The 144,179-nt window shown below is 45.3% G+C and overlaps 1 protein-coding gene across 1 annotated transcript; it reads right to left on the reverse strand.

Annotated features, from left to right (window-relative positions):
• Positions 1-36,198: 36,198 nt before the first annotated feature.
• Positions 36,199-113,471, reverse strand: LOC149441586 (membrane-spanning 4-domains subfamily A member 4A-like). The gene is made up of 7 exons (XM_089657146.1): positions 113,454-113,471; positions 58,745-58,861; positions 52,914-53,021; positions 47,451-47,507; positions 43,704-43,844; positions 40,047-40,172; positions 36,199-36,879 (listed from the first exon to the last, which is right to left on the reverse strand). The coding sequence occupies exons 2-7, from the start codon at positions 58,820-58,822 to the stop codon at positions 36,751-36,753; spliced, it is 639 nt and encodes a 212-aa protein (XP_089513272.1). The 5' UTR covers positions 58,823-58,861; positions 113,454-113,471; the 3' UTR covers positions 36,199-36,750.
• Between the last annotated feature and the right edge of the window lie 30,708 nt (positions 113,472-144,179).

The raw sequence follows: 144,179 nt of genomic DNA on the forward strand, positions 1-144,179 counted from the left end.
CCGACCATTCTCTGCCTGACCCCCTGTACCTACCTGCCCGATTGTTATTGACCCGGCCTGCCTGACGACGCTTGCATTGTATGTACTGTTATCTGTGGGTGGTTTGGTTTGGTTCGTTTGCACTGTGTTATGTTTTAGTATTGCACTGCGTTTATGTTTGTATTGTTAGTCTTTAATAAATTATATTGTTTATAACTTATCTGAAGCCTGCGTTTCCCTGCGTCAGTTCACATACCTCTGGTCATACCCTGGAGCCCTGACACTACCAAACACTCGTGGATGATACCAGGACTTCCTGGAGGTTTGAAATGTTTGGAAATATGGTGTTTTAAAAGCTGCTATAATGTAAGCTCAATAATAAAGTATGTTTTAAAGGTGTATTGCGGTATTACACTATATTCTGTTTCATATATGGTGTGCATCGATGGAGCTTGGTATTAGGAGGAGTATGGAGTATGCAGGCTTGCTTTACCCAGATGACATCAAAGAGATTTATCCATAAGGCTGTGATGACATCTTAAAAATCTTCTCTTAGGAGGGCGTTCTTTGGAATTATATCATACCCTGGTGGTTTTAAGGCGTGATTATTAATTCAATTTGGTAAGGGTATTTACTCCTTACATAATAGAAGTGTGCACATATATTGACACTTGCTGTTTGATGTTTGTTTTTGCACTGAGTGTGATTCACTGTCACGGTTGACACATTAGCTCACTTTTTCACTGTTAGTTGTCACACAGTGTATTCATTTTCACACAGTGTATTGCTTATATATTGGTTTATCAAGGATAACGCACTATGTAAATTTTCTTTTTTTGAGGTTTACTTTGTTCGTGGGAGCCATTTGGAAGGCTCAAACACCAGGATTTATTTGGAATTACCACTCTATGGCTTTATAATTTTTGAAGGACACAAGCATATGATTTTTATACACTGATCTGAATTTGGTTATTATTGTTTATTATGTACACTTTTTGATATAATTTTATATTTTTTGATTCTTTATATATTTTTCATGATTTGGGGAATTGTATATGGTATAGGTAGCATATGATAAGTAAGTCACTGGTTTGATTTTTAGCCTTTTAAACTTGTTGCCTATGGGAATATTGTTTGCAGTGTGTTCACATACAGTCTTTTTGAAGAACTCCCATTTCTGTGTTGTGTTCATTGATCCCAATATTTCCTTCCAGTTTAAGTCTTTGCGAGCATCTCTCAGCCTTGAAAAATTATCTCTCTTAAAGTTGAGAGTTTTTATTTTTCCCGTATGTGCTTGCTGTTTACAGCTAACAATAATTGAAAACATATTATTGTCACTGCTACGCAGATGTTCTTAATGTGGACATTAGTAATAAGCTCTGCATGGTTTGAGATTACCAGGACCAACAGAGCATCATTCCTAGTAGGGGCCTCTATGAACTGTACCATAACTTTATCCTGTAGTAGGTTTATACATTTTTGGGCTTTAACTTTTCCTGCAGTACCATTACTCTAGTAAATTTCCGAGTAGTTAAAATCCCCCATTATCATAACTGTCCCAGCCCTTGCAGCCCTTTCATTTTGTGCAAGGAGCTGAGTCTCCACCTCCTCATTAACACTGGGAGGCCTATAACAAACTCCAATGATTACCTTTCTAGTATGCACCCCCATGTGCAGTTCCACTCATAATGCTTCAGCCTCATCACACTCTCCATCAACTAGGTCCTCTTTCACACTAGCTTTGAGATCACTTCTCACATAGAGACAGACACCACCACTAGAGATGAGCGAATCGAACTTGGCGAAGTGGAATTCGTTTCGAATATTAGGAAAATTTTGATTCGCGCCGAATCCGAAAATTAGCAGACTTCGGATGCGCGAATCGAAATTTTTCCAAAAATGGAGGCGACATGTGTGGCGACGGAGTGGGGATCTCTGGGAAGGCGCGCAGACAAGGCGCGCTGACCCATAATGCATTCATTCATGACATGTGATCGCATTAGCCAATCAGCAGCCAGCCAGCCAGCACTGTGTAATGGTGGAGCTATAAATTGCGGCCATCTTACAATTCTCCATTTGCCTCCGGTCATTCCAGAGAGACAGACCTCTCTATATTAGGGACAGAGTTAGGGCCACAGATACTTTAGGGACACAGAACCGTTACTTAGGGACACAGAACAGTTACTTAGGGACACAGAACCGTTACTTAGGGACACACAATCGTTACTTAGGGACACAGAACCGTTACTTAGGGACACAGAACCGTTACTTAGGGACACAGAATTGTTACTCAGGGACAGACACAGAATTGTTACTCAGGGACAGACACAGAATTGTTACTGAGGGACACAGAATTGTTACTGAGGGACACAGAATTGTTACTGAGGGACACAGAATTGTTACTCAGGGACAGACACAGAATTGTTACTCAGGGACAGACACAGAATTGTTACTCAGGGACAGACACAGAATTGTTACTGAGGGACACAGAATTGTTACTGAGGGACACAGAATTGTTACTCAGGGACAGACACAGAATTGTTACTCAGGGACAGACACAGAATTGTTACTCAGGGACAGACACAGAACCGTTACTTAGGGACACACAATCGTTACTTAGGGACACAGAACCGTTACTTAGGGACACAGAACCGTTACTTAGGGACACAGAATTGTTACTCAGGGACAGACACAGAATTGTTACTCAGGGACAGACACAGAATTGTTACTGAGGGACACAGAATTGTTACTGAGGGACACAGAATTGTTACTCAGGGACAGACACAGAATTGTTACTCAGGGACAGACACAGAATTGTTACTCAGGGACAGACACAGAATTGTTACTGAGGGACACAGAATTGTTACTGAGGGACACATAATTGTTACTGAGGGACACAGAATTGTTCCTGAGGGACAAAGAATTGTTGCTCAGGGACAGACACAGAATTGTTACTCAGGGACAGACACAGAATTGTTACTGAGGGACACAGAATTGTTACTGAGGGACACAGAATCGTTACTGAGGGACACAGAATTGTTACTCAGGGACACAGAATTGTTACTCAGGGACAGAAACAGAATTGTTACTCAGGGACAGACACAGAGTTGTTACTCAGGGACAGACACAGAATTGTTACTGAGGGACACAGAATTGTTACTGAGTGACACAGAATTGTTACTGAGGGACACAGAATTGTTACTCAGGGACAGACACAGAATTGTTACTCAGGGACAGACACAGAATTGTTACTCAGGGACAGACACAGAATTGTTACTGAGGGACACAGAATTGTTACTGAGGGACACAGAATTGTTACTGAGGGACACAGAATTGTTACTCAGGGACAGACACAGAATTGTTACTCAGGGACAGACACAGAATTGTTACTGAGGGACAGACACAGAATTGTTACTGAGGGACACAGAATTGTTACTGAGGGACACAGAATTGTTACTCAGGGACAGACACAGAATTGTTACTCAAGGACAGACACAGAATTGTTACTCAGGGACAGACACAGAATTGTTACTCAGGGACAGACAACAGAATTGTTACTGAGGGACACAGAATTGTTACTGAGGGACACAGAATTGTTACTCAGGGACACAGAATTGTTACTCAGGGACACAGAATTGTTACTCAGGGACAGACACAGAATTGTTACTGAGGGACACAGAATTGTTACTCAGGGACAGACACAGAATTGTTACTGAGGGACACAGAATTGTTACTCAGGGACACAGAATTGTTACTCAGGGAAAGACACAGAATTGTTACTGAGGGACACAGAATTGTTACTGAGGGACACAGAATTGTTACTCAGGGACACAGAATTGTTACTCAGGGACAGACACAGAATTGTTACTGAGGGACACAGAATTGTTACTCAGGGACAGACACAGAATTGTTACTGAGGGACACAGAATTGTTACTCAGGGACAAACACAGAATTGTTACTGAAGAACACAGAATTGTTACTGAGGGACACAGAATTGTTACTGAGGGACACAGAATTGTTACTCAGGGACACAGAATTGTTACTCAGGGACAGACACAGAATTGTTACTGAGGGACACAGAATTGTTACTGAGGGACACAGAATTGTTACTCAGGGACAGACACAGAATTGTTACTAAGGGACAAAGAATTGTTACTCAGGGACACAGAATCGTTGAATTAAAGAGTATGTCAGACAACACGCAGAGGAGTGGCAGAGGAGGCAATGTTTTAGGAGCGAGCAGACGTGGCAGCAGAGGAAGGGGTCGAGGCAGCACTAGTCGCAGCCAGAGGCCAGTGCTCCCGGTGTCATCCAGCGGTCGTGTCTCCACCGACAACCCTGCCGTCATCGATTGGTTGGCTCGGTCGTCTTCCTCTTCCCAGGTCACCTCTGACACCAACAGCCAACGGTCGGTGGGTACGTCAGACACAACCGTTAGTTGGCATGGCCCGGGAGCAAGCCCACTGAAATCACGTGTCCTCTACCTGCCCCTGTCCTTTGGTGTTCCCTCACCAAGCGAAGTATCGCATGCTGTGGGCTCAGCCCCACTGTACAGTGAGGAAGAGCTAACAGAGGGCGGTCAGGAACGGGGGGAGACATCCGCCTCTTCAGCAGCCAGGCGAAGAAGTACTGGCGAGGAGAGTGGCTCGGTAGCCGGTCTAGAGACAGGTCTGTCTCCTGACCCACACACAGCCGAGGGGGCTAGTAGTGAGGCGGAGACCCTAATTGATGATGATGAGGCTGATCGCACTTGGCAGCCTCGTCGTCATCAGGCTATTGCTTCCGCATCATCAGGAGAAGAGGGTGGCAGCTTGGCAGCGAGCAAAACAGTCGGTGGGTTGCCCAGGAGGCAGCAGGGTCGCAGCAGTGTCAGTGGAGGCAAACGGCCACGGAGTAGAGCACCAGCTCCACTGCTGGTGGGTTCCATTTTGTCATAGGGTGCTGGCAGATTACGGGCCTCCCATTGCTGCTGCCAGGCCCGTAATCTGCCATGGGCCCCTGTACCGCCTCCTCATGCTGCTGCCAGGTCCAGAGTGTCTCATGGGTGCCTGTACGGCCTCCCATTGCTGCTATCTCCATCGCCACACTCTGCCATGTGCCACTTTCAGGTCTCCTCACACTGCTGGTGCTGTCCATTTTGTCATAGGGTGCTGGCAGATTACGGGCCTCCCATTGCTGCTGCCAGGCCCGTAATCTGCCATGGGCCCCTGTACCGCCTCCTCATGCTGCTGCCAGGTCCAGAGTGTCTCATGGGTCCCTGTACGGCCTCCCATTGCTGCTGTCTCCATCACCACACTCTGCCATGTGCCACTTTCAGGTCTCCTCACACTGCTGGTGGGTTCCATTTTGTCATAGGGTGCTGGCAGATTACGGGCCTCCCATTGCTGCTGCCAGGCCCGTAATCTGCCATGGGCCCCCGTACCACCTCCTCATGCTGCTGCCAGGTCCACAGTGTCTCATGGGTCCCTGTACGGCCTCCCATTGCTGCTGTCTCCATCGCCACACTCTGCCATGTGCCACTTTCAGGTCTCCTCACACTGCTGGTGCTGTCCATTTTGTCATAGGGTGCTGGCAGATTACGGGCCTCCCATTGCTGCTGCCAGGCCCGTAATCTGCCATGGGCCCCCGTACCGCCTCCTCATGCTGCTGCCAGGTCCACAGTGTCTCATGGGTCCCTGTACGGCCTCCCATTGCTGCTGTCTCCATCGCCACACTCTGCCATGTGCCACTTTCAGGTCTCCTCACACTGCTGGTGCTGTCCATTTTGTCATAGGGTGCTGGCAGATTACGGGCCTCCCATTGCTGCTGTCAGGCCCGTAATCTGCCATGGGCCCCTGTACCGCCTCCTCATGCTGCTGCCAGGTCCAGAGTGTCTCATGGGTCCCTGTACGGCCTCCCATTGCTGCTGTCTCCATCGCCACACTCTGCCATGTGCCACTTTCAGGTCTCCTCACACTGCTGATGGGTTCCATTTTGTCATAGGGTGCTGGCAGATTACGGGCCTCCCATTGCTGCTGCCAGGCCCGTAATCTGCCATGGGCCCCCGTACCGACTCCTCATGCTGCTGCCAGGCCCGTAATCTGTCATGGGCCCCTGTACCGCCTCCTCATGCTGCTGCCAGGTCCAGAGTGTGTCATGGGTCCCTGTACGGCCTCCCATTGCTGCTGTCTCCATCGCCACACTCTGCCATGTGCCACTTTCAGGTCTCCTCACACTGCTGGTGGGTTCCATTTTGTAATAGGGTGCTGGCAGATTACGGGCTTCCCATTGCTGCTGCCAGGCCCGTAATCTGCCATGGGCCCCCGTACCGCCTCCTCATGCTGCTGCCAGGTCCAGAGTGTCTCATGGGTCCCTGTACGGCCTCCCATTGCAGCTGTCTCCATCGCCACACTCTGCCATGTGCCACTTTCAGGTCTCCTCACACTGCTGGTGGGTTCCATTTTTTCATAGGGTGCTGGCAGATTACGGGCCTCCCATTGCTGTTGCCAGGCCCGTAATCTGCCATGGGCCCCCGTACCGACTCCTCATGCTGTGACGTTGCAACAAGGTGGAATTCAACCCTACATATGTTAGACCGCCTTTACGAACAGCGAAAGGCCATCACCGATTTCCTGATGTTACAAGCGGATAAAGGTACTCCCCTGTGTAACTTAGATGTCAGCCATTGGCAGCTCATGCGTGACACCTGCCGCTTGCTCAGGCCCTTTGAGGAGGCCACGCTATTCGTGAGTCGGCAGGACTATGGGATGAACGACGTCATTCCTCTGTTGCACGTCCTGGAACAAATGCTGTTAACAATGGCTGGTCAGGGTGCGGTAGACGTGGCGCACAGATCTCAACGCCACATGACCCCTGTGGGGGCAGGACAGGAAGAAGAGGAGGAGGTAGAGGAGGACATTGGTGCTCAGGAATTATTGAGTGAAATGGGTGGTTTTTCCACTCAGCGGACAGGAGTGGAGGAGCAGGAGCATCTGGTAGAGGAGGAGGAGGAGGAGACAGAGGACCCAGACGCACCGTGGCAGTATGCTGTGGAGATGGAGGCAGGGAGTCCCTCGCATTCCTTGGCACAAATGGCCCATAGCATGCTCGCTTGCTTGCGTAGCGACAGCCGAATAATAACCATCAGACAGAGGGATGACTTTTGGCTGTCCACCTTGTTGGACCCTCGCTACCGTTCAAAAATGGTGGCCTTTTTCACACCTGCTGAGAGGGAGGCCAAAATAAAGTACTATAAAAACCACCTATGTAGTCAGTTGGTCTCTGCCTTTCTGCGCCAACGTCCATCCTCAGACACTGTGGGCCCTGTGCACTCGCGTTCCGCTGCCATGGCAGCAGGGGAGGGGTGGGGTGGTAGGAGCAGTGGCAGCTCCACCAGCAGCGGCTGCCTCAGTCTGCAGTCGATGATGAGTAGCTTTCTTCACCAGCGCAGTGAGGAAACTACTAACCAGCCGCAGCAGCAGCAGCATCAGGTGGACCTGGAGCAGGACCTCAAACAACAGGCTTGGGCCTACTTGGACAGCACCCTGCCAACCGAGGTAGACAATTCCCTTGACTACTGGGCAACGAAACTTGACCTTTGGCCCCAACTAGCTGAATTTGCCCTTGAAAGGCTGTCATGCCCGGCCAGTAGCGTGGCATCGGAGCGCGTGTTTAGTGCGGCAGGAGGTATTGTAACTCCGCGGAGGACACGACTGTCCACCCAAAGTGTGGAGAGACTCACGTTTGTGAAAATGAATCAGGCGTGGATTAGTCTGGATTTCAAACCACCAGTTCCTGACACAACTGACTAAATCCGCCATGAATCATGCCCCAAACATGTGCCACTTTCAGGTCTCCTCACACTGCTGGTGGGTTCCATTTTGTCATAGGGTGCTGGCAGATTACGGGCCTCCCATTGCTGCTGCCAGGCCCGTAATCTGCCATGGGCCCCTGTACCGCCTCCTCATGCTGCTGCCAGGTCCAGAGTGTCTCATGGGTCCCTGTACGGCCTCCCATTGCTGCTGTCTCCATCGCCACACTCTGCCATGTGCCACTTTCAGGTCTCCTCACACTGCTGGTGGGTTCCATTTTGTCATAGTGTGCTGGCAGATTACGGGCCTCCCATTGCTGCTTCCAGGCCCGTAATCTGCCATGGGCCCCCGTACCGCCTCCTCATGCTGCTGCCAGGTCCAGAGTGTCTCATGGGTCCCTGTACGGCCTCCCATTGCTGCTGTCTCCATCGCCACACTCTGCCATGTGCCACTTTCAGGTCTCCTCACACTGCTGGTGGGTTCCATTTTGTCATAGGGTGCTGGCAGATTATGGGCCTCCCATTGCTGCTGCCAGGCCCGTAATCTGCCATGGGCCCCTGTACCGCCTCCTCATGCTGCTGCCAGGTCCAGAGTGTCTCATGGGTCCCTGTACGGCCTCCCATTGCTGCTGTCTCCATCGCCACACTCTGCCATGTGCCACTTTCAGGTCTCCTCACACTGCTGGTGGGTTCCATTTTTGTCATAGGGTGCTGTATGGCCTCCCATTGCTGCTGGCTCCACACTCTGGTTTTGGCCCCGTGACTGCCCAAATGAGTGAAGTGTGCGGTGATTCTAAGATCGACGGCACTCATCTGCATGTCATACTGACTGACAGTATTATTTCTCTTCCCCAGCAGACTCCAAGGGCATTTAAATTAAAGGTACAGTGTTCTGCACTAATATAAAGGCTCTCTGAAGCCTAGAAACACCCTTTTATAAGTTAAATTCGCAGCGAATATATTCGCCTCGAATCAAATTTATTCCTCGAATTCGCCGAATCAGCCGAATCGAATTTTTGAATACTTCGCTCATCTCTAACCACCACCTTTCCTATTTACCCTGTCTTTCCGAAAGAGAACATAGCCAGTAGTCTTGTCTTGAAGAGCAGCCCTCAGCTGCTGGTCTGTGATAGGCTGTCCATAGTCTATTGTTCTAAATATTATGGAAAAAGCTGGATAAGGTATATAATATTATTGATTGAGGTTATCTATAAAATAAGGGATTGCATTCTACTCGCCCAGAAGTTTGTCACACCCTGAATGTCAGAATCCTGTGAATTATGCCTGATGTTTGCTCACTAGTTCTGTCTCCATTTTATGGCTTTCTCACATGATGAATACTCTGTCATGTGCATACCAATGACTGTTCTCTTTTCAAACATACAACAACCCAGTAAATAAAGTGAAACTATAGGTAACCTGTAACAATGAAAACTCTGCGCCACAGGCAAAACTATAAAAGAAACCAAAAATCAGCAAACACAGATGGATGTGATTATGGCTGCTGCAGTCTTCAAAATGTGTCTAGCTTCCACATTAGTGAGTCCTATAAAAGTGTATGTGCTGCCATACTTTTGTATTTTTAAAAGTATTTAGTATTGTAGGTGCATTTTTAGATTATATGAATCATGTTTTTATCCATTTATTAGTATTTTTTTTGTCATACACTTGTTTTGTGTGATCTACATCTAAGCAATAATAGTGACACCCACTAGGGTGCAGTGTGCAAAACAAGACAGGTTAGGGCATGCTTAACCGCTTGCCGCCCTGCCACTGTGTATATACGTGTGCAGGGCGGCAGTGGAGCGCAAAACCACGTTTAAAAACGGGTTCCGCGCTCCCGACACTTTCGCCGGCAGGGGGCGCGCGCGCGCGCTCCCGCCGACCCGCGGGTGATCCGATTCGATCCAGGAGGGATCAATCATTAGATTTCAGCCAGTGATTTCTGGCTGAAATCGGATGATCGGTCCCTGTCCTATCCTGTCCTGTGTTGATATTTACACAGGGCAGGATATGATGTCATTCTTCTCTGCCTGGACACATTCCGTTCCAGACAGAGAAGAAGAGACATTTAAACGTGAGTAAAACAGCACACTGACAGTTAGAACACAGTCTAGGACACATTTAACCCCCTGATTGCCCCCCCCAGTTAACCCTTCACTGCCCTGTCACCAGTGTCACTGATCAGTGAAGCGATTTTTATTGATCACTGTATCAGTGTCGCTGGCGACTTCCAATAGTGCTAGCGCCCCTCCCAGATAGCGCCAGTTTGCCCCCCAGTACACCAATAAAGCCATTTAACCCCTTAATTCCCCCCCCCACCCCCCCAGTTAACCCCTTAACTGCCCTGTCACCAGTGTCACTGATCAGTGAAGCGATTTTTACTGATCACTGTATCAGTGTCGCTGGCGACTTCCGATAGTGTTAGCGCCCCTCCCATATAGCGCCAGATTGCCCACTAATACACCAGTAGTCCCGTCTAACCCCTTGATCGCCCCCACCCCCCCTGAGTTGACCCCTTCACTGCCCTCTCACCAGTGTCACTGATCAGTGAACCAATTTTTACTGATCACTGTATCAGTGTCGCTGGCGACTTCCGTTAGTGTTAGCGCCCCTCCCAGATAGCGCCAGATTGCCCGCTAATACACCAGTAGTCCCGTCTAACCCCTTGATCGCCCCCCCCCTCCCTGAGTTGACCCCTTCACTGCCCTGTCACCAGTGTCACTGATCAGTGAACCAATTTTTACTGATCACTTATCAGTGTCGCAGGCGACTTCCGTTAGTGTTAGCGCCCCTCCCAGATAGCGCCAGATTGCCCGCTAATACACCAGTAGTCCCGTCTAACCCCTTGATCGCGCCCCCCCCCCCCCTGAGTTGACCCCTTCACTGCCCTGTCACCAGTGTCACTGATCAGTGAACCAATTTTTACTGATCACTGTATCAGTGTCGCTGGCGACTTCCAATAGTGTTAGCGCCCCTCCCAGATAGCGCCAGTTTACCCGCCAGTACATCAGTAATCCCATTTAACCCCTTGATCGCCCCCCCCCCCCAGTTAACCCCTTCACTGCCCTGTCACCAGTGTCATTGATTACAGTGAACAGATTTTTACTGATCACTGTATTGGTACTGGTGACTTGGTACTGGTGACTTCCGATAGTTTTAGCGCCCCTCCCAGATAGCACCAGTTTGCCCGCTAGTACACAAATAATCACATTTGACCCCTTGATTGCCAGGAACACGCTTACTTGCACGCTAAACCTTCATTGCTAGTATAGTGTCTGATTGGATCAATATCTTTGATCAGATCAGCGCTATACCAGCATTCACATTACTTTAGTATCCCCAAAAACGCAGTGTTAGCGGGATCAGCCCCAACACCTGCCAGCACCTGCGTTTAGCCCCTACGCCCCCCCTTCTCCCCCGGCAAGTGCAGTGTCAGTAGATAACTGTCACTTGATACATATTACACACAAAACCGCAGTGTTCACAGAATCAGGCCTGATATCTGTTAGCACTTGTCGGTAAATTTTTTGTAGCGGTTCAAGCAGTCCCTGACAGCCAGGTGCTCTTTTTCCCGTGAGTCGCACTAGGTACCTGTAAATTTAGTGGCCAAAATGTCTAAGCAAAGGTACACTAGTGAAGAGGCCTATAGGATTCTGAGCATGTCAAGTGAGAGCGAAGGGGAAAACTCACTGGCAGAACCAGGCTCAGAATACGAACCTATAGACAGCAGCGGCACCCTGACAGCTAGCTCAGACGACGAGGAAGTGGTCCCTGCTAAGGTCAGGCGTACCCGATCCCATTCACAGGTTGCTGAGGTGGTACAAATGCATGATGACTCTCATATGCAGCAGAGTGCCAGTACTAGTGCCGCAGTATCTTTTGGTGAACTGGCGAGCACCAGCGGCCTAGTACGTCCTGGTCGTAGGCATACCAGCACTGCAGTATCACTTGGTGACGTGGCGAGTCCCATAAGTGCAGTACAAGCTGGTGCGGTGGCGAGCACAAGTAGTGTCCCGCGGCCACCAAGAATTCGCAGACAGGCCCGTAGAGCCCCTAGTGTCCTTCCGGATGTGCTTGCAAATCCCGATTGGCAGCCCACAAATTCTGCAGCACCCGTACTTCCCCCATTCACTGCCCAACCCGGAATTCAGGTGGAAACAGCAAATTTAAATACTCCCCTTAATTTTTTTGAGCTGTTTTTCACAGAAGATCTTTATGCATTGATTGTGGATCAAAGCAATTTATATGCACGCCAATTTATCGCCGCCAACCCAAATTCAAACCTTGCCAGACCATTCGCATGGAAACCCATTACGGTTTCCGAATTTAAAGTTTTTTTGGGCCTAACCCTCAACATGGGCATTAATGATAAAAATCAATTGCGGTTGTATTGGTCCACCGACCCTCTTGTTCACATGTCCGTGTTCTCTGCTGCCATGGCCAGGCATAGATATGAGACGATAAGGCGTTTTATGCACTTCTACGACAACTCACTCAGTCGTCCTCAGGGTGACCCTGAATTTGACTGGCTCCACAAAATTCGGCCCCTCGTAAATCACTTTAACCAAAAATTTGCAGATGTGTATACTCCCCAGAAAAACATCTGCATCGATGAGTCCCTCATTCAATATTCTGGCCGCCTTGTAATCAAACAATATCTCCCCAGCAAGCGTGCCAGATATGGGATCAAGATGTATAAGACCTGTGAGAGGGCAACAGGCTATACATGTAAGTTTCGGATTTACGAGGGAAAAGATAGTTACTTGGAGCCCCCCGGATGCCCAGACTACATGGGGAGCAGTGGCAAGATAGTTTGGGACTTGGCATCATCCTATTTCCATATGGGGTACCACTTATACGTGGACAATTTTTATTCAAGCGTGCCACTATTTAGACATTTGTTCAATTTGGGAATTTGCACATGTGGCACTGTGCGATCTAATCGCCGAGGCTTCCCCCAACGGCTTGTAAATACCCGTCTTAAAAAGGGGGAAAAAGCCTGCTTGAGAAATGAAGAATTGCTCGCAGTGAAGTGGAAGGACAAACGGGATGTTTACCTCCTGTCTTCCATTCACGCAGATACGACCGTCCAAATTACCACGGCAGCTGGTGTTGTTGAGAAGCCCCTCTGTGTCCACGATTATAACCTTAACATGGGAGGGGTGGACTTCAATGACCAGATGATGCAGCCGTATTTAGTTTCCCGAAAATCCAAACGCTGGTACATAAAAGTGTCAGTTTATTTATTTCAATTGGCTCTATATAATGCTTTTGTTCTCTATAAAGCAACTGGACATAGTGGATCATACCTAAATTTCCAGTTAGAGAACATCAGGGCCCTTTTGTATCCAGAAGGTGCTGCGCCCCAAATCCCTCTCCCAGATGCAGTTAGCCGTCTGCATGAGAGACATTTTCTCGATACCATTCCTGGTACCCCAACCCAAAGAAGACCCCAAAAAAGATGTCGTGTCTGCAGCAAACGTGGAATTAGGCGTGACAGCCGCTATTGTTGTCCCTCCTGTCCTGGCCAACCTGGCCTCTGCATCAAGCCCTGCTTCCGCCTCTACCATACACTAGTGAACTATTAGTATAGGGTACAGCACGGCACAGATCAGGGCACATTTACACAGGGTCTCAAAAGATGTTAGGTAGTCAGGAAACTGGCTATCGCATTTGGAGAGACCCTACCAGCTGTTTAAATGTTTGAAGTTTGGAAAAAAAAAGTAAAAAAAATAAAAAAAATAAATAAAAGTACAAATACCCCCCAAAAAAATAAAAAAATATAAAAACCAAAAATAGTTATAGTTTTTTTTGTTGTTGTCATTTTTGTGATTGTTCGACTTTCACTGGTTTATTGTTGTTTTATTGTTAACCATTTCTGTTTGCAGGAATGCTTTCAGCTGCAGCGTTGACCTGTTTATTCTGACAGCAACAGGAACTTGCTCTCAGAATAGACATAAGTCAGCGTGGGCAGCGCTGTTGGATGAGATTTTTCATCCGCAGTTATAAAAAACAGAATATATGCCAAAGCATGGGGGCCTGGGGTGGCCAGTGGGTGGATGGCCCCTATGCTTCGGCATATATATTTTATATTTGTTGGCACATTTCATATGTGCCCACCATTAGAAGTGGGTGGATTGAGGGAGGTTTCTAATGGTGGGCATACCACCACACACTTTTCCTTATAAAGTTGTTTTATTGAGTTTATGTTTTATTGTTAACCATTGTTGATTTCTTTGCAGGAACGTCAAACTGCAGCACTGACCTGTTTATTCTGACAGCAACAGGGTCTTGCTTTCAGAATAGACATAAGTAGGTGTGTGCAGTGCTGTTGGATGAGATTTTTCATCCGCAGTTAAAAAAAAGAGAATATATGCCAAAGCATGGGGGCCTGGGGTGGCCAGTGGGTGGATGGCCCCTATGCTTCGGCATATATATTTTATATTTGTTGGCACATTTCATATGTGCCCACCATTAGAAGTGGGTGGATTGAGGGAGGTTTCTAATGGTGGGCATACCACCACACAGTTTTCCTTATAAAGTTGTTTTATTGAGTTTATGTTTTATTGTTAACCATTGTTGATTTCTTTGCAGGAACGTCAAACTGCAGCACTGACCTGTTTATTATGACAGCAACAGGGTCTTGCTTTCAGAATAGACATAAGTAGGTGTGTGCAGTGCTGTCGGATGAGATTTTTCATCCGCAGTTAAAAAAAAGAGAATGTATGCCAAAGCATGGGGGCCTGGGGTGGCCAGTGGGTGGATGGCCCCCATGCTTCGGCATATATATTTTATATTTGTTGGCACATTTCATATGTGCCCACCATTAGAAGTGGGTGGATTGAGGGAGGTTTCTAATGGTGGGCATACCACACACTTTTTCTGGCAGAGATTTCTTCTCTTTTTTTTCATTCAGCCCACAGGCTGCATAAAGAAAAAAAGAACATAGCATATACACCCAACAAGGACCAGTGACGTATTGGTACATCACTGGACTTTGAATGGTTATACCAGGGTGATGCCTGCAGCTGCAGGCATCATCCTGGTTTTATTTTTTTCAGCCGGCAATGGGCTTTCATGTAAAAGCATTCTTAGTGGTTAATTAGCTGCAGAATTGCCTTTACAAGCAGCGGGAGAAAATGGCCCCCCCTCCCCCTCCCTGAGATAGCATTAAAAGTGATTAAAAAATAAATAAATTAAAGGGACAGTGTAAAAATAATTAAATAAATCAGAAAAAAAGAAAAAAAAAAAAAAGAAAAAAAAAAAGGACCCTCGCCCATCCGCGCACGCGCACACCTGCGTCCGTGAGCGTTGACCCTTTCCCAGTATGGAAACAGCGATTGCACCATGCATGTGAGGTATCGCCACGAACGTCAGAACAAGGGCAGTAATTATAGCTCTAGACCTCCTCTGTAAATCTAAAATGGTAGCTTGTAAAGGCTTTTAAAGCGTTGCCTATAGATATTAAAAATGTATGCAGTTTGTCGCCATTGCACAGGGCATGCGTAATTTTAAAGCATGTCATGTTTGGTATCTATTTACTCAGCATAGCATCATCTTTTATATCATACCAAATAATTGGCCAATATATTGTAATTTTGTGCATTAAAATTAAAAAAGTGTATATTTTTCAAAAAAATTGCGTTTGAAAAATCGCTGTGTAAGTAATATGTGAGATAAAAAATTGCACCACCCACCATTTTATTTACTAGGGTGTCTGCTCTAAGAAAATATATAATGTTTGGGGGTTCACTTTAATTTCCTAGCAAAAATACAGATTTTTTTAATGTGAACAAAAAGTGTCAGAAAAGGCTTGGTCTTCAGGTGGTTAGAAGAGTGAGTGATGTGTGGCATAAACCTCTAATGCTGGGCATAAAATGCCCCCACCCCTCAAAATGACCCCTTTTTGGAAAGTAGACACCCCAAACTATTTGCTGAGAGGCATGTTGAATCAATAGAAGAATTTATTTTTTTACCACAAGTTTTTGGAAAATGAAGAAAGAAAATAAAAATATATTTTTTCTTTTCTTTTTTATATTTCAAAACCTTGTGAGAAAAAATTAGATCTGCAAAATACTTACCATGCCTCTTTTTAAATTCCTTGGAGTGTCTACTTTCCAAAAAGGGGTCATTTGGGGGGGTTTGGTGCTATCCTGGCATGTCAGGGCCTCCAAAACTGTGATAGGTAGTGGGGAAGTGAAATGAAGAAGTTACGCACTTTCAGGCTTTCAAAGTGCTCATTGGATTTCAGGCTCCTGTATGTGGCTAGGCTCCCAAAAAGTGTCACATGTGTGGTATCCTCATACTCGATAGAAGTAGCAGAATGTATTTTGGGGTATAATTCCACATATACCCATGGCTTGTGCAAGAAATAAATCATTTAAATGACAATTTTGTGTAAAAAAAAAAACAAAAAAAAAGTTTTTGTCATTTTCCAGAAACTTGTGGAAAAAAAATAAATCTTCCATGGACACAATGGCCCTGATTCACTATTGGGCGTGGGCGCATATTTATGGGCTTAAGCCCAATTTTCATGGACGTCCGTCCATTTTTGACCCTGCAACCTAATTCACTATTGAGCAGAGCCCATAAGCAGACGCCCAATCTAATTCACAAAAAGACACACGCCCGGAATCAGACTCACAAAAGCAGACTTGCTAAGAAGCACGTCTAACACCATGAAAAATCACTGTAGAGACATGTTCACTTAGAAATTTGCTTTGCCAAATATCAGGACTTCACTTTAAACAATATCTGCTATTTCCAAAAAAATTAAGAATGTGTTAAAAAACGTTTTTCTCAAGGAAATCGACACAGTAAAAATCTAGATGCCCGTGCAGTGTCTTTGGCAGATAGAACTGAGCATGTGCAGAACACATTTTAGTCCTCTGCCATGGGCGTTTGCTTTTTAGCCACTGACTAATAGTGAATCTGATTGTGGATTCCTCTGACAGCCGACACTCGGTCGCGACTACTGTGTTTAATAAACAGCATTAAGCATATCTTCATGTAATCTAATTAGATTTCCTTCGTTTTAGTGATTATATTTTTGTTTCTTATCCTTTATAATTATTTCTGTTATGATTTTACTTATTTTGAAGGTCTAGATAAAATTTATTTTGAAAGCTGAATGTAAAAATAAAGGTCCGCAATAAAAAAAAATAAAATAAAAATAACAGCGTGGGTCCCCCCTCTCATCCATACCAAGCCCTTCGGGTCTGGTATGGATATCAAGGGGGAACTCCATGCTGAAATTTAAAAAAAAAACAGCGTGGGTCCCCCTCAATATCCATACCAGACCTTTATCCGAGCATGCAGCCCGGCAGGTCAGGAAAGGGGGGGGGGGGACGAGCGAGCGCCCCCCCCCCCTCCTGAACCATACCAGGCCACATGCCCTCAACATGGGGGGGGTGCTTTGGGGCAGGGGGGCCACCCTGGCCGGTGGTTGTGGGGGTCTGCGGGCGGGGGGCTTATCAGAATCTGGAAGCCCCCTTTAACAAGGGGGCCCCCAGATCCCGCCCCCCCCCCCTACGTGAATGATTCTGCGGTACACGGTCCGCAGACTCATTCACAAAAAAACTAAGTGTGGTGTAAAAAAAACACAGTACAGGGTCTTTGACAAGTCCTTTATTAAAACAATGTCCCCCGAAGTAGATCCAACGTCAATCACGGCGGCGGCGGCCCTGTACTGTGTTTTTTTTACACCACACTTAGTTTTTTTGTGAATGAGTCTGCGGACCGTGTACCGCAGACTCATTCACGTAGGGGGGGGGGCGGGATCTGGGGGCCCCCTTGTTAAAGGGGGCTTCCAGATTCTGATAAGCCCCCCGCCCGCAGACCCCCACAACCACCGGCCAGGGTTGTGGGGAAGAGGCCCTTGTCCTCATCAACATGGGGACAAGGTGCTTTGGGGGGGGAGCCCCCCCTGCCCCAAAGCACCCCCCCCATGTTGAGGGCATGTGGCCTGGTATGGTTCAGGAGGGGGGGTGCTCGCTCGTCCCCCCCCCCTTCCCTGACCTGCCGGGCTGCATGCTTGGATAAGGGTCTGGTATGGATATTGAGGGGACCCACGCTGTTTTTTTTTTTACATTTCGACGTGGAGTTCCCCCTTAATATCCATACTAGATCCGAAGGGCTTGGTACAGATGGGAGGGGGGACCCACGCTTTTTTTCTATTATTTATGCAATAAAGGGAATTATTTTACATTCAGCTGTCAGTGGGGAACCCCGCTGACAGATGAAACATTAACTCATGGCTGTCGCTCCTACAATCCCGCATGAGTTATGTTATCAACTCATGCGGCGTTTTAGTAGTGAAAACCAATGCAGCGCTCATGTTTCAGCTGTCGGCGGATTTCCCCACTGACAGTTGAATGTCAATGTATTGCAGGGATTTAGAAACAGTTCTTTAAATAACTGGCGTGGGGTCCCCCCTCCCATCCATACTAAGCCCTTCGGGTCTCGTATGGATGTTAAGGGGTACCTCCACGCTGAAATTAAATAAAAAACAGCATGTGGTACCCCCCAAAATCCATAACACATACTTATCCGAGCATGCAGCCCGGCAGGTCAGGAAAGGGGGGGGGGGCGAGCAAGCGCCTCCCCCCCTCCTGAACCATACCAGGCCACATGCCCATACCAAATTATTCAAACATTTGTAAACAGACCAATTAACTGAAATGGTTTGGCATTTGTACCCCAAATATGACGTTCCCTGAGGCGTTGGTAAACCGAGGTACGCCTGTATTAGTATTGCAATCCTTTGTATTGGGATACATAGAACCATCATACATGTGAATTGGCAACATAGCACAACATTTGTGTCACATTGGAGATATCTGGCTAGTTAAACTGACCATGCCCAGGGACCTAGGATTGATTCACAGCACAGAAATACAGGCTGGGTTAGCAATGTAGCTCCGTGGATTAGTGGTTAGCACTGCTGCCTCACAACTCTAGGGTTGTCGGTTCGAATCCCAACCCCGGCGAGGTAGTAGCATGATCTCCGTGTGTGGCTGTCTTCACATACATGTTCTGGCAACATCTTTGCATTCTGTCTAAATGATCCCTAAAATGTGAATTAGAATGAGGCCTTGTCTGTTGAAACACCTTCAAAGCTGCACCTTATGTGAATGTCATACAATGGTATAAGATAAGGGCCTGAATCACTAATAGATTTGATAATGATGGTTTACACTCCACCCACTTTTGTGAAGGATTTGGCAAGCAAAGAGCTGACAGAGAGAGAGAAGAGTGAGACGAAGAAGAGTGAGCAAGAGATACATATGAAGAGTGATAAAGAGAGACATTCAGAAGAGTGAGCGAGAGAGAAGAGCGAGCCAGTGAGACGAAGAAGAGTGAGCGAGAGAGAAGAGCGAGCCAGTGAGACGAAGAAGAGTGAGCGAGAGATACATACTGAGGAGTGATAAAGAGAGACATTCAGAAGAGTGAGCGAGAGAGAAAAGACTCGGTTGGTGAATCCACACATCAAACTTGTCACAAATCCTGGCGTGCATTTTTCCCCCAAATGCATAGCAGACCCTTATCCCAGCAGGCAGGTACCGCACGCCTTCAAAGATTTATTTCCTTTGTTGATTTTCCTGCTTCGCTCACACTATATGCAATTGAAAATTACTCTTTAAGTTGCCAATTTTACTGTGTTTTCTAGAGAATTACTAACTAGTTGTGTTTTCAATTGTGTGTAGCATTGCGATTTCTATTTGAGTCTAGATGTTAAATTGCTAATAAATGGCCACAATTCTCAAATACCTTTGAACTCTCGCTGCAACAAATGGTGTATGTTAATACACTCACATTCATTATATCCAATATCAGGTACGATGTCAATGCACAAATCGCACCTGAAATTGCACACCCTGGATGTGACTTGTCATGTGATTGGCATGGCCAGCAGCTTGCTCTTTGCATGGCAAATTGCACCCAATGTTACTGGGGGCCAACACCACTGTCACATCTAATCCGATGCGGCAATTGTCCAACTTACAGTGAAGTTGCACGAGTTCACAATCCAATTGGATGTGAACAGAGCCTACAGTGGCCAATAGGGTGCGACTTGGTCTACGATTTGCAAGTCGCCTGTCATGCCAGTTGCATGGCAATCGCAAACAATGTTACTGGGGGCTACCCGGTCACATTAAAGCAGATTTCTAAGTGGTGTTATTGACACCACAGTCACATCATGTGACTTGCATAGAAGTTGCATGATTTCAAAGTCGGGGTACATGGTGATTTCAAGTGCAATTTGCAAGACATTCGACATCGATCTCTCAGCAAATTGCATGAAAAGTAGTGTATTCATTACTCTATTATTACTTGCGGCTCCTACCAAGTTTGAACCACAACAATATGAACGCTCCAATAGCGTGCTCATTGAGTGGGACTTGGCATGTGATTTGCACAACATGCAAGCTGTAAATCGTCTGCAAAGTCGCACCCTATTGTCTGCTATTAGAGTGACCACATGGGTGCGTTTCAAACACTGATTTCTATAGTAGTACATGTACTACTTTAGTGGCAATTTGCATAGAGATCTGTGTCAGATGTCTTGAAAATTGCATTGAAATGGTCAACTTTACTGTAAGTTGCATGATTTGTAAATCAGCTTTGCCCAGAGTGTAATGTTTGGTGATGTTTGATTTCTGGAGTGTTTTACCAATTGATGGGAAATTCACCATACTAGTCAAATCGATTTGTCTTTATCAGTATTGCATACAAGATGTGGTCATGTGACTGTCTTAACTCATGCGAGAATCTGGAGGGAATTGTGACCATAGTAGCAATAAAGGTTCCAATTGGGGTTCCCTTTCACATCCCTGCTCAATGTTCTGTTGTATGCTGCACACGTACATTTCACTGTATATATCTTTCTGATTTGTGGGGCCTGTATACCAAGGGTTAATGCAGGTAGGAAGCGGATTCATCAGGTGAAAACACTTTCACTGACCAAACTAAGGTCAGTGGTGGGTGTGGCTTCATTGGGTGTGGGGCCTTGTTTGGCACGCTCCAAATACAACCTAGCTTATATAAAGACGTGCAGTAGGGAGTGATTTGGCCTGTTACTAGGCCGGGTGGTTTGTGACTAAGTCCTTGCTTGTAGTGGTTTGGGGGAGGAAGAGATTTTGTGCTGAATTGCCCCAGACACCACTCAGGCTGTGTTTGGAAGTGGGCTGGAAATGTTTGCATATTTTTGGCCTTGTAAAGTGTGTTTGTGTGTTATTGCACAATGATTGTGTTTTTTTCTCTTTGCATTGAAAGCCTCACACATGTCAATTGTTTTGTTTAAAATCTGCTCTTGTTTTAATTTTGCTTGCTTATTTAGACTCAAATGCTTTTTTTCTTACAAACCTGCTGACAAATGTATGTGTAGGGGGTTTGTAGAGGTGGGAGGGGTTTTTCACATATGTCTTGTTTTCTTTATATTTTGATGTGTAGACTTTTTTTGTGAATGGATCTTTATACTAAATGATTGTGTAAGTAAACCTTATGTGCACGAAAATGTTACTTGATTCATCTTCCCCTTTGTTTCCTGCTATAACCTGAGCACACACAGTTCATTAGAAGTATCTTTAGATTGTAAGCTCTTATGAGCAGGAGTGTTTTCTTTTTGCCACATCAATCCTATTTTTGTGACTCACCAAGATATTGACTGTACCTACTTGTTCCTGCTGACCAAATAAATGAAGATATATTTCATCAATAAATGTTTCACCGATGTTTGTGTTTATTTTATGTTCAATATATGAACAACCTTAATAGTTACTTTGTATACTTATATAATCTGCTCAAATGTAGCTTGTAAGAGCGTGAATATGCAAGTGGGTGCAAACTGGCTTTTTCAAAACCAAACAAAAAAATAAAAAACCTGCTTGCACCACAATATTATGTACTAATGAATATGTCACATTCACTGTGCAGCCAGCTACAGGTTTTCTACAATTTGATTTACAGTAATAAAATAGTCCCCACTGTATGTTGATTTTTGGCCTTTGGCAACAAATATATATTAGCCAAGGTTTAAAAAGAAAAAAATCACTAAAACACACATTCGCGAAAGCTATCATAGCCGTGCATAGAAATGAGCGATCGTGCATAGATATGCGCGATCGTGCACAAATAAACGCCAAACAGGTGTCCCCCATGGCGCACGAGCAGCTATCCTCCTGGAAGTCCGTCATCTGGTGCGCGTGCACCCGGAAGTGGTTGTTGGGAGTGTAAGTGGATGAGAAGTGGTTGGAGGTTTTGTGTTGGTTGAAAATTTTGATAACTTTATTGGCATTTGGACATGGCGAGAGCACAGTTCTCAACTGAGGAGATGATCCTTATATGTACAGTAAGTGTGGCCATTGCAAATATGTTTATAACATGTGAGGGACAAGTAATTGTAATTTTGTGGGTGGGGCCTAGCAGAATCTCACTTGGTGCACATGCTACTTATCTGTACATTAGCTCCTGGGTATTGATGGGTCAATTATATTAACCACTTGCCTACTGGGTACTCATACCCCCTTCCTGTCCTGGCCAATTTTCATCTTTCTGCACTGTTACCCTTTGAATGACAATTGTGCGGTCATGCCACATTGTACCCATCTTAAATTTGTATCAGTTTTTTCAGACAAATAGAGCTTTCTTTGGGTGGTATTGACTTGCTGCTGTGAGTTTCACTTTTTGCTCGATAAACCACAAAATAGCTCATAATGAATAAAAGTCTGTTTATATTATAACATTTGGTAAACTGGTAATTTAGCAACACTGATGTGCGTTGATGAGGCGGCACTGCTGGCCACAGGTGGGCGGAACTGTTGGGTGGCACTGGTGGGCACTGATCATCGGGGCCGACCCCTGCTTTGATAACTGCTGGTTCTCGGCAGTACTTTCCACACATTCTGACAGCGTGATGAAAGTGCAGCCAAGACCCGGCAAATGCATTTCCCGGTGATCAGCGTGTCATTGGACATGGCTGATCACATGGTAAAAAGCCGCTGTGATTGGTCTTTACCACATCACGTGATCAGCTGTGTCCTTAGGACACAGCAATCATGGAGAGCGCATTCTGCCAGGATGTCATATGACACCCTCCCAGAGCTGCCTGGATGCAGTGTAGCGTTATTCGGCTATCTGCGGTCGCCAAATAGGTAACCAGCTAGGCCTTCATGGCTAATCTTTGAATATCTGGACATGTATACTGCGTATAATGCATTACATTCTACAATGTGTTGGTGTACATGGTATAACAGTGTGCAATGCGTTGCTGGATTCTGCATGACAGTGGACAGCGTATCACAGTGTGCAATGCGTAGCTCCAGCCTGCATGACAGTGTACAGTGCATTACAGTCTACAATGTGTGGGTGTACACGGTATCACAGTGTGCAATGCGTTGCTCCATCCTGCATGACAGAGTACAGTGCATTACAGTCTACAATGTGTGGGTGTACACGGTATTACTTTGTACAGAGTATTACAGTGTGCAATGCGTTGTACACTGCAGTGTGCACTAAAGCATTTTACACTCATGCACTGTACACACTAACGCATTTGACATTTCTAGTGTGCAATGCGTTCGTGTGCAATGCCTTGGACAGTACAATGCATTTGCAGTATTGGTGTATGTTTATTAAGCACAGATAATTCATCTGATTTTAGTTACAAGGAGAAGTCTTCTCTGTCCCCCTGTTTATGAGGTGGAGGACAATTGTTTTCCGAAGAGGAGAGGAGACTTTTTTTCAAGGAGATCTGTATAGATTTCCAGAGATATGTGTAGATGGTTGAGGGGCTGCATGTGATCTCCGGAGATAATTGTGATTAATGATCACCTGAGTTAAACCAGTGAATGAAAAGTGTAAAAAAACATGGATTGAAAATAATCTGCACTGACCACTGTGCTTTGTCAAGCCACATATTGGCACATTCTGGTGTCACACAGATGCGATGTGAAATTTGCAGTGTTTTCTGTGCAAGCGCTGCACCGCATCACAACCGCAACCCCTTCATGCCACCTGCTGCGGCTTTCTAGGTGAAGTTACCAACACACCAATATTGGTACACAAAGCGTATTGCGATTTGCCAAATTGGATGGCATGCCTATTCACACCCATGTGCATACCCTGAAAAAGGGTCCTGCACATTTTTGGCCCGGATGCGGTGCAATTTGAGGTGTGCAAAATGTTTGTCTCTAATTGCAACGCACACAAATTGCATGTGATTTGCCCAGGAGTGCGGTGTTAGACCACAATGCATGTATGTGAAGCCAGAATAAAAGGATGTGGATTTTGTCTATTTTTACTTGCGCATGTTAACATTATGGAAGTGCGTTATTCTTCTGTTTAACATGCTATAGAAATGCAACATGCATTTGGATGTAGTGTTTTTGTATGTGCATTTTGGAAGTATTCTAAACACACATTGACCCTAGGGCCACACCATATCTTATGCAGGCCATAGATGGGTCGAAAATCGGCCGATTTTTTGGCCGAAAATAAAATCGGCCGATTTTCGGATCGTTAGTGGGCTATTTGTTCGGCCGTTTTTCGGTATTTTGGCAGATTTTTTTTTTTGGTAAAGTTGGAAAAAAACGGCCGAATTTGCCGATCGGCCGATTTTCGCGGCAATGATGGGCAAATCGGCCGATTTTTTTACTGATAAAAAATCTGCACATGAGCAGTGACCTGCAAGAGGAAGACAAAAAGAAGAAAAAGAAGAAGAGGATGATGATGATGAAGAAGAAGAAGAAGATGATGAAGAGGAAGAAGAGGATGATGAAGAAGAGGAAGAAGAAGAGGAAGAAGAAGGATGAAAAATGAGAGGAATTCCAGTATGGCAAAAAGTGTCCCTGCAGAGAGCTCCGCTATTTCTTTGACAGTTCCTTGACATTTACAGCGGTTGCAACATTGTATCTATTTGTTTCCGAATAAAAACATCTGTATCCGAAATGGATACAAATACATTGTTGCAACCGCTATAAATGTCAAAGAACTGTCAAAGAAATAGCGGAGCTCTCTGCAGGGACACTTTTTGCCGGCTGTAGACGGGATGAAAATCGGCCGATTTTTTTTTTACCATTGCTGGTAACGTCGGCCGCTTGAACAACCGATTTTTCATTTTTTAAAAGAAAAATCGGCTGTTTTTCTCCCCGTCTATGGCCTGCATAAGCATTAGTGTGCCTGGGGGAGGGGGGGGCCTTTGGCCTTTCCAAACACAGTAGATGCTCCAAGAATGTTTCCTTGAACTCTTGAAATGGTTAAAAAGGAAAGACACTCTAGATAGCCTGCACTGAGAATTGACTGTCATGATGACGTGTCAATGATTATTTGCTCTCATTTTTCAGGAGTGGTACTGCTTGCGGTTGAAGCTGGTAGAAATCCACCTTCACGTCCTCCACTCACCTTCACTTGTGGCCAGTGGATATTTTGTGGCCGCAGGCAAGAACTGGCATCGAGGACCTGCATAATGACCCTGGCATGCCAGAGGTGGTTTGGAAGCAGCACAGCAATTTGACCATCCCTTTCCTCTATGTTGGTTTTAGGGTGCAGAATTGCTTCTCGTTCGTGAACGGACTGTCGCCGGATATCAGAGTCCCCATATTTTCAAGATATGTTTTAGCCATGTTGGCTTATTTTTATGTTATTTTCCAAGTGTGTCGCACCTAACCGCACAATAGTGTGGTGCCATGCGTATTTGTGGCTGTGAATGGGGCTGTTTTTAATAGACGTGTGTAGGTGCAACAACGTTTTCATCATGGTACCTGCGCACATCTACATAGGGCATTGCATTTCTTTGCTGTGCTGGAAAATGTGTGTTCTTGCATGCGTTTCTGCACCACCAATGGTGTGAACAAGTCCTAAGGGCTGGTTCACACTATAGAAACAGTCTAGATGTGTTCCTGATGGGGTTTTTTCATGCCCTTTTGGCATGCATGTTTAGTGTGTTCCAGTACATTTTGGATGCGTTTTGGACATGTTTACATTGCATTTTTGTATCCCTTCCACTTATTTTTTTCTATTTTCTTTGTATTCAATGTAGTTAGGGACATGTGCGTTTTAGTACATTCAAGGACGTTTCAATGTGTTCCAGTACAGTTCTGTGCAGAAACAATGCAGCGCTGATGTGAACTATGACATTGACAACCATATAACCTTCTTTCTGTGCGTTTGTGATGCTGAAAAAGCAACTGAAACACATGTAGTGTGAACTGGCCCTAAAAGTTATTAGAGGTCAGGGAACAGGACTGACCAGGAATTGTGAATTCAATCAGACTAGTGGTGAGATACAATCAGCAATTGTATAATAATGTGAGATCTGAGCTGTAGCTGATAGAAAATGAGACACATTCACTTGATCAGTAAATAGATAGTTAAAGAGTGGGGCGGTGATCCATAGATTTGCAAATGGGACAGGTGATGATGGGGTGGGGGAGGGGGTCAAGTTGTATAAGGAGACAGATTTAAAAGAGAAAAAAGTTACAATGAAATATACACGGCATGAAACTTGCACATGACCTAATTGGCAGAAGAACAGTACGCAAGTAACATTCATCCACTTTCTAGTCACTAGGCAAAATCATAATTGATTGATCAATATTCCTGCCACAACCCAGAAAATTGATCTCCATTTTTTTGGGATGTTGCTAAGACTGGGATTAGAACCCATGACCCAAGTGCTGTAAGTTCTGAGCTCTAACCACTAAACCACTGTGGGAAACACAGTTTGAGCTATAATGTAGAATAGTTACATTGTTTAAAAATGATAAAGCGAGCGCTGGTCAAATGATATAGACTAGTAAAATGGTATTACACAAGATAAATATAACCACGAACAGTAGTGCATGAACTCGTGAAAGGTCATCCACCCCTGTGACAGTGTACTACACTATTGAGCACCTTTCTGGCTCCTGTGGCTGAGCTAATTCCTCCCCAGGACCATTTGGGCACCCACCCTGATGGATGGATGGATGGATGGAGCTGGATGACTAACCCATAGCTGCCAGCATACCGCTGCACCCCCAGATGTGCGATGTGTATAACCCATGCACATTAATACTTTTTTTCTGGTGAGTGTAGACCAGTCCCAAGGGTGGTTTACCTTTCACGAGTTCATGCACTACTGTCCGTCACGGAGAGACCACACGTGCCATTCATAGGCACTCTCTGAGTTGGTACTCTCACACGAAGGACATTCCATTATTCAGGAATGATTCTATGAACTTATTTTAGCACGATTTACCAGTTTACATCATTATTGCAATTCTTTGCACTTTTTGGTTTTTACATGCGTTCATTATTGATCACATGCATTTATAGCGCTGCACTTGTCTTTAACATAGAATAGTTATGTGATTAAAGAGAATGAAGATATATAACTATATTGGGAAATTAGAAGTATATAAATTATTTGAGATATAAGTGTGAAAATGTTTAACATTTGAATATAGAATGTATGACATTCATTAGTAAATGCAATACTTTCCTGATCATTTTGGAGAAACAGCAAAAAAAAAAAAAAAATAGCAAAAGAGAATTTTCAGAATGTAATAGTACAGCTGTATTAGAATTTTCTATCAGGAAAACGCCAATGTTAATAAAGCCCGCGCTTATGCGCCATCTAGCGAATATATCCGGTATTGCACCTAAAGATGTGCCAGACGGGATACCTCATTCACTAATGGCAAAGTAGTCAGTAGACGCTCGTTAATGAGCTTGCTAGACGCTGGTCAGACGACTGATTGATTGACCGGAGTCTGCCTGAATGGTCAGACTCTGCTGATAGACTCACATCTTAGTGAATCAGGGCCAATATGTCTCTCAGCAGATAGCTTAGGGTGTCTGCTTTCCAAAAAGGGGTCATTTGGGGGTGTTTGTTCTATCCTGGTATTTTAGCACCTCAAGAGATGTGATGGGCGGTCAGAAAGTAAAAGCTGTGTAAATTTCAAATTATCTATACCATAGTTTGTAGACGCTATAACGTTCACACAAAGCAATCAATATACACTTATTGGGATTTTTTTTACCAAAAACATGTAGCAGAATACATTTTGGCTGAAATTTATGACTAACTTTGAGTTTACGATATATTTTTTATAGCTGAAAGTAGAAAAAATTGTTTTTTTTTCAAGATTTTCGTGTTTTTTTGTTTATAGCGCCAAAAATAAAAAGCGCACAGGTGATAAAATACCACCAAAAGAAAGCTCTATTTGTGTGAAAAAAAGGACGTAAATTTCGATTGGGTACAGCATTGCATGACCGCGCAATTATCATTTGAATTAGTGCAGCGCTGTATAGCAAAAAAAGGCATAAATTACAGTATCTATACCATAGTTTGTAGACGCTATAACGTTCACACAAAGCAATCAATATACACTTATTGGGATTTTTTTTACCAAAAACATGTAGCAGAATACATTTTGGCTGAAATTTATGACTAACTTTGAGTTTACGATATATTTTTTATAGCTGAAAGTAGAAAAAATTGTTTTTTTTTCAAGATTTTCGTGTTTTTTTGTTTATAGCGCCAAAAATAAAAAGCGCACAGGTGATCAAATACCACCAAAAGAAAGCTCTATTTGTGTGAAAAAAGGACGTAAATTTCGATTGGGTACAGCATTGCATGACCGCGCAATTATCATTTGAATTAGTGCAGCGCTGTATAGCAAAAAAAGGCATAAATTACAGTATCTATACCATAGTTTGTAGACGCTATAACGTTCACACAAAGCAATCAATATACACTTATTGGGATTTTTTTTACCAAAAACATGTAGCAGAATACATTTTGGCTGAAATTTATGACTAACTTTGAGTTTACGATATATTTTTTATAGCTGAAAGTAGAAAAAATTGGTTTTTTTTCAAGATTTTCGTGTTTTTTTGTTTATAGCGCCAAAAATAAAAAGCGCACAGGTGATCAAATACCACCAAAAGAAAGCTCTATTTGTGTGAAAAAAAGGACGTAAATTTCGATTGGGTACAGCATTGCATGACCGCGCAATTATCATTTGAATTAGTGCAGCGCTGTATAGCAAAAAAAGGCATAAATTACAGTATCTATACCATAGTTTGTAGACACTATAACGTTCACACAAAGCAATCAATATACACTTATTGGGATTTTTTTTACCAAAAACATGTAGCAGAATACATTTTGGCTGAAATTTATGACTAACTTTGAGTTTACGATATATTTTTTATAGCTGAAAGTAGAAAAAATTGTTTTTTTTTCAAGATTTTCGTGTTTTTTTGTTTATAGCGCCGAAAATAAAAAGCGCACAGGTGATCAAATACCACCAAAAGAAAGCTCTATTTGTGTGAAAAAAAGGACGTACATTTTGTTTGGGTACAGCATTGCATGACCGCGCAATTATCATTTGAATTAGTGCAGCGCTGTATAGCAAAAAAAGGCATAAATTACAGTATCTATACCATAGTTTGTAGACGCTATAACGTTCACACAAAGCAATCAATATACACTTATTGGGATTTTTTTTACCAAAAACATGTAGCAGAATACATTTTGGCTTAAATTTATGACTAACTTTGAGTTTACGATATATTTTTTATAGCTGAAAGTAGAAAAAATTGTTTTTTTTCAAAATGTTCGTGTTTTTTTTGTTTATAGCGCAGAAAATAAAAAGCGCACAGGTGATAAAATACCACCAAAAGAAAGCTCCATTTGTGTGAAGAAAAGGACGTAAATTTTGTTTGGGTACAGCATTGCATGACCAGGCAATTATCATTTGAATTAGTGCAGCGCCAAACAGCAAAAAAAGGCCTGGTCATTAAGGGGGGTAAATCCTCTGGGGCTCAAGTGGTTAAGTATACTGCAAAACAATAAATGGATGCCCTGGACAAGTTATTCCTTATCACTCATTTTCTCCACAGCCTGCTAGGAGGGCTGGATAAAGGACTGAGTTCAGCGCTGTCCTTAGAAAGCTTTCTACATGTGGCAGTCTTTCCCCTCAGGAAGTGCTGATGTACTCACACTGTCATTTTTGCTCCCACTGATCCACGTCTTGATCCCATCTATGCTGCACTGCTGAATGTATCCTCCTGAACCCAGCCTGGAGGCCACCCTTCCCAGGCACCGACAGTCTCCTCAGCACTCCATCTTCCACCCTACTCCTCTGTCAGCCTGACTCTCCCATATTTATAGGCCAGTCCATCACTTTACCAGGGCCTCCAAACCTGGCATTGGCCAGACTCCCATAAATATGCAGATTAGGTCTCCACCTTTTCCTGCTTATTGACTTCTGGAGGGTTCTATGGTCCTCTAGAGTCAGGAGGAGGCGATAGAGCCACAACCTGTTAATTCATTCAGCTGACCTGCAGTAGCCCAACCTCAATCCCAAACTCACACAGTTACCATGCGTCAAACAATAATTTCACCTGCAATACACTACACTATTCTAATAGCACACTAGAGGGTTTTGCTGCGGGTGGTCCTTATCTGTTGCATACAGTGAGGAACAGAAGTATTTGAACACCGTGCGATTTTGCAAGTTCTCCCACTTTGAAATCATGAAGGGGTCTGAAATTCACATTTTTAGGTGCATTCCCACTCTGAGAGACAGAATTTAAAAAACAAATTCAGGAAATCACATTGTATGATTTTTAAAGAATGTATTTGTCTTGCACTGTTGAACATAAGTATTTGAACACCTAAGAAACACCAAGAATTCTGGCTCTCAAAGACCTGTTACTGTGCCTTTAAAAAGTCCACCTCTACTCCACTCATTAATCTAACTTAGTAGCACCTGTCTGAGCTCTTTAAAGACACCTGTCAACCCCACAGTCATTCAGACGCCAACTACTACCATGGGTAAGACCAAAGAGCTGTCAAAAGACACCAGAGACAAAATTGTGTACCTCCACATGGCTGGAAAGGGCTACGGGGCAATTGCCAGGCAGCTTGGTGAAAATAGATCAACTAGATCAAATAGAGCAATTGTTAGAAAATGGAAGAGGCTAAAGACGACTGTCAGTCTCCCTCGGACTGGGGCTCCATGCAAGATTTCACCTCGTGGGGTATCACTAATGATAAGAAAGGTGAGAAATCAGCCCAGAACTACAAGGGAGGAGCTGGTCAATGACAGGAAGAGAGCTGGGACCACAGTTTCAAAGGTCACTGTCAGTAGAACACTACGCCGTCATGGTTTCAAATCATGCATTGCACAGAAGGTTCCCCTGCTCGAGTCATCACATGTCCAGGCCCATCTGAAGTTTGCCAATGACCATCTGGATGATCCAGAGGAGACGTGGGAGAAAGTCATGTGGTCAGATGAGACCAAAGTAGAACTTTTTGGTCTAAACTTCACTCGTCGTGTTTGGAGGAAAAAGAAGGATGAGTTGCATCCCAAGAACACCATCCCTACTGTGAAGCATGGGGGTGGTAACATCATGCTTTGGGGGTGCTTTTCTGCGAAGGGGACAGGACGACTGCACTGTATTAAGGAGAGGATGAATGGGGCCATTTATTGTGAGATTTTGAGCAACAACCTCCTTCCCTCAGTCAGAGCATTGAAGATGGGTCGTGGCTGGGTCTTCCAACATGACAACGACCCGAAGCACACAGCCAGAATAACCAAGGAGTGGCTCCGTAAGAAGCATATCAAGGTTCTGGAGTGGCCTAGCTAGTCTCCAGACCTAAATCCAATAGAACATCTTTGGAGGGAGCTGAAACTCCGTGTTGCTCAGCGACAGCCCCGAAACCTGACAGATCTAGAGGAGATCTGTGTGGAGGAGTGGGCCAAAATCCCTGTTGCAGTGTGTGCAAACCTGGTCAATAACTACAGGAAATGTTTGACCTCTGTAATTGCAAAGGCTTCTGTACCAAATATTAACACTGATTTTCTCAGGCGTTCAAATACTTATGTTCAGCAGTACAAGAGAAATACATTTTTTAAAAACCATACAATGTGATTTCCTGAATTTTTTTTTTATTCTGTCTTTCAGAGTGGGAATGCACCTACAATGTGAATTTTAGACCCCTCCATGATTTCTAAGTGGGAGAACTTGCAAAATCAAAGGGTGTTCAAATACTTCTGTTCCTCACTGTATAACAAAAGTAGCACTATAATATACAATATGTTGTCAACCACAGTACGTTTTCTGCATTTTACACATTGGGGTTATGTCACTAAATAGTAAACAGTAAGAGGCGGCTGAGTCTGGCCTGCAACATCAAGGAAGAATATGCAAGAAAAGGATAGAAGGAATTTAAAAAATGACTACCTGGATTTTAGAGGTTTTTTTGGTTGTCCCTAGATAGGGTTGCCATTATAACTCATGGGGCCCATTACAGCCTAATTGACAGGCCCCTCACTAACCGCCCCCCTGTTCCCCCGAGCCTGAGATAAAAGAGTAATGGAAATGCAATAAGCTTTTTCTGCCTCATGTAAGAGCCAGCAACTCAAAAGCAGTAACTTTTAAGTGCCCGGTGAAAGAATTCTGTTAGAGGTGTTACGACAGTGTCAGGAATGGACTCGCCAATGGTGGTGGGACTCACCTGCCTTGTGGGCTGCAGTACCAAGGCTGGCCAGCGGGTGCTCTCAGCAGCCAGAATCTTACTCCTGCAATCAGGCCATCACCTGAGGCTGATTGCAGGAGGTGTATTTAAGCAGGACCAGGCCTGTGATCAGTGCCTTGGTGTATGTTTCCCATGAGCCCCTGTACCTGCATCCTGTCTGCTTCCTGCCTGGATCCTGACTCTGAACGAACTCCGCCTGTCCTGACCTCGGCTATTCCTGACCACTCTTCTGCTCGCTCCTGGTACCCTGTTTGCCCGTTAGCTACCAACCCGGCCCGCCTGACTACGTTGTGCTCCGTATATATATATATACATATATATATATATATATATATATATATCAGTTTAGGTTTGGGTTTGTTTCACCTTGTTGTATGTATTTGTGTTAGTTTTGGGTTTGGTTTATTGCACTGCGTTTTATGTTTGTGTTGTCCTTAATAATTATCTTGTTTACACGCTATACCTGAAGTCTGTGTTTTCCTGTGTCGGTCCACACACCTCTGGTCATTCCCGGAGCCCTGACATTACACCAAGGCCATTCCTGACCAGAAGTGGCTGGACAGGGAAGCCATCTTGGCTTGTTGTTGGGAAGGATGCATCCTGAGGAGGTTATATACTTGTATTTGCTAGTCTTAGATGACAGAGAATATGCCTATCAGACTCTGCAGGAGTATACCAGGGATCAGCTGCTAGAGTGTATACGGGTCGCTCATTCCCTAGTAGATCAGGGCATGGAGTTCTCTGAGGTGCAACCATTGATTCAGGCTTGTGTTGAGTTGGCTTCATCTAGTACCCCTGAAAGCAGGGATGACTTTCTTCCACCATTCAGTGTGGATCAAATAGAATCACTGGTATGGTTGTTGGAGGATGATCCGAATTGCTTCTGGGAACATTATTCAGCATGTTCACCACATGTGCTAGTGGAGTGTATAAACGCAGTGCAGTCTTTGGTCAGACAGGCTATGTGTAAGCTGAGTTTTGTTCAACCAATACTACAGTCCTGGTCAGACTTGTTACACCCAGCCTTAGTCAGCTTGCAACAAACCCGTCCTGCTTCTAATCATTCCTCTGCTCAAAGCTCTATTCCTGCATTCCCGACAGCACCCCCAGTGACAGCCCAATATACCCTGCTATCTACCACATGTCAGTACCCTGTTCCCACTCGCTGCACCTATCCTGCCTTTAACCCTGTAAAAAAGGCTGCTGTAACAACTATTCCCTCCTCTGTTCCATCCTCCAGCTCTTCTCTGTCCCCAGCTACTCCATCCATTTACAGACCTGCATTTACTTGCAGTGCCCCAGTAACTAAACCCAAAAAGAAGCGAAAATTCTTTCCAACCAGTACCATACTACCAGTATCTAAACCGGTCAGCCTGCTGTCTGAGAACCCGCCTTCCGTTGTTCAGCCTGATGCCTGATGCCCCAGTGTACGCTACCCAGCCTGATGACCCGATCCAGCCTGATGACCCGGTGTTCGTGACCCAGCCTGATGACCCGATCCAGCCTGATGACCCGGTGTTCGTGATCCAGCCTGATGACCCGATCCAGCCTGATGATCCTACCCAGCCTGATGATCCTTTCCAGCGTGATGGCCTGGTGGCCGCTACCCAGCCTGATGACCCTATCCAGCCTGATGGCCCGATCCAGCCTGATGATCCAGCCTGATGAGCCGATCCAGCCTGATGACCCGATCCAGCCTGATGATCCTACTCAGCCTGATGATCCTACCCAGCCTGATGATCCTTTCCAGCGTGATGGCCTGGTGCCCGCTACCCAGCCTGATGGCCCGATCCAGCCTGATGGCCCGATCCAGCCTCATGGCCTGATCCAGCCTGATGGCCCGATCCAGCCTGATGACCCGATCCAGCCTGATGACCCAGTGTTCGTGATACAGCCTGATGACCCGATCCAGCCTGATGACCCGGTGTTCGCGATCCTGCCTGATGACCCGATCCAGCCTGATGACCCGGTGTTCGTGATCCAGCTTTATGATCCTACCCAGCCTGATGATCCTACCCAGCATGATGACCTGGTGCCCACTACCCAGCCTGATGGCCCGATCCAGCCTGATGGCCCGATCCAGCCTGATGACTCGATCCAGCCTGATGACCCGATCCAGCCTGATGACCCGGTGTTCGTGATCCGGCCTGATGACCCGATCTGGCCTGATGAACCGATCCAGCCTGATGACCCGATCCAGCCTGATGACCTGGTTTTCGTGATCCAGCCTGATGACCCGGTCCTGCCTGGTGCCTCGGTGCCCGTGGTCCGGCCTGGTGCCTCGGTGCCCGTGGTCCGGCCTGGTGCCTCGGTGCCCGCTGTCGAGCTTGGTGACTTGGTGCCTGCTGTCAGGCCAGATGACTCGGTGCCCGCTGTCGTGCCGGATGACTTGGTGCTCGCTGTCGTGCCAGATGACTCGGTGGCCGCTGTCGTGCCAGATGACTTGGTGGCCGCTGTCGTGCCAGATGACTTGGTGGCCGCTGTTGTGCCAGATGACTCGGTGCCCGCTGTCGAGCTTGGTGACTCGGTGCCCGCTGTCGAGCTTGGTGACTCGGTGCCCGCTGTTGTGCCAGATGACTCGGTGGCCGCTGTCGTGCCAGATGACTCGGTGGCCGCTGTCGTGCCAGATGACTCGGTGGCCGCTGTCGTGCCAGATGACTCGGTGCCCGCTGTCGAGCTTGGTGACTCGGTGCCTGCTGTGGAGCTTGGTGACTCGGTGCCGCTGTCGTGCCAGATGACTCGGTGCCCGCTGTCGTGCCTGGTGACTCGGTGCCCACTATTGTGCCAGATGACTCGGTGCCCGCTGCCGTGCCAGATGACTCGGTGCCCGCTGTCGAGCTTGGTGACCCGGTGCCCGCTGTCGTGCCAGATGACTCGGTGCCCGCTGTCGAGCTTGGTAACCCGGTGCCCGCTGTCGTGCCAGATGACTCGGTGCCCGCTGTCGAGCTTGGTGACTCAGTGCCCGCTGTCGAGGTTGGTGACTCGGTGCCCGCTGTCAAGCTTGGTGACTCGGGCCCGCTGTCGAGCCCGATGACTCGGTGCCCGCTGCCTCGCCTGATGGCCCGGTGCCCGCTGCTCCGCCTGGTGTGCCTCCGTCCGCTGCCCAGCCTGATGTGCCAGCCCCTGATATCCAGTCAGTTACCTGACCCAGGCGGTGGAAGGACTGTTTGGAGCGTCCTGAGGCCACTCCTTGAGGGGGGGGGGTACTGTCAGGAATGGACTTGTCAATGGTGGTGGGACTCACCTGCCTTGTGGGCTGCAGTACCAAGGCTGGCCAGCGGGTGCTCTCAGCAGTCAGAATCTCACTCCTGCAATCAGGCCATCACCTGAGGCTGATTGCAGGAGGTGTATTTAAGCAGGACCATGCCTGTGATCAGTGCCTTGGTGTATGTTTCCCATGAGCCCCTGTACCTGCATCCTGTCTGCTTCCTGCCTGATCCTGCTTTGATCCTCACTCTGAACCTGACTCTGAACGAACTCCGCCTGTCCTGACCTCGGCTATTCCTGACCACTCTTCTGCTCGCTCCTGGTACCCTGTTTGCCCGTTAGCTACCGACCCGGCCTGCCTGACTACGTTGTGCTCCATATATATATATACATATATATATATATATATATATATATATATGTCAGTTTAGGTTTGGGTTTGTTTCACCTTGTTGTATGTATTTGTGTTAGTTTTGGGTTTGGTTTGTTGCACTGCATTTTATGTTTGTGTTGTCCTTAATAATTATCTTGTTTACACGCTATACCTGAAGTCTGTGTTTCCCTGTGTCGGTCCACACACCTCTGGTCATTCCCGGAGCCCTGACAGACAGTTCCTTCCCTTTGAGTTTTATTTCACCATTTTATTCCGTTATCTATTTTTGAATGAAATACAGTACAAAACAGAAATGTTGTGGTATAGTTTTTTAAGTATACAAAATACATCCAACAAACACATATACAAAATATAGATAATATCCATTAAGGCTGGCTTTACACCTTTGCTTTGCTGTACTATAGCATGCATGTGTAAGTTCATTGCTGTGCGATTCATTTTATATATCATCACAATGCAGTGGCAACTGACCTGAGTTGCAGTACACAATGCACTGCAATGAGATTTTGTGTGTTGCCTAAGCATAAAAAAGACTGATTTTTGAGTTGCTGGGGTACATTGGCATCCCATTCCCAATTCAAAAGGAATGTGCATGCCTTAGCATGATGCACTACAGCACACCGAAAAAAGGTGAAAGGGCCCTTAGTGTTCAGCAAAGAGACAGTTGAAGTGTTTCACTATATTGAATATGGAAGTTCATAAATATAACATAGTGTGTTAAAAAAAGAGACATGATCTAAAGGACACAGTCAGAAGATAAATTCACCCATATGACCACTTGTTGTATCATCCCCACCAATAGAGTCACAAAAAACATGTCAGGCAATTCATCTCCCAATTTAGTGTCACATAGAAGGTTTTTCTTTTTCAGAATTTACAGTATAACTTTGTGGTGACTGTGTATAAGATGGATAATGTACGGGCATTGCTCCTTGAGCTGCTGGTACCATTGTCTGATTGTGTATCACAAACACCTATAGGGAAAAATAGAAAAGGTAATCATCACAATCGTTATCATGCATTGGGTATCATCAATAAACTATCACCGAGCATCTTGCATTAAATATCATATTCCATTTTCTTCGCCCTCATCATCATCATTCATCATTACCATTCTCACAATGCATCATATATCCCCATCCATAACCTTTTTAATCAACAATTTGGTCATCGCCATTCACCATCTTCCGCTGGTTTGTAAAGCCGAAACATTTTTTTGTTTGGAACAGAGTAGGGAAGTGGGAGATGACAAAAAGAAAAGGTTTTGGTTTTAGATACATTTTAACTTATCATGGTAATCCCAACATCATAGTTACATAATTAGGTTAAAAAAAACACATATCCATCAAGTTTATTTGCTAGAATAGTTGAAAAAATAAAGGGCCCGATGTTGAATTTGTAGTGGGATTCCTTGAACTATCATTGTGGGAAGCCCAGTATTATTAGATGTTCATAAAATGGCAAGCTTTCAGACAGTTCTTTTTTTACAAATTATCTTTTGGGCTGCATTTGTCAGCCATATGGAGGTTGGTGTCTGAGGATCCTGGGTGGAAGTTCTGCAACCGCAGGAAAAAAACTGTCCATAGACTGCCAACACACAAACACTCAGCAGGTCAGCTTGGACAGCTATTCCTTTAGATAGCAGTCAGCTGGGGAGATCCTGTAGACATTAGTAGTTACAAATGTGATATAAAATAGTCAGGGTGTACAAGTCCCCACATATGTGAGAAAATAGTCACAAACTTGTAGCAAGTACCTGCAAAGAAGATGATTTGCGATCCTTTAATTAACTAAGCTTGCATGAGCTGCTGGTTCAAGGAAGTGAGGTGGAATTTCTGACAACTAAATTGCCTAAACTAAAGTCACAGATGTGTCTGCATAGCAGTAGCAGAGGTCAGCACTGCTTTCCCTATAAAAGGAACATTACTAATCTCATGGTGGAAATCCAGAGCTTCTGTCAGAGCAGAAACTGAACATGTGCATGGACTGCCATATTACCAACTCTGACCACACTGTGACTTGACAACCTCATTTACTGTTTGTAGGATAATGCCCAAAGGGAAGACTGAGACTGTGAACTACCTTAGTCAAGGCAAGTTTGGTAGCCAATCTCCATAAAGACCACAGACTAGGAATGGTACTGCCCTGTAAATCGACTGAGGGAACCAACCTTCGAAGATAACCTTCACCAAAAGAGGGGATTGTTATCCAGCTTGTCCATTATTGTGCTATGATTACTTCTCCAAGAAAATTAAAGCTTAACGCTAGGTATACAAACTATTGTAGCTTGTGAAAAGTATCAGAATTTGTCTCACTATCAACCCCCTGTAATTCTCTCTTACAGCAGTTAAACTGGAAGAGGGTAGCACAGCTTTAAAAGCTGTGCCAACAGTGAACATGCAGATGGATGTTGTTTGAGAAAAAGTAAAAAACCTGTCAGTTATTTGAACAGCAGCACTTTGGATGTGTGGTGTGGTTTGGCGTGGTGTGTATAATGGTGGATTGGGGTCATCGTATTTGATAAAAATCAAGCTTACGTTTGAACAGAATTGCTGAAATGGAAGAGCTGATTGCTTCTTCTCTGGATAACCCTACTAAATTTTCTCATACATGGTCCTGTTGGATTCACTTCCGAACGACCCCTGAATATCGTTGTTTCATGGGCCTTGCTGACTGATTCTGAACCTCTCTGATACCCCGTAGTGTTTATGGCGATATATCGGCTCTCTGTTTTTTTTAAGGTTGTGATTGAGGTCCTTTGTCTTGATGTCCTGTACTGCTTGGAGCAAGTTACGCTTGGCACCCTGCAACTGTCCCCAGCTCGCTTCTCTGCCAGGGTTGCGCCTATCTCTCATGTCCTTGGAGTCTTGAGTAAAGGTGACTTACCTACCCTCCTACTCCTTATTCTTAAATTCTTAATCCCCATTTCCTTGCTTTCCTACTCAGAGTTTAGCTTTCATTCTCCCCTTTCTATTTTTCCATTTTGGTACACTTCTCTACGCATAGGAGCCCTACTCCCTATCTGCAATCCAGCTGCACATATGTTTTACTTTTACATATCTCCTTTCCTGAACCCTTTACCTACATGCTGGCAACCTGTAGTGGGTTACCTCAGTTTCATCAAAAGTAAAAGGCCCTATCCTACAAGCCCTTGCACCCCCCCCCCCTCCACACCTACTGTATACATTTCCAATGCATACCTTTGACTCACTGGCCCTGCTCTTTGCTGCTGCTCAGTAACTGAGGTTATATATCATCAACCCTGCCAGTGCTGTGATTCCAATATGCTGAATAAGGGCTTGAGACCAGATATGCCTTTAATGTTCCTGCGTTTGCATGTCCTCATTTTTCCCCTGTTTTCTTTTCCCTTGGATGACCTACGTCTGATTCTTTGCCTATGTATTGCTATGTATCTTTTTGTTTGCTGTATGTGTATTACCTCCTATTGTATTTCCGACTGATACCTTGTATTACCTGTACCTATTGTATGCTCTGAGTTTATTAATAAACTTTATGGAAAAAAAAAAATCAAGCTGCTTTATTGAAATTCGATGTTCATCAAATATGATGACTGATCTATCACTAGACACACCACACATCCAAATTCTGCTGTTGGAATCCCTTCTAAAACAACAAGCATATTAATTATCCACCTGATGGTCACTTCAAGGACCTAGGACTGGTACCTCCAAGGCACTGATAGCAACCAATTATATCTACACAGGAGTATTCTCAAGCTGTGCCCATGAAAGGTTGTATGACTCATTCAGTGGGGTTACAGCAACCTCATCAAATGTAAGTACTTAAATACTAAATATATAGGATTACTGGACATAAGGGCTCTCATGCCTCTACTCTTATTTTTTTGGTGGACACACTTGGTGGTTCCTTGGGTCCCTATCCTGCTCTCTTGGTTATATCCTGTTTTACCCATGAGAACCACCATCACAAGAGAAATGCAGATGGCAGCAGATGAAAGAGTGATGGCTCATAGTTCTCATATGTGTATTTCAACAGTGCTGGGCAGATAAACTTTAATTCCATCTGTTGACTGTTGTCTGAATTTGACTCTTGTCTTGTTCAGTATTCTTGCAATAGACATTGTTAATCAGGAACTATTATTCTATCAATCTTTTCTTACCTGGTTTGAACTCTGTGTTGCTGCTTGACGTACAGCTCGACTGGCAGACACCGAGATGGTAATGGACAAGCCAATTACCAGTGCGTTAGTGAACAAAATTATGATAAAAAAGACGATTCCAACAATCTGCAGGTGGAATAGAAAACAACTGAGAGGCTGTGTGATTCAAAACCGAAGCAAACATGTCTGTGTACCTAAATGCAGATCAGCCAAACTTGTGGTAGCTACCAAAGGGTTAATTCATCTCTAGAGAGTGCAGAGTAATGGTGTGTTGATATTATTTTTTTCTGTCTGTGGTAAAAACAAGATGGAGCAAAATAGCACAGCAAATAAAAAAATAAAATATAAAAATACCAATAACGTAAATATGTCTGTGGGCTAGCATGGTGATGGGGAAGAAGTGGTTGTGTCAAGCATGTTAATGGGGAATGGTTGGTAGGGTGATGGGAAGGAAGTGAATGGGTTCAACATGGTGATGGGGAGGAGGTGTTTGGGTCCAGCATGGCGATAGTGAGGAGGTGGTTGTGACCAATATGGTGATGAGGAAGAGGTGGCTGTGTCTTTCAGGGCTGGTTGTGTCCAGCATTGTGATAGGACAGAAGCTGTTAGATCCATCTAGGTAATCGGAAAGAGGTGGTTGTGTCCTACATAGTAATCGGAAACAGGTGGTTGTGTCCTACATAGTGATGGGGAAGAGGTGGTTGTGGCCAACAAGTTAATGGGTAGTTGTGGCCAGCATGGTGACGGGGAAGAGGTGGCTCTGTCCAGCATGGTAATGGGACAAAAGTGGTGTTGTCCAGCATGGAGATGGGGAAGAGGTGGTTGTGTCTCTTTGCCAGCAAATCAAAGCTGCTGTCTGTACTCCCAAGAATCTGCTCACCAAGTGTAGGGAAAAAGCTCTTAGGAGATATAGTTCTGGGCTCATGCCTAGCCTAGTAGGAACCAAGTTCCCAGCAGCTGTCCTACAAGAATTATACAATCTTGGGTATTATGTCACAGGGAGTTATAAAAATTGGTTTCACAGTACAGGAACAAGGATTTTTGGAGTGTATTTGGTTAATGCCTGGATGTTACACTTTAAGAGAGTAAAGGGTTAAAGCTATGAGCATGGTGGTATGAGTGATGATTAAAGTGGTTGTAAACCTCAGTCATGAAATCTGAACAAAGCACATACTGTATATTTGTAATGTTTACTTGTCTCTCTCCAAAGCTCTGAATGTCATTTCTCTCTGGTGTTTCGTTCCTCTGTTATCAGCCTGTGTCACATCTGACAAGTTGTCCTGACACCAGAGATAAAATGGTGACAGGAGAGGAAAGTTCAGCACACAGCTTGTCTATTCACAACACAGCTCTGCATCTGCAGTTAAACTAATAAAACCTATGTCAAAGGATTTGTTTAATCTCCGTGTATCATCTGAGGCTATTCACTTCACTAGGTATATAAGAGGGTTTACAACCATGTTAAGAGAGTCATAAAACTGATGCACATATGCATGAAGAGAGGAATGGAAGAATGAGGTGTACAACCAATAGAAATATTCTTGCCTTCTCTAAAGAATAGAACCCCCCCTCACCATGCACCTAAAGTGTGTTAAACATTCTCCTGGGACTTTCTTGCATGCTTCACAGCATATGTAGCATTTTTCCTAAATGTTAAAATATTTTTTTTCTGCACCGTATTACTTTAAAGAGGCTCTGTCACTTTGCTTATTCTCGGTAGAGTTAAAGGTTCTCTTGAAAGTGCAACTCTCCATCTGTTGATACCTTCCCCTACCTCACCTGCCATTCCATTAACGAGTCTAATCCCAGTGTAAGACTTATGTCAATTTGTAATAGGGCTTACACAAGGTTAATAAATCCCTCCCCTCCCTTGTGTGACAGTGCAAAGGCATGATAATCAGGCCTAAGCACTGCATTTGGGGGGAGTCCACATGCTCAACATACTCAGAAGTGCTTTTTTTTTTAACAAGGGCTGAAATGGACCAATGGAGCAACTGGAGGACGTGTGGTGAAGGTGAGTGTCAATGAATGGGCTATTGGTTTTAACAGAGAGATGGCAAACTTGTAAACAAGTCACATAGCCCAGAGTGGTGTCTTTAGAAAAAAAAATATTCAGCCTTATGCCATCTTGTCTAACTGTTCAACTTTTAAGCATAATTTACAGGTTGACTGGGTAAAAGCACTGACTTCATTGGTGGTAAGTTTCATCAACCTTATTTCTCCAAAACAACCAAAGCTGTCATTTTAATGCAGTGTTCAGATATAGGGTAGGAGCAGGTGAAGCCACATTAGCCTCTGCAAGCTGTGTGATTAGGAATGAGATCAAAGTTTGGTCTGAATTTGTGTTTGGACGATTGAACATATACTCTGAACTATACCAGGCCACATGCACTGAACATGGGAGATACCCACACTGATGAGGACAAGAGCCTCTTCTCCACAATCCTTTGGTTATGGGGGCCTACAGGTGGGTAGATTATCAAAATATGGAAGTCTTTAACAATAATGGAGCACTGGAGCACCCAGATACTGGCTCCCTATATCAATGAGTGTGTATATATTGTGAATAATACCCCTACTCATTCACAAAAAAATTGTAAACTGTGAAAAACATTTTTTATTTAAGGACTTGTCAAAAGTTGTGTCCCACAATGTACATCCAACTTAATACATGGTATCTAGTGATGTAGATCCACATCAATCACAATGCCCACTGAAAGATAACAAAAGCTGTGATCTTTTCTGGTCTGTTCCTTTGCCTTCAACCAAATACAAAGGTGAGCAGAGGACTACTGATATATACAATGGGGCAGGGTCTCCTCAGGTGACATTGTTGAACATATATGGACATGGCCACATATGGTCAATGATGACACTTGGGAGACCCTGTCCATATCAGACCCAAAAGGCTTTGTTTAGATCTTCTGGGGCATCTCACAACTTTTTTTGCTTTTTTTCCCTTAAAATCCATACCAGACCTAAAAAAACACAGACTTCTCCAAATGTCCCCAAAATACACAGTAGGGGTCTGTGTGCTGTTTTTTAAGAAAAAAATATGCTGGCAATGAAATGTCCTTTTCCGGCAAAATTGCCCTTTTTTTTTGTATATGTCAGTTTTGCTACATCACTTTCTGTAAAGTACATAGATGCTATTTAAAGGAATTGGGCATTTTTCAAGGTTTCACTTTAAGCATTTGAAAAAAAAAATCACTGCTCTTGACTAAATGGAATCTTTTAAAAAATGTTTTGCATTGGCTCTTGTTGTCCAGGACAGTTCCCAACCCTATTCTATTTTTGAAAACCCCTTGCCTATTAGCCTAGAAAATTGGCATATTTAATTTGACAGATTAGGCTCCTATTGATTTCAATTAGGTTCTGATTCGGCATCTGAACTTTGAAGTTTTCCAAAACCCTGCTTGAACAGAATCCAGGACAGTTTGGCCCAACCCTAGTGATGATATTGCCATGGTGGGAAGTAGCCCATGACCTAACATCTTCTGATCAAATCAGTGGTTATCGAGCTATAGCCAGAAGAATGCATTTATAAGTATACAGTGATGTGCATGTCTTTCCCTTTGCAAAATATCAATATATGCATGTAAATACTTTGAGACTGCTTTAAATAAAACAATAAAGAGATATATAAATAACACTTACAACTCTCCAGCAGTATTCATTTCCAAGGCTGCACAAATGTTGTACACTTGAAGAAAATAATGCAATATTTGCAATTGATAGTATTAAAGCAATACAACTGATGACCGAGGTAATGATATTAAAGACCATGGCAGCTTTCACCTGAGCAGACAAAAAGTAATATGGTAATGTTAGAGTGTACCCTTGTGGCTAACGGAAGCCAGTGTTTGAAAAAGACTTGAAAAACTTAATGTAAATAAATCACCGGATTCAGATGCCTTGCACCCGAAAGTCAGGTTAAAGCCAAATCAGTCAGGTTAAAGCCAGACTGCTATTCCTAATTTTTATGGATAGCATACTGACAGGAATGGTACCAGCGGACTGGCAAAGGGCCAGCATGGTACCAATATTTAAAAAAGGGCAGTTATTTATTCCTGGAAACTACATGCCAGTCAGTCTAACATTGATAGCATGTAATCTATTGGAGGGGATGATAAAGGACTATATCCAAGATTTTGCTGCTGCTGAAAACTGTATCATTTATAGTAATCAGCATGGTTTTATGAAAGGTCATTCTTGCCAAACCAATTTGTTAACATTCTATGTAGAAGTGACTGCCATTCAGATAAGGGAAGGCCTGTGGATGTGGTGTACCTGGATTTTACAAAAGCATTTGATACAGTCCCCCATAAACACTGAATATACAAACTGAGGTCTGTAGGCATGGACCATAGGGTTCGTTCATGGATAGAAAACTGGTTACAGGGGCACATCCAAAGATTGGTGATGAATACATGTACTCTGGTCTGGAATTGGTAAGTGGGGTACCCCAGGGCTCTGTCCTGGGACCAATTCTGTTTAATTTATTCATAAATGATATAGAAGTTGGCATAATTAGCTCAGTCTCAGTGTTTGCAGATGATACAAAGCTAAGTAGGGTAATAGTTTCATAACAGGATACAGAAACTCTGCAAGAAGGCCTCAATAAAATTAAGGGGTGGGCACATACATGGCAAACGAGGTTGAATGTTGAAAATGTAAAGTAATGCATTTAGGGGTTAAAATATGAATGCATGTTACCTGCTAGGGGGAGAACCTCTGGGAGAGTCCAGAACAGAAAGACTAGACAATAGACTCAGCAATGGCATGCAATACCAAGCTGCAGCAAGCAAAGCCAGCAGAATATAAGCATGCATTAAAAAAAGGATGAATAGAATTTACTTGAGTTAAAACTATAATCCTGCCACTTTATAAAATTGGGGTTAGGCAAATCTTGCTTTTGCTGTCCAGTTCTGTTCACCAATCCACAGAAAGGATTGTGCTGAAACAGGAAAGAGTCCAGAGAAGGGCAACAAAGTTAATAAGGACACTGGAGGACCTCAGTTATGAAAAATGACTATAAAAAGTAAACTTATTCTTCCTGAAGAAGAGACTCTTGAGATATGATAGTGATGTACAAATGTCTTAATGGTGATTCTAGCATAGGGAATAAACTATTCAGTCTCAGGGAGTATATGGAGATACAGGGAAACTCAAGGAAATTGGAGAAGTGGTTTAACCCTAAACTTCATAGGGGTTTTTTCACTGTCAGGGCGGAAAGGATGTGGAACTCACTTCCACAATCGGTGGTGGCAGCGGGAAGTATTGGTAGTTTAAAAAAGAGATTGATGGGCATCTTAGCAAACACAGTATACAGGGATATGATTTTTGACATGAGCACACATCCATCCACCCACACCCATACAGGATGAACTGGATGGGCTGGTATCTTTTATTCAACCTTACCAACTATGTAACTATGTAATGTAGAACTGCAAGCAGATGTAGAAAAGCACAATTTATTACAGTTGTGCAATACTTTAAAGTCCTGCTCTTTATCATTTTTTGACACAGGTGGAGTTTTTTTTTTGGTGGTATTTACTCATCACTGGGTTTTTTTATTTTTTGCTAAACAAACGAAAAAAAAAAGACCCCAAAAAAGGTTTTCTTAGTTTGTGTTATAAAATGTTGCAAATTAGTAATTTTTCTTTTTCACTGATGTGCTGTGATGAGGCTACACTGATGGACACTGACAAGGCTGCACTGATGGGCACAGATAAGCTTCACTGATGGGCACTGATGAGGCGGCACTCATATGTGGAACTGATGGAGCTCCACTGATAATCAGGGCACTGATGATCACTGGGAGCGAATCCACATGTACATGCGCACTTTCCGGAAACCGAGGTAACTCTTGAATTTTGGTGCTGTTGCCATGTTATTACAATATCATTAAATATCCTGGAGATGTAAACAAAGTGCAGCATGCAAACCATCATTGTGCACTGCACTGTGAGGCCACACTGCTGCAGAGAGAAGAGCAGGAGGAGTCCAACAATATGTCCAGGCATTGTGCCTGCAGTGTCTGCATGTAGGCAGCAAGCGTGACATAATTCTTGTCTAAAGTCTTGACAAAAGCCTGTTTTTTGTATACTCTGAAAAAAAATGTTTGCCTTGAATTCCTCCAGAAACATGGCAGTGTGTGAGTTCCTAGGTTCTCCCATGCCACAGCCCTGATAGCTATACATGTGCAGTGTGGGATCTAAGGCACTGTGCTTCTAACTGCTAGTCTCAGGGGATATGGAGAGAGATCGGGTGATGTTGCTACTGTGTTGCCCACTGTTCTCTTTACTGGAGTTTCTAATATAAAGAAGCAACACCCTGCATATACCAATATGACCACTGCCACCCAGAGACACAGTGCAGAACAAGGCATGGCACATCAATAACAGGGGAAAGGTCTGCTGCAGGGAGGCCAGAGACCAATATGGGTGACTAGTCGTGTGTCCTCAGCCTACAATTTTTGGGGGCAGAGCTTCCAGGGTTCGTTTTCTACCTATTTATTTTAATTCACTTTATTTTATTGTCTTTTTTATTTCTGTATACAAAAACATAAAATAATGAGGCTATTGAAAGTCAGCTTTTGGCATAAGAAGAGATCCAGGATAGGTAGAAGGAGCTTCTGCAATGTTTAGCAGAAATGTAAACCCATCATACTCTTTAGGGTTACCCTAATATTGCTCTCCTCATTAACCACTTTTCGTTTGGCTTAAAATCTCTCAATATTCATTAGAATTCTGAGGAATTGAAAACTCTTAAAGCAGAACCTCTTTACATGTCCCTGTTGCTCATTCCTTCATTCACTGAATATGTCATCCATATTCTGATTCACTCAGTAGTTGCTCTGAAATAGTATATTCATTTTCAAATCAAATCATTAATTCTCTTTGGTTTCCTGTTTGTAAAACCGGTGTACTGCTATACTTCCTGTTCCCCCAGCCACTGGTCTTGGAACATCCCTTCTGTAGTTCTTTCTCCAGGAAGCAGCGATGTAATTCAGCCCCACTTGTAGTAGTGGTGATCAGACTGAGACTCTCAGACACATTCAACATGTACAGGCTTAGTGTACCTGCCCACATTCACTACAATTCCCTGTGTTTAATGGGGAACTATAGTTTCCTTTTACTGCAGCGAGAGAGGAGAGGATGTGATGTAATCCCTGCTGTAACACCTCCTCCTTGACAGAGCAGATGCTGTTATCTTTTGAATTACAGTCTTGAGGTCATGAAAATTCAGTTAGACTTTTCGCCTAGATGGTAAGGATTGGCAACATTTTATTAACTGTATATTGTTTTATGTATGAGGGTGTGCTAATGGGTGATTTTTTTGCCTGTACCAGAATTCTTCTTTAATTTTGCTCATGCCTACTTAAAATAAGATGTTACTTACCAAACCAATATCTTGTTTCTTGCTGCCATTAATTGCCAGTGATCCTGCAATGATGTACTGGAAATAGACAAGAAAATCAATCTATCGTAATTCATGTTGTCCATAGTACTTTATACACAAAAGAAACAGTTTATGAGGAAAGGTTTGGAAATACATTTTGAGAGACTTTCACGGCTACCCAACAGCACATAAGGAGGCTGGAAAAGTGTCCAGCATTATAGAAGCCCATAAACCCCATAGATGCTGCTTTCTGGCCAGAATAATTTAGTACTATGGCCAGCTTAAAGGGAAGCCATAATGTTCTTGGGTCCTTTTTACATTTACGGTGTTATACCTTTTTTTCGTTTTTTACTATGTATACACATCTTTGTTTTGCAAAGAAACATTCACTGCAGATGTAGTGGGATGGTTATTCCAGTGCAGGCCCACCGCTTGACAAAGTAAAATGTCTTCTGTCCTTTGTGCCCAGTTCACACCACTGCATTGTGGTGGTGTGTGGGCATGATGCATTAAATAAAGGGACTGCATTCAGTCCTATTTTTCAGCACAGCACAAGGTTCCTCCCCACACTGCGTGGAGGCCAATTGAGCCTTATGAAATGTCTGTGCAACATTTCATTATTTCATTAAAGTTCACTAAAGAAAAATAAGGAAACATCATGGTGATCCTGTCAGACTGCATACCAGTGGTGTGCCTACAGACTGGCACACCAGTCACTGCATTATAAAGCAGTGGCTCGTGTGAAAGGACCTGAAAACAGAATGAAAGGCTAAACCAGAAAGCTCCTGGGCTCATTGGTATAATGTGGAGGGCCAACCATAGGGGCTGAATTCCAAAGAGCGGTGACATTACTTACTAATGTCCATTTACATCTCAGGAGACTATAGACAGAGTATTCTGAAGTGCCCCCCACTGGACACAATAATAACCCCAGAATTGTTGCCAGGTTTTGCAATAAAAATCCCACGGATTGATGTCAATTTCTGCAATAATCCCTGGCATTGCTGCCAGTTTCCACAGTAATAACCCCCTGCATTGGCACCAATTTCCACAGTAATAATCCCCTGCATTGGTTTCAGTTTCCACAGTAATAACCCCCTGCATCGGTGCCGGTTTCCACAGTAATAACCCCCTGCATCAGCACCAGTTTCTACAGTAATAACCCCAAGCATTGGTGCAGGTTTACACAATAATAACCCCCATCGTGCAGCATGAAGGGGTTAATTAACACTGCCAATGGCAAAGAATGAATTATTAAACACTGTCACTGTTCACTACTTTAGCAATCACCAGTGGCAGTGTTAAGTAACCCCGTTCATGCTGCATTAGTTTCCACTGACAGTGTTTATTAACCACTTGAATGACCGGCTATCAGCAATGTCAATTAACCCCTCAATTCCCAAGGGCAGGGCTTTTTTTCTCAGAGAATAGGTGCTGGAACTTCCCCCTCCTTAATCACCCCTTGTCTCCGTCCCCTACCCACCTCCGAGCACCCTCCCTTAGTTCCACACCCTACACACCTCCCAGTACCATCTCTTTTAGAGAATACAGATCCGAGTATAATTTTTGGGTGCTAAGTAATTTGCAAGGAATTTGTTAACAGTAAGAAGAAAAGCAGCAAAATAGATCCCCTGCAGTCAGCAACAATAGACTCCCCCAGGAACATTAGATCCCTGAGCAACAAAAAAAACACACTAACAATAGACCCCCTAGCAAAAATAGATTCCCCACACAACAATAGACCCTCCCACCGCAACAATGGACTGCCTGCAACAAAATACCACCCCAGCAACAATAGATTCACCCCAGCACCAACAGACTCCCGTCAGCCAGCATCAATAGATCCTCCAGAAGCAAATAACAGTAGATTCCTCCCAGCAACAATTGACCCCCCCAGCAAGATAATAACCCCCAGCAACAATAGATGCCCCATCAGCAACAGTAGACCTCCATGGCAAAAATAGATCCCCCAGCAGCCAGCATAAATAGACCCTCCAGCACAGCCCAACACTCCTTAGCATGCAGTGCTGGTGGTGCCGGAACTGCGTTCCCCCACATTCCTCCTGATAAAATCCCTGCCCAAGTGGTCAACATTTCTCTGTGCAAAGCTAAATGTATCTGCCTGCTACTTTCAAGTCTGTCTGCTTCTACTTTATGCTTTCTGATTTTGGCCCCGTTCTCTTCCTGCCCTGGAAATGACAACAGGAGAAGGGAGGCTGCCTCCACCTGTCAAACGAAATAACACCGTAGTGCTGGGGTTCTTCTAGTTCCAGATGCGGGATCCCTGAGAGCACCCCAACCCCACGTGCTGTACTACTCAAGTTTGCTCCAATGTATTGGGCATTATCAGGATAGACTTTAGCAGCAGCTTAATGGCAGGTCATTTCGTAACCTGTTGCTGTACATGTTACATCCTAAATATGTAACATGTAATGAAAGATGAACTTGTCCTTTGAGCTATTGGCAGTATTTTATTCACCTTATTTTCCTTTTTTTTTTTTTTTTTTACAAGGGGGTAAAAGTATACCTAAATCCAAAATATTTTAAAAATTTTTAGATAACGGTCTAAAAAACTGTCTAAACTGTCATGCTTTTTTTGCAATCTGTGTCTCATTAGAGATATTTCCCTTTATTTTATCTTCTGTAGACTCAACAGGAATAGGATAAATAGATGATGATAGATAGGATGATAGATTATTATTTCCATGTGAAGGATTTCCCCTCTTAGGCTGGCAATATAATTTTCTTGTATATGATATGAGGTCAAACCTAAACAGTTTCATTTTGTATGCAATCAGGCAGGCCCTTCCCCTACCCTACATAGTTGATGGCAGGGCTTTTTTTCTGAAAGAATAGGTGCAGGTACTCCCCCTTCAGTCACTCTTGTCTCTGCCCCCTACCCAACACCGAGCACCAGCCATTCATTCCACCCCCCAGTACTGCCCCTTTTATAGAAAACATATCCAAGTGGAATGTTTTAATGATAACAAGAAAAGCAATAAAATAGGTCCCCTGCAGTCTGAAACAATAGCACCCCCCCCCCCAGGAACAATTGATCTCCCACCAGCAACAACAAACCCCCTGCAATCAAATACCCCCCCCAGCAACAGCAGATCAACCCCAAAGAGCAATAGACATCCCACCAGCAATAATAGATCTTCTAGTAGTAAGCATCATTAGACCTAGAAGCCAGAAACAAGAGATCCCCCCTCAACAGTAGATCCCTCCCATCAATTATAACCCCCATGCAACAAAAGACCCCTCCATCAACTATAGATCCCCATCAGTGACCATAGATCTCCCCGAGCCAGCATCAATGTACCCTCGAGCACACCTTGCCGTTACATACATTCAGTGCTGGAGGTGCCGGAACTGCGTTCCCTCGTGTTCCCACAAAAAATCTCATTCTCTGCTGAACTTTTATTCCCATTCCCATTAATTATTTGCACATTTACACATTGGACTTTTTCACAATTTCACCTTTTCTTATATTTATTAACTTATATAGCACAATTGGTTTATAATTTACAGAGATTTTTTTTTTTTATTATTATTATTGTTTATTTGTGATCACAATTTAATTATTTAAGGATTAATTAATTTTTAAGCTGTCACCAATATATATTTTATTTTCTATTTTAACACATTATAGAGTTGGTATATCAAATATGCACTGTACACGGCATTAGCTAATTGCATTGGAATACATTTAGTGTTAGAGCGCTGCAACGCATTTTTTAATATCATCTGAACAAGAGATGAGGATAAATGTTCCAACTGGGACCCATGTTCCAGGGACAACTATCCCAAAGGCAAAATTTCGGCATCTCCAGGAAGTGTACACCCAATCAACGTGCTAATTACATTTTTGAGTAAAACCTTTCAGTTTTCAGTAAAAACATTATTTAAGACTCAGTGACTTGATCACCGGGTCTCTGTGCTTCCCTGTGCAGTGCTGAATTATTAGGGGTCCATTACAGTATGTGCACGTTAAAGCTTTAGATGAAATCATAAAGAAGAGCTCCTGTTGTGGGTGTTCTGCATTTTATTTCCACAAGGTGTTGTCTTATGCTGTATAAATGAATTTTAACATTTATCGGTAACGACAAAAGAGGCAGTATCCAATCATCCTACAGGGGATCAGGAAGAAATTCCTGTTTTTCTTGCTGGAGTAAAATGGGACATGTTTTACACTCACTGGCCACTTTATTAGGTACACCTTGCCAATACAGGGTTGGACCCCCTTTTGCCTTCAGAACTGCCTTAATTCTTCATGGCATAGATTCAACAACATTTCTCAGAGATTTTGGCCCCTATTGACATGAGTTACTGTTGCCTTTCTATCATCTCAACCCAGTCTGCCCATTCTCCTTTGGCCTCTTTAATCAACAAGGCATTTTCCCCCACACCATTACACCACCTCCCCCAGCCTGAACCGTTTTTACAAGGCAGGGTAGATCCATGCTTTGATGTTGTTTACCCCAAATTCTGACCATACCATCTGAATGTGCAGCAACCAGTCTGCCTATTCTCCTCTGACCTCTGACATCAACAAGGCATTTTCCTCCACACAACTGCCGCTCACTGGATATTTCCTTTTTTCGGACCATTCTCTGTAAACCCTAGAGATGGTTGTGAGTGAAAATCCCAATAGATCAGCAGATTTTTAAATTCTCCGACCAGCCTGTCTAGCACCAACAACCATGCCACGTTCAAAGTTGCTTAAATCCCTTTTCTTATCCATTCTGATGCTTGGTTTGAACTTTAGCAAGTTGTCTTCACCGTGTCTAGTGGTGCATTGAGGTGCTGCCTTGTGATTGGTTGATTAGCAATTTGTGTTACCAAGCAGTTCAACAGGTGTATCTAATAAAGTGGTCGGAGAGTGTCAATAGGATTTTTTGCTTTCCTCTGGATCAGTCATGGGTAAAGGATTGTATGGAAGTTTTCTATTTATTTATTTATTTGTTTTCATGGGTTGAACTAGAGGGATTTGTGTCTTTTTTTTTTTTTTTTTTAGTCAAACTATGTAACTATGTTTCACTACGGAGGAGTCCTGGGGCCATTCTAAAAGAAATTTACACAACAAAATCCAACAGTTACAAAGACAGAAGACAAAACTTTTACAAAGCTTCAATATAGTCTACCAACAGAATGACGATCAGTGTACCATATAGATGATACTACCTTGTTGCTCATTGGTCCTATAATTGTATACATTTCTACCATCCTAATAGAGGCTACTACATATATAGAGTCAGAGTTGAAAGTTAAAATTTTGACTTTGAAACTCAGAATTCTGACTTTTTATCTCAGAATTGGGACTTTTTATCTCAGATTTCTGACTTTAAAAGTCAGACTTTTGTCTAATAAAGAATGGCCATAGGACTCCTCTGTACATCACTGAGCAAACTGATATGAACAACAGAAAATGTGTGGTTGCTTTTTTTTTTTTTTTTTACTTACAAAGACTGGTCCCCAAAATGAGATAAAACTTCGCAACCCATAGATTCCAATAATTGATAATATAATTTCCAGCACAGCCTGCAAGATGGCTGCAACTATTATCACAACCTAAAGAAAAAAAAAGAACAGTTATCAGTTTTCCAAAAACAGCAGCCTTCTTCAAAGCCCAATTACAGTCAAAATGTTCATTTTATTTCAGATAGAGTAGATACTGGTCAGAACCTCTGTGGACTTTATTGCTGTCTTTGTCCTCAATGGGGAGGTTTATCCTTAACTCATCTCAGGGAAACCTTTCCAGCAAAGACATCGAAAAGACACACTGTAAGAAATGTGCAGTGTGCTGCAAAAGCAGCTTCAGTACAGGAGAGGAGCCTGTACAACTGTGCAAGACTGACAATAAGGCTAGAGTTCAGCTGTAACCGGTTTACGCTAATGGTATCAAATAATACAGTATTTCCATCCATACTTTTTTTCTTATTTCAATAGGATCTAATAAGGGATTTGTGGTCTCATCTATTCTGTTATAGTAAATCCTACATGTAATCCTTACAAAAATTACTCAATTTGTCGTCAAGAAAAACCTGTCAAAGCTTCTAACCTTTTAAAATTTTGATTATAAAAATGAAAACTGTATCAAAAACTTACAATAATTTCCATTTCCTGGCCTCAATCTAAGGCAGCACACATGTGGTAGCAGTTCTGCCTACTTTCACCCACAGGACAAGTGTAGAGTTACAAAGTTTTGATACCTGCACAGCAAACCCATTCCCTGTGAAATGCTAGGATTGAACTGGATGGGTTTATTAAGCTGTCATGGATTTGCGCCAGGAAAGGAAAATTACGGTAAGTATTTGATACAATTTTCTATTTTCCTGGTGCAACATGGCAGCATGCAGATGATAGACTAATAACAATCAACTAGGGCTAGAAACTTAAGCAAATGTTATATTATAAGATAGTGAGTAAGCTACTGACTTCCTGCCAAAGTCAGCTGTAGTGAGAGGTACTGAGCCCATCAGTAATGCTGAAGAATGCACCATAAGAGGACAGTTTGACTGCCCAGCCTATAGTGTTGGTTGAAAATCTCTGTGTAAGGTACCCACAATGTTCAGATGCTGGTGGTTGAATGTGCAGCAGTTACTTCCAGTGACTGCAACTCAGCCATATAGTGGGCTCTTTGAATTAACTTTAGGAACCGCAAGGTGTTTGTGTGCTTGCACCTTCTAAGTTTGTTGGTTTTTAAGGAACTAGGTATAACTGTTTTGGCTACCTATCAACTGTTGTTTGCAAGTGTGGTATCTTTGATATGGATGTATTGAACGAGTACTTTATCCAAGGCTGGTCAAAGCAATCCCAAACAAATGCAAACAGACTTCTATTGCAATGACAACAGCAAATCTGAATTGACTGCAGCTCAAAAAGACTGTTCAAAGGTTCTTATAACACAAGTTGGCTTCAGATGAGGCCAAATGTCCACCTGGTAGAAAAACAATTAAGCATCATCCACGATACTCTCCCCATCCGCACCAACAAACCCTCCTAGGTGCACCCCCTACACACCTGAACATGAGCAAAGGTCAGGGACTATGCTACAGGAAAGGCTGAACTTGTGCTAAAACCACCAAAGGTGGCAGGTAAGGATTTCTTTTCTTCACACTGGCTGTAAATTCCATGAGGACAAAAAATAGGGAATGGGCTGTTGTGTGGGTGTCAAAACTTTATAGCCCTACATAAGTCTTGTGGGTTGAAGTAGGCAAGGCTACTATCACATGTATTCTGCCATGTTGGCACCAGGAAAATATTTTTGTTTCCCAGATCACTCATTACATTCTGCCCATCACATACCCTGTCATATGGATGGAAAGTGAGGGAAAACCTCCTCAATAGGGCCACAAATAATTATTAAAACTTGAAAGAGACTATAAACCTTTCCCAACTCTACTGGGCTCTATGGCTGCTTGAGATTTGGAGAGTGACAACACTTTTCAGAATATAAAACGATATTCTTTGTCTCTTTTCCTTGGTTTTTAGACTTCTGGTGAGCTGTTATTAAAGAGTACCTGTGATTTTGTTATGAAGGCAAAACAACAAGTGAAAATTGTTGCTCTTCCCAAATACCTTCACCTCCTCTTATACCCTTCTGCTGCATTTGCATGATGGAACAAATTGAAAAAAAAGGCTTGCATAAATTCCAAGTCCATCTAACTGGAGATTACATAAGGGCTACTCACAGGGGCGGACTGACAACTCATGGGGCCCCTGGGCAATAGGAAATCATGGGGTCCCTGTGTCCTCGCCCATACTCAAACCACACCCAAAAAAGCCTACGAAAGGTACCTGGGGAATTTCATGGGGCCCACTGAGTGCCTAAATGGTCAGTCCATCCCTGGCTACTCATCAAGGTTGCCAACTGTCCATAAATTTATGGACACTTTGTAAATTTTGGGCGATTTACAACCTGTCTGTAAATGTCCGAAACAAGCAGCGGCTGCCCATAAAAAATATGGCCGCAGGTTGGCTTTGAAACTGCGCATGTACACTTCAGAAGCCGGCCAAGCTCAGGCAGGCTTGGATAGGGGGCAGGTGCCCGGAGGCATTATGGCACCACTTTGAACCTTTTATGAATTACTGAAGGCAGTGGAGGGGGAGTCAGGACTCAGGAGCATCTCAGCAGAAGCGCTGCCACCCGTGGGTGAGTCAGTATGTGTCATTAATACTTTGAAAGGAGCATGTAGCATCCCAATAGCGCAAACAGCAGGTAATGAGAAAAGTTAACTACTGTTTACACTCCTCAAAAGGATGAAAAAATATCATCACTACAAAAACAGCATTGGGCTAGCTTCCTAACAATATTATGTATTTAATAAAATGCAAATTGTTAGTGCTCAAGTGGAAAAATGGGGTGTAGAGGTAATTGTTGGTATAGGGGTAAGCCTTCAATCACCACTTGCTGTAGATAGCTTATTCACACATGGACAAGTAACAGGGGCATTTGAACCCCTTTGCATTTTATTTGCTTCACATTAAGTGAAAATAGTGACACTGAGGATTAGTGTGATCTCTACTGTTATCACAGTAGTGGTACACCTACTAGATATAGGGGACCTCAACTGTGGCCACTGACATCCCCGGGCCACAAGTATTATTCACTATATATAATTCTATAGAACTTTATTGTCTGAACTCAATGGATGTGCCTTTTTTTTCCAACCTAGAATGAAATAGGGAAATTTGAGCCTCTGAAACACATTGGCTGCGTTTTTTGACTTCCTGCCAAATGCAATAAAGACTTATTGAGTAGATGTTTGGTTCTGTAATCCCTTCTACACACTTGAGACTAACTAAAGAAAATTACTTAAATTACTTTAAAAATGAAAAAGATAGATATGCCCCAGTGGCTGTGGGGAGGCAGTCTCCTGTTTTAAAGTCAAATTGTTAAAATGGATCTGCCTGGCCTGACATTGATGATTCCCCTCTAAAAAATACCAGCTGCCTGGTTGTGATGCTGATCTTCTGTCTTCAAAAATTTCTCATTCCATTTGTAATCTGAACAGAGTGTTTTTCACAATTTTTCACATTTTCCATCAATTTTCTTGCACAACCAGAATCAGGCCTGATTCGTTACACAACACTATGGAGATCGGATTAAGTTGGCAGAGTTGCCCAGGTAGTTTTACATATATATATACAAACACACTCATCGACAACTTTATTAGGTACACCTTGCTAGTACCGGATTGGACCCCCTTTTGCCTTCAGAATTGTCTTATTTTTCGTGGCATAGATTCAAGAAGGTGTTGGGAACATTCCTCAGGGATTTTGGTCCATGTTGACATGAGTTACTGTTGCCTTTCTATCATCTCAAACCAGTCTGCCCATTCTCCTCTGACATCAACAAGGCATTTCCATACACACAACTGCTGCTCACTGGAGATTTTTTGGACCATTTTTTTTTTGGACCATTTTCTGTAAACCCTAGAGATGGTTGTGCTTGAAAATCCTAGTAGATCAGCAGTTTTTGAAATACACAGACCAGCCCGTCTGGCACCAACAACCATGCCATGTTCAAAGTCACTTAAACCCCTTTTCTTCCCCATTCTGATGCTCGGTTTGAACTTTAGCAAGGTGTCTGCACCACGTCTACATGCCTAAATGCATTGAGTTGCTGCCATGTGATTGGCTGATTAGCAATTTGTGTTACCAATACCAAGTAATAAAACCTAATAAAGTGGCCGGTGAGTGTATATATAAAATAGAAACGTAATGTAATTATTAAATCCTAATTTAAAAACTTCCATTGAGATGCAGATTGTAATGACAGGGAGACCCATAAAATGTAAAGGCAAAACTTTTTTTTTGTGCTTATGGATGGGGTAAGGACTGGTTAGCATGCATCTGGTTCATATTGCTAAATTAAAATCAAAACTTGAGAGCTGCTAAATCACTTATTGTGTGCCAAATACAATTACTAATTAATGGATCGCCTGCATCTAACACATGCTCATACCAATGTGTCTAATTAATTATAAATGCCAGATAGTGCAGAGCTCCACTATTACCAATATGTTACAAATAATAAATACCTATATACATGCCCAAATAATTTGTGCAATATTCACATACATCCACTATAAAAAGCAAAAATGTCCATATAATAATAAATAGAAATGTCCATATATAATTCTTCAAAAATATTGTGTTCACTATATAAGGATTACAAGCGGCATGTCGTCCAATCATTTTCCCTTGATGAAGCCACATGACCCGGTGGCGTAACGCGTAGGGGAGGGGCTCTGACATCACAGCGATCAGTGGTTTTATACTGACACCAGCTGGTTACAAATAGGATTTCACCACTGCCAAAATTCAGGAGAAAATATTTTTGTACAAAGCACTTTCTGTACAGAGATCATGTGAGTGTACTACTTTTTATCAATAAATGGTTGTTTAAGGATAAAGCACTATGATCTGGTTACTTTTTTGACATTTCCACCATGGGAGGAGAGCCAATTGATGAGTGAAAGAGATCCCATTCAGCAGGACACCATCCCATATACATTTTGTCCAATTAAAGGGACACAAGCTTTATATGATCTCACTTGACAGTTTGGTCAGATATTTGAGGTGAGAGCACAATCGGTGGGAGGTGCACATTTTTAAAAAGCATATTCACATAAGAGGTGAATTAAGAAGCACTGAATTTATACATTTCAAGTGAACACAAACTTTTTGAAGAATTATATATGGACATTTTTGCTTTTTATAGTGGATTTATATGAATATTGCACACATTTTTATTTGGGCATGTACAGTATATATGTATTTATTATGTGTAACATATTGGTAATAGTGGAGTACGGCACTATCTGGCATTTTTTGTTCATATTGATGTCTGTGTCCCCAATGTATAGATTCAACCTCTCTTTTTGTGCTGGTGACCATTATCAATGAGATAGAAAGTGATGGTAGTTGTCACCAGGAAAGCAAGTGAGGGTAAATCTTTCAATAGGGATGCCTGTTTAGGTGACAACTGTCCAAGAGGGCAATTCCCCTAACCAGGAGAATATTTCTCTCACTTCCTGTTGCATCCCAAGGACAAGAACAGTAAAGAAATTGGACAATGGGGACAGACAGAAAAAAATAAACTAACAGAGGTTTTACCTTCCCCTACGCTATACAAAATGTATCAGCAATAGGGCCCAATTGCACACTGATACAACCCCAATGAAAACCTTTACAGACTCATAACGGGCTTCCTTTGAGAATATTTCTTAGCGCCAAAATGAATTATAACTTTTAGCAAGTATGTTTTTTATTGGTCAGGTTCTTACCCCGTAAGTTTTGGGTTTCCCTTTGTTGAATTCTTCATTAATACTCGTTGAATGTACTTGTGGCATTACAGCAGTCATTGTGGAGAATAGAAGCACGGACTATAAGTCAATGTATTCCTAGAGAGAAAAACAATTCTATAAAGTAGAACATTTTAACTTTTAAAAAAATATTCTAATAGAAGATAAGTACCTAGCATAGCTGGCACACAATTTCATTAATTTCCCCCTTCTCCACTGATTCCAATGTATTTTGCCAAAATACAGCTCACAGTCTTTTCTTCTTTCATAAAATCAGCCTATCAGCAAGTTCAATATTCTGTAAAGTCATGAGAGATTCCTCCATTGATCTCTATTTTATACGGGTAATAATCCTGAGGGAGCCACATACAGTATGTTACTTTTATTTAGGGACGAGTGAAGTTAAGTGTCATTTCAGCAAAAAAAAAAAAAAAAAGGAGGTTTTGTTGGAATTTTGCCATTTGGCAAAACACATTGGCGTCAACAAAGTAGGGGAAATTAAGGTATTTTTTGTAGATTTTTAGGGATGCAATGGGCTTTAAATGGCTCCTAAGGGTTATAGAAGCTCCTTTACCTATCCTGGACCCATTTTTGGGTCAAAAAAATGGCTCTCAATTAGCCTCATTATTTTACATTTATTTGCAGAAAAAAGTACAGACAGAAAAAATCAAAGACAAAAGACTAGAGACAAGACACTAATAACAATTAAATACACAATAAGGGAAACAAATACAAGGAACAAATAAAATATGCTAAGTAGGACGCTGAGAAGGCCTTTGACAGAGTGTCCTGGGATTATTTGAGGGCAACCCTTCAGGCGATTGGTTTGAGAGAACACATGCTTAATTTCATCATGACCTTGTATTCTGGACCCACGGCACAGGTTCGGGTGAATGGCCATTTATCGAACCATTTCTCTCTCGGCAATGGCACGCGCCAGGGCTGCCCCCTTTCTCCTCTCCTCTTTGTGCTATCATTAGAGCCACTGCTGCGTAAACTCCGTTCCAACCCAGATATTAAGGGCGTTTCCGCACCGGCTCAAGAGTATAAACTCGCCGCCTATGCGGATGACATTTTACTGTTTCTAACGGAACCTCGGACCACCTTTCCCAATTTGCTTAAAGATTTCTCACTTTTTCAATACATGTCGAACCTTAGAATCAACCATTCAAAATCATACGCCCTCAACGTCACCCTCCCTTCTGATGTAGTCTCATTTTGCCGATCGCAGTTCCCGTTTAGATGGGACAGTGAGACTCTCACTTACCTGGGCATTCAGCTTACGTGCGACCTCTCTGACCTTTATGTAAAAAACTTTATCCCAGCACTTAAATCCATTCAGGAAGATCTCACTAAATGGCATCGACCATGCTTTTCCTGGTTCGGCAAAGCTGCTATATTAAAAATGAACATTCTCCCCCGCCTCCTCTATTTATTTCAAACCTTACCTATCCACTTGCCACCCGCCTTTTTCGCTTCATGTAGGAGAATGTGCTCCTTCTTCCTTTGGAACCACAAGCGTCCGCGCATATCTTTCTGCCAATTGGTTCTCCCCAAATCCAGGGGTGGAATTGGGCTCCCAGACCTCAGGCAATATCATTGGGCCTGCCATCTTTGCAGAATTATAGATTGGAATATTCATTCGACTACCAAAGACTGGGTGCATCTCGAAAACTCCTTCTCTCCTTCTCCTATAGCTTCGATCCCGTGGCTCTTGACGAAACATACCCCCCAGGCCCTTCTCACTCATCCACTGATTGGTCCTACCTTGAGCATCTTCCGCTCGATGTGCAAGTCGGCCTCCATCTCAGATGCCCCCAACCCTTTAACCTCCCTTTGCTTAAACCCGGACTTCCCTCCGGGTATGCACAAGGCCTTCCTGTCAGAACATTGGCCGTATGACCAGGTGAAAGCGGAACACTTTTTTCATAACGGCCAATTGAAATCCTACTCCTCTTTGGCGAGCACCATGAAAGATCGTACCTTCCCCTTTTGGGCCTACCTTCAAATCAGGCATTTTCTCACATCCTCTGTTCACCGCCACAAATGGACTCGTCCTCTCACCCCCTTTGAATCAATTTGTTCTAAGGCTGAACCCCAGCGGCATCTAATCTCATCCATGTACCTCCTTCTCACCGGTGATGGGAATCCTAACTCGCTCCCCGCTTGCCGAGCTTGGAGGAGAGACCTTGATATAGATTTTTCCTCCTCAGATTGGGACCAAATTTTTACATACTCCCACAAATGTTCGCTGAATGTATCGACCCAAGAAAACGGATACAAGCTAGCTTCCCGTTGGTACATTACCCCTTCTAGAACTCATCGTTTTAACCCTTCTCTACCCAATAATTGTTGGAGATGTGGAGCACCTGATGGGTCCCTTCTCCATATTTGGTGGTCCTGTCCTATCGTCCTGCCCTTCTGGCAGGAAGTCCACCGTATAACCTCGTCAGTGTCCACTTTACCTCTCGATTTCTCCCCGGCCCAATTTCTCCTCCACCATACACCGCTCCCCAAACGTCTATACTTCCGATCGTTAGCTATGCATATGATTAATGCTGCTAGACTCTGTCTTCCTGTGTTTTGGAGATCTACTCAACCCCCCTCAATAAAAGCTTGGTTCACTCGTCTGGGAAGAGTTGCAGAGATGGAGGAGTTGATTGCTTCCTCCCAAGATAACCCGACTAAATTCTCCCATACTTGGTCGTGTTGGATTCACTTCCAAACGACCCCCGAATACCAATCCCTCATGGGTCTTTCTACCTGACTCTGAGCCAGACCTGTGGCTTTATATTGCACTCTGTATTGTACTGACTCCTCGACCCTTGCTAGGCTGTCGATAATACTTTTCTATTATATCCCTTTCACTGATCAGGTAGTGAGACACTCCTTTTCCCTGGTGCTCGATTGTCTGCTTTATGTCTCTATCCCCTAGGGGATGAGCACACCAGCTCTGTCCTTGGAGCTTCCACCTCTATGACATGTCTATCCATACCGCCCCCCCCCCCCCCCCCCCTTAGTCTCCCTCCCCTTTGACCCTTACCCCCCTTCCCCTCTTTTTTTTTTTTTTTTTTTTTTCTCTTCTTTGGCTTTCCAGCTTCTCACCATTTTTTATTTTTTCTTTCCTTCCGACTCCTTCCTCATTGTGCCCTGTACCTGCCATTACTGTTTTTGTTGTTATTCACATCTTCTCCACTTCATTTTTTCCCTTTTTCTTTTTCCTCTACACATATGTTTATTCCGCTGTCCATAGGCAACCTAATCTCACACCCGGATTACACTTGCACATGTGCCTCTCCCATTCCACGGAGTTTTTTTTTCATATGCGTTGGTTACCTTTGAGTGGTACCTTTGCTGCTCCTCCTGGATAACACCGAGCTTTCTATATTTTCGCAACTTTTTCCTTGCACCAGAAGCCCAGCACCTTTAGCTTTATCCCCTTCCCCCCTACTCTGCTCCTCGATGATAAAAGATATCTGGGGGTGCACATAAATGACCCTGCTCGTTTGGTGATATTTTGTATGCTATGTGGTGATTTTGATTGGTGTTTGCCTTCTTTGTTTTTGGCTGTATTCTCGTGTTTTTTTTTTTTTTTTCCAAGTTCAACTTCATTATTGTTACAGGTGACACAAGAGGGCTTTATTATTTTGTTCGCCTGCATATTTCTTTTTGTCTGGCATGTGCGATTTGTGTTTTACCGCGTTTTTCTTTGGCACATTGTATTACGTTGTACAATTTATACCATTTGTATGTTCTGACTTTTTCTCAATAAACTTTGTGGAACAAAAAAAAAAATATGCTAAGTAACCCCCTCCCAAAAAAACACACTTTCTTAGTAAAGTAAAAGAAAATCTATCTAGTAAAATAAATATTCCATAATATAATATAACCTCAGTTACTATCTAATTTCTATACTCCAAAATAAATAAATAAACAAATTATGAAATATTATAATACTTGCATCTTGGAGCAATTAAATTAGTTTCAGATTAAATACTCTAAATACCGCCCCCAACCCCCCCCACAAAAAAAAAAACTTCTTAGTACAGAAAACTAAAATCTATCTCTCTAGTAGAATTATTATATTGTATTAGATCCCTCATTACTATCTATTAGCAGTTCTGTAAATAAATACATACATGAATTAAGTACATATTTTATTAGTTTCATCATGTAGCTATGAAATTATTTTCCGAACAAGTACACACAAAACAGGAAACAAATACAAAGAACATTAAATAAATAAATACATTTCCAAAATCAATAAAAGTCCACACAATAGTCCACCCAAAATAACTCAATCCAATGTGTTGAACTTCCAATTTTCTTCCAAGTTTCGTGATACCTCGAAAAAATATAAACTATAATAGTGTATTATCTCTTTAATATTAAATCAGTAAATAATTTAATGTGTAACCTCTAACCTTGCAAACAAAATTGCACCAAAACATTTTTTCTACATCATCTGCAAGTGACACGTGAGTCGTGCACAAATCATTCTGTGTACAATTCAACAATAAGTGATAATAAAGTGAGGGAAAAGAAAAAAAAATGTTTGATTTATATCAAAAGGATATGACCCAGTCAGATTCGAAAAAATTAGATATGAAATTAGTAAGAATTATTTGGGTGATGGAAAAATTAAGAAAATTAAAGATTTGAAGAAAGAAGGAAATAGGAAAGCAGAATATGCATTCATTTCCCGTTTCAACTGTCAATTCAAGGAAGTGGAAAATATTTTTAGAAGACATTGGCCAATAATGAAAAAAGATACTATTTTGGGACCAACTCTACCAGAGAAACCGCCTTTTATCTATAGAAAAACTAATAATTTAAGAAATTCCCTAGTTAAGGGAGTCATTTCACCTCCCAATAACAAAGATACATTGATGTTTGATTTTAAGGGATTTTATCATTGTAAAAAGTGTAGGATGTGCAGAATGACGGGAATAAATAAGAAAATGATCTCTAAATTTAAATCTCAAACCACTGGGGAGGAATTTACTATAAATACATTTATCACATGTAAGACTAAGTATGTAACTTATCTGCTAGAATGTCCCTGTCAATTGCAGTATGTAGGTAGAACGAAAAGAAGCCTTGGTGACAGACTAAAAGAACATGTAGCTAATATTATTAAAGGTAAAAAGGACCATAGTGTATCAAGGCGTTTCAAAGAATTTCATAATTCAGATCCCAGTGTAATAAAATTTTGTGGGATTGATACTGCAGAAGTACATTGGAGGGGTGGAGTTCAGTGATTATCTTAGAACGAAACTTATTGGATTTTTCAGTTGAACACTTTAAAACCTAAAGGGCTGAACATTGAGTTAGATCTTAATTGTTTTATTTCAGATATATAAGAGGGGATAAGTTATATTAATAAAAATATAGAATTATTGAATATTTTAATATTGTAATAGTTTATGGAGATTAATTTTAGGAGAAGATTATATTTATAATTTATCGGTAATTTATAAGTCAATAATATGTGTATCAGATTTAATCTGATATTAATGGTGTATTGACTTATAGATGTATATACAATTTGTAGTAATGGGTTGGAGGTTATTTGTAGAAATTAATTTAAATTAAAAGTTTTGATTTTATTTATTGTAATATATTTTATTTTAATTAAATTTTAATTGAATGTATTTTAGGTACGTGTCTGAGGTTTTTATGTAAAATATTTGTAAAAGGTTTTAGTGAGTCATGAGAATTTTAATTTGAATGAATAAAGATTTATTTTAATATTTAAGTTTGACCAGTAGAGGGGGTAGAGGTATAGATACCTTTGTAATAAGTGTACAGTATATAGTATTTTAATATAAAAGGCATGGAATAATAGAAGGGGAGAATAATATTGAATTAATTACTTGATTTGGGATGTGGGCTAATAAGAGGAAGTAATATAGTAATGAATAATACAGTTATACTCCGTAGGAACAGTTAAAAGTTATGGGATTGGAGGTATTTCGGAGAATGTATTAGTTTAAGGGAGGATATATAGTGATGTAAGTTTTATTGTTATATATATTAGCTTTATGGAAGTACATATATTGTTGCCTGCTATAATGCTTATGGGGTACAGTGAATAAGTCTATAGTCCTGTTTGTATATCGGATCTGTATATGGCCGTTTTGGGAGCCATTGCCCTTCAACAAGATGGCGGTTCTGGCTTCCTGTCAATGATGAGAGACAGGATAAGAGGAGCCGCCTTTAAGACGTCTTGATCCCTTCAGAAGAAGTCTGGAAGTGACGAAACGCATCAGAGGACATGGCGTCTGACGTATTCACGCAAAACCGGAAGTACCGGTGCGGCCATTTTGTTTTTGGGAAAAACGTGGTTTCTGATCTTAGGAGCTACAGAGATCTGTTTGGTGCATATGAGCTGACCCCAATGTAAGATATTGATTAAATTATCTTTATACCTGATAATACATACTTCAGAAGTCTCTTTCTTACTTTTTGAGGATTGAGGAGGATATTGGCCAATAATATCCAGAAAAGTGTGTGATTATTCCCTGATGGTAATGGTTTTTAATTTCACTATTTGGAGGTGGTCACTGAGTTATCACTGTATGAATTGGAGTGCCCACGGATTTATGTGATTTTCACATTATATGGAAAGTGTTTTGGATTTAGAGTATAATATTTATTTAATATATATTTTTTTAAATATTTTTTTTTCTTTTTTTTTTTTCTTTTCCCTCACTTTATTATCACTTATTGTTGAAGTGTACACAGAATGATTTGTGCATGACTCACGTATCACTTGCAGTTGATGTAGAAAAAATGTTTTGGTGCAATTTTGTTTGCAAGGTTAGAGGTTTCACATTAAATTATTTAACTGACTTACAGTTGCAAGAAAAAGTATGTGAACCCCTTGGGATTACATGGAGTTTTGCATGAATTGGGCATAAAATGTGCTCTGAATGTCATCTAAGTCACAACAATAGAAGAACACAGTCTGCTGAACATAATACTACACAAACATTAGATGTTGCCATGGTTTAATTGCACATAACTTGTAAAAATTCACAGTGCAGGGAGGAAAAAGTATGTGAGGCCCTAGCTTAATGACCTCTCCCAGAGCTAATTGTTGCCAGGAGTGAGCCAACCTTGACTCCAATCAGTGTGATGATATTGGATGTGTTGCTGACAGCTGTCCTGCCCTTAAAAAACACACACCTGTTTTGGGTTTACTGGTTTCAAGAAGTACTGTCTGATGTGAACCATGCCTTGCAGAAAAGAGCTCTCAGAAGACCTACGATCAAGAATTGTTGACTTGCATGAAGCTGGAAAGGGTTACAAAAATATCTCCAAAAGCCTTGATGTTCATGTGTCCACGGTAAGACAGACTGTCTACAAATGGAGAAAGTTTAGCACTGTTGCTACTCTCCCTAGGCGTGGTCCTCCTGTAAAAATTACTGCAAGAGCACAGCGCAGAATGCTGCATGAGGTAAAGAAGAATCCAAGAGTGTCAGCTAAAGACCTACAGAAATCTCTGGCACATGCAAACATTTTTGTTGACACATCTACAATAAGGAAATCATTAAACAAGAATGGAGTACATGGGAGGACACCACGGAGGAAGCCATTGCTGTCCAAAAAGCATATTGCAGCACATTTGAAGTTTGCAAAAAAAGAGCACTTGGATGTTCCATAGCACTACTGGCAAAATATACTGTAGACAGATGAAACCAAGATTGAGTTGTTTGGGAAGAACACACAACACTATGTGTGGAGAAAAAAAGGCACAGCACACCAACATCAAAACCTCATCCCCACTGTAAAACATGGCGGAGGGAGCATCATGGTTTGGGGCTGCTTTGCTGCCTCCGGGCCTGGATGTATTGTTGTCATTGATGGGAAAATGAATTCCAGAGTTTATGAAGACATTTTGCAGGAAAACGTACGACCATCTGTCCGCCAACTGAAGCTCCGCAGAGGATGGGTGATGCAACAAGACAATGACCCAAAGCATACAAGTAATTCAACAAAACAATGGCTGCAACAGCACAGAATACGCCTTCTGGAGTGGCCCAGTCAGAGTCCTGACCTCAACCCGATTGAAATGCTGTGGCACGACCTTAAGAGAGCGATTCACACCAGACATCCCAAGAATATTGCTACACTGAAACAGTTTTGTGAAGAGGAGTGGTCCAAAATTACTCCAGATCGTTGTGCAGGTCTGATCTGCAACTACAGGAAACGTTTGGTTGAGGTTATTTCTGCCAAAGGAGGGTCAACCAGGTATTAAGTCCAAAGGTTCATATACTTTTTCCTCCCTGCACTGTGAATGCTTACATGTTATGTGCAATTAAACCATGGCAACATCTAATGTTTGTGTAGTATTATGTTCAGCAGACTGTGTTCTTCTATTGTTGTGACTTAGATAACGTTCAGAGCACATTTTATGCCCAATTCATGCAAAACTCCACATAATCCCAAGGGGTTCACATACTTTTTCTTGCAACTGTATATTAAAAAGGTAATACACTATTATAGTTTATATTTTTTTCAAGATATCACGAAACTTGGAAGAAAATTGGAAGTTCAACATACTGGATTGAGTTATTTTGGGTGGACTTTTATTGATTTTGGACATTTATTTATTTTATTTTGTTTAATTTATTTTATTAATTTTGGACATTATTTAACATATTTGCTGGATTGGATTAGGGTTTATTTGATTTATCATTTATATATAATATTTTTGGGTTATAGAGAAAGGAAAAGGTTGAATAGGATATTTGCCTTCAAGGGTGAAAGTATGACTTTTCTTTAGCGGTCATAGTAGGGGTTATTTATTTATTCTTGGGTGCCGAGTGATTTACACTTATTTAAAATACAAAGAACAAATACCCTAAATACCCCCCCAACTAAAAAAAAAAACTTCTTGGTAAAGAAAATGAAAATCTATCTCTGGTAGATTATATTATGTTATATTATGTTATATTATAATATATTATATCCCCCATTGCTATCTAATAGCAATTCTGTAAATAAATACATTAATTAAATACATATTTCAATAGTTGTATCATGCAGCAATGACATTTATTTCCAGAGCAAATACAAAACAGAAAACAAATACAAAGAAATAAAATACCCTAAATACCCCCCCCCCCAAAAAAAAAAACCCAAAAAAACAAATAAATAAATAAAACCTAAAAAGAACTTACCTTCTTGGAAAAGAAAATCTATATATCTAGAATATTCTAATGCTAACAGCTATTTTGTCAATGAATACATGAATTAAATACAGTATTTTGATAGCTGCATCATGTAGCAATTACATTATTTCCAGAACAAATACACACAAAACAGGAAATAAATACAAAAAAACAAATAATCCAACTCCAAATAACTCCAAATAATCACTAGAGATGAGCGAAGAAATGAAAAATTCGATTCGACTGATTCGGCGAATTCGTGGACAATATTCGATTCGAGTCGAATAAATTCGCTGTGAATTTAACTTAAAAAAGGGTGTTTCTAGGCTTCAGAGAGACTTAATATTAGTGCAGAACACTGTACCTTTAATTTAAATGCCCTTGGAGTCTGCTGGGGAAGAGAAATAATACTGTCTGTCAGTATGACATGCAGATGAGTGCCGTCGATCTTAGAATCACTGCACACTTCACTCCTTTGGCCAGTCACGGGGCCAAAACCAGTGTTTGGAGCCACAGTGTGGCGGTGGAGGCAGCAGCAATGGGAGGCCATACAGCAACCTATGACAAAATGGAAACCAGCAGGAGCGTGAGGAGACCTGAAAGTGGCACATGGCAGAGTGGGAGCAATGGGAGGCGGTACAGGGACCCAGGTCACACTATGGGCCCAGCAGCAGCGTGACCAGGCGGTACGGGGGCCCATGGCCGATATGGGGCTTGGTGGCACCTATGGAAGGCCTGTAATCTGCCAGCAACCTATGACAAAATGGACAACCGCAGGAGTGTGAGGAGATTTCAAAGTGGCACATGGCAGAGTGGAAGCAATGGGAGGCCGTACAGGGACCCAGGTCACACTGTGGGACCAGCATCAGCGTGAACAGGCGGTACGGGGGCCCATGGCCGATTTGACCTCATTCATCCCATAGTCCTGCCGACTCACGAATAGCGTGGCCTCCTCAAAGGGCCTGAGCAAGCGCAGGTGTCACACATGAGCTGACAATGGCTGACATCTAAGTTACACAGGGAGTACCTTTATCCGCTTTTAACATCAGGAAATCTGTGATGGCCTTTAGCTGTTCGTAAAGGCGGTCTAACATATGTAGGGTTGAATTACACCTTGTTGCAACGTCACAGCATGAGGAGTCGGTACGGGGGCCCATGGCAGATTACATGTCTGGCAGCAGCTATGTGAGGCCCGTAATCTGCCTGCACCCTATGTCAAAAAATTTAACACACCAGCAGTGTGAAGAGACCTGAAAGTGGCACATGGCAGCAGAGTGTGGCGATGGAGACAGCAGCAATGGGAGGCCGTACAGGGACCCATGAGAGACTCTAGACTTGGCAGCAGCATGAGGAGGCGGTATATAGGGGCCCATGGCAGATTAGGGGCCTGGCAGCAGCTATGTGAGGCCCGTAATCTGCCTGCACCCTATGTCAAAAAATTTAACACACCAGCAGTGTGAAGAGACCTGAAAGTGGCACATGGCAGCAGAGTGTGGCGATGGAGACAGCAGCAATGGGAGGCCATACAGGGACCCATGACAGACTCTGGACTTGGCAGCAGCATGAGGAGGCGGTATATAGGGGCCCATGGCAGATTAGGGGCCTGGCAGCAGCTATGTGAGGCCCGTAATCTGCCTGCACCCTATGTCTAAAAATTTAACACACCAGCAGTGTGAAGAGACCTGAAAGTGGCACATGGCAGCAGAGTGTGGCGATGGAGACAGCAGCAATGGGAGGCCGTACAGGGACCCATGACAGACTCTAGACTTGGCAGCAGCATGAGGAGGCGGTATATAGGGGCCCATGGCAGATTAGGGGCCTGGCAGCAGCTATGTGAGGCCCGTAATCTGCCTGCACCCTATGTCAAAAAATTTAACACACCAGCAGTGTGAAGAGACCTGAAAGTGGCACATGGCAGCAGAGTGTGGCGATGGAGACAGCAGCAATGGGAGGCCGTACAGGGACCCATGACAGACTCTAGACTTGGCAGCAGCATGAGGAGGCGGTATATAGGGGCCCATGGCAGATTAGGGGCCTGGCAGCAGCTATGTGAGGCCCGTAATCTGCCTGCACCCTATGTCAAAAAATTTAACACACCAGCAGTGTGAAGAGACCTGAAAGTGGCACATGGCAGCAGAGTGTGGCGATGGAGACAGCAGCAATGGGAGGCCGTACAGGGACCCATGACAGACTCTGGACTTGGCAGCAGCATGAGGAGGCGGTATATAGGGGCCCATGGCAGATTAGGGGCCTGGCAGCAGCTATGTGAGGCCCGTAATCTGCCTGCACCCTATGTCAAAAAATTTAACACACCAGCAGTGTGAAGAGACCTGAAAGTGGCACATGGCAGCAGAGTGTGGCGATGGAGACAGCAGCAATGGGAGGCCGTACAGGGACCCATGACAGACTCTAGACTTGGCAGCAGCATGAGGAGGCGGTATATAGGGGCCCATGGCAGATTAGGGGCCTGGCAGCAGCTATGTGAGGCCCGTAATCTGCCTGCACCCTATGTCAAAAAATTTAACACACCAGCAGTGTGAAGAGACCTGAAAGTGGCACATGGCAGCAGAGTGTGGCGATGGAGACAGCAGCAATGGGAGGCCGTACAGGGACCCATGAGAGACTCTAGACTTGGCAGCAGCATGAGGAGGCGGTATATAGGGGCCCATGGCAGATTAGGGGCCTGGCAGCAGCTATGTGAGGCCCGTAATCTGCCTGCACCCTATGTCAAAAAATTAAACACACCAGCAGTGTGAAGAGACCTGAAAGTGGCACATGGCAGCAGAGTGTGGCGATGGAGACAGCAGCAATGGGAGGCCTTACAGGGACCCATGACAGACTCTGGACTTGGCAGCAGCATGAGGAGGCGGTATATAGGGGCCCATGGCAGATTAGGGGCCTGGCAGCAGCTATGTGAGGCCCGTAATCTGCCTGCACCCTATGTCAAAAAATTTAACACACCAGCAGTGTGAAGAGACCTGAAAGTGGCACATGGCAGCAGAGTGTGGCGATGGAGACAGCAGCAATGGGAGGCCGTACAGGGACCCATGAGAGACTCTAGACTTGGCAGCAGCATGAGGAGGCGGTATATAGGGGCCCATGGCAGATTAGGGGCCTGGCAGCAGCTATGTGAGGCCCGTAATCTGCCTGCACCCTATGTCAAAAAATTAAACACACCAGCAGTGTGAAGAGACCTGAAAGTGGCACATGGCAGCAGAGTGTGGCGATGGAGACAGCAGCAATGGGAGGCCTTACAGGGACCCATGACAGACTCTGGACTTGGCAGCAGCATGAGGAGGCGGTATATAGGGGCCCATGGCAGATTAGGGGCCTGGCAGCAGCTATGTGAGGCCCGTAATCTGCCTGCACCCTATGTCAAAAAATTTAACACACCAGCAGTGTGAAGAGACCTGAAAGTGGCACATGGCAGCAGAGTGTGGCGATGGAGACAGCAGCAATGGGAGGCCGTACAGGGACCCATGAGAGACTCTAGACTTGGCAGCAGCATGAGGAGGCGGTATATAGGGGCCCATGGCAGATTAGGGGCCTGGCAGCAGCTATGTGAGGCCCGTAATCTGCCTGCACCCTATGTCAAAAAATTTAACACACCAGCAGTGTGAAGAGACCTGAAAGTGGCACATGGCAGCAGAGTGTGGCGATGGAGACAGCAGCAATGGGAGGCCGTACAGGGACCCATGACAGACTCTGGACTTGGCAGCAGCATGAGGAGGCGGTATATAGGGGCCCATGGCAGATTAGGGGCCTGGCAGCAGCTATGTGAGGCCCGTAATCTGCCTGCACCCTATGTCAAAAAATTTAACACACCAGCAGTGTGAAGAGACCTGAAAGTGGCACATGGCAGCAGAGTGTGGCGATGGAGACAGCAGCAATGGGAGGCCTTACAGGGACCCATGACAGACTCTGGACTTGGCAGCAGCATGAGGAGGCGGTATATAGGGGCCCATGGCAGATTAGGGGCCTGGCAGCAGCTATGTGAGGCCCGTAATCTGCCTGCACCCTATGTCAAAAAATTTAACACACCAGCAGTGTGAAGAGACCTGAAAGTGGCACATGGCAGCAGAGTGTGGCGATGGAGACAGCAGCAATGGGAGGCCGTACAGGGACCCATGACAGACTCTAGACTTGGCAGCAGCATGAGGAGGCGGTATATAGGGGCCCATGGCAGATTAGGGGCCTGGCAGCAGCTATGTGAGGCCCGTAATCTGCCTGCACCCTATGTCAAAAAATTTAACACACCAGCAGTGTGAAGAGACCTGAAAGTGGCACATGGCAGCAGAGTGTGGCGATGGAGACAGCAGCAATGGGAGGCCGTACAGGGACCCATGACAGACTCTAGACTTGGCAGCAGCATGAGGAGGCGGTATATAGGGGCCCATGGCAGATTAGGGGCCTGGCAGCAGCTATGTGAGGCCCGTAATCTGCCTGCACCCTATGTCAAAAAATTAAACACACCAGCAGTGTGAAGAGACCTGAAAGTGGCACATGGCAGCAGAGTGTGGCGATGGAGACAGCAGCAATGGGAGGCCTTACAGGGACCCATGACAGACTCTGGACTTGGCAGCAGCATGAGGAGGCGGTATATAGGGGCCCATGGCAGATTAGGGGCCTGGCAGCAGCTATGTGAGGCCCGTAATCTGCCTGCACCCTATGTCTAAAAATTTAACACACCAGCAGTGTGAAGAGACCTGAAAGTGGCACATGGCAGCAGAGTGTGGCGATGGAGACAGCAGCAATGGGAGGCCGTACAGGGACCCATGACAGACTCTAGACTTGGCAGCAGCATGAGGAGGCGGTATATAGGGGCCCATGGCAGATTAGGGGCCTGGCAGCAGCTATGTGAGGCCCGTAATCTGCCTGCACCCTATGTCAAAAAATTTAACACACCAGCAGTGTGAAGAGACCTGAAAGTGGCACATGGCAGCAGAGTGTGGCGATGGAGACAGCAGCAATGGGAGGCCGTACAGGGACCCATGACAGACTCTAGACTTGGCAGCAGCATGAGGAGGCGGTATATAGGGGCCCATGGCAGATTAGGGGCCTGGCAGCAGCTATGTGAGGCCCGTAATCTGCCTGCACCCTATGTCAAAAAATTTAACACACCAGCAGTGTGAAGAGACCTGAAAGTGGCACATGGCAGCAGAGTGTGGCGATGGAGACAGCAGCAATGGGAGGCCGTACAGGGACCCATGACAGACTCTGGACTTGGCAGCAGCATGAGGAGGCGGTATATAGGGGCCCATGGCAGATTAGGGGCCTGGCAGCAGCTATGTGAGGCCCGTAATCTGCCTGCACCCTATGTCAAAAAATTTAACACACCAGCAGTGTGAAGAGACCTGAAAGTGGCACATGGCAGCAGAGTGTGGCGATGGAGACAGCAGCAATGGGAGGCCGTACAGGGACCCATGAGAGACTCTAGACTTGGCAGCAGCATGAGGAGGCGGTATATAGGGGCCCATGGCAGATTAGGGGCCTGGCAGCAGCTATGTGAGGCCCGTAATCTGCCTGCACCCTATGTCAAAAAATTAAACACACCAGCAGTGTGAAGAGACCTGAAAGTGGCACATGGCAGCAGAGTGTGGCGATGGAGACAGCAGCAATGGGAGGCCGTACAGGGACCCATGAGAGACTCTAGACTTGGCAGCAGCATGAGGAGGCGGTATATAGGGGCCCATGGCAGATTAGGGGCCTGGCAGCAGCTATGTGAGGCCCGTAATCTGCCTGCACCCTATGTCAAAAAATTTAACACACCAGCAGTGTGAAGAGACCTGAAAGTGGCACATGGCAGCAGAGTGTGGCGATGGAGACAGCAGCAATGGGAGGCCGTACAGGGACCCATGACAGACTCTAGACTTGGCAGCAGCATGAGGAGGCGGTATATAGGGGCCCATGGCAGATTAGGGGCCTGGCAGCAGCTATGTGAGGCCCGTAATCTGCCTGCACCCTATGTCAAAAAATTTAACACACCAGCAGTGTGAAGAGACCTGAAAGTGGCACATGGCAGCAGAGTGTGGCGATGGAGACAGCAGCAATGGGAGGCCGTACAGGGACCCATGAGAGACTCTAGACTTGGCAGCAGCATGAGGAGGCGGTATATAGGGGCCCATGGCAGATTAGGGGCCTGGCAGCAGCTATGTGAGGCCCGTAATCTGCCTGCACCCTATGTCAAAAAATTAAACACACCAGCAGTGTGAAGAGACCTGAAAGTGGCACATGGCAGCAGAGTGTGGCGATGGAGACAGCAGCAATGGGAGGCCTTACAGGGACCCATGACAGACTCTGGACTTGGCAGCAGCATGAGGAGGCGGTATATAGGGGCCCATGGCAGATTAGGGGCCTGGCAGCAGCTATGTGAGGCCCGTAATCTGCCTGCACCCTATGTCAAAAAATTTAACACACCAGCAGTGTGAAGAGACCTGAAAGTGGCACATGGCAGCAGAGTGTGGCGATGGAGACAGCAGCAATGGGAGGCCGTACAGGGACCCATGAGAGACTCTAGACTTGGCAGCAGCATGAGGAGGCGGTATATAGGGGCCCATGGCAGATTAGGGGCCTGGCAGCAGCTATGTGAGGCCCGTAATCTGCCTGCACCCTATGTCAAAAAATTAAACACACCAGCAGTGTGAAGAGACCTGAAAGTGGCACATGGCAGCAGAGTGTGGCGATGGAGACAGCAGCAATGGGAGGCCTTACAGGGACCCATGACAGACTCTGGACTTGGCAGCAGCATGAGGAGGCGGTATATAGGGGCCCATGGCAGATTAGGGGCCTGGCAGCAGCTATGTGAGGCCCGTAATCTGCCTGCACCCTATGTCAAAAAATTTAACACACCAGCAGTGTGAAGAGACCTGAAAGTGGCACATGGCAGCAGAGTGTGGCGATGGAGACAGCAGCAATGGGAGGCCGTACAGGGACCCATGAGAGACTCTAGACTTGGCAGCAGCATGAGGAGGCGGTATATAGGGGCCCATGGCAGATTAGGGGCCTGGCAGCAGCTATGTGAGGCCCGTAATCTGCCTGCACCCTATGTCAAAAAATTAAACACACCAGCAGTGTGAAGAGACCTGAAAGTGGCACATGGCAGCAGAGTGTGGCGATGGAGACAGCAGCAATGGGAGGCCGTACAGGGACCCATGACAGACTCTAGACTTGGCAGCAGCATGAGGAGGCGGTATATAGGGGCCCATGGCAGATTAGGGGCCTGGCAGCAGCTATGTGAGGCCCGTAATCTGCCTGCACCCTATGTCAAAAAATTTAACACACCAGCAGTGTGAAGAGACCTGAAAGTGGCACATGGCAGCAGAGTGTGGCGATGGAGACAGCAGCAATGGGAGGCCGTACAGGGACCCATGACAGACTCTAGACTTGGCAGCAGCATGAGGAGGCGGTATATAGGGGCCCATGGCAGATTAGGGGCCTGGCAGCAGCTATGTGAGGCCCGTAATCTGCCTGCACCCTATGTCAAAAAATTTAACACACCAGCAGTGTGAAGAGACCTGAAAGTGGCACATGGCAGCAGAGTGTGGCGATGGAGACAGCAGCAATGGGAGGCCGTACAGGGACCCATGACAGACTCTAGACTTGGCAGCAGCATGAGGAGGCGGTATATAGGGGCCCATGGCAGATTAGGGGCCTGGCAGCAGCTATGTGAGGCCCGTAATCTGCCTGCACCCTATGTCAAAAAATTTAACACACCAGCAGTGTGAAGAGACCTGAAAGTGGCACATGGCAGCAGAGTGTGGCGATGGAGACAGCAGCAATGGGAGGCCTTACAGGGACCCATGACAGACTCTGGACTTGGCAGCAGCATGAGGAGGCGGTATATAGGGGCCCATGGCAGATTAGGGGCCTGGCAGCAGCTATGTGAGGCCCGTAATCTGCCTGCACCCTATGTCAAAAAATTAAACACACCAGCAGTGTGAAGAGACCTGAAAGTGGCACATGGCAGCAGAGTGTGGCGATGGAGACAGCAGCAATGGGAGGCCTTACAGGGACCCATGACAGACTCTGGACTTGGCAGCAGCATGAGGAGGCGGTATATAGGGGCCCATGGCAGATTAGGGGCCTGGCAGCAGCTATGTGAGGCCCGTAATCTGCCTGCACCCTATGTCAAAAAATTAAACACACCAGCAGTGTGAAGAGACCTGAAAGTGGCACATGGCAGCAGAGTGTGGCGATGGAGACAGCAGCAATGGGAGGCCTTACAGGGACCCATGACAGACTCTGGACTTGGCAGCAGCATGAGGAGGCGGTATATAGGGGCCCATGGCAGATTAGGGGCCTGGCAGCAGCTATGTGAGGCCCGTAATCTGCCTGCACCCTATGTCAAAAAATTTAACACACCAGCAGTGTGAAGAGACCTGAAAGTGGCACATGGCAGCAGAGTGTGGCGATGGAGACAGCAGCAATGGGAGGCCGTACAGGGACCCATGAGAGACTCTAGACTTGGCAGCAGCATGAGGAGGCGGTATATAGGGGCCCATGGCAGATTAGGGGCCTGGCAGCAGCTATGTGAGGCCCGTAATCTGCCTGCACCCTATGTCAAAAAATTAAACACACCAGCAGTGTGAAGAGACCTGAAAGTGGCACATGGCAGCAGAGTGTGGCGATGGAGACAGCAGCAATGGGAGGCCTTACAGGGACCCATGACAGACTCTGGACTTGGCAGCAGCATGAGGAGGCGGTATATAGGGGCCCATGGCAGATTAGGGGCCTGGCAGCAGCTATGTGAGGCCCGTAATCTGCCTGCACCCTATGTCAAAAAATTTAACACACCAGCAGTGTGAAGAGACCTGAAAGTGGCACATGGCAGCAGAGTGTGGCGATGGAGACAGCAGCAATGGGAGGCCGTACAGGGACCCATGAGAGACTCTAGACTTGGCAGCAGCATGAGGAGGCGGTATATAGGGGCCCATGGCAGATTAGGGGCCTGGCAGCAGCTATGTGAGGCCCGTAATCTGCCTGCACCCTATGTCAAAAAATTTAACACACCAGCAGTGTGAAGAGACCTGAAAGTGGCACATGGCAGCAGAGTGTGGCGATGGAGACAGCAGCAATGGGAGGCCGTACAGGGACCCATGACAGACTCTGGACTTGGCAGCAGCATGAGGAGGCGGTATATAGGGGCCCATGGCAGATTAGGGGCCTGGCAGCAGCTATGTGAGGCCCGTAATCTGCCTGCACCCTATGTCAAAAAATTAAACACACCAGCAGTGTGAAGAGACCTGAAAGTGGCACATGGCAGCAGAGTGTGGCGATGGAGACAGCAGCAATGGGAGGCCTTACAGGGACCCATGACAGACTCTGGACTTGGCAGCAGCATGAGGAGGCGGTATATAGGGGCCCATAGCAGATTAGGGGCCTGGCAGCAGCTATGTGAGGCCCGTAATCTGCCTGCACCCTATGTCAAAAAATTTAACACACCAGCAGTGTGAAGAGACCTGAAAGTGGCACATGGCAGCAGAGTGTGGCGATGGAGACAGCAGCAATGGGAGGCCGTACAGGGACCCATGACAGACTCTAGACTTGGCAGCAGCATGAGGAGGCGGTATATAGGGGCCCATGGCAGATTAGGGGCCTGGCAGCAGCTATGTGAGGCCCGTAATCTGCCTGCACCCTATGTCAAAAAATTTAACACACCAGCAGTGTGAAGAGACCTGAAAGTGGCACATGGCAGCAGAGTGTGGCGATGGAGACAGCAGCAATGGGAGGCCGTACAGGGACCCATGACAGACTCTGGACTTGGCAGCAGCATGAGGAGGCGGTATATAGGGGCCCATGGCAGATTAGGGGCCTGGCAGCAGCTATGTGAGGCCCGTAATCTGCCTGCACCCTATGTCAAAAAATTAAACACACCAGCAGTGTGAAGAGACCTGAAAGTGGCACATGGCAGCAGAGTGTGGCGATGGAGACAGCAGCAATGGGAGGCCTTACAGGGACCCATGACAGACTCTGGACTTGGCAGCAGCATGAGGAGGCGGTATATAGGGGCCCATGGCAGATTAGGGGCCTGGCAGCAGCTATGTGAGGCCCGTAATCTGCCTGCACCCTATGTCAAAAAATTTAACACACCAGCAGTGTGAAGAGACCTGAAAGTGGCACATGGCAGCAGAGTGTGGCGATGGAGACAGCAGCAATGGGAGGCCGTACAGGGACCCATGACAGACTCTAGACTTGGCAGCAGCATGAGGAGGCGGTATATAGGGGCCCATGGCAGATTAGGGGCCTGGCAGCAGCTATGTGAGGCCCGTAATCTGCCTGCACCCTATGTCAAAAAATTTAACACACCAGCAGTGTGAAGAGACCTGAAAGTGGCACATGGCAGCAGAGTGTGGCGATGGAGACAGCAGCAATGGGAGGCCGTACAGGGACCCATGACAGACTCTGGACTTGGCAGCAGCATGAGGAGGCGGTATATAGGGGCCCATGGCAGATTAGGGGCCTGGCAGCAGCTATGTGAGGCCCGTAATCTGCCTGCACCCTATGTCAAAAAATTTAACACACCAGCAGTGTGAAGAGACCTGAAAGTGGCACATGGCAGCAGAGTGTGGCGATGGAGACAGCAGCAATGGGAGGCCTTACAGGGACCCATGACAGACTCTGGACTTGGCAGCAGCATGAGGAGGCGGTATATAGGGGCCCATGGCAGATTAGGGGCCTGGCAGCAGCTATGTGAGGCCCGTAATCTGCCTGCACCCTATGTCAAAAAATTAAACACACCAGCAGTGTGAAGAGACCTGAAAGTGGCACATGGCAGCAGAGTGTGGCGATGGAGACAGCAGCAATGGGAGGCCTTACAGGGACCCATGACAGACTCTGGACTTGGCAGCAGCATGAGGAGGCGGTATATAGGGGCCCATGGCAGATTAGGGGCCTGGCAGCAGCTATGTGAGGCCCGTAATCTGCCTGCACCCTATGTCAAAAAATTTAACACACCAGCAGTGTGAAGAGACCTGAAAGTGGCACATGGCAGCAGAGTGTGGCGATGGAGACAGCAGCAATGGGAGGCCGTACAGGGACCCATGACAGACTCTAGACTTGGCAGCAGCATGAGGAGGCGGTATATAGGGGCCCATGGCAGATTAGGGGCCTGGCAGCAGCTATGTGAGGCCCGTAATCTGCCTGCACCCTATGTCAAAAAATTTAACACACCAGCAGTGTGAAGAGACCTGAAAGTGGCACATGGCAGCAGAGTGTGGCGATGGAGACAGCAGCAATGGGAGGCCGTACAGGGACCCATGACAGACTCTGGACTTGGCAGCAGCATGAGGAGGCGGTATATAGGGGCCCATGGCAGATTAGGGGCCTGGCAGCAGCTATGTGAGGCCCGTAATCTGCCTGCACCCTATGTCAAAAAATTAAACACACCAGCAGTGTGAAGAGACCTGAAAGTGGCACATGGCAGCAGAGTGTGGCGATGGAGACAGCAGCAATGGGAGGCCTTACAGGGACCCATGACAGACTCTGGACTTGGCAGCAGCATGAGGAGGCGGTATATAGGGGCCCATGGCAGATTAGGGGCCTGGCAGCAGCTATGTGAGGCCCGTAATCTGCCTGCACCCTATGTCAAAAAATTTAACACACCAGCAGTGTGAAGAGACCTGAAAGTGGCACATGGCAGCAGAGTGTGGCGATGGAGACAGCAGCAATGGGAGGCCGTACAGGGACCCATGACACACTCTGGACCTGGCAGCAGCAAGAGGAGGCGGTACAGGGGCCCATGGCAGAGTGGCGAAGCGTAAGCAGCTTAAATTGAAGGCCATACAGAGGCCTATGTTAAAAATAATAACATGTTTGGGGCATGATTCATGGCGGATTTAGTCAGTTGTGTCAGGAACTGGTGGTTTGAAATCCAGACTAATCCACGCCTGATTCATTTTCACAAACGTGAGTCTCTCCACACTTTGGGTGGACAGTCGTGTCCTCCGCGGAGTTACAATACCTCCTGCCGCACTAAACACGCGCTCCGATGCCACGCTACTGGCCGGGCATGACAGCCTTTCAAGGGCAAATTCAGCTAGTTGGGGCCAAAGGTCAAGTTTCGTTGCCCAGTAGTCAAGGGGATTGTCTACCTCGGTTGGCAGGGTGCTGTCCAAGTAGGCCCAAGCCTGTTGTTTGAGCTCCTGCTCCAGGTCCACCTGATGCTGCTGCTGCTGCTGCGGCTGGTTAGTAGTTTCCTCACTGCGCTGGTGAAGAAAGCTACTCATCATCGACTGCAGACTGAGGCAGCCACTGCTGGTGGAGCTGCCACTGCTCCTACCACCCCACCCCTCCCCTGCTGCCATGCCAGCGGAACGCGAGCGCACAGGGCCCACAGTGTCTGAGGATGGACGTTGGCGCACAAAGGCAGAGACCAACTGACTACATAGGTGGTTTTTATAGTACGTAATTTTGGCCTCCCTCTCAGCAGGTGTGAAAAAGGCCACCATTTTGGACCGGTAGCGAGGGTCCAACAAGGTGGACAGCCAAAAGTCATCCCTCTGTCTGATGGTTATTATTCGGCTGTCGCTACGCAAGCAACCGAGCATGCTATGGGCCATTTGTGCCAAGGAATGCGAGGGACTCCCTGCCTCCATCTCCACAGCATACTGCCACGGTGCGTCTGGGTCCTCTGTCTCCTCCTCCTCCTCCTCTACCAGATGCTCCTGCTCCTCCACTCCTGTCCGCTGAGTGGAAAAACCACCCATTTCACTCAATAATTCCTGAGCACAAATGTCCTCCTCTACCTCCTCCTCTTCTTCCTGTCCTGCCCCCACAGGGGTCATGTGGCGTTGAGATCTGTGCGCCACGTCTACCGCACCCTGACCAGCCATTGTTAACAGCATTTGTTCCAGGACGTGCAACAGAGGAATGACGTCGTTCATCCCATAGTCCTGCCGACTCACGAATAGCGTGGCCTCCTCAAAGGGCCTGAGCAAGCGGCAGGTGTCACGCATGAGCTGCCAATGGCTGACATCTAAGTTACACAGGGGAGTACCTTTATCCGCTTGTAACATCAGGAAATCGGTGATGGCCTTTCGCTGCTCGTAAAGGCGGTCTAACATGTGTAGTGTTGAATTCCACCTTGTTGCAACGTCGCAGATCAGGCGATGCTGTGGAATTCCGTTCTGCCGCTGCAGCTCAATGAGGGTGTTCTTTGCGGTGTAGGAATGGCTGAAATGCATGCACAGTTTACGTGACATTTTAAGGATGTCTTGCAGTGGGATGGTGGATTTTAGGAACCGCTTGACAACCAGATTGAACACGTGAGCCATGCATGGCGCATGGCACAACCTTCCTTGACGCAGAGCAGACACCATGTTCTTTCCGTTGTCAGTCAACATGGTTCCGATTTTTAGTTTGCGCGGAGACAGCCATCTGTCGATTTCTCTGTTCATTACACTCAGCAGTTCCTCCCCTGTGTGACTACGTTCGCCAAGGCATACCAGGTGCAGCACAGCGTGACACCGTTGCGCCCTGCACATGTGATATGCCGGTCGGGTAATGGGACTTGGCACGGGGGTGGCGGCTGAGGACACGGCGGAAAAAGAGGTGGTAGAGGCGGACATGCTTGCTGGACCAAGGACGTGCAAACGTGGAGGCAAAAGCGTCGTGACCTGTCCAAGTTGCTGGTGCGGCTGTGCCGGCACCACGTTCACCCAGTGGGCCGTAAATGACATGTACTGTCCCTGACCGTAGTTACAGCTCCACACGTCGGCGCTGCCGTGCACTTTGGCAGAGACCGACATGCTCAAAGACTGGCCCACCATCTCTTCTACATGTGAATGCAGGGCTGGCACTGCCTTTTGGGCAAAGAAATGACGGCTTGGCACTCTCCACCGCGGCGCGGCACAAGCCATCATTTCTCGGAAAGGTGCTGAGTCCACCAGTTGGAAAGGGAGGGACTGCAGCACCAGCAACTTGGACAGGAGGACGTTCAGCTTTTGCACCGTCGGGTGCGTGCTCGCAAACTGTTGTCTCTTGGATACGGATTCCAAGAAAGACTGTTGACGGAATCCGAGAAGAGGAGTAGCAGGAGAAGGAGCATCTGAACGAGCGGAAGATGCCAATGAGCGACAACTCCCCTCAGCAGAGGTGTTGGAGCCTTGACTGGCTGATAGAGGGCGATTGACGACGTCGGGTGACGGAGCAAGTAACGGAGCGGGTGATGGAGCGGGGGCTGGGGCAGGCAGAACCGCCGTATGTTTATCACGGTTTTCCCAGGCCACCGAATGGTGACGCTGCATATGCTGACGCAACGCTGTAGTCCCAACATGGGCCCCCTGGCCACGCTTGCATTTCTGGCCACATAGTCGACATACGGCTACGTTTACTTCCTCGGGCGGCTTGAGGAAAAATTGCCACACCACCGAGTAGGAAACTTTGCCCCCGCTACTCTTCACTGGCTGACTGCTACTTCCTCCGTGCGCACCGGCACCACTACTGGCCGTGGTGGTAGGCTGCAGTGGAGCTGGTGCTCTACTCCGTGGACGTTTGGCTCCACTGACACTGATGCGACCCTGCTGCTGTCTCCTGGGCAACCCACCGACTGTTTTGCTCGCTGCCAAGCTGCCACCCTCTTCTCCTGATGATGCGGAAGAAATTGCCTGATGACGACGAGGCTGCCAAGTGCGATCAACCTCCTCATCATCAAGTAGGGTCTCCGCCTCACTACTAGCCCCCTCGGCTGCGTCTGGGTCAGGAGACAGACCTGTCTCTAGACCGGCTACCGAGCCACTCTCCTCGCCAGTACTTGTTCGCTTGGCTGCTGAAAAGGCCGATGTCTCCCCCCGTTCCTGACCGCCCTCTGTTAGCTCTTCCTCACTGTACAGTGGGGCTGAGCCCACAGCATGCGATACTTCGCTTGGTGAGGGAACAGCAAAGGACAGGGGCAGGTAGAGGACACGTGATTTCAGTGGGCTTGGTCCCGGGCCATGCCAACTAACGGTTGTGTCTGACGTACCCACCGACCGTTGGCTGTAGGTGTCAGAGGTGACCTGGGAAGAGGAAGACGACCGAGCCAACCAATCAATGACGGCAGGGTTGTCGGTGGAGACACGACCGCTGGATGACACCGGGAGCACTGGCCTCTGGCTGCGAATACTGCTGCCTCGACCCCTTCCTCTGCTGCCACGTCTGCTCGCTCCTAAAACATTGCCTCCTCTGCCACTCCTCTGCATGTTGTCTGACATACTATTTAATTCAACGATTAGGTGTCCCTGAGTAACAATTCTCTGGCACTCAGTAACAATTCTGTCTGTCCCTGAGTATGAATTCTGTGGCCCTGAGTAACAATTATGTGTCTGTGCGAGTAACAATTCTGTGTCTGTGCGAGTAACAATTCTGTGTCTGTGCAAGTAACAATTTTGTGTCTGTGCGAGTAACAATTCTCTGGCACTCAGTAACAATTCTGTCTGTCCCTGAGTAACAATTCTCTGGCACTCAGTAACAATTCTGTCTGTCCCTGAGTATGAATTCTGTGGCCCTGAGTAACAATTCTGTGTCTGTGCGAGTAACAATTCTGTGTCTGTGCAAGTAACAATTTTGTGTCTGTGCGAGTAACAATTCTCTGGCACTCAGTAACAATTCTGTCTGTCCCTGAGTAACAATTCTCTGGCACTCAGTAACAATTCTGTCTGTCCCTGAGTAACAATTCTCTGGCACTCAGTAACAATTCTGTCTATCCCTGAGTATGAATTCTGTGGCCCTGAGTAACAATTCTGTGTCTGTGCGAGTAACAATTCTGTGTCTGTGCAAGTAACAATTTTGTGTCTGTGCGAGTAACAATTCTCTGGCACTCAGTAACAATTCTGTCTGTCCCTGAGTAACAATTCTCTGGCACTCAGTAACAATTCTGTCTGTCCCTGAGTAACAATTCTCTGGCACTCAGTAACAATTCTGTCTGTCCCTGAGTAACAATTCTCTGGCACTCAGTAACAATTCTGTCTGTCCCTGAGTAACAATTCTCTGGCACTCAGTAACAATTCTGTCTGTCCCTGAGTATGAATTCTGTGGCCCTGAGTAACAATTCTGTGTCTGTGCGAGTAACAATTCTGTGTCTGTGCAAGTAACAATTTTGTGTCTGTGCGAGTAACAATTCTCTGGCACTCAGTAACAATTCTGTCTGTCCCTGAGTAACAATTCTCTGGCACTCAGTAACAATTCTGTCTGTCCCTGAGTAACAATTCTCTGGCACTCAGTAACAATTCTGTCTGTCCCTGAGTATGAATTCTGTGGCCCTGAGTAACAATTCTGTGTCTGTGCGAGTAACAATTCTGTGTCTGTGCAAGTAACAATTTTGTGTCTGTGCGAGTAACAATTCTCTGGCACTCAGTAACAATTCTGTCTGTCCCTGAGTAACAATTCTCTGGCACTCAGTAACAATTCTGTCTGTCCCTGAGTAACAATTCTCTGGCACTCAGTAACAATTCTGTCTGTCCCTGAGTAACAATTCTCTGGCACTCAGTAACAATTCTGTCTGTCCCTGAGTAACAATTCTCTGGCACTCAGTAACAATTCTGTCTGTCCCTGAGTAACAATTCTGTCTGTCCCTGAGAATGAATTCTGTGGCCCTGAGTAAGAATTCTCTGGCACTCAGTAACAATTCTGTCTGTCCCTGAGTAACAATTCTCTGGCACTCAGTAACAATTCTGTCTGTCCCTGAGTAACAATTCTCTGGCACTCAGTAACAATTCTGTCTGTCCCTGAGTATGAATTCTGTGGCCCTGAGTAACAATTCTGTGTCTGTGCGAGTAACAATTCTGTGTCTGTGCAAGTAACAATTTTGTGTCTGTGCGAGTAACAATTCTCTGGCACTCAGTAACAATTCTGTCTGTCCCTGAGTAACAATTCTCTGGCACTCAGTAACAATTCTGTCTGTCCCTGAGTAACAATTCTCTGGCACTCAGTAACAATTCTGTCTATCCCTGAGTATGAATTCTGTGGCCCTGAGTAACAATTCTGTGTCTGTGCGAGTAACAATTCTGTGTCTGTGCAAGTAACAATTTTGTGTCTGTGCGAGTAACAATTCTCTGGCACTCAGTAACAATTCTGTCTGTCCCTGAGTAACAATTCTCTGGCACTCAGTAACAATTCTGTCTGTCCCTGAGTAACAATTCTCTGGCACTCAGTAACAATTCTGTCTGTCCCTGAGTAACAATTCTCTGGCACTCAGTAACAATTCTGTCTGTCCCTGAGTAACAATTCTCTGGCACTCAGTAACAATTCTGTCTGTCCCTGAGTATGAATTCTGTGGCCCTGAGTAACAATTCTGTGTCTGTGCGAGTAACAATTCTGTGTCTGTGCAAGTAACAATTTTGTGTCTGTGCGAGTAACAATTCTCTGGCACTCAGTAACAATTCTGTCTGTCCCTGAGTAACAATTCTCTGGCACTCAGTAACAATTCTGTCTGTCCCTGAGTAACAATTCTCTGGCACTCAGTAACAATTCTGTCTGTCCCTGAGTAACAATTCTCTGGCACTCAGTAACAATTCTGTCTGTCCCTGAGTAACAATTCTCTGGCACTCAGTAACAATTCTGTCTGTCCCTGAGTAACAATTCTGTCTGTCCCTGAGAATGAATTCTGTGGCCCTGAGTAAGAATTCTCTGGCACTCAGTAACAATTCTGTCTGTCCCTGAGTAACAATTCTCTGGCACTCAGTAACAATTCTGTCTGTCCCTGAGTAAAAATTCTGTGGCCCTAATAACGTTTCTGTGGCCCTAAGTAACAATTCTCTGGCACTGAGTAACAATTCTGTCTGTCCCTGAGTATGAATTCTGTGGCCCTAACTAGCGTTTCTTTGTCCCTAAATAACGATTCTGTGGCCCTCATTAACAAGTCTGTGTCCCTGAGTAATGGTTCTCTGTCCCTAAGTAACTTCTCTCTGTCCCCAATTCTCGTTTCTGTGGCCCTAACTCTGTCCCTGTCCCTAGTACAGAGCGGTCTGCCTCTGTTCAATGACTGCAGGCAAATGAAGATTTCCAAAATGGCCGCTATATATACCTCGACCATTACACAGTGCTGGCTGGCTGGCTGCTGATTGGCTGATGCGATCACATGTCGTTGAGGAATGCATTATGGGGCAGCGCGCCTTGTCTGCGCGCCTTCCCCGACATCCCCGCTCCGTCGCCGCACATGTCAGCCGCCATTTTCGGAAAAATTTCGATTCGCGCGTCCGAATTAGGCTGTTTTTCGGATTCGGCACGAATCGAAATTTTTCCGATATTCGACTCGAATTCCACTTCGGATACTTCGATTCGCTCATCTCTAATAATCACCTTTCCAGAAAAAAAAATGAAAAAAAAACCCCCACCTCTTCTTAGTAAAGAAAAAGAAAATCTATTTATAGTAGAATAATTATAAATTAATATAATATACAGTAATATAATTGCAATTACTATCTAATTGCTATACTACAAATAAATTAAATATGTTAATATTTGTATAATGTAACAAATTATTTCCAGTTTTACTTATGTAGTGGATTGGAAGCAGTACATACTCTTACCTTGTGGAGTTTGTCACTGACTGCTCACTGTTTCCTCCTGCAGTGTCACCTTCCTCACTTATACTGCCAAGCACACTCATGCAACACTCATACAAGAACAATTACAGATGCTATTATGTAATCACCCTGGGCAATTAAAGATATTTTTATAATTGAAAGGAATACTGTGAGAAGTATTTCCGTGTGCATTGTAATCTATATGTCCACACCAGTTCTTTTACATACTTGATATGTTTGAACTGAGATTCCTTGGCAGTGTTTATTTAAGATAGGGCTTTCCATTTTTCATCAAAACTATTGTGAATATGTTACTAAGGAACAACAAGTCTTACAAACTTATTGTCATAAATGGTTGTGAGTTTGTTTCATCAAGCCCTCATACCAAAACAATTTATAGGTGTAGTGCTTAAGTGCCAAGGAGCTGCTAGTGTTTGTGTCTCCTGACTATGAATGTCAGCGACCTTCCCAACAAAATATCACAACTTCTGACACACCAAGGCTGAGGGAACAGTATTTATTTGTGCAACACTCAATAAACAATAACCAATGGATGGAAAAACAGTAATAAACACCTTCAGAAGTACATTTTCAAATGTTGGAATAAAGGTAAATCGTGGTGAGTCAACAAACCATTGGAGAGGTATCCATAGTTATCCAGAGGCTCCATCTCTAAACAATTGCAGGAGAAAGGACCTCAACAGAGTATGAGGAATTTCAGCATGCCTTAGGGGACCGTATTGTTAAAAATACTCTCAATTAAGAAATTATTAAATACATGTTAAAATCAACTTAATACATTATAAAACAGTCAAACCAGGTTACACCTGACATACAGTCATGGCCGAAATTGTTGGCACCCTTGATATTTTTCCTGAAAATCAAGTATTTCACACAAAAAAGGTATTGCATTAACACATGTTTTGCTATACACATGTTTATTCCCTTTGTATGTATTGGAACAAATATAAAACAGAGGCAGAAAAGCAAATATGACATAATGTCACACAAAACCCCAAAAATGGGCTGGACAAAAGTATTGGCACCCTTAACTTAATATTTGGTTGCACACCCTTTGGAAAACATAACTGAAATCAGTCGCTTCCTATAACCATCAATAAGCTTCTGACACCTCTCACCCGGAATTTTGGACCACTCTTCCTTTGCAAACAGCTCCAGGTCTCTCTTATTGGAAGGACACCTTTTCCCAACAGCAATTTTAAGATCTCTCCACAGGTGTTCAATGGGATTTAGATCTGGGCTCATTGCTGGCCACTTCAGAACTCTCCAGCGCTTCTTTGCCATCCATTTCTGAGTGCTTTTTGACGTATGTTTGGGGTCATTGTCCTGCTGGAAGACCCAGGATCTTGGACGCAAACCCAGCTTTCTGACACTGGGCCCTACAGTGCGACCCAAAATCCTTTGGTAATCCTCAGATTTCATGATGCCTTGCACACAGTCAAGGCACCCAGTGCCAGAGGCAGCAAAACAACCCCAAAACATCATTGAACCTCCACCATATTTTACCGTAGGTACTGTGTTTTGTTCTTTGTAGGCCTCATTCCGTTTTCGGTAAACAGTAGAATGATGTGCTTTACCGAAAAGCTCTATCTTGGTCTCATCTGTCCACAAGACGTTTTCCCAGAAGGCTTTTGGCTTACTCAAGTACATTTTGGCAAACTGTAGTCTTGCTTTTTTATGTCTCTGTGTCAGCAGTGGGGTCCTCCTGGGTCTCCTGCCATAGCGTTTCATTTCATTTAAATATCGACGGATAGTTCGCGCTGACACTGATGCTCCCTGAGCCTGCAGGACAGCTTGAATGTCTTTGGAACATGTTTGGGGCTGCTTATCCACCATCCGGACTATTCTGCGTTGCAATCTTTCATCAATTTTCCTCATCTGTCCACGACCAGGGAGATTAGCTACAGTGCCATGGGTTGCAAACTTCTTGATAATGTTGCGCACTGTGGACAAAGGCAAATCTAGTTCTCTGGAGATGGACTTGTAACCTTGAGATTGTTGATATTTTGCCACAATTTTGGTTCTCAGGTCCTCAGACAGTTCTCGTCTCCTCTTTCTGTTGTCCATGCTTAGTGTGGCACAGACAGACACACAATGCAAAGGTTAAGTGAACGTCTCTCCTTTTTATCTGCTTTCAGGTGTGATTTCTATATTGCCCACACCTGTTACTTGCCCCAGGTGAGTTTACAGGAGCATCACATGCTTGTAACATTCTTATTTATCCGCAGTTGTGAAAGGGTGCCAATACTTTTGTCCAGCCCATTTTTGGAGGTTTGTGTGACATTATGTCGAATTTGCTTTCTTTCCTCCCTTTTTTTGTTTTGTCCCAATACACACAAAGGGAATAAACATGTGTATAGCAAAACATGTGTTAATGCAATACGTTTCGTGAGAAATACATGATTTTCAGGAAAAATATCAAGGGTGCCAACAATTTCGGCCATGACTGTATATACAGTACATATCATGAGATATCAACACATTTTGCAGTAGTAGCTTCTTCAGGACAAACGTTCCATAACAAATGTAGATGTCGTCCAGAAAAGAAAGTACAGCCATGGATCTCACAGTATAACCTGATGACCATGGATGGACTTTAGTCTTTTTTCAGCAAGACTAACTATGTAACTATGTAACCAATGACTTGGAAGACTGGAAGATGCCAATCATACCAATGCCCCCCTCCTAAATATGGGGCTTGTCAACATCCAAAACAATGACCACTCAATCAAAGGGGTCCACACAAAGCTCCTGTTTCAGATATGCCATTGATTGGGTGTAACCTGGTCTGCCTTTTTTTATTGATTTGATTTTAACATGTAATTAATATTTTGTTTTTATTACTATTCTTATTGTCAATATGGTTCCCTAAGGCACACTCAAATTCCCATTATTCTTTTCACACGATTCTGAGGTCCATTTACCTGCTATATAATGTGTGACTTAGTAAATAGCAAGCATACTAGTGACTTTACCCCTAATCCCTAAACTAAGAGGGGTCATGAATAAGGAACAATACAAAATTAGTGGTCCAATAGTTTTTTGGCAAAATCTCTCCCACTGACCAGTGAGTTGGGGCCCAAATCTGGTGTTGGAGCACTCAAATGTGAATCCCACAAGCCAGAACATGTCAGCAACTCTACCTCTGCTTCCCCGCCACTACAGAGAATTCTCAGATCATCAGCCTGCTGCATGTGAACACTACAATGTCCTTCCAATGACTGCCTTGAGCCAAAGAACAGTCCTTCATATTTCTTCCTCTGCAGTGTTCACTGGCAGCTCAGGAAAGGGAGAACAGCTGCAGCACTGGATATGAGTAAGCTGCAGCGGTATATGTGATAGTGTCAGTGACAGCCTGGTCCATGCAGATGTAGTCCAAGGAGTGGGGCAACACACTCCCCCCCCCAAAAAAAATGTCTTTGGTCCCCAAAGAAGCAGCAAGGGAACTGGTGGAAGAAACAAAGTATGACACCTGATATGGGATCAAGAAGTGGGGCAACACACTCCCCCCACCAAAAGTCTTTGGTCCCCAAAGAAGCAACAAGGGAACTGGTGGAAGAAACAAAGTGTGACACCTGACATGGGATCACATAACAGTATAACAGCAAGCTGAACACTGACAAGGAGCCAACTACCATTTTCCCACATGAAAGGAATAGCAATAAATTGTTGGCATTGGGCAGGGAGGGAGAACACCTGCAGCACTGGCTATGAGTGTGAGCTGCAGCAGCATGTGTGAGAGTGCCAGTGACACACTCTAAAGCAGAGGCCTGCATGAGTCTGGTTCCATAGACACAATTTCTATACCCAAAGCCTTACCCAAAATCTTTGCTCGATACAGAGAAAACATTAGAGACTGTGTCATATATAAAAATAAAAAGACTAATCCATACAGAAAATTGGCAGAGACTGATCTATTAAAGGAAACTGTTAGGGATTGAACTATACAGAGTGACTGTCTAAGACTGCAATTTCCCAGAAAGAGAAACTGTCAGAGACTGCACAGATACCTCCAGGAACTGCTATATAGACATGTCATAAATTAAAGGAATTGAATTTATTCTCTATTGAGAAGAGGAGATTAAGGAGGGGATATGATCTCCATGCATAATACATAAGGGGGATATGATCTCCATGTATAATACATAAGGGGGGATATGATCTCCATGTATAATACATAAGGGGGGATATGATCTCCATGCATAATACATAAGAGGGGATATGATCTCCATGTATAATACATAAGGGGGGATACGATCTCCATGTATAATACATAAGGGGGGATATGATCTCCATGCATAATACATAAGGGGGGGGGGGATATGATCTCCATGTATAATACATAAGGGGGGATATGATCTCCATGTATAATACATAAGGGGGGATATGATCTCCATGTATAATACATAAGGGGGGATATGATCTCCATGCATAATACATAAGAGGGGATATGATCTCCATTAGAGATGAGCGAATCGAAGTAGGCGAAGTGGAATTCGTTTCGAATATTGGAAAATTTTCCAATAAATCGAAATTTTTTCTAAAATGGCGGCGGACATGTGCGGCGACGGAGCGGGGATGCCTGGGAAGGCGCGCAGACAAGGCGCGCTGACCCATAATGCATTCCTTAATGACATGTGATCGCATTAGCCAATCAGCAGCCAGCCAGCCAGCACTGTGTAATGGTCGAGCTATAAATGTCGGCAATTTTAGAATTCTTCATTTGCCTCCAGTCATTCAAGAGAGGCAGACCACTCTGTATTAGGGACAGAGTTAGGGCCACAGAAACGTTACTTGGGGACAGAGAAACGTTACTTAGGGACAGACAAACGTTACTTAGGGACAGAGAAACATTACTCAGGGACACAGAATTGTTAGTGAGGGCCACAGAATCGTTACTTAGGGCCACAGAAACGCTAGTTAGGGCCACAGAATTGATACTCAGGGACAGACAGAATTGTAACTGAGGGCTACAGAATTGTTACTTAGGGCCACAGAAACATTACTCAGGGCCACAGAATTGTTACTGAGGGCCACAGAACTGTTACTTAGGGCCACAGAAATGTTAGTTAGGGCCACAGAATTGTTACTCAGGGACAGACACAGAATTGTTACTGAGGGCCACAGAATTGTTACTTAGGGCCACAGAAACGTTACTCAGGGACACAGAATTGTTACTGAGGGCCACAGAAACGTTAGTTAGGGCCACAGAATTGTTACTCAGGGACAGACACAGAATTGTTACTGAGGGACACAGAATTGTTACTGAGGGCCACAGAACTGTTACTTAGGGCCACAGAATTGTTACTCAGGGACACAGAATTGTTACTGAGGGCCACAGAACCGTTACTTAGGGCCACAGAATTGTTACTCAGGGAAAGACACAGAATTGTTACTCAGGGACACAGAATTGTTACTGAGGGCCACAGAACCGTTACTTAGGGCCACAGAATTGTTACTCAGGGACACAGAATTGTTACTGAGGGCCACAGAACCGTTACTTAGGGCCACAGAATTGTTACTCAGGGACAGACACAGAATTGTTACTCAGGGACACAGAATTGTTACTGAGGGCCACAGAACCGTTACTTAGGGCCACAGAATTGTTACTCAGGGAAAGACACAGAATTGTTACTGAGGGCCACAGAATTGTTACTTAGGGCCACAGAAACGTTACTCAGGGCCACATAATTGTTACTGAGGGCCACAGAACTGTTACTTAGGGCCACAGAAACGTTAGTTAGGGCCACAGAATTGTTACTCAGGGACAGACACAGAATTGTTACTGAGGGACACAGAATTGTTACTGAGGGCCACAGAACTGTTACTTAGGGCCACAGAATTGTTACTCAGGGACACAGAATTGTTACTGAGGGCCACAGAACCGTTACTTAGGGCCACAGAATTGTTACTGAGGGACACAGAATTGTTACTGAGGGCCACAGAACCGTTACTTAGGGCCACAGAATTGTTACTCAGGGACAGACACAGAATTGTTACTGAGGGCCACAGAATTGTTACTTAGGGCCACAGAAACGTTACTTAGGGACACATATTTGTTACTGAGGGCCACAGAACCGTTACTTAGGGCCACAGAATTGTTACTCAGGGACAGACACAGAATTGTTACTGAGGGCCACAGAATTGTTACTTAGGGCCACAGAAACGTTACTCAGGGACACAGAATTGTTACTGAGGGCCACAGAACCGTTACTTAGGGCCACAGAATTGTTACTCAGGGACAGACACAGAATTGTTACTGAGGGCCACAGAATTGTTACTTAGGGCCACAGAAACGTTACTCAGGGACACAGAATTGTTACTGAGGGCCACAGAACTGTTACTTAGGGCCACAGAAACGTTAGTTAGGGCCACAGAATTGAAACTCAGGGACAGACACAGAATTGTTACTGAGGGACACAGAATTGTTACTGAGGGCCACAGAACCGTTACTTAGGGCCACAGAATTGTTACTCAGGGACAGACACAGAATTGTTACTGAGGGCCACAGAATTGTTACTTAGGGCCACAGAAACGTTACTCAGGGACACAGAATTGTTACTGAGGGCCACAGAACTGTTACTTAGGGCCACAGAAACGTAAATTAGGGCCACAGAATTGTTACTCAGGGGCAGACACAGAATTGTTACTGAGGGACACAGAATTGTTACTGAGGGCCACAGAACTGTTACTTAGGGCCACAGAATTGTTACTCAGGGACACAGAATTGTTACTGAGGGCCACAGAACCGTTACTTAGGGCCACTGAATTGTTACTCAGGGACAGACACAGAATTGTTACTCAGGGACACAGAATTGTTACTGAGGGCCACAGAACCGTTACTTAGGGCCACAGAATTGTTACTCAGGGACACAGAATTGTTACTGAGGGCCACAGAACCTTTACTTAGGGCCACAGAATTGTTACTCAGGGACAGACACAGAATTGTTACTCAGGGACACAGAATTGTTACTGAGGGCCACAGAACCGTTACTTAGGGCCACAGAATTGTTACTCAGGGACAGACACTGAATTGTTACTGAGGGCCATAGAACCGTTACTTAGGGCCACAGAATTGTTACTCAGGGACAGACACAGAATTGTTGCTCAGGGACACAGAATTGTTACTGAGGGCCACAGAACCGTTACTTAGGGCCACAGAATTGTTACTCAGGGACAGACACGGAATTGTTACTCAGGGACACAGAATTGTTACTGAGGGCCACAGAACCGTTACTTAGGGCCACAGAATTGTTACTCAGGGACAGACACAGAATTGTTACTGAGGGCCACAGAACCGTTACTTAGGGCCACAGAATTGTTACTCAGGGACAGACACAGAATTGTTACTCAGGGACACAGAATTGTTACTGAGGGCCACAGAACCGTTACTTAGGGCCACCGAAACGTTACTCAGGGACACAGAATTGTTACTGAGGGCCACAGAACCGTTACTTAGGGCCACAGAATTGTTACTCAGGGACAGACACAGAATTGTTACTTAGGGCCACAGAAACGTTAGTTAGGGCCACAGAATTGAAACTCAGGGACAGACACAGAATTGTTACTGAGGGACACAGAATTGTTACTGAGGGCCACAGAACCGTTACTTAGGGCCACAGAATTGTTACTCAGGGACAGACACAGAATTGTTACTGAGGGCCACAGAATTGTTACTTAGGGCCACAGAAACGTTACTCAGGGACACAGAATTGTTACTGAGGGCCACAGAACTGTTACTTAGGGCCACAGAAACGTAAATTAGGGCCACAGAATTGTTACTCAGGGGCAGACACAGAATTGTTACTGAGGGACACAGAATTGTTACTGAGGGCCACAGAACTGTTACTTAGGGCCACAGAATTGTTACTCAGGGACACAGAATTGTTACTGAGGGCCACAGAACCGTTACTTAGGGCCACTGAATTGTTACTCAGGGACAGACACAGAATTGTTACTCAGGGACACAGAATTGTTACTGAGGGCCACAGAACCGTTACTTAGGGCCACAGAATTGTTACTCAGGGACACAGAATTGTTACTGAGGGCCACAGAACCTTTACTTAGGGCCACAGAATTGTTACTCAGGGACAGACACAGAATTGTTACTCAGGGACACAGAATTGTTACTGAGGGCCACAGAACCGTTACTTAGGGCCACAGAATTGTTACTCAGGGACAGACACAGAATTGTTACTCAGGGACACAGAATTGTTACTGAGGGCCACAGAACCGTTACTTAGGGCCACAGAATTGTTACTCAGGGACAGACACAGAATTGTTACTGAGGGCCACAGAACCGTTACTTAGGGCCACAGAATTGTTACTCAGGGACAGACACAGAATTGTTACTGAGGGCCACAGAATTGTTACTTAGGGCCACAGAAACGTTACTCAGGGACACAGAATTGTTACTGAGGGCCACAGAACTGTTACTTAGGGCCACAGAAACGTTAATTAGGGCCACAGAATTGTTACTCAGGGACAGACACAGAATTGTTACTGAGGGACACAGAATTGTTACTGAGGGCCACAGAACTGTTACTTAGGGCCACAGAATTGTTACTCAGGGACACAGAATTGTTACTGAGGGCCACAGAACCGTTACTTAGGGCCACAAAATTGTTACTCAGGGACAGACACAGAATTGTTACTCAGGGACACAGAATTGTTACTGAGGGCCACAGAACCGATACTTAGGGCCACAGAAACGTTACTCAGGGACACAGAATTGTTACTGAGGGCCACAGAACCGTTACTTAGGGCCACAGAATTGTTACTCAGGGACACAGAATTGTTACTGAGGGCCACAGAACCGTTTCTTAGGGCCACAGAATTGTTACTCAGGGACAGACACAGAATTGTTACTCAGGGACACAGAATTGTTACTGAGGGCCACAGAACCGTTACTTAGGGCCACAGAATTGTTACTCAGGGACAGACACTGAATTGTTACTGAGGGCCACAGAACCGTTACTTAGGGCCACAGAATTGTTACTCAGGGACAGACACAGAATTGTTACTCAGGGACACAGAATTGTTACTGAGGGCCACAGAACCGTTACTTAGGGCCACAGAATTGTTACTCAGGGACAGACACAGAATTGTTACTCAGGGACACAGAATTGTTACTGAGGGCCACAGAACCGTTACTTAGGGCCACCGAAACGTTACTCAGGGACACAGAATTGTTACTGAGGGCCACAGAACCGTTACTTAGGGCCACAGAATTGTTACTCAGGGACAGACACAGAATTGTTACTCAGGGCCACAGAACCGTTACTTAGGGCCACAGAATTGTTACTCAGGGACAGACACAGAATTGTTACTCAGGGACACAGAATTGTTACTGAGGGCCACAGAACCGTTACTTAGGGCCACCGAAACGTTACTCAGGGACACAGAATTGTTACTGAGGGCCACAGAACCGTTACTTAGGGCCACAGAATTGTTACTCAGGGACAGACACAGAATTGTTACTGAGGGCCACAGAACCGTTACTTAGGGCCACAGAATTGTTACTCAGGGACAGACACAGAATTGTTACTCAGGGACACAGAATTGTTACTGAGGGCCACAGAACCGTTACTTAGGGCCACCGAAACGTTACTCAGGGACACAGAATTGTTACTGAGGGTCACAGAACCGTTACTTAGGGACACAGAATTGTTACTCAGGGACAGACACAGAATTGTTACTGAGGGACACAGAATTGTTACTGAGGGCCACAGAACCGTTACTTAGGGCCACAGAATTGTTACTCAGGGACAGACACAGAATTGTTACTCAGGGACACAGAATTGTTACTGAGGGCCACAGAACCGTTACTTAGGGCCACAGAAACGTTACTCAGGGACACAGAATTGTTACTGAGGGCCACAGAACCGTTACTTAGGGCCACAGAATTGTTACTCAGGGACAGACACAGAATTGTTACTCAGGGACACAGAATTGTTACTCAGGGACACAGAATCGTTGAATTAAAGAGTATGTCAGACAACATGCAGAGGAGTGGCAGAGGAGGCAATGTTTTAGGAGCGAGCAGACGTGGCAGCAGAGGAAGGGGTCGAGGCAGTACTATTCGCAGCCAGAGGCCAGTGCTCCCGGTGTCATCCAGCGGTCGTGTCTCCACCGACAACCCTGCCGTCATCGATTGGTTGGCTCGGTCGTCTTCCTCTTCCCAGGTCACCTCTGACACCTACAGCCAACGGTCGGTGGGTACGTCAGACACAACCGTTAGTTGGCATGGCCCGGGACCAAGCCCACTGAAATCACGTGTCCTCTACCTGCCCCTGTCCTTTGGTGTTCCCTCACCAAGCGAAGTATCGCATGCTGTGGGCTCAGCCCCACTGTACAGTGAGGAAGAGCTAACAGAGGGCGGTCAGGAACGGGGGGAGACATCCGCCTTTTCAGCAGCCAGGCGAAGAAGTAGTGGCGAGGAGAGTGGCTCGGTAGCTGGTCTAGAGACAGGTCTGTCTCCTGACCCACACGCAGCCGAGGGGGCTAGTAGTGAGGCGGAGACCCTACTTGATGATGAGGAGGTTGATCGCACTTGGCAGCCTCGTCGTCATCAGGCAATTTCTTCCGCATCATCAGGAGAAGAGGGTGGCAACTTGGCAGCGAGCGAAACAGTCGGTGGGTTGCCCAGGAGGCAGCAGGGTCGCAGCAGTGTCAGTGGAGACAAACGGCCACGGAGTAGAGCACCAGCTCCACTGCAGCCTACCACCACGGCCAGTAGTGGTGCCGGTGTGCACGGAGGAAGTAGCAGTCAGCCAGTGAGGAGTAGCGGGGGCAAAGTTTCCTACTCGGCGGTGTGGCAATTTTTCGTCAAGCCGCCCGAGGAAGTAAACGTAGCCGTATGTCGACTATGTGGCCAGAAAGTCAAGCGTGGCCAGGGGGCCCATGTTGGGACTACAGCGTTGCGGCAGCATATGCAGCGTCGCCATTTGGTGGCCTGGGAAAACCGTGATAAAGATACGGCGGTTCTGCCCGCACCAGCCCCCCCTCCATCACCCGCTCCGTTACTTGCTCCGTCACCCGACGTCAATCGCCCTCCATCAGCCAGTCAAGGCTCCAACACCTCTGCTGAGGGGAGTTGTCGCTCGTTGGCATCTTCCGCGCGTTCAGATGCTCCTTCTCCTGCTACTCCTCTTCACGGATTCCCTCAGCAGTCTTTCTTGGAATCCGTTTCCAAGAGACAACAGTTTGCGAGCACGCACCCGACGGTGCAAAAGCTGAACGTCCTCCTGTCCAAGTTGCTGGTGCTGCAGTCCCTCCCTTTCCAAGAGGTGGACTCAGCACCTTTCCGAGAAATGATGGCTTGTGCCGCGCTGCGGTGGAGAGTGCCAAGCCGTCATTTCTTCGCCAAAAAGGCAGTGCCAACCCTGCATTCACATGTAGAAGAGATGGTGGGCCAGTCTTTGAGCATGTCGGTCTCTGCCAAAGTGCACGGCAGCGCCGACGTGTGGAGCTGTAACTACGGTCAGGGACAGTACATGTCATTTACGGCCCACTGGGTGAACGTGGTGCCGTCACAGCCGCACCAGCAACTTGGACAGGTCACGCCGCTTTGCCTCCACGTTTGCACGTCCTTGGTCCACAAAAGATGTCCGCCTCTACCACCTCTTCTTCCTTTGTGTCCTCAGCCGCCACCCCCGTGCCAAGTCCCATTAACCGACCGGCATATCACATGTGCAGGGCGCAACGGTGTCACGCTGTGCTGCACCTGGTATGCCTTGGCGAACGTAGTCACACAGGGGAGGAACTTCTCAGTGTAATGAACAGAGAAATCGACAGATGGCTGTCTCCGCGCAAACTGAAAATCGGAACCATGTTGACCGACAACGGAAAGAACATGGTGTCTGCTCTGCGTCAAGGAAGGTTGTGCCATGCGCCATGCATGGCTCACGTGTTCAATCTGGTTGTCAAGCGGTTCCTAAAATCCACCATCCCACTGCAAGACATCCTTAATGTCAGGAATGGACTGGCCAGCTATGGTGGGACTCACCTGCCTTTTGATCTGCAGTACTAGGGCTGGCCAGCGGGTGTTCCCAGCAATCAGAGACTCAACTTTGCAGCCAGCTAACACCTGTAACTGATTATGCTGCTGACTTCTCCTGCTCTGATCCCGGCTCGCTCCTGACCATCCCTCTGTCTGACCCTCTGTACCACGCTGCTTGCTACCTGTTCTGATCCCTGGCTTGTGACCCTGACCAATCTCCGCTTGCTCCCCCTGTACCTACCTGCCCTATTGATATTGACCCGGCCTGCCTGACGACGCTTGCTTGTATGTACTGTTATCTGTGGGTGGTTTGGTTTGGTTTGTTTGCACTGTATTATGTTTTAGTATTGCACTGCGTTTATGTTTGTATTGTTAGTGTTAATAAATTATATTGTTTATAACATATCTGAGGTCTGCGTTTCCCTGCGTCAGTCACACATCTCTGGTCACACCTGGGAGCCCTGACATTACACCAAGGCCAATCCTGACCAGAAGTGGCTGCACAGGGAAGCCATCTTGGCTTGTTGATGGGAAGGATGGATCTGGATGAGGTTGAGTATTTATCTCTGCTACTGCTTGATGACAGAGAGTATGCTTATCAGGCTCTGAAGGAGTATCCCCGGGATGAACTGCTAGAATGTATACGGCTCGCTCATGTTCTAGTAGATCAGGGCACAGATTTCTCTATGGTGCAGCCATTGATTCAGGTTTGTGTTGAGTTGGTTTCATCTGGTTCCCCCGAATGCAGGGATGAATTTTTGCCACCATTTAGTGCAGACCAGGTTGAGTCCCTGGTGTGGTTATTAGAGGATGATGTGGGTTACTTTCTGGACCGTTATTCCACATGTTCACCACAGACACTAAGAGATTGTATAAACGCAGTGCAGTCATTGACCAGACAGGCTTTGTGTAAGCTCAGCTTTGTTCAACCCCTACTGCAGACATGGACAGACTTGTTGCACCCAGCCTCAGTCAGCTTACAAAAACCCAGTCCTGCTTCTAACTCTACTCCTGTATTCCCACCAGCTCCTCCAGTTACAGCCCAGTATACTTGGCTATCTACCGCATGTCAGTACCCTGTTCCCACTCGCTGCACCTATCCTGCCTTTAACCCTGTAAAAAAGCCCTCTGTAGCAACTGCTCCCTCTCCTGTTCCATCCTCCAGTTTTTCTCTGTCTCCAGCTGCTCCATTCGTTTGCAGACCTGCGTTTACTTGCAGTGCTCCAGTAGTTAAAACCAGAAAAAAGCAAAAATTCTTTCCAACCAATACCATCCTGCCAGTATCTAAACCGGTGAACCTGCCTTCCGTGACTCAGCCTGAAGCCTCTACTCAGCCGGATGCCTCTACTCAGCCGGATGCCTCTCCTCAGCCTGAAGCCTCTCCTCAGCCTGAAGCCTCTCCTCAGCCTGAAGCCTCTCCTCAGCCTGATGCCTGCATTCAGCCTGATGCCGCTACTCAGCATGATGAACTGATCCAGCCCGACGATCCTATTAGGCCAGTTGACTCGATGCCCGCTGTTGATCCAGATGATCCGGTACCTGATCCAGTGCCCGCTGTCGTGCCAATTGACTCAGAGCCCGCTGTCATATCTGGTGACCCGGTGCCCACTGCCTTGCCAGATGACGCGGTGCCCGCTGGCAAGCCAAATGACCTGATGCCTGGTGACCCAGTGCCCGCTGTCATACCTGGTGACCCGATGCCCGCTGTCGAGCCAGACAATCCGATACCTGATGACCCGGTGCCCACTGTCGTGCCTGTTGACTCGGAGCCCACTGTCTTGCCAGACGACTCGGTGCCCGCAGTCTTGCCAGACGACTCGGTGCCCGCAGTCTTGCCAGACGACTCAGTGCCCGCAGTCTTGCCAGACGACTCAGTGCCCGCAGTCTTGCCAGACGACTCAGTGCCCGCAGTCTTGCCAGACGACTCAGTGCCCGCAGTCTTGCCAGACGACTCGATGCCCGCAGTCTTGCCAGACGACTCGATGCCCGCAGTCTTGCCAGTTGACTCGATGCCCGCAGTCTTGCCAGACGACTCGATGCCCGCAGTCTTGCCAGACGACTCGATGCCCGCAGTCTTGCCAGACGACTCGGTGCCCGCAGTCTTGCCAGACGACTCGGTGCCTGCTGTTCCGCCAGTTGACTCGATGCCCGCTGTTCCGCCAGTTGACTCGGTGCCCGCAGTCTTGCCAGACGACTCGGTGCCCGCAGTCTTGCCAGGCGACTCGGTGCCTGCTGTTCCGCCAGTTGACTCGATGCCCGCTGTTCCGCCAGTTGACTCGGTGCCCGCAGTCTTGCCAGACGACTCGGTGCCCGCAGTCTTGCCAGACGACTCGGGGCCCGCAGTCTTGCCAGACGACTCGGTGCCCGCAGTCTTGCCAGACGACTCGGTGCCCGCAGTCTTGCCAGACGACTCGGTGCCCGCAGTCTTGCCAGACGACTCGGTGCCCGCAGTCTTGCCAGACGACTCGGTGCCTGCTGTTCCGCCAGTTGACTCGATGCCCGCTGTTCCGCCAGTTGACTCGATGCCCGCTGTTCCGCCAGTTGACTCGGTGCCCGCAGTCTTGCCAGGCGACTCGGTGCCTGCTGTTCCGCCAGTTGACTCGATGCCCGCTGTTCCGCCAGTTGACTCGGTGCCCGCAGTCTTGCCAGACGACTCGGTGCCCGCAGTCTTGCCAGATGACTCGGTGCCCGCAGTCTTGCCAGACGACTCGGTGCCCGCAGTCTTGCCAGACGACTCGGTGCCCGCAGTCTTGCCAGACGACTCGGTGCCCGCAGTCTTGCCAGACGACTCGGTGCCCGCAGTCCCGCCAGTTGACTCGATGCCCGCTGTTCCGCCAGTTGACTCGGTGCCCGCAGTCTTGCCAGACGACTCGGTGCCCGCTGTTCCGCCAGTCGACTCGGTGCCCGCAGTCTTGCCAGACGACTCGGTGCCCGCAGTCTTGCCAGACGACTCGGTGCCCGCAGTCTTGCCAGACGACTCGGTGCCCGCAGTCTTGCCAGACGACTCGGTGCCCGCAGTCTTGCCAGACGACTCGGTGCCCGCAGTCTTGCCAGACGACTCGGTGCCCGCTGTTCCGCCAGTTGACTCGATGCCCGCTGTTCCGCCAGTTGACTCGGTGCCCGCAGTCTTGCCAGACGACTCGGTGCCCACTGTCGTGCCTGGTGACTCGGTGCCCGCCGCTTCGTCTGGGGGCCCGAGACCTGTTGCTCCGCCTGAGGGCCCGAGACCTGTCGCTCCATCTGGGGGTCCGGCGCCCGCCGCTCCGCCTGAGGGCCCGAGACCTGTAGCTCCGCCTGGGGGCCCGATGCCTGTTGCCCCGCCTGGGGGCCCGATGCCTGTTGCCCCGCCTGGGGGCCCGATGCCTGTCGCCCCGCCTGGGGGCCCGATGCCTGTCGCCCCGCCTGGGGGTCCGATGCCTGTCGCCCCGCCTGGGGGTCCGATGCCTGTCGCCCCGCCTGGGGGTCCGATGCCTGTCGCCCCGCCTGGGGGTCCGATGCCTGTTGCCCCGCCTGGGGGTCCGATGCCTGTCGCTCCGCCTGAGGGCCCGAGACCTGTAGTTCCGCCTGGGGGTCCGGCGCCCGCCGCTCCGCCTGGGGGTCCGATGCCTGTCGCCACGCCTGGGGGTCCGATGCCTGTCGCCCCGCCTGGGGGTCCGATGCCTGTCGCTCCGCCTGAGGGCCCGAGCCCTGTAGTTCCGCCTGGGGGTCCGGCGCCCGCCGCTCCGCCTGGGGGTCCGAGGCCTGTCGCCCCGCCTGGGGGTCCGAGGCCTGTCGCCCCGCCTGGGGGTCCGATGCCTGTCGCCCCGCCTGGGGGTCCGATGCCTGTCGCCCCGCCTGGGGGTCCGATGCCTGTCGCCCCGCCTGGGGGTCCGATGCCTGTCGCCCCGCCTGGGGGTCCGATGCCTGTCGCCCTCCTGAGGGCCCGAGACCTGTAGTTCCGCCTGGGGGTCCGACGCCCGCCGCTCCGCCTGGGGGTCCGATGCCTGTCGCCCCGCCTGGGGGTCCGATGCCTGTCGCCCCGCCTGGGGGTCCGATGCCTGTCGCTCCGCCTGAGGGCCCGAGACCTGTAGTTCCGCCTGGGGGTCCAACGCCCGCCGCTCCGCCTGGGGGTCCGAGGCCCGTCGCCCCGCCTGGGGGTCCGATGCCTGTCGCCCCGCCTGGGGGTCCGATGCCTGTCGCCCCGCCTGGGGGTCCGATGCCTGTCGCCCCGCCTGGGGGTCCGATGCCTGTCGCCCCGCCTGGGGGTCCGATGCCTGTCGCCCCGCCTGGGGGCCCGAGACCTGTAGTTCCGCCTGGGGGTCCGGCGCCCGCCGCTCCGTCTGGGGGCCCGAGGCCTGTCGCCCTGCCCGGGGGCCCGGTGCCTGTCGCCCCGCCCGGGGGCCCGGTGCCTGTCGCCCCGCCCGGGGGCCCGGTGCCTGTCGCCCCGCCCGGGGGCCCGGTGCCTGTCGCCCCGCCCGGGGGCCCGGTGCCTGTCGCTCCGCCCGGTGGCCCGCTGCCTGCTGCTTCGCCTGGTAGCCCGATGTGCCTCTGCCCGGGGTCCTGCCCGATGTGCCTCTGCCCCGGGTCCTGCCCGATATGCCTCTGCCCGGAGTCCTGCCCGATGTGCCTCTGCCCGGAGTCCTGCCCGATGGGCCTCTGCCCGGAGTCCTGCCCGATGTGCCTCTGCCCGGAGTCCGGCCCAATGTGCCTCTGCCCGGAGTCCGGCCCGATGTGCCTCTGCCCGATGTGCCTCTGCCCGGAGTCCAGCCCGATGTGCCTCTGCCCGGAGTCCAGCCCGGTGTGCCTCTGCCCGGTGTGCCTCTGCCCGGTGTGCCTCTGCCCGGTGTGCCTCTGCCCGGAGTCCAGCCCGATGTGCCTCTGCCCGGAGTCCAGCCCGATGTACCGCTGCCCGGAGTCCTGCCCGGTGTGCCAGTCTTTGATATCCCGCCAGTTACCAGACCCGGGCGGTGGAACATTTTTCCCAGCTAGGACTGAGTCCGCTCCTTGAGGGGGGGGTACTGTCAGGAATGGACTGGCCAGCTATGGTGGGACTCACCTGCCTTTTGATCTGCAGTACTAGGGCTGACCAGCGGGTGTTCCCAGCAATCAGAGACTCAACTTTGCAGCCAGATAACACCTGTAACTGATTATGCTGGGGTATTTAAGGGATGGCCAGACCCACAGACTCTGCCTTGGTGTGTGTTTGTCCTGGGCCCTGTATCCTGTTTCTGTCCTGTATCCTGTTTCTGAACCGCTGCTGACTTCTCCTGCTCTGATCCCGGCTCGCTCCTGACCATCCCTCTGTCTGACCCTCTGTACCACGCTGCTTGCTACCTGTTCTGATCCCTGGCTTGTGACCCTGACCAATCTCCGCTTGCTCCCCCTGTACCTACCTGCCCTATTGATATTGACCCGGCCTGCCTGACGACGCTTGCTTGTATGTACTGTTATCTGTGGGTGGTTTGGTTTGGTTTGTTTGCACTGTATTATGTTTTAGTATTGCACTGCGTTTATGTTTGTATTGTTAGTGTTAATAAATTATATTGTTTATAACATATCTGAGGTCTGCGTTTCCCTGCGTCAGTCACACATCTCTGGTCACACCTGGGAGCCCTGACACTTAAAATGTCACGTAAACTTTGCATGCATTTCAGCCATTCCTACACCGCAAAGCACACCCTCCTTGAGCTGCAGCGGCAGAACGGAATTGCACAGCATCGCCTGATCTGCGACGTTGCAACAAGGTGGAATTCAACCCTACACATGTTAGACCGCCTTTACGAACAGCGAAAGGCCATTACCGATTTCCTGATGTTACAAGCGGATAAAGGTACTCCCCTGTGTAACTTTGATGTCAGCCTTTGGCAGCTCATGCGTGACACCTGCCGCTTGCTCAGGCCCTTTGAGGAGGCCACGCTATTCGTGAGTCGGCAGGACTATGGGATGAACGACGTCATTCCTCTGTTGCACGTCCTGGAACAAATGCTGTTAACAATGGCTGGTCAGGGTGCGGTAGACGTGGCGCACAGATCTCAACGCCACATGACCCCTGTGGGGGCAGGACAGGAAGAAGAGGAGGAGGTAGAGGAGGACATTGGTGCTCAGGAATTATTGAGTGAAATGGGTGGTTTTTCCACTCAGCGGACAGGAGTGGAGGAGCAGGAGCATCTAGTAGAGGAGGAGGAGGAGACAGAGGACCCAGACGCACCGTGGCAGTATGCTGTGGAGATGGAGGCAGGGAGTCCCTCGCATTCCTTGGCACAAATGGCCCATAGCATGCTCGGTTGCTTGCGTAGCTACAGCCGAATAATAACCATCAGACAGAGGGATGACTTTTGGCTGTCCACCTTGTTGGACCCTCGCTACCGTTCAAAAATGGTGGCCTTTTTCACACCTGCTGAGAGGGAGGCCAAAATAAAGTACTATAAAAACCACCTATGTAGTCAGTTGGTCTCTGCCTTTCTGCGCCAACGTCCATCCTCAGACACTGTGGGCCCTGTGCGCTCGCGTTCCGCTGCCATGGCAGCAGGGGAGGGGTGGGGTGGTAGGAGCAGTGGCAGCTCCACCAGCAGCGGCTGCCTCAGTCTGCAGTCGATGATGAGTAGCTTTCTTTACCAGCGCAGTGAGGAAACTACTAACCAGCCGCAGCAGCAGCAGCATCAGGTGGACCTGGAGCAGGACCTCAAACAACAGGCTTGGGCCTACTTGGACAGCACCCTGCCAACCGAGGTAGACAATCCCCTTGACTACTGGGCAACGAAACTTGACCTTTGGCCCCAACTAGCTGAATTTGCCCTTGAAAGGCTGTCATGCCCAGCCAGTAGCGTGGCATCGGAGCGCGTGTTTAGTGCGGCAGGAGGTATTGTAACTCCGCGGAGGACACGACTGTCCACCCAAAGTGTGGAGAGACTCACGTTTGTGAAAATGAATCAGGCGTGGATTAGTCTGGATTTCAAACCACCAGTTCCTGACACAACTGACTAAATCCGCCATGAATCATGCCCCAAACATGTTATTAGGGACAAATGGAAGACCTCCACCTGATCCGTACATTTGTATATATATTTTATTGAGAGGCTGCTGGTCGGCCGACTCATGTTTTGCACATTTTTAATGACTTATACTCTGCAGGTCGGGCCCCTCATGAATTGGGGTTTTTTAATTATTTATACTTCGCTGGACGACCGTCACATGAATTGAACCTTTTTAATGACTTATACTCTGCTGGTCGGGCCCCTCATGAATTGGTGTTTTTAAATTATTTATACGTCGCTGGACGACTGTCACATGAATTTAAACTTTTTAATTATTTATAGTCGACCAGTTCCAGACCGATGGAATAGCAATTTTTTTAAATATTTATTTGACACGTGTTGTCCATCTCATCAATGAGGTGGACTGTTTATTTATTGGCCACGGTTTGGCCCCCTCCTGTTTCTTACATTGTTAACTTGTTGTATCGGTCACGGTTTGGCCACATGTTTGGTTGTCTTGTTAAGATTTTCTGTAATGTACACAGTTACGCTTGACTTGTCGACTTTCCACAATCTACTAAGGTATAGCATCGCATCAGTTTTTTTTTTTTTTTTTTTTGGTCTAAACCATTTCTTATAATGTCAATTTGTAGGATACGCCGCTGTAAGGCGACCTACTTTTTTGTCACTGTGTAGACATCTATTTATAGGCTGATGTTTGGCCAGAAAGATATATTTAGTAATAACCTAGCCGTTCAAGCCGCTCACTGAACACCTCGGGAATTGCTTTGTATATCTGTCGCCTTAGGGGCCGCTGTCTGGCGACATAATTTTTTGTCACTGTGTAGACATCTATTTATAGGCCGATGTTTGGCCACAAAAATATATTTAGTAATAATTTAGCCGTTCAGGCCGCTCCCTGAACACCTCGGGAATTGCTTTGTATATCTGTCGCCTTAGAGGCCGCTGTCTGAACAGCTCATGAATTGCTTTCTATATGTGTCGCCTTTGAGGCCGCTGGCTGGACAGCTGATGAATTGATTTGTATATATGTACTTATTGTCCGCTGTCCGGACAGCTCATGAATTACTTTTTGTATATAGCCTTCCAAACCACTCTCAGAATAAGTCATGATATTCATGCTGTGTATAGCCTTATAGGCCAATGGTCAATCAAATCATGATTGTTATAGTGTGTATAGCCTTATAGGCCGCTGTCTTTACAACTTTATAATTCCATGCAGTATATAGCCCTATCGGCCACTTTCTGGCATCCAGTTGCTGTAGCCCCCATCACCACACTGTGCCACGGGCCCCTGTACCGCCTTCTCATACTGCTGCCAGATCCATCCTCTGCCATGTGCGTCTTTGTCGTCTGCTCACGCTGCTGGGTTCCAGTTTTAAACCTAGGCCTGTGTATGGCTTCCGAATACTGCTGCCTCCACCGCCACCCTGCGCCATGTGCCTCTGTCGTCTGCTCACGCTGCTGACGGCTTCCGCTTTTTAACCTAGGCCTGTGTATGGCTTCGGAATACTGCTGCCTCCACCGCCACCCTGCGCCATGTGCCTCTGTCGCCTGCTCACGCTGCTGACGGCTTCCGCTTTTTAAACTAGTCCTGTGTATGTCTTCCGAATACTGCTGCCTCCACCGCCACCCTGCGCCATGTGCCACTTTCGGGTCTCCTCACACTGCTGCCAGGTCCATACTGATTCATGGCCCCCTGTACCGGCTCCTCATGAACGTGGTTCAGCGGGTTTGCATCACTTAACGGCAAATCGTTGACAAATGCTGGGACGTTCAGTGTTGTGCGCATTAAGCCAGACACCAAAGGGCAGCACAGACCTGTTATTACTCGCTCAAGCATGGCTGAACAAAACCAGTCTCTACCACAAATTGGACCCAGACCTGCCCAGGGTCTCATAACTAGATTGCACGGAGGAGTAGAGTCCGTTATCGGAATTAAATAGACAAAACGCCACACCAAAAAGAGTGGCCATTTCCAACACTTATTCCAGAAAGAGGAACAACCCGTTTCATATACGGCCCGTAGACGTTTCACGTCTGCCACATTCAGTCGATTTAAGACGCAAGCTCCACTTCCTGTGGTCTCTGACCGTCGATATACCTTTAAGTGTCAGCTTTGAAGCTATATTCCCTCCGGAGCACTGACACTGGTGCCCTTCCGTCAACATGCCTTTAAGTTTCAGTTTTCAACCATATTCCCCACAGAAGCCAAACTCTTGGGTATCCCAGAAGCTGCTCAGCGGGTCAGGGCAATAAAGCTCCCGGTTCGCAGGTTGTTCCGTCTTATGGATGGAAGTACGACGGTATATGATCTTCTTCGCACCCACGGCATTACCTCATAAAATTTCTGCATTGCATCTGCATTCACAACGCTGACTTCCCGGATCGCCACTCAGCCATTGGACTCTTGATAGTCGTCTCCCCACACTGCTGCTGGGGGGACTTTTTAACCAAGGCCTGTGTATGGCCTTCAATTGAAGCTGCTTCCGCTCCGCCACTCTGCCATTGGACTCTTGATAGTCGTCTCCCCACGCTGCTGCTGGGGAGACTTTTTAACATAGGCCTCTGTATGGCCTTTAATTGAAGCTGCTTACGCTCCGCCACTCTGCCATTGGACTCTTGATAGTCGTCTCCCCACACTGCTGCTGGGGGGACTTTTTAACATAGGCCTCTGTATGGCCTTCAATTTAAGCTGCTTACGCTTCGCCACTCTGCCATGGGCCCCTGTACCGCCTCCTCATGCTGCTGCCAGGTCCAGAGTGTGTCATGGGTCCCTGTACGGCCTCCCATTGCTGCTGACTTCATCGCCAGACTCTGCCATGTGCCACTTTCAGGTCTCCTTACACTGTTGGTGGGTTCCATTTTGTGATAGGGTGCTGTATGGCCTTCCATTGCTGCTGCCTCCACCGCCACCCTGCGCCATGTGCCTCTGTCGTCTGCTCACGCTGCTGACGGCTTCCGCTTTTTAACCGAGGCCTGTGTTTGGCTTCCGAATACTGCTGCCTCCACCGCCACCCTGCGCCATGTGTCTCTGTCGTCTGCTCAAGCTGCTGACGGCTTCCGCTTTTTAACCTAGGCCTGTGTATGGCTTCAGAATAATGCTGCCTACACCGCCACCCTGCGCCATGTGCCTCTGTCGTCTGCTCACGCTGCTGCCAGGTCCATACTGATTCATGGCCCCCTGTACCGGCTCCTCATGAACGTGGTTCAGCGGGTTTGCATCACTTAACGGCAAATCGTTGACAAACGCTGGGACGTTCAGTGTTGTGCGCATTAAGCCAGACACCAAAGGGCAGCACAGACCTGTTATTACTCGCTCAAGCATGGCTGAACAAAACCAGTCTCTACCACAAATTGGACCCAGACCTGCCCAGGGTCTCGTAAGTAGATTGCACGGAGGAGTAGAGTTCGTTATTGGAATTAACTGTGAGGGACTTTTAAACCTAGGTGTATGGCCTTCAATTGAAGCTGCTTCTGCTCCGCCACTCTGCCATTGGACTCTTGATAGTCGTCTCCCCACGCTGCTGCTGGGGGGACTTTTTAACATAGGCCTCTGTATGGCCTTCAATTTTAGCTGCTTACGCTCCGCCACTCTGCCATGGGCCCCTGTACCGCCTCCTCATGCTGCTGCCAGGCCCGTAATCTGCCATGGGCCCCCGTACCGACTCCTCATGCTGCTGCCAGGCCCGTAATCTGTCATGGGCCCCTGTACCGCCTCCTCATGCTGCTGCCAGGTCCAGAGTGTGTTATGGGTCCCTGTACGGCCTCCCATTGCTGCTGTCTCCATCGCCACACTCTGCCATGTGCCACTTTCAGGTCTCCTCACACTGCTGGTGGGTTCCATTTTGTCATAGGGTGCTGTATGGCCTCCCATTGCTGCTGCCTCCACCGCCACACTGTGGCTCCACACTCTGGTTTTGGCCCCGTGACTGCCCAAATGAGTGAAGTGTGCGGTGATTCTAAGATCGACGGCACTCATCTGCATGTCATACTGACTGACAGTATTATTTCTCTTCCCCAGCAGACTCCAAGGGCATTTAAATTAAAGGTACAGTGTTCTGCACTAATATAAAGGCTCTCTGAAGCCTAGAAACACCCTTTTTATAAGTTAAATTCGCAGCGAATATATTCGGCTCGAAGCGAATTTATTCGGCGAATTCGGCGAATCAGCCGAACCGAATTTTTGAATAATTCGCTCATCTCTAATAGTTATATAGTAAGTCTGGCTCAAAAAAAGACAAAAGTCCATGCAGTTCAACAACAACAAAAAAAGTTATAATCCTATACCCACAGTTGATCCAGAGGAAGGCAAAAAAAAACCCAGCAAAGCATAATCCAATTTGCTCCTGCAGGGGAAAAAATTCCTTCCTGATTCCCCGAAAGGCAATCGGATATTCCCTGGATCAACTTTACCTAAAAAAATCCAAGAAAGAATCCAGGACTTTTTTAAAGCAATCCACGGAGCAGGCCAGAACCAACTCTTGAGGGAGTCTATTCCACATTTTCACAGCTCTCACTGTGAAGAAACCTTCCATGTTTGGATATTACATTTCTTTTCCTCCAGACGTAAAGAGTCCCCTTTGTCCTCTGTGATGACCTCAGTGTGAATAGCTCTACACCGAGTTCACTATATGAACCACTGATGTATTTATACATGGAGATCATATCCCCCTTATGTATTATACATGGAGATCATATCCCCCTTATGTATTATACATGGTGATCATATCCCCCTTATGTATTATACATAGAGATCATATCCCCCCTTATGTATTATACATGGAGATCATATTCCCGACCTTATGTATTATACATAGAGATCATATCCCCCCTTATGTATTATACATGGTGATCAAATCCCCCTTATGTATTATACATGGTGATCAAATCCCCCTTATGTATTATACATGGAGATCATATTTCCCCCCTTATGTATTATACATGGAGATCATATCCCTCCTTATGTATTATACATGGAGATCATATCCCTCCTTATGTATTATACATGGAGATCATATCCCCCTTATGTATTATACATGGAGATCGTATCCCCCCTTATGTATTATACATGGAGATTATGTCCACGTTAGACAGGAAGCAGTGCCAATGCGGGCTAATGTACCTGTACGTCAGCCCACATCAGTGGCTCCTGCGCAGCTCACAGAGCGCACACAGGGGAGCTCGGCGATCCTAGTGTCACCCAGCCACAGCATATCACATAGTAAACAATAGAAACTGAAAGTGAAGATTGGTTGGAGAACCGATGTTGCAGCCTATGAGTGTACAGCAGCCTGTCATACCAATGTGCTCATCGCCAAAATACCAGCATCCTAATCAACTCCATACCAGTGTCCTGATCACCGCCATACCCCACACAGCGCTATGATCATTTCCATACCAACACCCTGATCACCGCCATATGCCCTATCAGAATCCTGATCACTGCCATACCCTATATCAGTGTTCTGATCACCCCAGTATGTCACACCAGCATTCTGATCACCACCACACTCCATACCATTGTTCTGATCACTGCCATACCAGCATCTTGATCACCTCCATATCTCATACCAACGTCCTGATCACCACCATACCCCATATCATTGTTCTGATCACCTCCATATTCCACACCAGCATTCTTATCACCTCCACATTCTATACCAGCATACTGATCAAAGCCATACCAGCATCCCGATCAACACCATACCCCATACCAGCACCATAATCACTGCCATACCACATACCAGCATCCTGATCACCGCTATACCCCATACCAGCACCATAATCACTGCCATACCACATACCAGCATCCTGATCACCGCTATACCCCCTACCAGCACCCTGATCACTGCCATACCAGCATCCTAATCTGCATCATACCCCATACCAGCATCCTAATCAGCATCATACCCCATACCAGCTCCCTGATCGCTGCCATATGCCATACCAGCACCCTGATCACTACCTTATGCCATACTGGTCACCTGATCTCTACTACACTCCTTACCAGTGTTCTGATCACCACCATACCAACATCTTGATCACCACCATACCTCATACCAACGTCCTGATCACTACCATGCCCCATACCAGGGTTTGACATTTTAGGGTCTCAACTGATCAATTTTCAGATGCTCACTGGCCACTTTATTAGGTACACCTTCCTAGTGCCAAGAAAATCTCCCCCACACCATTACACGACTACCACCAGCCTGAACCATTGATACAAGGCAGGATGGATCCATGTTTTCATGTTGTTTATGCTAAATTCTGACCCTACCATCTGAATGTTGCAGCTGAACCAGTCTGCCCATTCTCTTCTGACATCAACAAGGCATTTTTGTCCACACAACTGCAGTTCACTGGATATTTTTTTGGACCATTCTCTGTAAACCCTAGAGATGGTTGTGTGTGAAAATCCCAGTAGATCAGTTTTTTAAATACTCAGGCCAGCCCGCTTGGAACCAACAACCATGACACGTTCAAAGTCACTTAAATCCCATTTCTTCCCCATTCTGATGCTCGGTTTGAAATTCAGCAAGTCGTCTTCACCATGCCTAAATGCCTAAATGCATCGAGTTGCTGTCATGTGATTGGCTGATTAGCAATTTGTGTTACCAAGGAACTAAACAATTGTACCTAATAAAGTGGCCAGTGAGTGTATATATCCCATAGTTTGTAGACTCTATAACTTTCACAAAGACTAAATAATATACATTGTTTGGAGTTATTTTTACCCAAATAAGGTAGTAAAATACATTTTGGCCTAAAGTTATGAAGAAAGATTATTTATTTGCAAAATTTTATATGAAAAACTAAGCAAAAACATTTTTTTTCATTTAATTAGCAAAAAATAAAAAACCCAGTGTTGATTACATGCCACCAAAAGAAAGCTCTATCTGACTCAAAAAAGATAAACATTTCATATGGGTACAGTGTTGCATGACTGAGTAATTGTCACTCAAAGTGCAACAGCACTGAAAGGTGGAAGTTGGTCTGGACTGGAAGGGGGTGAAAATGTCCGAACTTGAAGTGGTTAAACATACTTGGGATAAATACAGAGTCTATGCTGTAGACAAAAAATGCTAGAACAAAAAATATATATGAAAAAAGTTTTTAAATAAGGAGTAGACTCCATATATCTTTTTTTGCCGTCGCTCTTTGATGTACAAGTTTTATTATCTTGTGTGCAACTATGTTTATTATCTAGTATGACTAATGTTGTATATGTATATATGCATCTTCCAGTTAGGGCATCAGATTTCTTTGCCTACAGTTTTTGGGGTCCTGAAGAAGCTAATAAGCGAAACGTGTCGACCTCTGGAGGATATAGTAGATGCCACAATACATGATGCTGTGATCTTTTGGGCTTACTAGCCAAGTATTGCTTTTATATGATGTATTTATAAGATGTGTTTCAATGTTTTATACATTATCCCCTAGATGCCGAGCACACGCAAATATGCGGCCTCCTGGCGTCTGGGACTTGACAGTGAGCTGCCGCATATTTGGGTGCCTTTAGAAAATACATATGTCCATAACTCACAGAAAGGTCCCAATCTCTCCTTGCTATCAGGACCTTTTCCGATCATGTGACCGCTGTGATGGCGAATCACGGCATTCACATGACCCTAAAATCCCGGCTTCTGAAACTCTTAAAGGGCCGGGTGGTGTCGGCGCAAAGGGGTTAACATGAGGTTGTCCTTTTTTTTGTACTAGAAAATTCTCATCAGTTCTTGTTCTCTTTTGTATGATATATTAGGGATGAGGTACGTATACATTCTGGTCAATATATTGGGTGCAACCAAGTTGGGCAAGAACATGGGAGACCTTAGAACATTGAGGACATTCAACCATATGTGGTCAACCTAATTATTATGATAGACCACTGGTGGTTTGGACCTTTGCCATGGTACAACAAAACCTTCACATTTTAAATATTTAGAAACTATTAAACAAAAAAATACATACTTCCAGTTACTGCCAATAGAATTAAGCAGTAAGTATTCTTACCTATTTTGTGTTCTGCTGTGCTGTACCGCCAACTGAGTGCGCTGTCCTCCTTATGTGGTACCAACACAAAGCCTAAACAGGAAGAATTACAGGAGGAAATTTTATTGGCACAATTTGTTTTCTTAAACAAGTCATCCTTATTAAAATAAATGCATGTAATTATACTTCAGTTGATATAAAGAGTTTTTCAAAATGCAGCCCAGAAGTATTATAGCTAAAGTCTAGGGTTTTTCCTGGCAGGGTTTATCTTAAAATCTGGTCCTACTGGTTCTTTGTGTACTAAAGTATTTGTTTCAAATATCTAAGCAAACAATATCCTTGATCATTGGCAGATTCTGTTGGCTCAGTAACGATCTTTTTTGTCACTTGGTATAATGGATATCTTGTTCCGTAAATCTACATTGCTAGTACATAGTGAGAGTATCCAGCTAACATTTGGTGATTCTACTTTATAATTTATTTAAGCAGTTTCCACAGGGAAGTGCCAGGGGAATGCCGTTCACTGTTCTGCCATTTTCCCCACTTAAACTCAATTTAAAGCAGATTAGGAATGAGGTGTGTGTTTGGTTCGAACGTAAGTTTCGATCGAAAGTTTCTGCTTTCCCAGAAACCCTTTTGTCACTGTGTTTGGAGTTTAGTGAGGGACAGCTGAGGTTGCTTTTAGGTTGGTTAATGTAGTGGGTTATTACTTCTTTGTGCTATATACCAGTGTTTCTCAAATGTTTTTCATTCAACGCACCTTTTAAAATTATGGACAGTTTTGAGGCACCCTTTAAAATTATGGACAGTTCTGAGACACCCCTTAAAACAGTCTTGAGGCACCCCATTCTAAAATGTGAAAATTCTAATAGTTTTATATAACTCAGCAACATCCACACATGTAGGACACCCAATATTAGATGTGATTTATTCTTCCAAAGCAAATACACATTTGCCCACTGGTATGGAGTAGTATTCCAGTGTTTCTCTTCTCCCTCAGTTTTTCTTAATCACTGAGCTAATGTGCCAAGGCACCCCTGAAGAAACCTCAAGGCACCCTGGTTGAGAAAGGTTGCTCTATACATTACTATATACAGTACTAAATTCAGTGCAGTATGGTTGCTATTGATACTGTGAATTGCAGTTTGTGTGGCTAGACAGAGGGGAGTGTAAGCTCACTGACATTCACTGTGTATTTCCTACGACCCAACAGTCCTTTACAAGATTACTTTTTTTTGGCAGGTTCTGTTGCTTCCTTTTCTTTTTGTTATTTTGGAATGTTTCTTTGCTTTTCTCTAACTAGTTCTCTTTTTTACATTAAGCAAAATACATTGGTTTTATTTTGCTTGTTTTGTTTTCAGGTGGTGTTTGGGGTTGCTTTTTTTTTTTCTTTTCCTTTTGAACACCATCAGAATGGGGCAGATATCATGGTAGGTGATAGATCATGCAGTTTCCATTGGAGATGCATTATAGGTTTCAATATCTGGGCAGAGCTTAGGCACCCTAAAGAGGAGTTCTTGACTTTTATCTCACTAATGCATGATTACACAGGAGGAGGCCACGGTTATGTGAGAATCCGCATTAAGGCGGTATCTCCAACATAAAAGCGAGCACACTTTATGGCACAATTAACTCTTTAGTGGTTACATTCACTAACTGTACATTGTCTTTTTTACATGAGGCATCCCGTATGAGGGGATACCACAAAGTTGTTAACCTGTTCTCCAGCCAAGCCTTAATGTCACCTCACTTCCCGTGATATGTCGTTTGAGGATCTTCTTCACAGTATCTCCCGTTACTTGCAGCCAGACACATGGGCAATCCATGACGTAGTACAGAGGGGCACTGACTGCAAGCAAGGGGTTCACAGACGACACCCCCTCACTAACCAGAGCGCACCATCTTCCTTTCCAGTCACACTGTACACGTTGACTGGTGGAGTAAGCACCAACAGTACAACACCATTATTATTATTATTACACAGCATTTACAGTCATGGCCGAAATTGTTGGCACCCTTGATATTTTTCCTGAAAATCAAGTATTTCACACAAAAAAGGTATTGCATTAACACATGTTTTGCTATACACATGTTTATTCCCTTTGTATGTATTGGAACAAATATAAAACAGAGGCAGAAAAGCAAATATGACATAATGTCACACAAAACCCCAAAAATGGGCTGGACAAAAGTATTGGCACCCTTAACTTAATATTTGGTTGCACACCCTTTGGAAAACATAACTGAAATCAGTCGCTTCCTATAACCATCAATAAGCTTCTGACACCTCTCACCCGGAATTTTGGACCACTCTTCCTTTGCAAACAGCTCCAGGTCTCTCTTATTGGAAGGACACCTTTTCCCAACAGCAATTTTAAGATCTCTCCACAGGTGTTCAATGGGATTTAGATCTGGGCTCATTGCTGGCCACTTCAGAACTCTCCAGCGCTTCTTTGCCATCCATTTCTGAGTGCTTTTTGACGTATGTTTGGGGTCATTGTCCTGCTGGAAGACCCAGGATCTTGGACGCAAACCCAGCTTTCTGACACTGGGCCCTACAGTGCGACCCAAAATCCTTTGGTAATCCTCAGATTTCATGATGCCTTGCACACAGTCAAGGCACCCAGTGCCAGAGGCAGCAAAACAACCCCAAAACATCATTGAACCTCCACCATATTTTACCGTAGGTACTGTGTTTTGTTCTTTGTAGGCCTCATTCCGTTTTCGGTAAACAGTAGAATGATGTGCTTTACCGAAAAGCTCTATCTTGGTCTCATCTGTCCACAAGACGTTTTCCCAGAAGGCTTTTGGCTTACTCAAGTACATTTTGGCAAACTGTAGTCTTGCTTTTTTATGTCTCTGTGTCAGCAGTGGGGTCCTCCTGGGTCTCCTGCCATAGCGTTTCATTTCATTTAAATGTCGACGGATAGTTCGCGCTGACACTGATGCTCCCTGAGCCTGCAGGACAGCTTGAATGTCTTTGGAACATGTTTGGGGCTGCTTATCCACCATCCGGACTATTCTGCGTTGCAATCTTTCATCAATTTTCCTCATCCGTCCACGACCAGGGAGATTAGCTACAGTGCCATGGGTTGCAAACTTCTTGATAATGTTGCGCACTGTGGACAAAGGCAAATCTAGTTCTCTGGAGATGGACTTGTAACCTTGAGATTGTTGATATTTTGCCACAATTTTGGTTCTCAGGTCCTCAGACAGTTCTCGTCTCCTCTTTCTGTTGTCCATGCTTAGTGTGGCACAGACAGACACACAATGCAAAGGTTAAGTGAACGTCTCTCCTTTTTATCTGCTTTCAGGTGTGATTTCTATATTGCCCACACCTGTTACTTGCCCCAGGTGAGTTTACAGGAGCATCACATGCTTGTAACATTCTTATTTATCCGCAGTTGTGAAAGGGTGCCAATACTTTTGTCCAGCCCATTTTTGGAGGTTTGTGTGACATTATGTCGAATTTGCTTTCTTTCCTCCCTTTTTTTGTTTTGTCCCAATACACACAAAGGGAATAAACATGTGTATAGCAAAACATGTGTTAATGCAATACGTTTCGTGAGAAATACATGATTTCCTGGAGAAATATCAAGGGTGCCAACAATTTCGGCCATGACTGTATATAGCGCCAACAGTTTGCTCAGTGCTGTACATTACAATGGGAGACAATACATGAGACAGTACAGTAACAATATAATAAAATACACGAGGGGTTTGAGGGCCCTGCTCCTTGGAGTTTACAATCTAGGAGGGAGGGGAGAGTGGTACAGGAGGAAATAGCTGTGTGGCATGGAGTGGTGGGGAGAGCGGAGGGAATCAGCAGTTAGGTGAGGGCGGGGTAGGCTTCTCTGAAGAGATGGGTTTTCAGGGTGCGCCTAAAGGTGAGGAGGATAGGTGACAGTCTGATGGATTGGGGTAGTGAGTTCCAGAGAATGGGGGATGGGAGACCAGGGAGCTGGAGAGTAGGAGGTCTTGTGAGGAGCGGAGAGTGAGTTTTGGGTGGTAGATGGATATCAGGTCGGTAATGTAGTTTGGGGCAGTGTTATGAACAGCTTTGTACGTCAGTGTTAGTATTTTGAATTTTATGCATTGGGCAATCGGAAGCCAGTGGAGGGAATGACAGAGGGAGGTGGCGGATACAGAGCGGTTGGTAAGGTGGATGAGTCTGGCCGCAGAATTCAGGACAGACTGAACACTCTACTGGTAATCATTGTAACAGTACTCAATTTTACAATCCAGCACTTCCCACTTGTAGATCTTAGTGGCCCACATCCCATGTTGTAAACCCTTGTTCTTTTGATACACCTACCATATGTGTACCCCTTTGTGAGACTTCAGACCAGGTAAGGAACAGTCAACATCAATTTTACTTAAGGCTTGTAGCAGTATAGTCTATAATGCAGAGTCCCACAGAAAACACAGAAAGTTCTAATCTAACTAATGCCTAGTACACACGGTGAGATCGGATGACTACGGCTGGCCATACATTATACAATTTTCTTGAGATTTTTGGTTTATATTTACCAATAACCATATAATAGGAGGTCAAAACTAACAACACCTTCAATTGTATCCAATTAGCCAGGCCCTTGTAATAGATAGTTGAAGGTAAATCTAAAGGAAATTGGGCAGAAATTGGACAGAAAATTGTATAGTGTATGGCCAGCCTTAAAGTTCACTTTTTTGTTGCATGCTAGTCTCATATTGAACATGAAGAGGTTACTAAAGATACAAAAATTCTCGTACAACAAACTACAATTTTGGAAGTGATGTCATGTATTGCAATGTATTTTTCATTATTGAGCATGCATGGTCTTGGTCTTTTGATTTTTTTCGGACGAATAGTATACTGATTAAACAAAAATCGCTGTTATCCTATGAGAAACATTTTGTGCTTGTCCCTTTTGGATATTGTTGCATGAACTATAATGATCGGCTTTTGAAACTGTGTACTAACAGATTATCGCACGATCCCACCGAATGTGATTTTTTTGTATCCGAATTTCTGATCGTGTTTACGGGGCATAGTGCAGGATGTCCACGTCATACCTTCCAGAAAAGCAGAGTACATTCAGCATAACTTAGGGCGTCACAGTGACTAAATTGTTAGCACTTCCACGTGGCAGTACTAGGGTCATTGGTTTGAATCCCAACCACAGCACCACCTGCCCGGAGTTTGCATGTTCTCCCTTAATTGGATCCTATATAAATTGTCTCTAGTGTGTGTATGTATGAATGTAAGTTAGGGACCTTAAATTGTACATCCCTTGAATGTTAGGGACTAATGTGAATGTACAATATATATGGAAAGTGCTACTTAAAAATTGATGGCGCTATATAAGTACCTGTAATAAATAAAATAAGTTCTCTTCTGTTACAATCCTTTCCTGGTGAATTAAAAGTTGCCCCAGGGGTGCATGTGCGACCGTGCTTGATGGCGGACACTCAGTGACAGAGCTCCGTCCATCCCCGGCACCTCCGGCTCTCCCGCTCCTCTCCATAAGCTGACCACTGCTCCGGGCAGGCCACATAAGCCCAACGCACACCCGGAGGCATATTATGGGGAAGATTGGGCGCTGGAAGTCCCCCTCCCCACATTTCATCCGAGGAATTATTCTAGACAATCAAACAACTCCCGTCCCACAAATCTCCGGGACCTGACGGACTACCCTATTCTTATTATAAAACCTTTATAGGCATTTTTGCTCCTCATCTTCTCTCCCTATTTCAGGATTTTTTAAAGGGTGTCGCCCCCCAGGCGGAATTTTCCCGGGCATATATTTCTGTAATTCCCAAGCCTGATAAAGACCTTTCTACCCCAGCTAACTACCGCCCCATCGCTCTATTAAATTCCGACTATAAAATATTTACTAAGATCTTGGCCAACAGGTTGACCAGATTCATCTCCAAGCTCATACATAGGGATCGGGTGGCTTTTGTGCCAGCTAGACATGCCACAGACAATACCAGGAGGTCCGTTGACTTGATTGATTTGGTTAATCGATCCTCAACTCCTGCTATATTTCTGAGCTTAGACGCTCAGAAAGCTTTTGATCGCCTTAGCTGGCCCTATATGTTTATGGTCTTGGAGAAGTTTGGCATCTGGGGTCCATTTGTGGCTGCCTTGAAGGTTCTTTATTCTTCACCTTCTTCACAGGTCTGATTAGCATTGTTTCTCTCACCCTCTTTCCAAATGTCAAATGGTACTCGGCAGGGTTGCCAGCTTTCCCCCCTACTGTTTGTCCTTTGTCTGGAACCACTGGCTATCGCCATTCGGTCCAACCCTGATATATGCGGGATAAATTCTCATGGGCATGAATACAAATTGTCCCTATTTACAGACGATATCCTTCTTACGTTAACGCACCCTCTTACTTCCCTACCGGTTCTCCATAAAACTTTACAATTATTTAGGGCTTTGTCGGGATATAAAGTCAATGCATCCAAAACTGAAGAACTCTCTTTACACATACCACCCAATGTCTTGTCCTTTCTTCAATCGTTTTATCCATATTGTTGGTGTGCTCACTCTTTAAAGTACTTGGGTACCAACCTCACTTCTTCATACCACTCTTTATACGAGACTAACTTCCCTCCATTATTCATTGCCATTTCCCGGTCTCCGAAATTTTGGGACACCCTACCCATCTCTTTCCTTGCCCGCATCAATGTGATAAAAATGAACATACTAGCCAGACTTTTATATCTATTCGCAACTCTTCCCGTTCACATCCCTATGTCTAAGTTACATTCCATTCAAAAATCCCTTTTACACTTTATCTGGCATGATAAACAACATAGAATCGCACGCACTGTACTTCTCACTTTGCACTCCAGGGGAGGCCTAGGTGCTCCAGATATTGTGGCTTATTATTATGCTACCCACCTCAGATTCCTACTTTCTTGGTCCGCCTGACGTCCTCCCAATATATGGTCCAAGATTGAATCCCTACAACTAAGCCCGATTCACCCATGCTCCTTTCTCTGGTCTAAGTCGGCGATGGATATCACTTCGTATCATCATCTCTTGCTTGGACCTATGCAGTTCTCCCTGTCTATTTGGAAGAGATGCAAGGTTAAATTTGCGCTGGCCTCTGACTGTTCTCCTTTGACCAATATTCTTTTTAATCCCATCCTTTCGGACAGTCCAATCATGCCCCGTATGCTTCCTTGGGCTTCAGCGAATCCCTTCCAACTGCGCCATCTGATCCACCCAGTGACCCGGACACTTACACCCTTCTCTGCTATCCAGAAAACAGCCCATCTTCCTCCCCAGCATTTTTACGTCTACCTGCATATCCGCCATTTTTTTCTACCTTGTCACCCTCCTTGACCCTTGAAAAGCCTACTCCTTTTGAGCGTCTATGTATACAGGGCCCACATCAAAAGGGTATAATGTCTATTACCTATAAGCTCCTTATGGACGCCTACCCCTTAGCTAACGACACCCACCACTATATGCGCAAATGGTTCCAATTTCTCAGCTGTGACATTGATTTGGTGCAATGGAAAAAGATTTGGGAAAACACATCTAGATCTTCAATATGTATATATAAGGAAAATGTGTATCATGAAAATCATGATGTTTTGGTACAGAACACCTGATATACTTCATGCCCGTAACCTGGGTGCTTCTCCTGTTTTCTGGCGATGTGAGAAGTAATCTGGTTCTCTTTACCATATTTTTTGGGAATGTAGGTCTATCATTCCCTTTTGGGAGGATGTGCGGTCACTGCTACGTTCTTTACTATGTACCGGCCTTCATTTTGAACCCCTTTACTTTCTTTTGGGCCTTCCCTTCCCTGGCCTCCCTAAATTGTCCAGGAAACTCTTCATTCATGTTTTGACGGTGGCCAGGAGAAGCATCCCGATGTGTTGGCTTTCTTCCACACCCCGCTCACAGCCGACATTATCTAAGATTATTACAGACATTAGACAAATGGAATACCTAACCGGTCTCCATGCCAGTTCTGTATCCATATTTGAAACTGTATGGAATCCGTGGGATGCCTATATCTCTGCTCAATGTGCTCAAAATGTACTGATTTGATTATTTTTCCACTGTTGTTTCATTGGCATTGTATGGTTTTGTTTTGTTTTTTTGTTTCGTTACATGTTTTTATCATCGATGAACCTCTTTCTTTTTTCTCTTATTTTTCTCTGTTTTTCTTTATGTTTCAAAGTTTCATGTACATTTATCCGTGTGAAAACTCAATAAAAAATGTTAATTACAAAAAAAAAACATCCGAAGCTAACTGTATAACAACCGCTGCAACCTGCTACAGGACATGCACTTGCAGTACTTTATATCTGCTTTTACCTGTCGGACTTTGTTGCTAAAATAATGGTTTTGCTTACAGCTAGTAGTAGACATTAAAACTGATGTCAACATTAAAGAACAATTCCAGCTGAAAAAAAAATAAATAAAAAAAATAAAAGTTGCCCCGATAGAAAGGCCTCTTGCTCCAGCAGGACTACATGATGCAGCAGTCCTCCTCCTCTGTATTCACATGTGGCAAGGTGCTAGGCCCTGAGCCCTCCCCTTGAATTTATGGACCTACAGCAATGAGCAGGGCCATGAACATCCAAGAAAAGGAGAAAATTACCTTAACCCCTTCCTAGCTCTGGGCATCCTGTAACTCACTACATATATAAATAACTCACACCCAGGAACCCCACAGTGAAAAAAGAGCTAAAATATTTACCATATATTCACCTAAAATTCACCTAAAATATTTACAAATCGCTCATGTGGGTGTGGCTTAAGGCATCCTAGTGGGTACACTGTGGAACTGCACTCATTAATGCCTAAATCATTGGTAGCAGCTTGCAGTCATGTGAAGTCAAAATTAAGGCATAACTCCAAATTCATAGTTTGCTGAATAATTTGAGTACAGCATGAAGTACTTGTTGCAAGAGAATGCACAGCAATAAATTGGCTCTGATGTTGCTAAGTTGGCTTCAGTGATGAGGAGGGAGGGGTGATAAGGAGGTCTCTGACCTTACCTGGAGGGTATCTGCCAAAGGTGGCAGAATGTCATTCAGGAGCAGCTCACAGATAGGTGAAGAGAGCAGCCATGCTGTTCCATTGCATGGCAGAGCCACACAGGTACAGAGCACTGTTGTCCCCAGTCTGCTCCCAGGAACTCAATTGTATGGGCCTTTTTTAGCATGTGTGCAGCAACCATACCATTGTTATTTGCAGACTTTGCCTCCAGTGTATCAAGCATAACTATACCATCAGCCATTTGGATACAACATGTATGAAGATATACTATATTGCCAAAAGTATTGGGACGCCTGCCTTTCCACGCACATGAACAGTCTTAGTTTGTAGGGTTCAATATTGAGTTGGCCCACCCTTTGCAGCTATAACAGCTTCAACTGTTCTGGGAAGGCTGTCCACAAGGTTTAGGAGTGTGTCTATAGGAAGGTTTGACCATTCTTCCAGAAGTGCATTTGTGAGGTCAGGCACTGATGTTGGATGAGAAAGCCTGGCTAGCAGTCTCTGCATCTAATTCATCCCAAAGGTGTTCTATTCGGTTGAGATCAGGACTCAGGCGCAGGCCAGTCAAGTTCCTCCACCCCAAACTCACTCATCCATGTCTTTATGGACCTTGCCTTGTGCACTGGTGTGCAGTCATGGCGGAACAGGAAGGGGACTTCCCCAAACTGTTCCCAAAAAGTTGGGAGCACGAAATTGTCCAAAATGTCACGGTATCCCAACGCCTTAAGAATTCCCTTCACTGGAACTAAGGGGCCAAGTCCAACCCCTGAAATACAACCCCACACCATAATCCCCCCTCCACCAAACTTTACACTTGGCACAAAGCAGTCAGGAAAGTACTGTTCTCCTGGCAACCACCAAACCCAGACACATTTTACGGATTGCCAGACAGAGAAGTATGATTGTAAAAATAACTAAAGTGCAGCGCTCAATGGATATTATAGTGGAAAGCTCCTTATGAGATAAATTATATCAATAAAGTTCGACAGCTGTAGTTTCCTATGAGGTAGTTATCCCACTAGAAATTCTGACTGAAATAGCAGAAGTGCGCACTCACCAGAAGCGCATGAATAATGCGCATGTAGGAATAATAATCCTAGATGATCTGTAGTCAGCAAGTGGTGGGCATCCTACTGTAGTCTGGTCAGTCAGCCTGGTTATGGTTTGAGATACTGCTAGGTCCAGAGGTCCCCTTAAGGGTTGATGGGCGCTCAGCCTGCATACAGGGCTCCCTCCTCTGGATGCTGGATGGCATAGGACTTGGTTCTGTAGATGTAACAGCTCCACATAGGAGCCCAAGAACAGGTGCCAAGATAGTGTAGTATTTCTCAAAACTGAAGTTTATTCAAATATAAGGAAATTACAGGGCAGTAAACATGCTAAAATCAAGCACAAATGTAATCCACGTATAAAATGTGTCACGGACCCTTTAAAAGATGGCCGCCAGGCCTCCTCGTGGCTCCGGCGGCAAAATGATGCCTCCTAAGGCCTTTCGTGCTAAGGCACATCATCAGAGGGGAGGCTGGACAGAGGCGTGACTGATGTCTGCGGTATATATAGGGGAAAATGGCGCACGCGCATTGAGCCGCCGCCATTTTCCCGGAGATTAGCTGCGCACACGCGTGCGCGAAGGCATCACCACCGTGGGGAAAATGACGCGCGCATATCTAGCTGCCGCCATTTTCCCGGAGTGCCAGCTGTGCACGCGCATGTGCGAAGACGCCATTTTCCCATGGATACAGAGATGTGAACAGAGATGTAAAGACAAAGAGGAAGTGACTTCTCCTCATTTTTCTGAAGGCAAACAGCAAAGAATGCCACAGACCCCAGGGAGATGAGCATATTATAAACCAAGTTATCGCATAAAATGGCAATATATTTTTGTCACTATGACCCCAGGGGAGTATCATTCCAAATACTCAAAACTTTATAAACCCATAAAAAGATAACATTAATATATGGGAAAACATCCTCACACCATGGTAAAACGGGTATACAGTGTACAAAGAACATACAGCATGGTGGTGCATATACATGTCTATCAAAACCATCAGTGCTATCTACTCCAATAAATATCTATAAAACAATGCAGAAATATAAAAAATATATATAAAAAGGGTCAGTGTGTTCTATATAGTCCATAAGATAACATAAGAAAAAACGAGCAAAAGCTAGAATTAAATTAAATTAAAATAATCAAAGCCAACAATCAGAGGTATCATATATAAAAAGCAAAATAATTATAGTAAAAGGATGACTGTCTCCTAATGTGATAAAATATAAGAAATAAAATATAAAAATAAAAAAGCTCCCAATATCAGAATATATGATGGTTATAACCCCTTATTTTATATAAAAAGTAGGTAAAACTATGGTAAACACTAGGATAGGAATGAAACATTGCAGGTAGTATAATCTAAGAGACCATATGTATGGATGTATACATATCTGGTACATATAATGGGATCACAGTAAGAAAAAGAGATCACAGCATCAACTGTTGGAAATGAAGCAATTAACATCCACTTCTATGGTATGCCCTAAGGGGTGTAATGTATTCAATTCAAAGACCCACTTGGTCTCTGCCTGAAAGACAGCTCTAGTTTTGTTAATACCCCTCCAGTGGTTATTGATAACCTCAATACCCACATATTTCAGGGATGATGGGTCATTGTTGTGGTGCAGCCGGTAGTGGTTAGACAGGGAATGCTCTCTAAAGCCCTTTTTAATATTAGATACATGTTCTCGTAGGCAATCACGTAAGCGTCTGGTTGTCCTACCCACATACTGTTTCTGGCAAGGGCATTGTAGCAAGTAGACTACAAATCTGCTGTTACACGAGATGAATTTTTTTATATCATAGGACTTACTAGTAGTGAAAGAATCGAAAGTATTGATCCTACATTTCCTAGTATCATTGCAGTTGCATATAACACATTTATTGCATGGGTGGAAAACCTTTAACTCATTAAAAAAGGAAATATTCTTAGGGGGGTCCACAGTATTAGGTGCAATCCTATGTCTAACAGCAGTGGCTTTCCGGTAGATGATTTCCGGTTTCTCAGGAAGAATTTTAGTAAGTACCGGATCCAATTTTAAAATATCCCAGTTTTTATTAATAATTTTACTGATATGCTTGTATTGAACCGAGAAGGTAGTGATGAAGGGGCATATTTTTGCTTGTGCCGTTTTGGGTCTGTTAAGCAGCATATTATTCCTATCCATTTGTGCGACAGTCTGGATGGTATGTTCTAAAATAGTCTCATCATAGCCCTTCTTCAAGAATCTCTTTTAAGACGTTAGCTTGTGATCGGAAAGTAGCTACATCTGTGCAATTTTGTCTAATTCTCATTAGCTGACCCTTTGGGATATTTGCCAACCATCTGGGGTGGTGGCAACTGCCAAGGGGAATGTAGCCATTACAGTCCGTGGTTTTAAAAAATGATTTTGTAGTTATTCTCCCGTTAAAATTAATAAGGGTAAGATCTAAAAAGTTGATTTCTTTTTGACTATATGTATAAGAAAGATTAATATTGAGACTATTATTATTAAGCATAGTAAAAAAAATTAAGAAGTGATTCCTCCTCCCCATTCCAAAGGAGGAAGATATCACCTATATATCTCTTGTATATTATCAATGCCGACCAGTCCCTAGCATATATTAAATCTTCCTTCCAGCGGGACATGAATAAACTGGCTAAGCTGGGGGAAAATTTAGCCCCCACCTTTAATCTGTAGATAATAGGACTTGTTAAACCAGAAATAGTTTTTAAACATTGCAAATTCCAATAGAGTCAAAATGAAGTTTTTCTGGACAATAGGTAAGGTGCTATAGTGCGTGAGGTAGAAATCGTCTGCTTCCATACCATCACTATGGTTTATATTGGTATAAAGAGATGTGACGTCTGCCATCACCAAAAATGTATTAGGGAGCGTACTGATAGTACTGACTTCATTAAGTACCTGCTTGGTGTCCCGCAAGTATGATGGTGTTTGAGAAACAAGGGGTTGGAGAAAGAAATTGATATATTCCCCGATCCTAGAGCATGAACTTTTGGAAGGATATATAAAACCGGGAGCTTAGGTGCGGTGGGAACTAAAAATGCCTTTTCTTTTTTATTTAAAATTTTATTGTCATAGCCCATGTTAATAATGCGCTTAAGGGAGCGCTTGAAGTCCGGCATAGGGTCCTTAGGTAGAAGGGTGTAAGTTGTAGTGTCCTTCAGAATGTTATTAACTTCTGTGATATAGTCCTCCTTATCAAGTACCACCACCCCACCACCCTTGTCTGCCGGTCTAATCACGAGGTTATTTCTTTCAAGCAACATTCTTATAGCTTTGGAATCCCCTGAACTGTTGTGTGGTTGTTTGACCGTTAAGTCCCTTAATTCCTTAAGGACTTAAATATACTCACATATGAGTGAGCTTGGGGAGGGGGATTGTAGGTAGATGCATTGCGTAAGTTGGAGTGGGTGAATCCGTCTGTAGGAGTAATGCTGGAAATAGGGTTATTGGCAAAATATCTCTTAAGCGATAATTGCCGCGCAAATTTATGTACGTCTATATATGTACCAAATTTGTTCAATCCTTTAGTGGGGGCATACTTCAATCCTTTATCCAATAATCATAATTCATTATCCGTTAGATTTGCTTTGCTGAGATTAAAAGTCCCTTATCCATTTATATCCTTCTCTTTTTGGGGGTGTCTATTCGTTCTCCTTCCCCCTCTCTTTACCCTCCGGTATCCCTTCTTTTGCATGTCCTGCCTTCCCCTAAAATATATTTCCCTATATATATTTTTTATATTTCTGCATTGTTTTATAGATATTTATTGGAGTAGATAGCACTGATGGTTTTGATAGACATGTATATGCACCACCATGCTGTATGTGCTTTGTACACTGTATACCCGTTTTACCATGGTGTGAGGATGTTTTCCCATATATTAATGTTATCTTTTTATGGGTTTATAAAGTTTTGAGTATTTGGAACGATACTCCCCTGGGGTCATAGTGACAAAAATATATTGCCATTTTATGCGATAACTTGGTTTATAATATGCTCATCTCCCTGGGTCTGTGGCATTCGTTGCTGTTTGCCTTCAGATAAATGAGGAGAAGTCACTTCCTCCTCGTCTTTGCATCTCTGTTCACATCTCTGTATCCATGGGAAAATGGTGTCTTCGCGCACGCGCGTGCGCACCTGGCACTCCGGGAAAATGGCGGCAGCAAGATATGCGCACGTCATTTTCCCCACGGTGGTGATGCCTTCGCGCACGCACGTGCTCAGCTAATCTCTGGGAAAATGGCAGCGGCTCTATGCGCATGCGCCATTTTCCCCTATATACAACGCAGACGTCAGTCACGCCTCTGTCCAGCCTCCCCTCTGATGATGTGCCTTCGCAGGAAAGGCCTTAGGAGGAGCTGCACAGAGCGTGACGTCATTTTGCTGCCGGGGCCACGAGGAGGCCTGGCGGCCATCTTTTAAAGGGTCAGTGACACATTTTATACCTGGATTACATTTGTGCTCGATTTTAGCATGTTTACTGCCCTGTCATTTCCTTATATTTGAATAAACTTCAGTTTTGAGAAATACTACACTATCTTGGCACCTGTTCTTGGGCTCCTATGTGGAGCTGTTACGTCTACAGAACCAAGTCCTATGCCACCAAGCATCCAGAGGAGGGAGCCCTGTATGCAGGCTGAGCGCCCATCAACCCTTAAGGGGACCTCTGGACCTAGCAGTATCTCATACCATAACCAGGCTGACTGACCAGACCACAGAAGGATGCCCACCACCTGCTGACTACAGATCATCTAGGATTATTATTCCTACATGCGCATTATTCATGCGCTTCTGGTGAGTGCGCACTTCTGCTATTTCAGTCAGAATTTCCAGTGGGATAACTACCTCATAGGAAACTACAGCTGTCGAACTTTATTGATATAATTTATCTCATAAGGAGCCTTCCACTATAATATCCATTGAGCGCTGCACTTTAGTTATTTTTACTGTTATTACAAAGGTCACTGTGGGTACCTTAAGTGTTCAGCTGCTGTTTATCTAAGAGCGCTCACTATATCTTTTTATTAAGAGAAGTATGATTGGTCACTCCAGAAAACATGTCTCCACTGCTCTAGAGTCCAGTGGCAGCGTGCTTTACACCACTGCATCCGCCGATTTGCATTGCACTTGGTGATGTAAGTCTTGGATGCAGCTGCTTGGCCATGGAAACCCAGAAAAGATACGACCAGAAGGTCATAGAAACCCCATGAGACTTTGGGGGCAGAAAAGTATAAAACATACAATATGTTAAAAGACCAATAGTCAATCTTTATTTGTAATAACAAGAAATGGCCAAAGGCCAGTGAAGCGGGATAACGGATAGTATGATACACCAATTAAATGAACCAACATATACCCAAATGGATTGTGGATTCACAAATGTAGATACATGTCTTGATTGGCAGTGGTATATTATTCCCATAGCTCCCAGCATGTTTCGGAACAAACTTCCTTCCTCAGGGGAACATACTGGTATAGTGGTAAATTGTTGCATGTATCAGTATAGGTTGTTTCAATGTAGATGTCCACAGAAAGTAAGATAGTAAGACCACAATCAAACAGAGGGTCTTTAGATTAATGGTATCCACACCTCCAAATTTCACAAGGCCACTGCAAGGATCCAAGTGAGGCACCACCCATAGGAAAGGCCAATCTGGTCACATAGGTGTGTCGATCACCATGAAGGTATGCCTAACAGGGAAGTCAAAAAGGCCATAGAAACCTATTCCATAAAGCTCTCTATGCATTGTTATTGTGCTAATCTGAAGGCCACACAAAGTTTGGAGGTCTTTAGCTATTGACTCTGCAGACAGTTGGCAACTTCTGCACACTGTGTGCTTCAGCATGCGCTGACCCTGCTCTGTCATTTTATGTGGCCTACCACTTTCTTAGCTGAGTTGCTGTTGTTCCCAGTTGCTTCCACTTTGTTATAATCCCACTAACAGTTGAGCGTGGAATATTTAGTATCCAGGAAATGTCACGGATGGACTTATTGCACAGGTGGCAACCTACCATGCTTGACTTTACTGAGCTCCTGAGAGCGACCCATTCTTTCATAAATGTTTGTAGAAGCAGTCTGCATGCCTAGGTGCTTGATTTTATACACCTGTGGCCATGGAGGGGATTGGAATATCCATATCCAATGATTTGGAGGGGGTGTCCCAATACGTTTGGCAATATAGTATATATTGATTATTGTGTAGGTAACATTTTCAATTTCACAGATCAAAATAATATATCTGCCCATGTTATCTATTATCTGTGAAATCGGTTTGAAGACTACTGTGTCTTTAATCGCTATGGAAACTCCCATTTTTTTAGATGCTGCCATAGAATGAAACATATGCTGAATGGTAAATTTAGGTGGTTTTTTGCTACTGAAATGGGTTTCTTGTGAGCAAAGAATGTCACATGAAAGTGTATTTGCTTCCCTCCAGGCCATGCTTCATTTTGCAGGACTGTTGAGGCCCCTAACATTTAGGGACAATGTTTTAAATTGCATTACATCAAAACTAATAGCCAGGTAGGCTTTTGACTAATTGTAAGTACAACTGAAGCTCCAATTGGATTTCCTGTAACAGTACTTTATCTTTGAATGAGATTGTTTGTAGAGGCGCCCAATCTGTTCCAAGGCTTTGAAGATCAGGTAGCTTCTCCTTGTGTATCCGTGGATTGACAATAGCTGCCAATAAGTATCAGGAACTATGGAGATCCAGCAAAAAGAAGCAGTGAATGAATAAACGTGTAAACACCAACAAATGGATGAAAATGAAAAAGAAAACATAATTGCAATTCAATAAAGAATCTGAGCAGGAATAATCCGAACACTTGTGTGGGTAAGTTTTAACAAATGTATTCATGAAAACACACTCAACATCAGGCCACCAGAGTTATTCAAATATGTGATATAACTTTAAACATGGGGTGAAAGGGATTTGTGCTTCTAATGACCACTGGTAGGTTTCGGTTTCCCCGTTGAGCTCAAGAGACCGTGTTCTGGAAGGAAGAAATTAGCATGCACACACAGGTTTCCAGAAGACAATCTGAATCTTTATTCGTAGATTCTTCTTCTTATATTGTAACAAAGAAAACCATACAATAGGATTTCGCTGGATACTTGTCAAGGCTGTGAATGTGAGATTTCTGAGACCTTGAAATCAGTTACAAGTAAACAACAGTTATGTTCCCATGGGACAGAAGTATTTGACTTTTAACTATATCATAGCAGAAACAAATGCTGTTAGTACAAAGAAATAATTGGATACTTTCCCTGCCTCTACCAAGGCTAAGCTAAGATAAAAAACAAAAGAATATTGTGAGTACAGTTCTATAATACATACACAGCTTTTACATGCACATCTTCATATTTTCATTAACTCATTCTGGGCATAATACAAAACAATTAATCAACATGTAGTACAAGATACAAAATGGAGGGGTAAAACAAAATGACAGACAAACATTTCCCTTCATGGAGGACAAGTCAAGAAGCCTCAGCATCTTGCTTTAGTAATAGATGGTGATCTGGCAGGTAAAGTAGAATGGTTTTGTGGTTGGTCAACCTCCAGAATACGCCAGCTCCTAAGTGAATGGATTCCTTCTTCCACAGAGGTAATAGCGATAGTCTCTCCTTCATATGTGACTAGCTGGTTATCTCCACACATACGGAATGCAGTGGTTTCGGAGAGGTTTAGGGATAGCAGAGAGGCATTGTCTTTGCTGTAAAATATGCTGTGAAAGATCTGCAAAAAAGGACAAGCCTTACATGCATTCTGGGGTATGTTCTGAATTTCTGGCCAATGACATGAGTTTTTCCTTGACATGGAAAAATTGCACTCCGTACGATAGTGTCTCTGGGAAGACAATCATGGGTGTGTTTAGGCTATGTACAGTATTCAGGCAGTCAATCACCCACTCCTCTGCGGGTGTCTCAGGCAGAGCCTTCGACATTAGGCGGACAAATATAGCTTTAAAACTGATGTCTTCACTGTTTCAGGGATACCTCTAATTTTTATGTTATGTCTAGAACTATCTTCTAAATCTGACAGTTTATTTTTGATCCAGATAAAATCATTCTCTTTCTCATTGTGGGTGTCAACCAATTTGGTAAAAGTGTTGGCAAATTCTCCCTTTTTTATTTAATGTGGGACACCCTGGTGTTACTTTTCTGCACAGCTGATTTGAATTGCTTAAAGCGTTACTAAACCCTGCATTCACTATATTCGGTCTCCCCGGACCCTGCATTAACTATATCTGGTCTCCTTGGACCCTGCATTCACTATATCTGGTCTCCTCGGACCCTGCATTCACTATATCTGGTCTCCCAGGACCCTGCATTCACTATATCCAGTCTCCCAGGACCCTGCATTCACTATATCCGCTCTCCCCGGACCCTGCATTCACTATATCCGGTCTCCCAGGACTCTGCATTCACTATATCCGGTCTCCCAGGACCCTGCATTCACTGTATCTGGTCTCCACGGACCCTGCATTCACTATATCTGGTCTTGCCAGACCCTGCATTCACTATATCTGGTCTACCACAGTACACACAACATGAAAATGCAATTATTTTAGTAAATATAAACTTCTAAATACCTGTTCTTATCAGCAGTATAAAGCAGTCTTGTGACTTCTATCAGTATCCAGCAGAGCACATGTTAAAGCTTGAAGGAGGAGTTTTTTTTCTGCTGTAGGAGTATGCATAACCTCTGACCTCTGTCTGGTTGGCCCTGTGCTGATCACATGCACTCTCCCAAGAAAAAAAAAACCTATCTAGCAATACACACTAAACTGAGCATGTGCAGAGTGACTCCACATTATATGTCTTATCAGGAGACAAGAAGGGGACAATGGAAGAAGGGGAGTGTCATGTACCTGATTGGAGACTGAAATGACAAGGTCGGCCACACTTTTGTCACTAGCCCTGACCCCACTGGAAGTGGAACAGAGGGTGTCTAGGGACTAGGGGGACATGAGCGCCAGCAGATGTTGTTTGCAGCTCTTGCAGTTGGAGACTTTGGAAGACTGATGAACCTTTGATTCAGGAACAGTAGTGTTATGCAGCGCTGGTATGGTGGGTCACCAGGTATGCACCAGAGCAAGGCAGGAAGCAGGGATGGGAGACAGGAGCAATGTCATAGGAATAGCCGGGGTCATCAACGGGCGGACAGTGAGATATCAAATCATAAACAAGCCAAAGTCAGGAGTGGAGCCGAAGTCAGGAACCAGTATCAAGCAGGAGAGTAATCAGAGTCAGGTCAGGAACAAGCCGGGTCAGCACCAAGGAAATCACACAGGAACGAGCAGGAAACAGGGAACAGCTGAAGACCAGTCAGCACAGGCAGAGGCACCTCTTAAATAGTCCATCTGGTGCCAATCTTCACTATGCGTGTGCACGTGTGTGTGCGTGATCGTGCATTTCTGTGCACATGCGCACGTCTATTCACCAGCCGTCTCAGGGGAATTCCCTTACAGGGAGGATCAAACAGCATTTTTCCACAATGCAGAAGAATAACCCCTTAGGGTCTACAGTGAGTATAACAAGCATGCTTTACTGCACATACAGACTGATTTTACTGTTGTGGGATTAGTAACACTTTAATCAGAGACATAATATTTGTGTGAATAGAACTGCGTAGTGAGACTAACATGTCCTTTAAAGTGGTATCAAGCACCGGATGGTTTTTAATTGGAAAAGTAAGAATAGAGTCTTGCAGTTCTCTGGAATCACCCTGATCATCAAAGGTCATGGATTCTGTAGTCTCTGTGGATAATCTCTGTTTGGATTTAGCAGGGCTGGTGAAGCTTTGAATGCTGTTGAGAGGCAGTGTGTCTTCCTTTGATCAGCGGCCCATTTTTATCCTTCCCCTGTGGCTGTTTACCTGGAGAGCCTCCACCGTCATCTTGGTTGCTTTGTCTGAGTGATGGGGAGAAGAAATCCACTAGCCGCCCTGGGCAGTTGTCCTCTTGGGGGACATGTTCAGGGTGTGTGCCCGTACCAGATGAGGCAGGAATCACCGCTCTCCTGTGCACGGTATGGAGCTCCAGATGGCTGTGCTGGTGAGGAGCTCGGCTTATAGGCAGCCATCTTCCACGTTCTCTGGCCACCATCCAAAAGCCCACTTATATGGAGCAAAGTTGGCTTACTTCCTTATTTAGGCATCTGTTCAGACAGCGTGGCAGGCTGCAAAAGAAAAATAGATTGTTATATTAGCAGGCTTTTATTCCCAATGAACAATAAAATATTTATCAGTTAGAGGTGTATTTCTAAAAGATTGCATAGCAATTCATCCAGTACATTCTTCTGTGTGAATGGGTAAAAACAAATATTAGGATATTTTCTGGACAAATGTTCTTTATTAATTTTAAAAGGAAAAAATTGAATTTAGCTGCTAGATGGCACTGGTTTTTTACATTGGTAACATCCTGTGGCCAAATTTTTCCAATTTTAATCAATAAAAATGACTTGACCCCCACAGGAAAAAGCCTAATAACCCTTGTTTTTGCCTTATTCACACTAAACAAATATACATTCATTTCACTGGTTGAATTGTTATGCAATTATTTTTTTAAATACACCCTTTAGTGATTTCCCAGTCAATGGCTTTTGGAGTTGCCAAGCTTTTATGGACACATGTAGTACAGCCATATGGCTGTCCAAAATAAATTCTGTCTTACCACAGACCCAATTAGAATCACAAATTTTTGTTGTGCCATTTGTGTGGTGTTTGTAAGTTTCCACTCTACAAGGAAATTAAACATCTCTACCCTGCGCAAGGAAACACAGCATGTGAGTGATTTCATCAGGCTTGATTGCATGATCAGTGATTTTATCAGGCTTGATTGCATGATCAGTAATCTCAGGAAGACCTAATAATATAGATACCTTCTCCAAGGGAAGAGAAGGATTCTGTGAATCGTAAGCTCATCTTACATTGCTGTTGAAAGTACCTTGTTGATTACAGGGCTGTCTTTAATATTGATTGGGCCCTGGGAACCCCCCCCCCCCCCAACACACACACACACACACACACTCTGAGACATACATCAATAGGTAGATTCAAAATCAGTTTACTGCAGTAAAATACGGAGCGGTTGCAACTGGTTGCTAGAGGATACAACACATTTCTGCTTGCTGATTGGTTGCTAGAAGGTACTGTACATTATTACTGATCACTGATTGGTTGCTATAGATTACTGTTTATTATTATCGCTCACTGATTGGTTGCTAGAAGTTACAGCACATTGTTAACCTGATTGGTTGCTAGAGGTTACAGCATATCATTACTGCTTACTGATTAGTTGCTAGAGGTTACTGCACATCATCACTGCTAACTGATTGCTTGCTAGAGGTTACTGTACTACATTATTGCTAACTGATTGGTTACTAGAGGTTACTGCACTATATTAATGCTCACAGAGCAGTGGAGCAATCCCAAATAATTGAGCAAGTAAAGTGGCACATACACATACTACAAGAGATGGTCAGAGATTGCAGACGTACTACAGGAGATGGTCAGAGACTGCAGACGTACTAGAAGAGATGGTCAGAGACTGAAGATGTACTACAGGAGATGGGCAGAGACTGCATACGTACTACAGGAGATGGGCAGAGACTTCAGACGTACTACAGGAGATGGCCAGAGACTGCAGACATACTACAGGAGATTATTATTATTATTATACAGTATTTTATAGCGCTAAAAGGTTTGCTTAGCGCTGTACATTATAGTGGGGGACAGAACATGAGACAATACAGTAACAAAACAAAACAAGAGGGGTTCAAGGGCCCTGCTCTTTCAAGCTTACAATCTAGGAGGGAGGGGATAGTGGTGCAGGAGGAAGTGGCTGTGAGGGATGGAGTTGTGGGAGGAGTGGAGGAGATCGGCTGTTAGGTGAGGGTGGGGTAGGCTTCCCTGAAGAGATGGGTTTTCAGGGTACGCTTAAAGGTGAGGAGGGTAGGTGACAGTCTGATGGATTGGGATAGTGAGTTCCAGAGGATGGGGGAAGTCCTGGAGAAGTCCTGCAGTCGGGCATGGGAGGTAGAGACCAGGGAGCTAGAAAGTAGGAGGTCTTGTGAGGAGCGAAGATTACGGGAAGGGTGGTATTTGGGTATCAGGTCGGTGAGGTAGTTTGGGGCAGCATTATGAATGGCTTTGTATGTCTGTGTTAGTAGTTTGAATTTAATGCGTTGGGCAATCGGAAGCCAGTGGAGGGAATGACAGAGGGGGGTGGCAGAAGCAGAGCGGTTGGTAAGGTGGATGAGTCTGGCCCCTGAGTTCAGGATAGACTGAAGTGGGGATAGTCTGCGATGAGGTAGGCCAGTGAGAAGGGAATTGCAGTAGTCCAGACGTGAGATAATAAGGGAGTGAACGAGTTGTTTAGTAGTGTCTGGGGTTAGGAACGAACGTATTTTGGAGATGTTGCGGAGGTGGAGCCTGCATGAGTTTGCTAATGATTGGACATGGGGTTGGAAGGACAGGTCTGAGTCTAGAGTGACACCTAGGACTTTGGCTTGCATGGTGGGACTGATGGTGGCGTTGTTGGTAGTAATGGAGAGGGTGGGCGGTGGGAAGGGCACGGGCTGGGGGGAAAATCAGGAGCTTGGTTTTGGAAAGGCTCAATTTGAGGAAATGGAGCGACATCCAGTCTGATATGTCGTTCAGTAGGTGGGTGATACAGGCGGAGACTGAAGAGGTGAGGCGAGGGGTGGAGAGGTAAATTTGCATGTCATAGAGGTGATAGTTGAAGCCGTGGGAGTGTATCAGTTTGCCGAGGGAGGAGGTATAGATGGAGAAGAGAAGGGGCCCAAGGACAGAGCCTTGGGGGACCCCAACAGAGAGGGGGAGGTGGTAGCGTTATAGGTAACGCTGAAGGAGCTTGGGATAGATAGGAGGAGAGCCAGGAGAGAGCGGAGTCTTTGATGCCAAGGGAGTGTAATTTATTAAGGAGGGGGGGTGGTCGACTGTGTCAAAGGTCATGGAAAGGTCGAGGAGTAAGGGGACTGAGTAGTGGCCATTAGCTTTGGCGGTTAGCAGGTCATTAGTGATTTTGAGTAGGGCAGTTTTGGTGGAGTGTAGGGGACGGAAGCCAGACTGTAGTGGATCGAGGAGGTTGTTGTCAGTGAGGTAGGAGCTTAGGCGATTGTAGACTAAGCGCTCAAGGAGCTTGGAAGTAAATGGCAGCAGGGAGATAGGTCTAAGGTTGTTCAGGTCGGTGGGGTCCAGGGAGGGTTTTTTGAGTATGGGGGTGATGTGCGCATGCTCTATGGGGGAGGGGAATGCGCCAGTAGAGAGGGAGAGATTGAAGATGTGGGTGAGGGAGCATAGGATGGAGGAGGAGGGTGACCGGAGGAGTTGTGTGGGGACAGGGTCAAGGGGGCAAGTGGTGATGCGGGCTTCTGAGAATACCTTAATGACCTCCTCGGTGGTAGCAAGGCTGAAGGAGCGGAGTGTTGGGGAGGTTATAGTGTGCGGGACGTTAGGTGTGGTGGGGGGTAGGGCGGTTGCGAGGTCAGAGGAAGGGAGGGTTGATGGGGTTATAGTGGGAGGGAGGCTAGGTGGGGAGGTAGGTTGAGCATTGGCAATGTCCATACGGATTGCATTGATCTTATTTTGCAAGTGATTGGCAATCTCGTGGGCGGTGAGTGAGGTACTGGGTGAGGGTGAGGGGGGAGAGAGTAGGGAGTTGAAAGTGGAGAAGAGCCGGCGAGGACAGGTGGAGAGGGTGTTGATGAGGGTTACAAAGTAGGCTTGTTTGGCAGCGAGGAGGAGTAGGTGAGGAAGACAGATTTGTAGAGAGAGAACGCTCGAGGGGATTTGGTTTTGCGCCATAATTGTTCCAGCGCGCGACTGCGTTGTTTAAGATTTTTAGTTTGGTCATTCTGCCAGGGTTGAAGCGGTCGGGGTCTCAATGCTACGTGTAGTTAGGGGTGCTAAGGAGTCTAAGGCAGCTGACAGTGAGTCGTTGTACGCAGTAGTGGCCAGGTCAGGGCATGACAGTGGAAGGATACTGTCGTACAGACGGTCAGCTGCAGAGTGGAGAGGGGCCGGGTTCAGGTTGCAGAGGTTACGGCTGGTGATGGCCAGAGACTGCAGACGTACTACAGGAGATGGCCAGGGACTGCAGACGTACTACATGAGATGGCCAGAGACTGCAGATGTACTACAGGAGATGGTCAGAGACTGCAGATATACTACAGGAGGTGATCAAAGACTGTGGATGTACTACAGGAGGTGATCAGAGACTGTGGATGTAATAAAGGAGGTGACCAGAGATTGCAGATGTACAGTGCTGAGTATAAATGAGTACACTCCTTTTGAAAAGTAAGATTTAAATCAATATCTCAATGAACACAAGAACAATTTCCAAAATTTTGACAAAACTGAGTTTTATAGAACATTGGTTTAGCTCATTACATAAAAGTAAGAATAATAATGTCACTTAGATTATAAAGTTGTCAGTTTTATTCAAATTAGTGGATGCAAAAATGAATACACCTCACAACAAAAACTACTACATCTAGCATTTTGTATGACCTCCATGAATTTGTAAAGACAGCACTAAATCTTCTAGGGATGGAATAAACAAGTTGGTGACATATTGCAACATTGATCTTTTCCCATTCTTCATGAACGGTATCTTCTCTTTCAATATAGAGCACCTTTGCGATGCCATACAGTTTTGAAGCCAAAAACATTTATCTTGGTCTCATCACTCCAGAGTACAGCATTCCAGTAGTTGTCCTCTTTTTCAGCACAGGCCCTGTCAAAGTCTAGGCAGACTTTGTTGTACATGGGTTTTAGGAAAGGCTTCCTGCAGTGTACGCCGTATTGTTTCACGGGAAACAATCACCCCAGTTTGGCTTTCAACTTCTTTAGCTAACTGCAGTGAACTTTCATGGTGAATTTCTTCAGCCCTTCTTATCTGAAGACGCTCCCGTCAAGGTGTTACCTTCTTTAGACATCCTGGACATCTCTGTGAGATGGTTGTAGTTCCATCTGTGTTACATGTTTGTATCACTTTTGCTACAGTATTCTGACTGATAAGTAAACTTTGCTGATCTTCTTGTAGCCTTCACCTTTCTTGTGTAAAGAAATTATTTTCTTTCTGAGGCCTTGTGACAATTCTCTTCCATGTGGGGCCATTGCTGACAGCATGAAATGGGAGGGGTTTTCTTTGTACACCTGTTTAATGAATAATTAGACTCACCTGTAGTTGAAATCTTGTTAATTAGGATTTTGTTGTGTACAATTTAGCTTTGCTCCTAAGACTTTCATAGGGGTGTATTCATTTTTGCAACATGGTCTTGAATTAATTTGTTAGGAAAAATACTTTTTTGTGTGTGCAAATGAACAAACCTTGTTGACAATCAATGGCCTGCACTTGTGGGAGTATTATGTAGTATAGTGTCCAATAGAAGATGTTTATTCTGAAAGTAAAGTAAATGTTTTCTTACAAATCTGTTGGGGTGTACTCATTTATGCACTGTACTACAGGAGATGACCAGAGACTGAAGACATACTACAGAAGATGACCAGAGACTGCAGATGTACTACAGGAAGTGACCAGAGACTACGAATGACTTACAGAAGATGACCAGAGACTGAAGACGTACTACAGAAGATGACCAGAGACTGCAGATGTACTACGGGAATTGACCAGAGACTACGAATGTCTTACAGAAGATGACCAGAGACTGAAGACGTACTACAGAAGATGACCAGACACTGCAGATGTATTAGAGGAAGTGACCAGAGACGAATGTCTTACAGAAGATGATCAGAGACTGCGGATGTACTACAGGAGATGATCAAAGGCTGCAAATGTACTACAGGAGCCGCCATTGCCAAGTCAAGGTTTAGGAACAACAAGGGGAGAAGCACATACGTGGTCCAGGCAAGCTCCACCTACCATCCACAGGCTCACCTCTCAGTACTGCTGGCCGCTCCCAATATCACCTCCTACCCCTGGCATACAGGCAAAATGACATGGGTTGGGGTCAAAGCATCAGTGGAGCTCATAGCCCCGCCCACTCCTTCCTTGCTGGGGATTTTGGCCGCTGCCTGTCTCTTGGAGTCCTATCCTGTCATCCATGAACAGTGTGTGTCCCCAGCCAGTCATTCTGCAGTGTCAACGGGGCAGCAGCTCAGGGGGCAGCAGCTTTGAGCCCCAAAACAATGATTGGGCTCCGGGAAGCTGAGCCTTTTGACCTGCGTTAAAGAAGGCTCTAATATATTATTTTTCTGCTTGAAGAAGTGTATAACCAACAACATACAGTATGTGGTGTCATTTCTATAAGCTACCTTATTCCTGTGGTCAGTTTCTGTAATATAAAGTAACACTGGTTAAATACCGCCCACAAGAGCCTAATCATGGCGGCGTGAGAGAGGGCGATGTGAGCGCTCTCCATAGGATGACCGCCCTCCTTCCCTAGATGTTCCCCATGTAAGCTGCAGAGGTCCCCGGCTAAGAACTTACGGGTGAGAGGGGGTCTCGAGGGTGAAGCGGTGAGGACGGAGCTGCGGGAGTCCTGGACGGCGGGACGGCTGGGAACCTCTCGCTCGAGACTGCTGGGAGTGCGGGTGACTCAAGGCAGTCACGTGACCCGCTGAAGGGGAGCACTGGGAGACAGAGAGGCCGGCTGGCTTCCTGATTCAGGGGGAGACGCCGGCTCTCTCATCTACAGTGCAGGTGGACCCGGCTCATCGATCCGATTCAGCAGGAGAGGAAGGAGAGAAAAGCACTGGCCTTCTATGGAGTGGAAGCCGCTGTGGTAGAGAGGTCCTCATGACTGTCGGTTACCCAGGAGTGAAGCGGACTGAGAGAGAAGAAAGGGACTCGGAGAAGCCCCCCACTCTCTTCCTCTCCCCCCCCTCTCCCCCCCCCTCCAGTCGAAAGGAAAACGAGCAGAGCCACACCAGAATACTGAGAGCCTCACTGGAGTGAAGCAGCTGGAAGGAGGGTGAGTGAGAGTATCTGGACTGTATAGTAAACTTGTTCATGGACAGTACCTTGGTGTGGCAGGAGAAGTATATATAGAGAAAAAGGGGGGACCACCAAATAGGTTGAAGAAATTAGAATCCATCTAAAGGACTTATTGTCAACATATACCTTAAAGTTTAAAAGAAGAGAGCCTGGATACATTTAAAAAAAATATGAAGAGCAAAAATAGTAAAACATGCTCAAATTCTTCCTGAACTGAAAAATCAGATAATGGAGATTAGGCAAGAACAGAAAAAATTGGGATATAAGTTGGAGATACAAGGTAACATGCAAAGGAAAAATAACCTCAGGATAAAAGGAATCCCGGAGCTCGCACAAGATAAAGATCCAAGTGTGACATTAAGCTCACAAAGGATCAGATGGCAAAAAATAGGCCTGGTGGGGGGGGGGGAGGGGGGAGGGTTGAGAGGGTTGCCGAGGGGGGAGGGGGGAGGAGGATGTTGGGGAGGGGGGAGGGGAAAAGGGAGGGTTGTGGCGGGGGAGGGGGAGAAGGATGGTACAGGGGGAAGGTTTTAAAAATACTCTGCATAGGGATGAGATGTATACAAGAAATATGGAAGATATACAATTTATAACATATAATGTAAAAGGGTTGAATAGTCCTGGGAAGAGATTTAAGCTATTTAAGGAGTTGCAACATAGAGAAGCTTCGGTAGTTTTTTTACAGGAGACGCATTTTGAGATTAAGTCTAATATCAAATTAAATACTAGGAATTATCCAACATGGTTTTATGCAGATTCCCCAATTAAGAGAGCTAAAGGAGTGGCAATTGGGTTTGCTAAAAATGTAAGGTGGGAGGTGGAGGAGAGAGAGACAGATCCTGAGTGGAGATTCTTGTTTTTGAAAGGTAGATTGCAGGAAATAGAGTGTACAATAGCAAATATTTATTGCCCAAATAAGAGACCAGAATTATACCTGAAAGGGATATTAAGAAAATTGATGGACTTTAAAAAGGGAAGACTGATAGTGGCGGGAGATTTGAATTTATGTTTAGATCCACAGATCGATACAACTTCTCGTGTGCAACGAGAGGGAGGTAGGTCTATGAGGACCTTAAAGAAGGAGATACATGAGGGTCAATTAGTGGATATATGGAGAATAATGCACGTAAAGGAAAGAGACTATACCTTCTTCTCTAATGCACACGAGATTTACTCGAGATTGGATTATATAATGGTAGAACATCAACTTATTGAGAGGGTGGTTAAAGTAGAAATAGAGACAATGACTCTCTCAGACCATGCCCCAGTTATAATGAAGGTAAGATGGGGGAGACAACTGACAAGAGGGGTAGGATGGAGGTTAAACGAGGCCCTTCTATTAGATCAAGAGATAGATCAGCAGATCAGACGGGAGATGGAAAGATATTTTCAGGAGAACGAAACAGGGGATGTCTCAGTGGCCACTGTCTGGGAGTCCCATAAGGTATATATTAGGGGTATATTGATTGCGCTAGGGGCAAAAAAGAAAAGAGAAAGGAGTAAGAAAATGACAGGGCTCTTAAAAGATATAAACGACCTGGAACAGATCCATAAAAATAGAATAACATGTGAGATAAGGCAGAAGGTAATAGGAAAGAAGAAAGAATTGGAGATATTAATGGAAGAAGAGAGGAGGAGAGTACTCAATAAAGTTGCAGGGGAGAGGTATAGATGGGGAGATCGACCAGGAAAATATTTAATGAAAGCCCTGAGAAAAAAGAAAAATAGAAATTACATAGAAAAAATAAGAAACCCCAAGGGAGAAATGGCCCACTCTACTAAAGAGATCGGGAAGGTGTTCAAGGATTATTACAGTAAGTTGTATAATATTAATTCTCAAAACTTAGTAAATAATAGTGAAAATGAGAACAGATAAAAAAGCAGGGCATATTTAAAAAATGCAGGACTACCAAAGATAGATGAAGATCTATTGAAATCCCTGGAATTAGAAATCACACAGGAGGAAATAAAAATAGCATTAAAAGATACTAAGGTGGGGAAAAGCCCTGGCCCGGACGAATATACCGTGAGGTATTATAAAAAATATAGTGAACTATTAATACCTAAGTTGAAGGAGTATATGAATGCCCTGGGTGGAGAAATGGAGATTAGACAGGAATCCCTACAAGCACATGTAACACTTATACACAAGGAAGGGAAGGATGCTACTCAATGTTCTAGTTATAGGCCAATTGCACTCCTAAATATAGATACAAAGTTATACGCAAAGGTTTTAGCAAATAGGATGAAAGACTTAATGCCAGAATGGATCCAGGGAGATCAGGTCGGTTTTGTATCGGGAAGGGAGGGTAGAGATAACGGAATTAGAACTCTGTTGTTGATCCAGAAAGCTAAGAAAGGGAAAACCCCGGCAGTGATGCTCTCGATCGATGCTGAAAAAGCTTTTGATAGAGTAAACTGGAGCTTCATGATGGATACCCTAGAGATCATGGGGGTAGGTGGTAGAATGAGGGAATGGATAGGAAAGTTGTACAAAATGCCATCCGCGGTTATTTTGGTTAATGGTGAAAAGTCTGCGCCTATAGGGATGTCAAATGGGACTAGACAGGGATGCCCACTATCCCCATTGCTGTATGTGTTATCATTGGAACCTTTGTTAGAAACAATTAGGAAGAACGTAGATATAAAGGGAATACAAATAGGGGAAGCTGATCATAAGGTGGCAGCTTTTGCAGACGACCTGTTGTTTTATGTGGGAAATCCTAGGATAACACTCCCGAATTTGATAAAAAGCTTAAAAGAGTATGGGGAAATATCAAATTTGAAAATCAACCCGACAAAAACTGAGATCTTGAATATAAATCTTCCAAATAGTGAGAAAGAAAAGATACAAAAAGAATTCCCTTTTATATGGAGAGATAGAGAGATAAAATATTTAGGAGTTAAACTTACTGCTTCATATACAAAATTGTATAAATTAAATTATATTTCCCTTTTAAACGAGATTAAGGAGGAACTGAAGAAACTGGGAGGAGGAACCCCTTCCTGGTTAGGACGAATAAATCTGATAAAAATGATAATTGTACCCAAAGTTTTGTATAAATATCAGATGATCCCAATAAGACTCCCAGAGGCCTTTTTTAAAGAAATTAAAAAGATGATAACAAAATTTATATGGAAAAATAAAAAATCTAGAATATCATATGATTTGATGAGTAGAGGTAAAGAGAGAGGGGGACTGGGAGTGCCAGATTTTGGGAGATACTATAAAGCTGTAGTTTTAACAAGAATTTATGATTGGACACACAATATAAGGGGGAAAAGATGGGTGAAGATAGAGAATGACCTGAGTGGAGTTGACCTGAGTAGAAATATATGGGCACCAGCACAATATAGAGGCTTAAAAGAAACCACGAGTGTGTTTACATTGAATGTTTTAAAGGTTTGGGATAATTTACATAAATATATGCATTGGGATTTTAACTCACAATTAATGTCACTAAGGAATATGGAGTATTTTCCACCAGGTATTGAGGGGACTATGGGAAAATGGATTAAAAAAGGAAGACATTCAACTAAGGGATATTATGGATGGACAGAAATTGAAAACATTGAAAGATTTAAAGAAAGGTGGAAGGGAACTTTTTATTAAGATTGATGAGTGGAAATATCACCAATTAAAACACTTCGTTGAGAGTCTTCCGAAACCTATAAGAGGG

This window comes from Staurois parvus, unplaced genomic scaffold, assembly GCF_062004578.1.
Source record: "Staurois parvus isolate SC_StPar_1 unplaced genomic scaffold, SC_StPar_1.0 ptg000970l, whole genome shotgun sequence".
NCBI classification, from domain to species: Eukaryota; Metazoa; Chordata; class Amphibia; order Anura; family Ranidae; genus Staurois; species Staurois parvus.

Coding starts and splice junctions, on each gene's coding strand:
- LOC149441586 (XM_089657146.1), bottom strand. CDS start 58,822: ATGACTGCTGTAATGCCACAAGTACATTCAACGAGTATTAATGAAGAA. Junction 43,845..47,450: donor AGAAACAAGATATTGGTTTG/GTAAGTAACATC, acceptor TTGTCTGCTCAG/GTGAAAGCTGCCATGGTCTT. Junction 40,173..43,703: donor ATGAATACTGCTGGAGAGTT/GTAAGTGTTATT, acceptor TTCCACCTGCAG/ATTGTTGGAATCGTCTTTTT.